A 126,818-nucleotide genomic window follows, 5' to 3' on the forward strand; every position below is an offset into this window, starting at 1 on the left:
ACAGTTTGGGTCATTATCTCCACTTGCTAGAGACAGTTTGGATTGATTTCTGACACTGGGCATGATAGTGTGCCTTTAATGTCCTGTATTTCTTATTGTGTACAGGGCAATGAGGTGGTCTAGTGATTAAAGTATGTGCTCGTCATGCTGATGGCCCTCGTTTGATTTCCAACATGGATACAATATGTCTGCTGCCTTGATTCTAATGGAATATTGTGAAAAGCAGCATAAAACTAACTCACTCACTCACTCACTCACTCACTCACTCACTCACTCACTCATTCAGTGAGTTAGTGCCGCTGGTCCTGTGATCCAGAAAGTGTTTTTAACGTTAGAATGTGTATAGCTGTATGCTTTATGATAAGCTTGTGAATGGTGTGATTCTACAAACATTTTGTGGATAAGGTTCTTGGTCTCATGTTTGATGACACACCTGCAAGTAATACTAACCTGCAAACATCAGCACCCAATCTGTTGTAGACATCCATGACACACCTGCAAGTAATAACAGCCTGCAAACATTGCACCCAATCTGTGGTAGACATCCATGACGCAGGTGCAAGTAATAGTAACCGGCAAACACTGGCACCCAATCTGTGGTAGACATCCATGACACACCTGCAAGTAATACTAACCTGCAAACATCAGCACCCAATATGTTGTAGACATCCATGACACACCTGCAAGTAATACTAACCTGGAAACATCAGCACCCAATCTGTTGTAGACATCCATGACACACCTGCAAGTAATACTAACCTGCAAACATCAGCACCCAATATGTTGTAGACATCCATGACACACCTGCAAGTAATACTAACCTGGAAACATCAGCACCCAATCTGTGGTAGACATCCATGACACACCTGCAAGTAATAGTAACCGGCAAACATTGCGCCCAATCTGTTGTAGACATCCATGACACACCTGCAAGTAATACTAACCTGCAAACATCAGCACCCAATATGTTGTAGACATCCATGACACACCTGCAAGTAATACTAACCTGGAAACATCAGCACCCAATCTGTTGTAGACATCCATGACACACCTGCAAGTAATACTAACCTGCAAACATCAGCACCCAATCTGTGGTAGACATCCATGACACACCTGCAAGTAATAGTAACCGGCAAACATTGCGCCCAATCTGTTGTAGACATCCATGACACACCTGCAAGTAATAACAGCCTGCAAACATCAGCACCCAATCTGTTGTAGACATCCATGACGCAGGTGCAAGTAATAGTAACCTGCAAACATCAGCACCCAATCTGTGGTAGACATCCATGACACACCTGCAAGTAATAGTAACCGGCAAACATTGCGCCCAATCTGTTGTAGACATCCATGACACACCTGCAAGTAATAACAGCCTGCAAACATCAGCACCCAATCTGTTGTAGACATCCATGACGCAGGTGCAAGTAATAGTAACCTGCAAACATCAGCACCCAATCTGTGGTAGACATCCATGATGCACCTGCAAGTAATAGTAACCTGCAAACACTGGCACCCAATCTGTTGTAGACATCCATGACACACCTGCAAGCAATAGTAACCTGCAAACACTGGCACCCAATCTGTTGTAGACATCCATGACACACCTGCAAGTAATACTAACCTGGAAACATCAGCACCCAATCTGTGGTAGACATCCATGACACACCTGCAAGTAATAGTAACCTGCAAACACTGGCACCCAATCTGTTGTAGACATCCATGACACACCTGCAAGTAATAACAGCCTGCAAACATCAGCACCCAATCTGTTGTAGACATCCATGACGCAGGTGCAAGTAATAGTAACCTGCAAACATTGGCACCCAATCTGTTGTAGACATCCATGATGCACCTGCAAGTAATACTAACCTGCAAACACTGGCACCCAATCTGTGGTAGACATCCATGATGCACCTGCAAGTAATAGTATCCAACAATGTAACCAGGCCCTTGTTTCATTAAAACCAAATCTGTTGTAGACATCATTAACACGGATGCCCGGAGAACTCAGTCAGAATTTGAGATTCGGCAGCTGCTATGGCGTTGTGCACACTGATGAGTGGAGTTACTCCATGACAAGCTACACGTACTACGCTGCTAGTATACAATCACTTGCAGCTGTCAACATCACTGAAGGTGAGATCTTCAGGATCAGGCTTCCCTTACCAAAGAATGCTCGCTTAGAAAAGGTCACATGTTTGACCCTTACATTCTCAGTGTCCAATGCTTCTACTTCTGAAGGTTATAAGAGACAACCAATATCCAGTGCTTCTACTACTAAATACTTCAATAGATTGAATATATCCAGTGCTTCTACTATCATGAACTTCAGTAGATGAAATATATCCAGTGCTTCTACTACTAAAGACTTCAATAGATTGAATTTATCCAGTGCTTCTACTACTAAAGACTTCAATAGATTGAATATATCCAGTGCTTCTACTACTAAAGACTTCAGTAGATGAAATATATCCAGTGCTTCTACTACTAAAGACTTCAGTAGATTGAATCTATCCAGTGCCTCTACTTCTAAAGGCTTCAAAAGATCAAATGTAGTGAGAACTTCTACTATTAAAGGTTTCAATAGATCACAAATATCCAGTGCGTCTACTATTAAAGGTTGCAATAGATCACAAAAAGTCGGCCCTGTGTTGACTGTGGCAGTACACAATGTTGATGAAGTATGTCCTGTGTTGACTGTGGCAGTATACAGTATTGATGACGTATGCCCTGTCTTCTCTGTGCCAGTACACAGTAATGAAGAAGTATGCCCTGTGTTCTCTGTGCCAGTACACAGTATTGATGAAGTATGCCCTGTGTTGACTGCAGTACACAGTATTGATGAAGTATGCCCTGTGTTGACTGCAGCAGTACACAGTAATGAAGACGTATGCCCTGTCTTGTCTGTGCCAGTACACAGCATTGATAAAGTATGCCCTTGAGTTGACTGCGACACTCAGTATTGATAAAGTATGCCCTGTGTTGACTGCAGCAGTACACAGTATTGATGAAGCATGCCCTGTCTTGTCTGTACCAGTACACAGTATTGATAAAGTATGCCCTGTGTTGACTGCGGCACACAGTATTGATGAAGTATGCAATGTGTTCACTGCAGCACACAGTATTGATAAAGTATGCCCTGTGTTGACTGCAGCAGTACACAGTATTGATGAAGTATGCCCTTTGTTGACTGCGGCACACAGGATTGATAAAGTATGCTGTGTGTGGTAGTACCCAGTATTGATGAAGTATGCCCTGTGTTGACTGTGGTAGTACACAATATTGATGATGTATGCCCTGTGTTGGTTGTGGCACTACAGAGTATTGATAAAGTATGTCTTGTGTTGACTGTGGCAGTACACAGTAATGATGAAGTATGCCCTGCACTGACTTTATGCACTGTTTTACCTGTGAATGTTCATTATTGTAATATTACTGTTTCAGTGAAGGTCAAGGGATCAGTTACTGCACCTGAAGGTGAGTTTGGGACAGTTCTACACCATCTGGCATACTTCTATGTCATCCCATATGTAGACGATAGAACATTCAAATATGTTGCCCACAGTTTCGATTAATGCGGACTTGTAGCTGATAATGGACTCAGACATACCGACATTTTGTTACATTCAACTTTGTTGTTGTAGACTGTACCTAAAGATCAGCTTTGTTATACCTGAAACTTAATTCATATTGACCCTTCTTTACAAACTTTTTCATTTCAGGCTGTTTATTCCAGTCAGCTTTGTTATTATCACTAATTTGTCACAATATTGCTTAAAGCTAAAACGATACTCGCTCACTCACCTCACTCACTGGACTGAAATGTCAGTCTACAGTCTGTGATGTCCAGCTTTGTGAGTGATTGCGTGTGGTTCTATGCCACTTTTTGGCAATATTCCATCAATATCACAACACGACACACCAGTAATGGGCTTCACATTTTGTGGTGTATTGTTAACTTAGTTTTTGATGTCTGTTGCAGTTGAGGAAGTCTGTGATGTTGCTGTCTTCAGAACTAGTATGACCTCCCTCGTCAAGGTCGGTGTTAGCCTCTTCAGCATGGCTGCTAACGCGCGAACTGCAGCCTGCACGTATGTACCTACAGTAGTGATGGTACTTGTATCTTTCATGTCCTAGTTGTTGGTACCAACTTACTGTGATCTGACCACTGAAGGTCAATGTTCCAGATCTCAGCCTCATCTGATTATGTCTTCGTCAGCCATGTCATGCAGTTACCTTCATCTCTTGTCCTGGGGTAGTCTAGTGGTTAAAGCGTATCTTGTCAGGCCAAAGACCCTGGTTCCATTCACCATATGGGTACAATGTGTGAAGCCCATTTCTGGTTCCCCCTCCCCCGGTGATCCAGAGTGAGCTGATAGTGTTCAATGCCCTGGAACATTTAGGAAATTGAGTTCGAGACCAACATAGAATGATCATTACAGCAGATTTAGGTTACAATGGATTTCATTTCATTTCCATGCCTTAAGATACAAATGGCCATTTAAAATATTACATGATATACAGTCTCACAGTACATACAAAGAATAAAAGCAAAAGTAACACAGCATAATATCATGTACCAAAGTTAATACTCAAGCATGCACTCACGTATATATGGCACACAGCCCATCAAGCACATGGCGACACCCTTCCACGGCCATATGGCATTTGTGTCTACAGCACACAAACAGCACAGCAATTCATTCAGTCACAAATCACCCTTGGGAACAGTAATGTGCAGAAAACTATACAATAAAGTAACATTATTCTATTTAAACAGTAACTATTACGATAATGCTAAAGCTTATTTGGCATTTACAAAATCATAAATGTTTATTTATTAACTACAAAAAGTTACAATACAATTACAGCTAAAGATGCAAAAAATATTCAACTATGAATTGGATTATAATACATGCTCTACTCCCACCAACAAGCACTTAGAACATGTCATGCCAACACAAAAAAATGGCTCACCTGTCTATCTCTGTGTCCCAGTGTGAAGTGAATTGCTCAGGTGCAAGATGCAGAACCAAGTGTTGGCCCATCAACCAATCAGAAATGAGTGTAGCTGACCACATGATAAACAATTTCCAGTGTCATGACCCGACATGACCTGACATGACAACCCCTTGAACTTTGATCCTTGACTGACAGCCTTCACTATATACAGTGATCTCAAATTGAATGCATCTCTCTTGAAATGCTACCTTTTCCATCAAGATAATTGATGAACTCCTTCACCACAAATGAATGGAATTATTTGTATGAATACTGCCACATACAACCTTTTTTATGACCCATTTTCTTTATATATTTTATATATAACGTATATTAAAATGACCTGAACCACAACATAATGACATTCCTACAAATACAACTGAGAAAGTTATAAATCTGTTATAGAGCTGATGATGTATCAAGGGTTCAAACCCAAATATTTCATCACTACTGCAATAGCAAACTGGGACCATTAAAATGATTGATATTGAGAATGTTGTAGGTAGACAAAAATATTGAGAAATTTGTGTTACCGATCATATCATGATGTGAAAGAAAAACATTTTATTTTTCTTTTCAGTCTGCAAAGTTTATATTCATGCTTTGCTTGTACATTATGTTCAGGGTGTAGGCCAAAACATTTTATTTTTCTTTTCAGTCTGCAAAGTTTATATTCATGCTTTGCTTGTACAATATGTTCAGGGTGTAGGCCAAAACATTTTATTTTTCTTTTCAGTCTGCAAAGTTTATATTCATGCTTTGCTTGTACATTATGTTCAGGGTGTAGGCCAAAACATTTTATTTTTCTTTTCAGTCTGCAAAGTTTATATTCATGCTTTGCTTGTACATTATGTTCAGGGTGTAGGCCAAAACATTTTATTTTTCTTTTCAGTCTGCAAAGTTTATATTCATGCTTTGCTTGTACATTATGTTCAGGGTGTAGGCCATGCGATACATATCCAATGTTTATCAATAATCTTATGATATTTAGTTAACGATTTGATTTTGATATGATAACAATTTTGATATTTAGTTAACGGGGTTGGGCCCAATCTAACACTGACACCTATAAGTCCATGCTGGTCAGTTCTTGCATGACATCCGGCTGAGGTAGTAGCCAAATGGTCACACCATTCTCTTGTCACACCAAAACCTGGGTTCAGTTTCCTACATGGGTACGATATGTGAAACACTTTTCTGGTGTCCCTGCCATGATGTTGGAATACTGCTAAAAGCATAACCATAAAACTAAACTCACTAACTCACTCTTGCACCACATTGTCTCATGTATACTTTCAAGGGAGTTCACCACAGCAATAGCAACTGCGGAGACCTCGATCGCCGGATGCTGGAACGAGAAGGATGAGTCCGTGTCTTCCTCATCTCTTCTCTCCTTCTTGAGGTACTCACTTCGACCCAATGTCCTGGCCTTCAAGTCTCTGAAAAGCCTCATGTGCGATGGTAAGTAGATATACCAGTACTGACATAATGTGGTAGGTGGGGTGAAATGGCATGGTTACAGCGTTCACCTGTTCCTCTGAACATACTGTTTCAATTCTCCACCTGTGTATAATGGATTAAGCCATTTCAGATGAATCCAGCTGTGATATAGGTCGAATATTGCTAAAAGCAGTGAAACACTCACTCACTCACTCACTCACTCACTCACTCATGCAGGACAAATATTTGTTTTAATGATGCCACACGTTCAGCCAGGACTGTCCAACTGTATCATTCAACACAATACCATAATACAAGGAACGTCCATATGTACCTTACAACACAAAAACACAAGACAAGAAGGAAATGGTTCTGTTTGTGGGCATGGCCTATATTCAGTTTATGGAAAAGCCACACAACCACTTCCAATACATTTATGCCTCATTGAAAAGCAAGACTTTTTCTTTCTGTAATTGTTTCTTACGCACAACTTTCTGTGACTTGAATATTTCTGCTTCTCTCTGTTTCAGATCTGAGCATAAGCACAGGTAAGATATTTGTCAAAAATCGCTGCTTGCAGCTGACAGCAGTACTGAACATCAGAAAAAAAAATATCACCAATGTTCATGATTTTAGAATGGTTAATTAACAATACTAAATTAAGTAATTAGTGCTTGTCAGGAACAGAGACAACGGTGTTGCACAAAGGAATTATTTGAAGAATGAACAATTCTATTGCAGACAATCATTGTCTACGTTCATGTTGTGTGAAAGAGGCCAGTCACATTTTAGTCAGGTAGACCAGGAGGAAGGGGAATAGTACAGTAAGATCTGGCATGGGTTGTATCAAACTGCAGTTTTCCTTCGGAATAGTGGATATTATTTTCAGTGAAATATTATGTGTGATACTTATCATGACACACTGCTAACGAAAACAGTTGCTGAAATATGTTTTCGTTCTGCAAAGACCACATCAAAATTTGAGTCGTAATTCGAAAACATGTCAACAATATTTCTTGCTCAATCCATGTTTGCTTGGATCAACAGATGCTGCCTGTGACTTTGCCACCATCAGCAGTGAGATACAGGTGCTCTTCACGTCCATTTCCAGTGGCCAGCTTACCACTATGTCCTGCACGTATGTATCTTTACTTCTGTACTATGTCTGTATCTCTGAACCATGTCTGTATCTCTGTACCATGTCTGTATCTCTGTTCCACATCTGTATCTGTACCATGTCTGTATTGCTGTACCATGTCGGTATGTCTGTGCCATGTCTGTGTTGCTGTACCATGTCTGTATCACTTTGCCATGTCTGTATCTCTGTATCTCTGTGCCATGTCTGTATTTCTGTGCGATGTCTGTATTTCTGTACCATGTCTGTATCATGTCTGTATCTGTGTACCATGTCTGTATCATGTCTGTATCTGTGTACCATGTCTGTATCATGTCTATATCTCTGTTTCATGTCTGTATCTCTGTTCCATGTCTGTATCTCTGTACCATGTCTGTATCTCTGTTCCATGTCTGTATCTCTGTATCATGTCTTTATCTCCATCTCTGTACCATGTCTGTATCTCTGGGCCATGGCTGTATATCTGTAACTTGCTGTACTGTCTGTATCTCTGTGCCATGTCTGTATCATTGTACCATATCTGTATCTTTGTATCATGTCTCTATCTCTGTATCATGTCTGTATCTCTGTATATGTATCTCTGTACCATGTCTTTATCTCTGTATGATATCTGTATCTATGTGCCATTTTTGTTTCTGTACTATGTCTTTATCTCTGTATCATGCCTGTATCTCTGTACCATGTCTGTGTCATGTCTGTATCTCTGTACCATGTCTATATCTCTATACCATGTCTGTATCTCTGTACCATGCCTGTTTGGATGAACCATGTTTGCCTGTATCTGTACTATATCATGCTTGTATCTCATTAAATCCTGATGATTTACTTCGATATGATGTCTTTCTGAGGATACCTCCATTATTAGTGGTTCAGCTTCTGCATTCTTGGCAGTAGGATTATGCCTCCAGACAACCATGTGAAATCTCAAAATGAATGTAACTGGGAAGTTCCTAATACAGCAACAATTAACTGCATTAATATGTTAGTGTGAGTTTCCCTTTCTTTGAATGACAGAATTTCCTTATAGAGGGATAAACAAATGTGTCTGAGTCATTTAGAAACCTGACATATAAATGGATGAGGAGCTCATACATCTTGGATGATGTGGTCAGTCTGTTGTAGATTCACCCAAGGCAGCCCTCAGACAAAGGTGTTGCAGAGAAAATGATTATAATGAGACTATTTATGTCTATTTCTCACTTTTTCCTGCTGCCAAGGGTTGACATCAAACCAGGATTAGTCTCTATGAATGACGCCCACTGGTACTTGCCAATGTGACCGAAACACTCATATGTTGTTCGCAATCAGATGTGACCACCTTATGAACAATGTGTGCAGCCACACATGGCATCATTTCATTGTTATGCACTGCACTGCATCTCCATTTCAGAAACAAATTGGGTTTGCTCCTTGCTTTGCACCACCTACTTCACGCAAGTGCGTTCTCTGTCCCATCCTACTTATTCTTGTTTGTCAGAACACCCTCCTTGTCTCTGTACCATGTTGTTGCATTGTTTATTTCAGGTCTGTTACAACTGCTTTCCTCCACATCAAAGCCAAGCTGACGACATGTTCTCCTGAAACAGTGGAGTTATTGGCATCAGTGATGGTTCAGTTAAGAACAACGGTGAGCTCTGTCTGTGCAAAATCAACATGCAACATTGAGTACTCCAAATCATGCATCAGTGAGGCCTCCTCAGTCATCAGCAGCATCACAGGGGATGGATACACCCATGCTGTCTGCAAGTATGTTCCTGTTCTACACAATTTGAATCCGTCAGTTCATCTGATGTGATTTTCCTGGAATATTGTTCAAAAGTTTTGTTAAACTACACTTACTCACTCTAGTAGTGAACAGATAAACCAGTGCATGTGCTGCCAATGTGATATGTTCCTGTAGCAAACCATTAAACCATGCCAATGAATGTGCTGCCAAATGGTATGTTCCACTGGTGAACTATTAGACCATGCCTATACATTTGTTGCTAAAATAGTATGTTCCTGTAGTGAACAGTTAAACCATGCCAATTCTTTTGATGCCAAAATAACCAATTCTTATGATGCCAAAATAGTATGTTCCTATAGTGAACAGTTAAACCATGCCAATTCTTATGATGCCAAAATAGTATGTTCCTGTAGTGAACAGTTAGACAAACATTGAGCCCGGGAAGCATGATCATGAGGAGGAGAGTGCAGGAATCAACGCAGCATAATTGCATCATTGTAAACTGCAGCCATCTTTAGTTCATTGGCATCCAGGCTATGAGGTAGCCTAGTGATCAAAGCGTTCATGTGTCATGCTGGAGATATTGTAAAGCATAGGAAAACAAAATTCCCTCACCATTCTTAGTTATTATGCTTCATGTTTGAACAAATAAAGAAATAAATTACTGTACCCTCCGATCTGTGATATATAAGGAGATATGGGAAGACAATATCAACCTGCTTCTAAACCCTCTCAATGGATAGCCTGGCAGACAGTAAGTAAAATACACACCGATGAAGAAGGATGTGCAGATTAGACTCAGAGTTCTATACAGAGGCATTCTACATTGAATATGTCTTTCCTTTCTGCTAAAGAGTTACATGGTCTTGATGAAGACAACTGGACATTTGTAATTAATGCCATTGGACTTTATGTGTATAATCACTCTCAACTATGAGCACTCCTAAAGTCAACAATTGATATGTTATTTGCAGGAAGCTGAAGCAGTCATTGTCCTGTGTCACCAACCACACCATTGACTGCAACAGAGACACCTACAGCAGGGTCTCGACCAGTGTCGAGGAAGTGAGGAAGATTTATTTCCAGAAATGCTTCAGCAAATCGCCTAAGTCATCTGATCCTGTGGACTGTCACAGCCTAGCTGTGGATGAGGTAGACAGAATATTTAGCCTCCAGACTCTCCTTTCCAGCAGACTTTTTACACAGGATGCACTCTGCAGGTAGGTCTTCCCTGGTTATGTGGGTCTCGGTGATGATTGTGTATCGTGTATGAGTGTGTATCATGTTATCCTCTTTGATAACACATATAAACATCTCTGATGATTCAACATGTGTCGTATTATCCTCAGTAAGACAACAGAACAACAAATACCTTCCACTGTCTTTGAAAGCATGCAAGTTTACTTTTGGTTAGGGTTAGGGTAAAGTTTTGGGGCTCGGATTAGGTTTTAGGGTTAGCGTTAGGGATAGGGTGATGTGACACTAACCAACAGAGCTGGTAGATATCTTGTATTGAGTAGGTCTGCCTTATCCACTGTGATGATTCAACATGTATCATATTATCCTCAATGATGATTCAACATGTAATATATTATCCTCTGTGAATATTCAACATGTAGTATATTTTCTGTGAATATTCAACATGTATTATATTTTCTGTGAATATTCAACATGTATTATATTTTCTGCGAATATTCAACATGTATTATATTTTCTGCGAACATTCAACATGCATTATATCATCTTCTGGTTATTCAACATGTGTCATATTATCGTCTTTGACAATTCAGAGTGTATCATATTATCCTCTGTGACAATTTAACATGTATCATGGGTGTCTGTTTGATGATTCAGCATTTTGACGGACAACATGAAGTTGTTCACTACACTCCCCACAGGCCTGACAGGAGACAGACTAGAGAAGTTCATCAACACTCGTAACTTTCTGATGACACAAGCAGCACCATGTATGTACATCTGTTCATTATTGTATGTGTTAAAATTATTGCATGGAATATATTGTTGAAATTTGCTCTGTACCATGCCTATATCTCTGTACCATGTCTGTACCATGCCTGTTTGGATGAACAATGTTTGCATGTATCTGTACTATATCATGCTTGTATCTCATTAAATCCTGATGATTTACTTCGATATGATGTCTTTCTGAGGATACCATGTGTGTACATCTGCTCCTTATTGTATGTGTTAAAATTATTGCATGGAATGTATTGTTGAAATTTGCTATTAAAATATCTATGAATGTGTTAAAGTAAGACCTTTCAAAAAAACATCCCAATATTAAACAAAATCATATTTTTAGGGAGCTTAGTCTAGAATACTGGATAAATCCCATCAAATAATATCTGCAGTACACCAGCTACTTATAGTGTCATGTATCAGACATGTATGAAAGACCCCTCCAAGTCATTGCATTTGAGGCAACGATAGTTGTCCTCGCCAGAAACTGATCTTTGTTGTATGTTGTTGATGTTCCAGGTTTGGCAGATGCAGCAGCAGCCGCAACACCAGTCTGCTCCTGCAACCTCACAGCTCTGCAGACATGTGCACAGGATGCTGAGCTGCTCCTGGATAATAGCACATCATCCTGCAGGTAGGTCGTTGTGACCCTCTCACATATCATCCTGCAGGTAGGTAGTTGTGACCTTCTCACATATCATCCTGCAGGTAGGTTTTTGTGACCTTCTCACATATTACCCTGCGGGTAGGTCGCTGTGAACTTCTTACGCATCATCCTGAGGGTAGGTCGCTGTGACACTTTCACGCATCATCCTGCAAGTAGGTCACCGTGACCTTTTCACACACCATCCTGCAGGTAGATCATCCTGTAGGTAGTTTGATATCTTGGGCAGGTTGAGGGGTTTTGAGACCTGAGGAGTGTTGGTATGAACTTTTGTCAGCAGACATGAGGGAAATATTCCATACGTCATCCAAAACCATTCTGCCTTCTTTATGTGATAGTAATCACACAGTATTATGAGTGGAAGAAGTGTGCTAGTCAGCTTCAGTGGGGTTTAGTGATGTCATCTTGTGTGCAATACCTGAATCTCACACCTCTATCTGATATTCCAATGGTTTGTAAACCATTACGATGTTATATATAGAGAACTGTTGTGATGTTATATATGGAGAACCGTTGTGATGTTATATATAGAGAACCGTTGTTATGTTATATATAGTGTGGAATAGCATTGGTATGACATATGTCATTGCTCTTAACGTCTTTTCATTGTCAAGTCTGTATTCACCTGTATGATATCCTGAATCAAATTTGTGCTGAAATGTGTCTTTGAACACTGTAATTCTGTTGTTGGATAATACAGGACTCAAAGATTTTAGATATGTTCAATATTTAAACCTTCCTGTAACTCTAACACTTATTTGCCATTGGATTGGATTTCGAAATGTGTGATAGATACTTGACATTGCATTTGTCTGTTAAATGTTGCAGTGAGATACAGACAGCTGTCACCTGTGTGCGCACGAATTCCGACTGTACTGGAGGTGATGTAGCTACTGTTGATGCTGTTTTGTCAAGTTTGACAGACAAGTTGAACATGAGCAGCTGCAACAACGTGGACCCTGGCAGCATCTGCCCCCGTCCGCCACCATGCCCTTCTGACTTCACCAGCGTCTGCACAGATCCAGTGTGCTCGTGAGTCATTGATGCTATGATTGTCTCCCCTTTGTATTGATAGCGCCCTCTAGTCCACAAATGATGCAGTCTTGACCCCAGTTGCACGAAGAAGTCTTAACTCAGCATGAGAAAGGGACATTGCAGGAAAATATGCATCATATTTACAACACTGTAAACTGCAACTGTCTTCTCTACATAGGTTAGAGGGTGATAGCCTTGTGGTTGAAGCGTTGGCTCATCAATCCGAACCCTTGGTTTATATTTCCTACTTGAGGAAAGTGTTTGAAGAACACTTGTGGTGTTCTCTTCTCTGATATTGCTGAAATATTGTTCAAACAGCATTAAACCCAACACACTCACTCACTCTAAGACTGAAGTGTTTAATTTTTCCTTATCCTGACTAATGCTTTTTATGCTTATCTCCTCCCTCTAAGCGAAGATAGTGGAACACTTGAAATCCCTCGAAGTTCATTCTATTTGAAGCAGACGTACAATACACCCAACCACAGGAAGCCTCCCTTTCTTGCCAGTATGGTCACATAACCAGCCATGCCTGTCACTCTCTCCTTCAATATGAGTACCAATACTGTGGATAAGTTTTCCATATTTTTTGATCCTTTAAACAAAATTGTCTTTCAGTTTTTGGATTGTATTTATCATTGTCAGAATATGTAATTATTGTTGAAATGAGGTGCAGGGATGATGTTAAACGAACCCTTTTGGACCACTCACAAATGCATTTGCGGAAGAAGAGGGATGACTCATCAGACAGTCGCCGGCCTACATCAGAGGGAAAAGGTGTCTTCTCGGACCCAGAGATTACATCTTGGATTACGACTGAGCTAGACCTCAGTTCACTATTAAAGGAGCTCAGCGACACCCTCACCTACAAGATGATCAACGATGACTTCGACATCTTGACCTTCCCTCCGTTTATGCCAATATCTATGGACATCTTATCTACAGCTTGCCATACTGCTTTGAAGTATCAACAAACACATCCTGTCCTTCAACACTCTGAGATTTATGTTATACCCAAGCTCCTTCAGCGCCTCCGCGGGAAGGATTCTGCATTCTTCATTAGACTATGGCTTCAGACACAAGTCATCATCACCGTTGAACACGGATCTTCACAGGAGCATGCATGCATACATGTGCGAATGCATTCAGGGAATGCGAACTATTCTATTAGCCCGACTCATGCAGAATCTGCATACAAACGTTCACTGTTTGAAGCCAGAAGATTCCAACTTTGAAGAGGATAAGACGATCTTATCTGCACTACTTACTTCAAAGAAGGATCAACAATTCATCGCCAAGCATCTGGAAGTAACATCAGGTGTGAGGATGCTTTTTTATTCAACAAAATTATTTGCGACGCTTCATTGAACCCTGTTACTACACAACAGCCAGAAGGACAGTCTACCTACATTGGTATTAAGCAGCTGAAGGGTTCACGCGCTTTTACTGAGTCGTCTATACCCATGCTCATTTGTGGACAAGCCGAACAGCAAAGTTCAGACATGCCCAAATGCTAGTGAGGGAATCACTGACTGCACAAAATTTCATGATGATCTTTTGGCTGCAACACCAGTGGCGTCACATCTGCAATCTGATTGGTCCTCGAAAGACAAAGCCTTGCACAGAAAGTGGCTATTAGTTGTGTGTCAGGAAGTCATCTACAGATGTAAACAATCCTTTTAACATTGGAAAGGTTTCATTTACAACCCAGATAGCAGTCTACAATGGCATTTGATTCACGAGGCAAACAGGTGTTCTAACAGCAGATTCAGTGTTGTTTATCTGGAGGCCTGCAGCAACATATACTATAAATAGACTTCACATGGAGGACAGCTGACTCATAACTTACTGTGTTGACAATCTGAAGACAAAGCAAATCCGGTACAAACATCTTCATTACAGATGAAGCATGTACCTGTTCATACTACCTCATTGACTGTCTTAGTGAATATTCAGCTGATTGAAACATTCCTGCAGCAACACAGAATGGTATTGCATTACCAGAAGATTTGATGAAGTCAGAGTTGAATCTGACGCAAGTTCTACATTCCTGGAAGGAAAATCTTCACAACACGCATGTGTCTATACGAGATTCATGATAACACAAGTCGTACTCTCTCATCTCTGTTGAAATGAAAGTTGTAATTAATGCGTACCACAATGGTCGACCCCATTAAGGAACAGACTGCTGATGGTCCACACCGACAACTCCACAGTAGCAAGGGTCAGCATGATCTCACAGTCTGCTACAGCTAACCTTTCAACACATTATGTCACGTCCTTTACAATCTTACTGTCCTTCTCCAACAGAGTGAATACATCAGGAGGTGTTTCGACTCATCAGTCAGACATTTGGATCACTGCAAATTGAACCTATTTGTCTCGAGGTTCAACATATACCAACATTTGTATTTCCAGCACCAGATCAGTTTGCAAAAGTTGCTCTCAGCATCTCATCATAAAGACCAACAACGCAGATTTAAGGCACCAGCTTGGGACTTCAACATCTCACCAGTGACACTTACAAGCCTCTAGATCAGACATCCTTTGAACTGTTGATATAGACAATGTTGTTTCTACTCGCCATAGCTACGGCAGCACGGATGTCAGAAACACATGCTCTGGACTTCAGTCATACACGGTTCAACACCGATCATTGTGAGATTTTGCACCAAGGACTGCGATAAGATTTTATTGCCAAAAATCAACTACCTCGCCAACTGGTATGACAATCCACATCCTGCAATTATTTACAGTCTTTGGGCAACATGATACACAGGATTTATCATTATGCCCAATTAGAGCATTGAAATTACATCGTCAGTGAACTAAGTCAAGGAGACAAAAGTTCAAGCGCCTATTCATCCCACTATATGCTGAGACACCTATTGAAGTATCATGGAACACTGTCTCAGTATGGATGAGAGCCATTATTCTGAGGGACTACAAAGCAACAGGACTCGAACCTCTGCAAGCTTCCAACCCCCACAAAGTGAGAACCTTGGCATCGACACTTGCTCTACAATAAAACTGCTTGCTAACATCTATAATGAAGGGTTGCTTTTGGAAATCAAATATAGTATTTGCCTAACAATACCTACATCGCCACAGAGGATGTAACTGGCATTCACCAATTTGGGGCACTTGTTGTTGCACAACAACTAATGGTTCCACAAAGGCACTGTGTTTCATTCACCCTTTTATCATGGGACTTGTTGAGACCAAAACTCTCTGCAGAGTATAATGATTGAGAGTCCATGCAGACGTCTTGAACAGCATGAATGATTATGACCCTGTACTCATAATGAAGATACTTGTACATGAAGAAGGGTTGCAACTGGTCTTGAAAGGAATCTTGACATCCAGTTGCAGATCTCCATATCATCACATTCCAGTCAATGAACGCTTCATGAGAAGACAAGTTTGACTGGATGTGATCCCTGAACTACCATCATTATACTTCCCGTGGGGAAGTAGCGGACATGCTTATATAGCGCCAACAGAATCCAGCATGGCCTGACCCACCGCCGTTTCGGTCGGATTCTGTAAACATAATAAGCATGAGTCAGGGTGAAGAAAAATATGTAATTTTCTTAACAAAATTGATATTTTATACTTTTCCTGACTTATGATGTCAAGCCTTTCCACCCGCCCTCTCAGGCACACTGAATTCACAGTAATTCTCATGTCGGGCATATGAGATTTCGGAGAGAGTGACAGGCATGGCTGGTAATCTGACTGTATTGGTTAGAAAGGGAGGCTTCCTTTGGGTGAGTGTATTGTAGGGAGAAGGGAACTACAAGGGATTTCAAGTGTTCCACTATTAGAGGGAGGAGATAAACATAGTAAGCATTAGTCCCCATAAGAATAAAATGTCAGTTTTATTCAGAAAATTACATGTTGGAGAAAGTGGCCACATAAACAGTGTGTTCACGAGTAAAATCCTGATTTTTGTGGAGCAGGTGTAATTGGATGACTACCTCTCTGATACATAGTGTCAGTTACCTCTGATCAAAATCTGTTTGTGGAAGAAGTGACAGAGACTGTGTGATGATGTAGAGGCGTTATAGTGTTTGCAACTGTGTTCAGTCCATGTTGAGGTAACAGCACTCTGGTTTGTAACAAACACTACAGTTGTCGTAAGTCCATATTGAGGTAACAGCACTCTGGTTTGTAACAAACACTACAGTTGTCGTACGTCCATGTTGAGGTAACAGCACTCTGGTGTGTAACAAACACTACAGTTGTCGTACGTCCATGTTGAGGTAACAGCACTCTGGTGTGTAACAAACACTACAGTTGTCGTACGTCCATGTTGAGGTAACAGCACTCTGGTGTGTAACAAACACTACAGTTGTCGTACGTCCATGTTGAGGTAACAGCACTCTGGAGTGTAACAAACACTACAGTTGTCGTACGTCCATGTTGAGGTAACAGCACTCTGGTGTGTAACAAACACTACAGTTGTCGTACGTCCATGTTGAGGTAACAGCACTCTGGTTTGTAACAAACACTACAGTTGTCGTACGTCCATGTTGAGGTAACAGCACTCTGGTGTGTAACAAACACTACAGTTGTCGTACGTCCATGTTGAGGTAACAGCACTCTGGTGTGTAACAAACACTACAGTTGTCGTACGTCCATGTTGAGGTAACAGCACTCTGGTGTGTAACAAACACTACAGTTGTCGTACGTCCATGTTGAGGTAACAGCACTCTGGTATGTAACAAACACTACAGTTGTCGTACGTCCATGTTGAGGTAACAGCACTCTGGTGTGTAACAAACACTACAGTTGTCGTACGTCCATGTTGAGGTAACAGCACTCTGGTGTGTAACAAACACTACAGTTGTCGTACGTCCATGTTGAGGTAACAGCACTCTGGTGTGTAACAAACACTACAGTTGTCGTACGTCCATGTTGAGGTAACAGCACTCTGGTGTGTAACAAACACTACAGTTGTCGTACGTCCATGTTGAGGTAACAGCACTCTGGTGTGTAACAAACACTACAGTTGTCGTACGTCCATGTTGAGGTAACAGCACTCTGGTGTGTAACAAACACTACAGTTGTCGTACGTCCATGTTGAGGTAACAGCACTCTGGTGTGTAACAAACACTACAGTTGTCGTACGTCCATGTTGAGGTAACAGCACTCTGGTTTGTAACAAACACTACAGTTGTCGTACGTCCATGTTGAGGTAACAGCACTCTGGTGTGTAAAAAACACTACAGTTGTCATAAGTCCATGTTGAGGTAACAGCACTCTGGTTTGTAACAAACACTACAGTTGTCATAAGTCCATGTTAAGGTAACAGCACTCTGGTGTGTAACAAACACTACAGTTGTCATACGTCCATGTTGAGGTAACAGCACTCTGGTGTGTAACAAACACTACAGTTGTCGTAAGTCCATGTTAAGGTAACAGCACTCTGGTGTGTAACAAACACTACAGTTGTCGTAAGTCCATGTTGAGGTAACAGCACTCTGGTGTGTAACAAACACTACAGTTGTCGTACGTCCATGTTGAGGTAACAGCACTCTGGTTTGTAACAAACACTACAGTTGTCGTACGTCCATGTTGAGGTAACAGCACTCTGGTGTGTAACAAACACTACAGTTGTCATAAGTCCATGTTGAGGTAACAGCACTCTGGTGTGTAACAAACACTACAGTTGTCGTACGTCCATATTGAGGTAACAGCACTCTGGTTTGTAACAAACACTACAGTTGTCATACGTCCATGTTGAGGTAACAGCACTCTGGTGTGTAACAAACACTACAGTTGTCGTAAGTCCATGTTAAGGTAACAGCACTCTGGTGTGTAACAAACACTACAGTTGTCGTAAGTCCATGTTAAGGTAACAGCACTCTGGTGTGTAACAAACACTACAGTTGTCGTACGTCCATGTTGAGGTAACAGCACTCTGGTGTGTAACAAACACTACAGTTGTCGTAAGTCCATGTTGAGGTAACAGCACTCTGGTGTGTAACAAACACTACAGTTGTCGTACGTCCATGTTGAGGTAACAGCACTCTGGTGTGTAACAAACACTACAGTTGTCGTACGTCCATGTTGAGGTAACAGCACTCTGGTGTGTAACAAACACTACAGTTGTCATAAGTCCATGTTGAGGTAACAGCACTCTGGTGTGTAACAAACACTACAGTTGTCGTAAGTCCATGTTAAGGTAACAGCACTCTGGTGTGTAACAAACACTACAGTTGTCATAAGTCCATGTTGAGGTAACAGCACTCTGGTGTGTAACAAACACTACAGTTGTCGTAAGTCCATGTTAAGGTAACAGCACTCTGGTTTGTAACAAACACTACAGTTGTCATACGTCCATGTTGAGGTAACAGCACTCTGGTGTGTAACAAACACTACAGTTGTCGTAAGTCCATGTTAAGGTAACAGCACTCTGGTGTGTAACAAACACTACAGTTGTCATAAGTCCATGTTGAGGTAACAGCACTCTGGTGTGTAACAAACACTACAGTTGTCGTACGTCCATGTTGAGGTAACAGCACTCTGGTGTGTAACAAACACTACAGTTGTCGTACGTCCATGTTGAGGTAACAGCACTCTGGTGTGTAACAAACACTACAGTTGTCGTACGTCCATGTTGAGGTAACAGCACTCTGGTGTGTAACAAACACTACAGTTGTCGTACGTCCATGTTGAGGTAACAGCACTCTGGTGTGTAACAAACACTACAGTTGTCGTACGTCCATGTTGAGGTAACAGGACTCTGGTGTGTAACAAACACTACAGTTGTCGTACGTCCATGTTGAGGTAACAGCACTCTGGTGTGTAACAAACACTACAGTTGTCATAAGTCCATGTTGAGGTAACAGCACTCTGGTGTGTAACAAACACTACAGTTGTCATACGTCCATGTTAAGGTATGGGAGTTATGATCTTGGTACTAAGATCACGTTATTCAACACCACTCTGGCTCATTGCAAAAACTGGCACTTAACAGTACGACTGTCGTAAGTTCATGTTAAGGTACGTTACAACCTTAGTACTAAGATCACTTTACACAGCAGCACTCTGGTTTATAACAAACACTGGCACTTACCACTCCAGTTGTGTAAGTCCGTGTTAAGGTATGTGAGTTACGATCTTAGTACTAAATCACGTTATTCAATACCACTCTGGCTTGTTACAAAAACTGCTATTTAACAGTACGATTGTTGTATGTTCATGTTAACTTATGTGAGTTTCGATCTTAGTACTCAGGTTTCTAATTCCATAAGTTGTGAGAGTAGCAATTATTGGAATGTAATGATCTCAAGTTTCGAATATGCAAGTGGAATAAATATTTTTAGATATATTCTTTAATTGATGATGGATAGGAAGCAGAGATATGGATCACACTTCTGATAATTCTTAAAGAATATGGTTTCTCATTATAGGGAAGAGTTCTTGCGTTGCGTTGATGCTCAGTCTGGTTGTGGACCCTACCAAAAGTTATTCCAACTCTTTCAAGCACGGTTCAAAATGGGGTGTTCCAATAACACAACAACCACTCTAGCCGCCTACAACTACCAACACGCAGATCTGGAGACCTGTCTTGCCGCAGCACAACAGATCAGGACAACAGACATGGATGACTTTTGCAGTGACATCACCAAGTTCAAGTACTGTCTGGAAAACAATGACTTTGACCCTGTATTCCATTTCTTTTTAGACTCGATGAAGGAGACAAGTCGGTCATTCATGGAAAATGTGTGCTCACAAAATGTTCGACTAAGTAAGTTGGAGGATAGTGTCCAACATAGAATTACTCTTCAAAATGTTCAAGTTTTCAAAACTGACATACATGTATCTTAACCAGAAGTTAAAGCATCTGCTCATCTTGCCGAAGGCCTGGGTTCAATTCTCCCTATGGGTAGAATGTGTGAAGCCCATTTCTGGTCTCCCACACCATGATATAACTGGAATATTGCTAAAAGAGGTGTCAATCTGCACTCACTCACTATATCTTTCTCATAGACAGCTATCGACACCAGTTTCATTCAAATCAGACAGTCTTAGTACATGCTACTGCTGTGCAGCTCTGAGGACATTCGTGACAGGTAATGTCAGAATGACCTTCCTCTGACCAATCAGAGACCTTCTAGCAAACAGGGAAAGTTAAAGTGTGAATGTTTTTTTCCAGTCTTGCAGTCTTGACAAGATAAACCTAAAGCATTCCAAACATCAGTCATATTACAACTGATTCTCCGCATGGTCTCTCACTTCTATTGCAAAACCATTCGAAACAGGAATCACCTTCCATGACCTGAACTGCTGTTGCACAATCTCAACCATCAATCTGGCATTCCAGCATTTTGTCCAGTTACCATATTTTGGGACAAAATGAACTTTGTCTGGGCTGTTTTCAAAGCATAGTCTTTGGTGGAAGAAATATGCTTTCAGCTTGGCTGATGTTAACTTCCCTACAGTAATTTCATAAGTGTAAAATGACCTTCAGATGAGACCTGTATACTTAGCTGCAGCAATATTGAGGACAGAGATCAGTTTCTACAACAACTAAGAATGATCAGGGCTACTTTGTTATACCAAGGAATTCCATCTGTCCATCTTAAAACATTCTCTATTAACCAATAACTTGAAAAGACCTTAGACTGTATTCAAATTTAGGAACCGCCTCATATTTTTTAACACAGAGCTGCAGTGCAAAGTTGGTTGTGATTTTCAAATTATGTAGTTGTGTTACTTTACATATTTTGAAGTTCAGGAATCCGCCCACTCCATGTAAATGTCCACATGCCATCTGTCATCCACCAACTCCATGTAATTGTCCACATCCCATCTGTCATCCACCCACTCCATGTAATTTTCCACATCCCTTCTGTCATCCACCCACTCCATGTGAATGTTCACATCCTGTCTCTCACCCATTCACTCAACGTGAATGTCCACATCCCATCTGTCATCCACCCACAATACGTGAATGTCCACATCCCGTCTGTCATCCACCCACTCCATGTAAATGTCCACATCCCATCTGTCATCCACCCACTCCACGTGAATGTCCACATCCTGTCTCTCACCCATTCACTCAACGTGAATGTCCACATCCCATCTGTCATCCACCCACAATACATGAATGTCCACATCCCATCTGTCATCCACCCACTCCATGTAAATGTCCACATCCCATCTGTCATCCACCCACAATACGTGAATGTCCACATCCCATCTGTTATCCACCCACTCCATGTAAATGTCCACATCCCATCTGTCATCCACCCACTCCATGTAAATGTCCACATCCCATCTGTCATCCACCCACAATACGTGAATGTCCACATCCCATCTGTCATCCACCCACTCCATGTAAATGTCCACATCCCATCTGTCATCCACCCACTCCACGTGAATGTCCACATCCCATCTGTCATCCACCCACTCCACGTGAATGTCCACATCCTGTCTGTCATCCACCCACTCCATGTAAATGTCCACATCCCATCTGTCATCCACCCACTCCATGTAAATGTCCACATCCCATCTGTCATCCACCCACTCCACGTGAATGTCCACATCCTGTCTGTCATCCACCCACTCCACGTGAATGTCCACATCCTGTCTGTCATCCACCCACTCCATGTAAATGTCCACATCCCATCTGTCATCCATCCACAATACATGAATGTCCACATCCCATCTGTCATCCACCCACTCCATGTAAATGTCCACACCCCATCTGTCATCCACCCACAATACGTGAATGTCCACATCTCATCTGTCATCCACCCACTCCATGTAAATGTCCACATCCCATCTGTCATCCACCCACTCCTCGTGAATGTCCACATCCTGTCTGTCATCCACCCACTCCATGTAAATGTCCACATCCCATCTGTCATCCACCCACTCCATGTAAATGTCCACATCCCATCTGTCATCCACCCACAATACGTGAATGTGCACATCCCATGTGTCATCCACCCACTCCATGTAAATGTCCATATCCCATCTGTCATCCACCCACAATACGTGAATGTCCACATTCCATCTGTCATCCACCCACTCCATGTAAATGTCCACATCCCATCTGTCATCCACCCACTCCATGTAAATGTCCACATCCCATCTGTCATCCACCCACAATACGTGAATGTCCACATCCTGTCTCTCACCCATTCACTCAATGTCAATGTCCACATCCCATCTGTCATCCACCCACTCCATGTAAATGTCCACATCCCATCTGTCATCCACCCACTCCATGTAAATGTCCACATCCCATCTGTCATCCACCCACTCCATGTAAATGTCCACATCCCATCTGTCATCCACCCACAATACGTGAATGTCCACATCCTGTCTCTCACCCATTCACTCAATGTCAATGTCCACATCCCATCTGTCATCCACCCACTCCATGTAAATGTCCACATCCCATCTGTCATCCACCCACTCCATGTAAATGTCCACATCCCATCTGTCATCCACCCACTCCATGTAAATGTCCACATCCCATCTGTCATCCACCCACAATACGTGAATGTGCACATCCCATCTGTCATCCGCCCACTCCATGTAAATGTCCACATCCCATCTGTCATCCACCCACTCCATGTAAATGTCCACATCCCATCTGTCATCCACCCACAATACGTGAATGTCCACATCCCATCTGTCATCCACCCACTCCATGTAAATGTCCACATCCCATGTGTCATCCACCCACTCCATGTAAATGTCCACATCCCATCTGTCATCCACCCACTCCATGTGAATGTCAACATCCTGTCTCCCATCCTGTCTGTCATCCAGCCACACAAAATGAACCCAGTGACCCCTCAACAACCCACTATCCTATTCGTCATCACTTCCCCTGTACACAAACTATTAACCACCCACTTAATCATTCACCCACACACTCAACCATTCTCCTACAAACTCAGCTATACATTCACCAACTTTCTATTCCACCCCTCAGCCAACATCCCCTTTGTTCAAGCACCTGTTCACTGACGACTGATTCCTTTGTCTCATCATCTTGTTTCAGATGGAACTGACTGTTTTAATGGAGCAGATTATATTGTTTGCTACCAACAAATGTTTGCCACAATCCTTGCTGAAGACTGGTTGCCCAATGGTGGTATCAGTACATGTTTGTAAGTATTGTCTACCAGAACTCAAGTTGTGATGGTGATTGGAGGCTGAATCCATCCACAGTTTCAAGGTTAGGTTGGGTGCCCAGAAACCATTTATAATGTAAATGATTGAGGTTGACTGATGATGATGAACCACAATCAGTTCATACATATTGACAGGCCATCAACATATAGTCCAGTTTTGCTTGCTGCTTAAGACCAGCACTGATTCATGCATGTATTTAGGGATTATTGTATGAATATGGGAGTTATGCTGAACATTACAGTTCCCAGTGATGACTGGGTATTCTTCACTATCTCACTTATTGTTTTTACAGTCTCTCTACCTTTGTGTATATACTCAGTGTTTAAAATTCCTGCCTGCCCTCCTGTCTGGATCTATTTTCATCTTGGACAGTCAAAGTTCAAAAGTAGTCTGGTAGAGAAAAATTACAATAGCCCTGCTGACTCAGGCAATGATTTAGATCTGTCTGATCTTGACTGTGAATCACCAGATTTCTAGTTTCTAAACCAGGCCACGTGGCTTAGCCATAGCATTACAATACATACAGTAAAATCCTCAGAAACCTGATTACTTTTTTATTATGATTATTGTTGAAAACCAGACAGGCAAGTCTGTATCTGGACTGGTCATTTTTTAAAGTTACCTGTCCTGCTCTCTGGCTTGGAATTTTGTGAGTTTTAAGCACTGATGTTCTTAATTAAGTCTGTGGCTTACTGTTCATCAATAAAATTATATACTGTACTGTTCACTTTGGTCATTATGCAAATGAAGAAAAGGCGAGAACTAGCACAGAAACATTGTGGGCAAAAAAGTAAAGAGGTTGTTATCCATAAGATTTTTCTTGTATTACTACACCAACTTCTGAATGCCTTTGAAAAATTTCAAATACTTTTATTTGCCATCATGAGACATATCAGAAATGTGGGTTTGAATCCAAAATAGATTTCAAGGTTTGTCAGCACCGTGCATCTGCTATTGTCTGCTGTTGTTTGCATCTGCTGTTTGTTGTTGTTTGCATCTGCTGTAGTATGCATCTGCTGTTTGCTGTTGTTTGTCTGCTTTTGCATTCCACTGTTGTGTGTGTACTTTTTTCTGCTGTTGTGTTGCAACTGCTGTTGTGTCTGCTGTTGTTTGCATCTGCTGTTACCTGTTTAGCAGCTGCTGTTGTTTGCATCTGCTGTTAGCTGTTTCGCAACTGCTGTTGTGTCTGCTGTTACCTGTTTAGCAGCTGCTGCTGTGTCTGCTATTGTGTCTGCTGTTGTGTCGACTCATGTCTGCTTTTGTGTCTGCAAGGTTTGAATCTGCTGTTGTTTGCATACTTTGTTTTGTCTGCTGTTGTTTCCATATGGTGTTGGGTTTCATCAAATCAGTAGTTGTCTGAAACCTACATACATGAGACTTTCCTCCCAATCAAACACAGACACTGTGGTAGAACTGAAACATTATTCAGAGCAGTGATAAGTCCAAGTCTCTCACATTCGAAAGAAGGAGTGGTGGGGTAGCCTTTTAGATAAGGGGTTCGCTTGTCACATCGAAGACCCAAGTTCAATTCCCCACATTGGTACAATGTGTGAAGCCCATATTGGTGTCCCTGGCAGTGATATTGCTGCAACATTGTTTAAGGCAGAGTAAAGTCATACCCAAGCAAACACTCACAAAGAAATATGGGAATAACTGTACAGGCTAATGGATTGGATGTAGAATGATATGGAAATACGGATGACTGAAATTATGATTGTTGGCACAATGGGTGAAGCACTATGTTAATTTAATGATGGCAGGTTTTATCTTCGTGGTTTTTTTTAATTATTGTTACTGTGTAAAGGTGACCTAACTCTCTTAGTCCCACCTGTCTTGCTAACATTTCAGTGGAATAGATCTGGTACTTATTTTTGTTGATCCAGGGAAAGCAGACGTAACCCTCTCAGATCTAGCTGTCTTAATGATGTTTCCTGTGGTGATGACCTGTTTGTTTTTGTTGATCCAGGGAAAGCGGAGGTATCCCTCACAGAATTAGCTGTCTTGATGATGTTTCCTGTGGTGATGACCTGTTTCTGGTTTTTGTTGATCTAGGGAAAGCGGACGTAACCCTCTCAGATCTAGCTGTCTTGATGATGTTTCCTGTGGTGATGACAAAGAGAGCAACAAGAGATTCAGGTCTGCCAAGTCATCCATTCAGCAGACTTACAGAAATTTGTGCAGTATAGCCACACCTGAAGAAGTCATCAAGGGCTGCAATGTTGCCATGGCAACACAGTGCATTAACAAACTGGCCACCAGGATTTTTAGTGGCGATGGTAGCCTTTGTGGGTATGTACAAGATATTCAAGGGTGGATGGAGCTCATACAGTCGGTTCGGCTCAAAAGTGGAATGATGAAACCGAAAGTTAATATACATAAAGTACTCAGTAATAGGTTTACCTGCTAAGATGAGGTAACTCCCAAACCCTATCAAACACTTATCACTACAATTCGTTTGTGGGAGAAGATCGCGTAAACATTTCTGGCCCACTGGCTACATAGCAACATTATATTAGTGTTGAAATATGGGGTTACAATCACCTTAATGCTACAACTATCATAAATCAGTGTTGATATATTGGGATTACAGTTTTCTCAATGCTATGATTATTGTAAATCTGTGTTGAAGGATAGGTTACAATTTTCTCAATGCTATCATTATCGTAAATCTGAGTTGAAGGATAGGTTACAATTTTCTCAATGCTATCATTATCGTAAATCTGAGTTGAAGGATAGGTTACAATTTTCTCAATGCTATCATTATCGTAAATCTGAGTTGAAGGATAGGTTACAATTTTCTCAATGCTGTGATTATCGTAAATCTGTGTTGAAGGATAGGTTACAATTTTCTCAATGCTGTGATTATCGTAAATCTGTGTTGAAGGATAGGTTGCAATTTTCTCAATGCTATCATTATCGTAAATCTGAGTTGAAGGATAAGTTACAATTTTCTCAATGCTATCATTATCGTAAATCTGTGTTGAAGGATAGGTTACAATTTTCTCAATGCTGTGATTATCGTAAATCTGAGTTGAAGGATAGGTTACAATTTTCTCAATGCTGTCATTATCGTAAATCTGAGTTGAAGGATAGGTTACAATTTTCTCAATGCTATCATTATCGTAAATCTGAGTTGAAGGATAGGTTACAATTTTCTCAATGCTGTGATTATCGTAAATCTGTGTTGAAGGATAGGTTACAATTTTCTCAATGCTGTGATTATCGTAAATCTGAGTTGAAGGATAGGTTACAATTTTCTCAATGCTATCATTATCGTAAATCTGAGTTGAAGGATAGGTTACAATTTTCTCAATGCTATCATTATCGTAAATCTGAGTTGAAGGATAGGTTACAATTTTCTCAATGCTGTGATTATCATAAATCTGTGTTGAAGGATAGGTTACAATTTTCTCAATGCTGTGATTATCGTAAATCTGAGTTGAAGGATAGGTTACAATTTTCTCAATGCTATCATTATCGTAAATCTGAGTTGAAGGATAGGTTACAATTTTCTCAATGCTATCATTATCGTAAATCTGAGTTGAAGGATAGGTTACAATTTTCTCAATGCTATCATTATCGTAAATCTGAGTTGAAGGATAGGTTACAATTTTCTCAATGCTGTGATTATCGTAAATCTGTGTTGAAGGATAGGTTACAATTTTCTCAATGCTATGATTATCGTAAATCTGTGTTGAAGGATAGGTTACAATTTTCTCAACTGCATGGCTATCAAAAAATTGTGTTGAAGTAGTGGCTTGCAGTCATCTTAGAGCTACAATGATCATAACTTGAATTTGAAATCATGCAATCATCTCAATGCTACAACCATCATACGAGCCACTCATTTTCAGAACTACTTATTCTATATTAATGTGTCAGGCAAGTATAGTAATGTACCCTGTCTGTCCACACAGTGCTGTGAGTTCAGCCAAGGACTGCGTCCATGTCCAAACCAGTCAGTGTCCTGAGGCTATCAAGAGAAGGCTCCACACAGTGGTGACAGTTCTACAGAAGCTGACTGCTAAGGACTGTTGCCTGAAGGCTCAGTCGAAGACCTGTGACCCCGCCGCTGCCGTCACATGCGTCTTGGATATCCATCACCTGGCCAAGATGCCAGCCCCAGACTGGGAAGGAATCTGCAAGTAAGTGCTGGTACCTGCCATCGACTGCTGGAAGGTATTAGTTCCCACACACATATAGCTTCCTTGAAACGGAAATATTGAGCACACAATTTTTTTCAAAGGATAAATGTCTTTGAAAAGAAGGGACATGAATGCAGGTTATTATCTGAGAAACAATAATGTTTGTATTTTGCTAAAAATATGCAGAATTGGTCGTTAAATTGTTTTTGTTCAGTACCAAATGATTCTCCGCCATGTCATACTATACGCTAGTTGTGTTTCATGGGCTGATGATGCACCTTTGTAACGAAACATGTTAATGTTTGCGTTCCAGTAAAGTGGTTATGAAGTTCGAGAAATAGATCTGTGAAGACTGGAATAGAATCGATCTTCAACAACCCATGCTTGTACTAAAAGGTCACTGACAGGGGGTCAGGATCGCTGACTTGGTTGACACATGTCACTGTATCCCATTGCATAGGTCAGTGTTCATGCTGTTGATCACTGGATGGTCCAGACTCGATTATTTATAGACCGCCGCCATATAGTGGGAACATTGCTGAGTGAGGTGTAAAACTAAACTCACTCACTAGTAGGAATATATGGTGTGTGTTTGGCTCTATTTACTAGGTGCTTACTCACTAACTTATGTGCTGTTGTCCTTGTTAGGAAAGTTAACCCATCCATGGAGTGCATGAGGAGCTTCACGGAAACCTGTGAGGAGTGCGAGAAGGACACTATTCATTACATTGTGGAGCGTCTCGACCGTGACATCGTGGACACCTGCAGGCGACCCCCAGAGGGCATGTGTAAAGTGACAAAGGCTCTCACCTGTGTCGAGAATCTCAAAACTTTTGCTGCTCTCAGAGACTCTTCAGAAAACTGGGAGGACTTTACCTGTCTGTAAGTTGATTATTGGAGGGTTTCATGTATGTGATTAGATTCTGGGAGACTTCAAATGTATGTGATTAGATTCTGGGACACTTCAAATGTGTCTGATTATATTATGGGAGACTTCAAATGTATGCAAGTAGATTATGGGAGACTTCAAATGTATGTGATTAGATTGTGGGAGACTTCAAATGTATGCGAGTTGATTTTTAGGGACTTCACTTGTGAGAAGATTAAGGAAGGACTTTACATGTGTGTGGATTAAGGGAGGACTTTACATATGAGTAGATTATGGGGACTTTACCTGTGAGTAGATTATGGGGACTTCACCTGTGAGTAGTTTAAGGGAGGACTTTACATGTGAGCGGATTAACAGAGGACTTTACGTATGAGTAGATTGTTGGGACTTAACCTGTGAGTAGATTATGGGGACTTAACCTGTGAGTAGATTATAGGAGGGCTTCTCTCATCTGGAATGAGAGTACATTATCCACATCTGTTGTAATTAAGAATCTTTGCATAGTCAGAAAGTACTGTGGTTTTCCTTCCAAAATTTACCCTCTGTGAGAGTTGAAAATGCTGGAGTAGTAAATATTTGCTTCAACTATTTTGCAGCTAATAGAAAATGCTTGAATCCATTGAATAAAAGGACATGCTTTCATGTGAAAAAAATGACAAAACCTTAATTTGCTAGGCCCTTAGTACGAAACATTGGCATTAACTAACATTCTTTCTCTTGTCCTATGCTGCTGATGTCTGGATTGTCTGGTCCAGAGTCGATTATTTACAGACTGCTGCCATACAGTCAAGATATTGCTGAGTGCAGCGAGAAACTAAATTCACTCAGTCACTCTCTCTTCCCTCATTGTTAGAATTGGTCTTCAGTAACCCATGTTTGTTGTAGAGATGAGGGTTTAGATAAGTCGCTGACTTCCATGTTGCGAGTCATTGCAGTCCATCACATGACATCAGTCCATGGAATTTTCATTATTAAACACTCACAAACTTCAAACTTTCCAAACTCTCTCTCCCTCTCTCTTTCTCTCGCTCTCTTATATATATATATCACTCACTCAATCACTCCGTCACTCACATTCCAGGAAGGTTCAGCAGGCTGAGACTTGCATCTCCGAGTATACGAAGGAGTGTGACAGAGATGTCAAGTTCACTCTTGAGTATCAGCTGAGCAAGGTGGTTCGATTCATGGAGGCTGAGGGATGCAGGAAAGTGGACACCACTCAGAACTGTGTCAACGTCCTCCTCAAACGCATTGAGGACATCATCGGCTATGACCCCAAGAATGCCAGCAACACAAGATGTGTAATCCCTGGCATGACAGTTCCTGGCAGCCTGAAACTGGAAGAGTGCCAAGTCAGCATCACATGTGACAATGGGTTTGTGGCACGGCCCCGAGCAGCTGATGTAGATGACAGCACTGTACTGGGGTTCACTGAGTGGACCTGTGTTCCACAGTGTAATGATGGCACCAAGCTCAGACTTGTAGGAGAGAAAATGGGATCTCGTGAATCTGGGAAAGATGACAGCAAGAAGTCTTGGCAGTGCATTGATGACAAGAATAGCAAGCAGAGTGGTATGAATAGCAAGGAAACAGGGAAGAATAGCAAGGAAACAGGGAAGAATAGCAAAGAAGCTGGAAAGAATAGCAAGGAAACAGGAAAGGAATCCGGTATTAACAGCAAGGAAACCGGAAAGAACAGCAAGGAAACCGGAAGGAATAGCAAAGAAGCCGGAAAGAACAGCAAGGAAACCGGAAAGAACAGCAAGGAAACTGGAAAGAATAGCAAAGAAGCCGGAAAGAACAGCAAGGAAACCGGAAAGAATAGCAAGGAATCCGGCAAGAACAGCAAGGAAACCGGAAAGAACAGCAAGGAAACAGGAAAGGAAACTGGAGTTAATAGCAAGGAAACTGGAAAGAATAGCAAGGAAACAGGAAGGAATAGCAAGGAAACAGGAAAGAATAGCCATAGTTCAAAGAAGGTACTTTACAAGACCCGTCTGGAGAAGCTCTGTGCAGAGGCACAGGTGGCCTGGAGCTGTGTGGAGCATGAGCTCAAGGACAAGACAGACAGCAGGTCAACCACCTTATTTGAGACAGTGTCAGGACTGTGGGAGATTGCCCTGAAAATGTGTGATGGTGAGTGGAGGAAAATATGTTCTATGTATCCATTACTGGCAAATTGTACTCTTTTGAAGCAGTGAGTGGTGTCATACATCAGATTTGGGATGATTGGCTTTGTTTGGGTTTGAATTGGAACCATGTGATATTGAACAAACTTTATGGATACAACTTCTTATGTTTTGTTAGTTGGATGTTTCAACATAGAATCCTGGACCATTATCACAGTGTCTATTGAAGAACGCGTGATTGTGTGATTCGTGCTAACAATGATCGAATCATCCCTCATAAAAACAACAGAGCATGAACTGTCACGCATAGTAATTTGCTGCCTGCCTACCTTTCGAAAAACATACGAAAAAAGTTTTATATTGACAAGGAATGACTTTTTAAATCGGAGTGGACCACAGAGTCAACTTCAAGTGACAACATGTAAACATAACAGAGTAACCTCCCTCAAAACTGTATCGATATTTAGTTTTTGAAAGTATCAGTTTAAGTAGGTTTATGTAAAGTTTTCATTTTGCAACTGTATCATGTGTCTTGATGTGACAAGAGTTATAAATGATTATTTTCCATGCACAAAGATGGAAATTTAGAACTCTTTAATCTCTGAGAATCAAAAATACTTATCATAATTATAAAATATGAAATATCAATGTTGAAAAATGTAGCTACATTTGCACAATAATACTGCGAAAAGAGTTATCATATATTGAATCATGACATGGGTATCAGGATACATATTGAATCATCAGATGGGTATCGTGATACGTATTGAATCATGACATGGGTATTGTGATAAGTATTGTATCATGACATGGGGGATCATGATACGTATTGAATCATGACATGGGGGATCGTGATAAGTATTGAATCGTGACATGGGTATTGTGATAAGTATTGAATCATGAAATGGGTATCATGATAAATATTGAATCACGAGATGGGTATCGTGATACGTATTGAATCATGAGATGGGTATCGTGATAAGTATTGAATCATGACATGGGTATCGTGATAAGTATTGAATCATGACATGGGTATCGTGATAAGTATTGAATCGTGACATGGGTATTGTGATAAGTATTGAATCATGACATGGGTATCAGGATACGTATTGAATCATGACATGGGGATCGTGACACGTATTGTATCATGACATGGGGGATCGTGATAAGTATTGAATCGTGACATGGGTATCGTGATAAGTATTGAATCGTGCCATGGGTATTGTGATAAGTATTGAATTATGACATGGGTATCGTGATACATATTGAATCATGACATGGGGGATCGTGATAAGTATTGAATCATGACATGGGTATCATGATACGTATTGAATCATGAGATGGGTATTGTGATATGTATTGAATCATGACATGGGTATCGTGATAAGTATTGAATCGTGACATGGGTATTGTGATAAGTATTGAATCATGACATGGGTATCGTGATAAGTATTGAATCATGAGAAGAGGTATCGTGACACGTATTGTATCATGACATGGGGGATCGTGATAAGTATTGAATCGTGACATGGGTATCGTGATAAGTATTGAATCATGAGATAGGCATCGTGATATGTATTGAATCATGACATGGGTATCGTGATAAGTATTGAATCATGAGATGGGTATCATGATACATATTGAATCGTGACATGGGTATCGTGATAAGTATTGAATCGTGCCATGGGTATCTGGATACGTATTGAATCATGACATGGGTATCGTGATAAGTATTGAATCGTGACATGGGTGTTGTCATAAGTATTGAATCATGACATGGGTGTCAGGATACGTATTGAATCATGACATGGGTATCGTGATAAGTATTGAATCATGACATGGGTATCTGGATACGTATTGAATCATGACATGGGTATCGTGATAAGTATTGAATCGTGACATGGGTATTGTGATAAGTATTGAATCATGACATGGGTGTCAGGATACATATTGAATCATGAGATGGGTATCGTGATAAGTATTGAATCATGACATGGGTGTCAGGATACGTATTGAATCATGACATGGGTATCGTGATAAGTATTGAATCATGACATGGGTATCTGGATACGTATTGAATCATGACATGGGTATCGTGATAAAGTATTAAATCATGACATGGGTATCTGGATACGTATTGAATCATGACATGGGTATCTGGATACGTATTGAATCATGACATAGGTATCGTGATAGGTTTGAATCATGACATGGGTATCGTGATAAGTATTGAATCATGACATGGGTATCGTGATACGTATTGAATCGTGACATGGGTATCTGGATACGTATTGAATCATGACATGGGTATCGTGATAAGTATTGAATCATGACATGGGTATCGTGATAAGTATTGAATCATGACATGGGTATCGTGATACGTATTGAATCATGACATGGGGGATCGTGATAGGTATTGAATCATGACATGGGTATCATGATACATATTGAATCATGAGATGGGTATCGTGATACGTATTGAATCATGAGATGGGTATCGTGATAAGTATTGAATCGTGACATGGGTATTGTGATAAGTATTGAATCATGACATGGGTATCGTGATAAGTATTGAATCATGAGATGGGTATCATGATAAGTATTGAATCATGAGATAGGTATCGTGATATGTATTGAATCATGACATGGGTATCGTGATACGTATTGAATCATGACATGGGTATCATGATGCATATTGAATCGTGACATGGGTATTGTGATAAGTGTTGAATCATGAGATGGGTATCATGATACGTATTGAATCATGAGATGGGTATCGTGATATGTATTGAATCATGACATGGGTATCGTGATATGTATTGAATCATGACATGCGTATCGTGATACGTATTGAATCATGACATGGGGAATCGTGATAAGTATTGAATCGTGACATGAGTATTGTGATAAGTATTGAATCATGAAATGGGTATCATGATAAATATTGAATCACGAGATGGGTATTGTGATACGTATTGAATCATGAGATGGGTGTCAGGATACGTATTGAATCATGAGATGGGTATCGTGATACGTATTGAATCATGACATGGGTATCGTGATACGTATTGAATCATGACATGCGTATCGTGATACGTATTGAATCATGACATGGGGGATCGTGATAAGTATTGAATCGTGACATGGGTATTGTGATAAGTATTGAATCATGAAATGGGTATCATGATAAATATTGAATCACGAGATGGGTATTGTGATACGTATTGAATCATGAGATGGGTGTCAGGATACGTATTGAATCATGAGATGGGTATCGTGATACGTATTGAATCATGAGATGGGTATCGTGATACGTATTGAATCATGAGATGGGTATCGTGATACGTATTGAATCATGACATGGGGGATCGTGATAAGTATTGAATCGTGACATGGGTATTGTGATAAGTATTGAATCATGAGATGGGTATCGTGATACGTATTGAATCATGAGATGGGTATCGTGATACGTATTGAATCATGACATGGGGGATCGTGATAAGTATTGAATCGTGACATGGGTATTGTGATAAGTATTGAATCTTGACATGGGTATCAGGATACATACTGAATCATGAGATGGGTATCGTGATACGTATTGAATCATGAGATGGGTATCGTGATACGTATTGAATCATGAGATGGGTGTCATGATAAGTATTGAATCATGAGAAGGGGGATCGTGATAAGTATTGAATCATGACATGGGTATTGTGATAAGTATTGAATCATGAGAAGGGGGATCGTGATAAGTATTGAATCGTGACATGGTTGTTGTGATAAGTATTGAATCATGGGTTGGATATTGTGATAAGTACTGAATCGTGACATAGGTATCGTGATAAGTATTGAATCATGAGTTGGATATTGTGATAAGTACTGAATCATAAGACGGGTATCTTGAGAGGTAAAAGATTGTGCCACTGGTATCATTATACATATTGAATCGTGACATGGTTATTGTGGTACATATCAATTCATGAAACTTCTGTATCATGACATCCCTATTATTAAATATATGGCAAGAGGTGAGTCTCTCACAGCTATCATTTGTTTGTACAAGATCAGGTCAGTTGTACATGTTTTCAGGTTCTTACAGGTTATTGCCAACCTCGTGTAACTGTTTCAGCCAAAGAGGAACCTTCTCGCTGCTACACCTGTGACAATGCTCTCACCAATGACGCATGTAACCTCAACACAGAGGAGTGTAACTCAACACAGTCTGTAAGTACACGAAAACATGCAGGTGCCCCTTCACACATTGTCTTAACAACCACACCTAGACACGCACAACGTAGTATGGTCACACACGTACAGTACACCTTGATGTGCACAACATAGTGCGGTCACACACGTACAGTACACCTTGATGTGCACAACATAGTACAGTCACACACATACAGTACACCTTGATGTGCACAACATAGTGCAGTAACACACGTACAGTACACCTTGATGTGCACAACATAGTGCGGTCACACACATACAGTACACCTTGATGTGCACAACATAGTGCGGTCACACATGTACAGTACACCTTGATGTGCACAACATAGTGCGGTCACACACGTACAGTACACCTTGACATGCACAACATGGTATGGTCACACACATACAGTACACCTTGATGCGCACAAGGTAGTACGGTCACACGTACAGCACACATTGACGCACACAGCGTAGTACGGTCACACACGTACAGTACACCTTGATGCACACAAAGTAGTATGGTCACACACGTACAGTACACCTTGATGCACACAATGTAGTACGGTCACACATACAGGTTGTACCTTGATACATGCTGTTTGTTAACACACTGCCAATACTTTACAAAGGCTTTACTTACAAAAACAAGTCCCTGACAATGTTTTGAATTATTCCATAGGTCTTGTCTCATCCTGATTCTATCCTTATCTTATGCATGTGTAAAATTTTACATTACTTCAGATAATCAGGTTATAAATATAAAATGAAAGTAATAACAAGCCTTCCCTATTGTTGGTTAGAAAGAAGTTTTTTTCATATTTGGCAATAACACAGTTCATTCCTGACCTATTAGAGAGATCTATAGCTAAGTGTTATCTTGTACAGGTATGCATGACAAGAGTTAAACACGACGAATCACGAGTGATCACGTCCTTGAGCAAGAGCTGTGTGGCAGAAGCCCATTGTATACCTGGATGCATCGATGACAATTGCACCTATTGCTGCACAGGGCCATTGTGCAATGCCGGGGCGGAGGGACCTATCAAACGTAAGTCAGGGACATGTGGGAGAGAAACATTTCTCAGTTGTCACTGATTCTTCCACGGTAACTGTTTTGAGGATTTCATTCCCAGTAGCTTTTGCATGTTGTATAGAGAAAACATTTAGATGATGTGAGGCAAGCTGCTTGGTATTAGGGGCATCAGTGAAGATGATGTGTCTAATTTACTGCATCCTCCTCCTCCTCCTCATCAACATCATCATCGTCATCTTCATCATCATCATCATCATCATCATCATCATGATTATCATCATCAGTTATTCAACAGTATGATGAATATTCTTGCTCTCTGGCCAACTATGAAACACTGGTGATCATGAAGATCACTGGCCAGTTCTAGGACTTCCAAAACTTACGTTCTAATTCTAGCACTGTTTCTTATATTCTGCAGCGGTCTGTTCCCTGAGCTATGCAGCCAAGTGTGCATTTAGACTGGCTACAAGTCTCTCTTCTAACAAGGAGATTCAGTGCAGGTATGTCTCCAATTGTTCCTTGATGTAGGTTTGTCCATGTAAGTCTTCTGATTAGATTTGAGTTGTCTCTTGATGTAAGGCCATCCATATATGTCTCCAGACTAGACTTAAGTTGTCTCTTGATGTAAGGCCATCCACATATGTCTACAGAATAGACTTAAGTTGTCTCTTGATGTAAGGCCATCCACATATGTCTCCAGACTAGACTTAAGTTGTCTCTTGATGTAAGGCCATCCACATATGTCTCCAGAATAGACTTAAGTTGTCTCTTGATGTAAGGCCATCCACATATGTCTCCAGACTAGACTTAAGTTGTCTCTTGATGTAAGGCCATCCACATATGTCTACAGAATAGACTTAAGTTGTCTCTTGATGTAAGGCCATCCACATATGTCTCCAGACTAGACTTAAGTTGTCTCTTGATGTAAGGCCATCCACATATGTCTACAGAATAGACTTAAGTTGTCTCTTGATGTAAGGCCATCCACATATGTCTCCAGACTAGACTTAAGTTGTCTCTTGATGTAAGGCCATCCACATATGTCTCCAGAATAGACTTAAGTTGTCTCTTGATGTAAGGCCATCCACATATGTCTCCAGACTAGACTTAAGTTGTCTCTTGATGTAAGGCCATCCACATATGTCTCCAGAATAGACTTAAGTTGTCTCTTGATGTAAGGTCATCCACATATGTCTACAGAATAGACTTAAGTTGTCTCTTGATGTAAGGCCATCCACATATGTCTCCAGACTAGACTTAAGTTGTCTCTTGATGTAAGGCCATCCACATATGTCTCCAGAATAGACTTAAGTTGTCTCTTGATGTAAGGCCATCCATATATGTCTCCAGAGTAGACTTCAGTTGTCTCTTGATGTAAGGCCATCCACATATGTCTCCAGAATAGACTTAAGTTGTCTCTTGATGTAAGGTCATCCATATATATATGTCCAGACTAGATTTGAGTTGTCTTCACATATCCCATGAGTTCTATTCTGCATACCATTCAAGTGAAGTCCATTGAGGATGTATCACTTGCTGTGTATTGCTCTCGACTGCATATTTCTAAGAATTTTCATGTCAAAACATTACACAGGCTAAAACGCTTTGTTTATAAGTCTATTACACATGAGGGATGGTAGGGTAGCCTAGTGGTTAAAGTGTTTGTTCATCATCGTGAAGACCCGGTTTCGATTCCGCACATATAATACACTCGTATAACATGTTAAGCCCGTTTCTGGTGTCCCGTTGCAATATTGATGGAATGTTGTAGAATGCAGAGTAAAACCATACTCACTCATTGACTCAATATTACCTGTGAAATATTAAAAATTAATTTAAGGAATGTCTGCCACTGGCATGGTCAGTCTTGAATGCATTTCTTACAAGAGTCTTATGTCACCTGCTTGCAACATTCATTAGTTTGAAATATCAAACGTCAAATATGTTTGGCATTCACTCTCGTTGCTTACTGATTTCGCTCAGTAAAATTTGTAGGTGCATATGATGTCCAGAAAATACTCTTGATTGCACTCTACACAATTGTGAATTGCTTTCCTTCCAAATGCATGTATTGTTATTATTATCATTATCCCAGCCAATGTGTCCATGTTTCCAGTGTGTTTGAGGCTGAGCTGAAATGCATGAGAGAAGTTCGTGAACAGTGTGTCTCTGACACTCAGAGCAGACTGTTCCAGCTGACTGAGACTCTCTACCAGTCTGTCTCCTTCAAGAAGTGCAAGGTGCTACTAGCGCCACCTACCTGCAGTGTACACAGTGTTGTCTCCCTTGGACTGATGCTGTTAGCCCCAGAGGCGAGGAAGGAGGATGTTTGTAGGTGAGTTATCTTCAGGAAGCGTATGAGCTTCAATTTTTATTTGTATGCTTTAATTATTATGTATTTTATTTATCATTATCTTTTCTATTACTATTTATCTAATTTTTCCCCAGTTATTTGCTTACAAAAATGTTCATGTTCCATTTAACCATCAGTTCTGTTAGAAGTATTCTTGATATTATTTTTACATTCAACACCAATGTTAACCTAAAGGAATCTTCAAATTAAGTCAGTTTAGTCGACTGCTTGCAAACAAAATGACCACATTTGGTCGTTTTCCATCTGACAAACTTTATTGTCAAGTGGACAGGGCATTGAAACAGAGAATATAAATAGATTGGTTTGTGTGTTCCCTAGCAACAACATCTAAAGGTAATACCACTTGTTAGTTTTTATTATGGACTCATCTTTAAGGGATAAGAATGAAGACTTTTCAGCTTGCAGTCAGTATTCTGCTTCATTAAATCCAGTACAGATGTGAATTTTCTGCAGAATCAGGGGAATTTTGTTTCATTTTGAAGTTTTGGATATCGATGTATATCTGCAATAACAAACCCCAAGGACCAATGGCTAAATGTTCAATGTTTTTGTGCTTTGCAGATCTTATGTCTGATATTAACAACATAGATGTTCAATAATCTTTATCATGACATTAAACCCGATTTGACCTCAACTTATATTTTGTCATGACTCAAGTATCGACATTAATGACAATTGTGATTTCAGGAACTACGATGCAACCATGTTAGCTGTGACACATGCTAAGAAAACTACTGCATGTTCTGGAGATATCATAGAACGAGTCGATGTTGCCATGACCTTGATCCGGACTCAGCTCCGTGGTTACGGTTGTCGGGGAATTGATGGATTCCGTCTCGACTGTGACAAAGAGAAAGAGTGCAGTATTGAGAAAGCCTCTGAGTGTTTCAAGGGTGTAGGCCGTCTGGTGGCCACCCAGAAATGGTCAGACAAGAAGGAAGTGTGCAGGTATGGTTTCTAATATTTGTTGTCATTGTGGTCCTGGGATACACTTAGTTCACTGCAGCTGATCTTTTTGGCCCCAGGAACCTTGTAGCTCAGTGGTCAGATTTGATGATTTGACTGATTATGTGTCATCTTGGCAACTTTGGTTGTTCATCGTAATGTAGATCACTAGTGTGTCCCAGACTTCAGCCCATCATTGGAGTTAGTCAGTGAATATTGTTTAATGCCCCATCAGCAATGTTGCAGGTATTTGTATCAATCCATCATCAGAACATTAGTCCATGCAAACAAAACTTATTCTCAGTTTGTACAGCAAGACATGTTAAATTTCGGATTACACTTTCTCAGTAAAACAGATTTTGGTACTTTTGTTGGATTTGAATTTTGCCTTGGATTCAAATCCACAATCTCAGAGTCAGGCACTTAAAGAAATGCTGTCGTACTCTGACTCTGGGAGTGTGGATTCAAATCCTGGATGTGACTCGACCCAACAAAAGTACCAGAATCTTTACTGTACTGAGAAAGTTAACCCAATCGTAACATGTTACTTTTGAGTACTTTCTCAATAACATTGTGTATTCACAGTTTGTACAACTCTTTGAACAGGTTGGTTGGCAGTTTCTTCAGTATAAGTCAGGACCTCTCCTTTACATATTGATCTGTGTGCTAAAATCATGGTAACTTAGTCTTACGCTCGTACGACAGGTGAAGAACTCAGAAGGCTTTTTGGATGTTGCAGTGAATGCTGTGAAACTGAGACCTGTGTCATTGATGATATTGCCCATCACAGATCAAGTGGGATATGTTTCTGATACTGTCACAGTAACATAAACTGACATATCACCCTCAGTTTGTACAGCAAGATGTTATATTTGGGATTACACTTTTTTAGTTAAATACAGATTTTTGTAGGGTTTGAATTTTGTCAGGGATTCAAACCCACACTATCAGTCTAAAAAATGCTGGCATACACTGACTCTGAGAGTGGGTTCAAATCCTGGATGTGACTCAACCGAACAAAAGTTTGGGAGTCTGTACTCTACTGACGCAGTTATAACATGTCTTACTATTGACCACTTTCTAAATAGCATTGTGTATTCACAATTTGTACAGTTCTTTGAACAGGTGGTGGGCAGTCAGGATCCTTCTTTATGTTATGATCTATGTACTGAGATCAATGTAAGTTGAATAGCTTAGCACAGCTGTATGCTCCTATGACAGATGAAGACCTCCCATGGCTCTGTGTGATGTTGTCGCCTACTATGAAACAGAGATGTGTGATGATATTGCCCATCATGGATCAAGTGTGACATGTTTCTGATACTGTCACAGTAATATAAATTGACGTATCACCCGCTTACTTTGCAGGAAGTATCTGGAGATCCGCTCATGTCTGGAGAGTAGTCGTAATGGATGTACAGACAGGAAGACCATGACTGTTGCAAACAATCTGTGGGAGCAGTTTGAGTCCGCTACCAAGGTTGTTGCTGACCGATGTGAAGCGGAGATCAAGGCTGCGTCATGTGACTCTGATGACCATGAGATCAAGTGCAGACCAATGGATGCCATCACCAAGTGCTTCAATGGCTTCAGTTTGCGCAGTGTGTTCTCAGAATGCCAGTGAGTCAGACCTTTCATATTGGTTGTTTTCAATCCGGGAATATGCCCATGGTTGAAAAGTGTAAGGTCCTTGTGTAAAGTCTATGCGTATTATAATCTGTGTGCGTGCGTGCGTGCGTGCGTGCGTGCGTGCGTGCGTGCGTGCGTGCGTGCGTGCGTGCGTGCGTGCGTGCGTGCGTGCGTGCGTGCGTGCGTGCGTGCGTGCGTGCGTGCGTGCGTGCGTGCGTGCGTGCGTGCGTGCCAGTTTTGCATGATAATTACATTCCAAATGTGTTGTGAAACTGTACATATTCAACAAGAAGTGATACAACCGTTGTATACTGTGTAACCCAGCAGTTAAACCATTCAGTCATCACACCAAAGGCCTGGGTTGAATATGCATACAATGTGTGTATCCTTTTTCTGGCATCAGATGGAATAGTCCAAGTAAAGAGTACGAGCGTGATTTTTCAGGAACCTGAAGCTAGCCCACAGCTGTATAATGAGGGAGACTGCCAACTGTCTGCCTATCCAGAGGAAGCTGTCTATGACGTTGTTGTATCTCCAACCTGACATGCCCGCCATCATGGCACGCTGCGGAAACATGCCTGATCCGGAGGTCAAGGTCACTCCATACACACAGGTACACACAAGCTTCACTCATGAAAATATGATCTTAGTTCAGCTAAACAAAAAGCTTAGGATATACTGTTACAGGACACTTCAGAACAACCTTTCACAAATTTGGACCTACCTCTGAAATGACCAACAAGCGTATAATGTTTGTAACTATGGGCCCTGACACAAGCTGATCATGTTTGTAACTGCCCTGACACAAGCTGATCATGTATGTAATGGCACAGACAGAAGCTGATAACGTTTGTAATGGCACAGACACAAGCTGATCATGTTTGTAATGGCACAGACAAAAGCTGATAATGTTTGTATCTGCAGACAAAAGCTGATAATGTTTGTATCGGCACAAACAGAAGGTGATAAAGTTTGTAGTGGCACAAACAGAAGGTGATAATGTTTGTAGTGGCACAGACAGATGCTGATAATGTTTGTGGTGGCACAAACTGAAGGTGATAATGTTTGTAGTGGCACAGACAGATGCTGATAATGTTTGTAACAGCCCTGACAGAAGCTGATAAAGTTTGTAACTGACATCACTGACCCAAGCTGATAATATTCATAACTACAGCTCTGAGCATAAAATATTTCATCACTTCATCAAATCTAAAGATGTTAATAGCTGATCCTGAAAGCTGGTTGAATTTAATGGGTTTTTGATTTGTTCAAGGTCTTGTCCTGTATGGGTGATTTTGCTGTGAGTCTCAAGAAGGCACTGATGTCTCCAAGTGAATCTCTCACCACTGTTTGTACAGCCAGTATCGAGGTGGTGCAAAGGTGTATGGCCCACTTGGATTTGCACAAACAGGCCAAGTTGTCTCCCCTTGAAAAGCTCTATCTCAGAAATACATACATGACCTTGCAGTATTTAGAAGATGCAGTTTGTGAGGATGCAGAACCCAAGCCAGTTCTGAACGGTTGGTAACATATACAGCTGTCGTGTCATATCACAAATAGGTCTGTGTTTTGACTGGTACATTTGTTGGCAATATATTAGTAATAGTCCACTCATATGGTGCTCTTGTCCAGGCTCATTGCCTGCTCACAGGACTACTTGCACCACTACGCTCGGTCATAGGACACTATCGTACTTTCCAAAACTTTTCAACTCCCTGGGGAACATAACTCCATGCTGCCTGTAAGGCGCAATGAACTAAACACTTGCATTGCCAGCACATCCTCATAGGTACCCATTTTGCAGCTGGGCGAACTGAGACAATGTGGATATGTATCTTGTCCCAGGATACTATGCAAATATGCCCACCTCGATACCTGAACCTAGGTGCCATGGATTGAACCTGGGCCTTTGGTGTAATAGGCAGATGCCTTACCATTGCACTATTGTGCTCCATAGGGTTACAAGTATCTGCAACTTGCTGTAATTTTAACCCCAAATACTGATAGTCTGTAATGATTTTGCAATATTTACTCTATGTAGTGCAGAATATCAGAACAAAAGTGCTATTTTGGGTACAACTGATTATGTTTGGTTGACAGTGAAGACTTCTGCTGAGACCTTGATGTTTGGTTTGGACATGACTACAGCCACTGGATTAATGGCAGTAATGTAATAGAGGCAGTACTCTCAGAATTATTAACTGTTAAAAAAAACATGTACATTTGTATTTATCTTTTCAGTTTCTGATACATGTCTGAGTGGTTATGAGAAAGCTTCCACATGCCTGTCAGTTCAGACAATTGGCCTAATGATCCGTCCATTCCTGCCTACTACTGATGTGGCCTCTTTCTGTGGGTGAGTTCAGTGTGGATGACGTGAACAACAAATGAATTGAGTATCTAATGAGTTAAGCATCTCATGACTTTAGTATCGTATATATTTAGCATATTATGACTTGAGCATTGTATGAAATGAGCATCTTATGAGTTGTGCATTTTTTGACTGGAGCCTCTTATGGGCTGAGCATCTCATGACTTGAACATCTTTTGAGTGGAGCATCTTTGTAGTCCAGCATCTTTTGAGTTGAACATCTCATGACTTGAGCGTCTTATGAGTTGAGCATCTTTTGAGTTTTGCATCTTTTTCTTTGTGCATTTTATGACTTGAACATCATATGACTTGAGCATCTTATGAGTTCAGCATGGCATAATGCTAATGCTGGTCCCATTGTTTACTGAATTGACAAATTACATCTTCAAGTGTGTTTAGGTACTGTATACCGGAAAATTTTCGAGGTTAGTAATGCAACCCCAGTGACTTCCTGACATGCACTCTGTAATGCCTTCTTACCACTAATCTAAATGTTCAGTGACCCTCGAAAAAGCAACAATAAATGCAGTGTCGAGACTATTGAATTATTAATCCAGAAAATCATGCATTACCAAAAAATAAATAATTCAATCAGTGTCTTACGTGTCAAACCAACTGCCAATACACTTGATGTCACTCTCTTACCAAATGGAACTGCATCGGCGATAGGTGTTAAGAAAACAATATCATCTGAGAAATGTTGGCGTCATATTTGAACTCTGCCGACATGGGTTGTTTATCACAACAAAGGATCAAACATTTCTTTTCATTACTGATACTGCCGCCATGGACCGGAATTTCCGCTTCAAGTAAGAAGTTCATGCAGACCCATGCTGTAATGCTCCAACCTTCTTTGTTCCAGGAACTTTTATGAGATTGAGACTTGCGTAGAGACTAGCCTGGATTCATGTACACCAGAGGAGAGGGGTGCTGTTGGACAGTACCTCGAGGTCATACATGAAAAGTCTGTCAGCATATGCACGTCACAGATTCGAACCCGACAGACATGTTCCCCCCGTATTGCTAATGCTTGTCTGGTGAGTCTGTCAGCCTACATGGAGAGTGGAAACATCACACTGGCTGACCAGTGCAGGTAAGCTTGTAGCATTTGCATATCTCCAGATGTTTTACAGGGCACTATTCAGCCAAAAATCTGCAACAAGTAACTACGTGTCCAGGGGACTATGTTTCCTGAGTCATACATGTATCGCTATAAACTATTATCTTACCTCACACATGAATGTCACTTTCTCATTGGCTGAGAGCTATTCCATTATTTTCAATGTACCCCACTTACAGGTGATGTATTATTTTCAATATACACCGCTAGGAATCCTGAACTCTTCTGGTGCTTCATGGTAGTACTTCTTTGTCTCAAATAACATTGAATCAAGTACAGAAATTTCCGATATTTTGCGATTGTAATTCATTGGAAGGGAGATAACTCTAAATCTATTTACCTTGTGTCATCTGCGAAATGGCGATTTGCCTCACATTCAGCAGAAGTACTTCAAACAGTTCAAAATTAGAAATTCAGGTGTTCGGTAAGATAAATACATTGTTCACAGGTCCATCGGGGGCCATGGGCTTTTGTACCTTGGAGGTTTGTTTTAGTAATATATATCAATACAGATCAAGCATTTCCAAAGTAGTGGAATAAATTGTCACATTTTCCTGTAATCTCTCTTCATCATCTGTTTCCTCCTTGGTGTCATCATTTGTGTTATAATCTTTTTCAATCTTGTAAATTCAATATCCCCAACTTTTTTTCAATGGTATATATATATCCTCACATGCAAAAGTAATGCAAGCCAGGTATAAAGAATATATGTATGTAATTTTCAACATTAAATACAAGAAATACAAAAAGGTCAGATAGACAATAATTAAGAGATGGCATTTCACTGGCTTCCAAGACTGATTACATCATTAAGTTTTCGAAAGGTAATGGATCTCTCTGGTATTGATGGGCAATGTGACAATCATGTCGAGGGATGGTGAACCAAGGATGACAACTGTCGGATTAAAAAGACTTGACTGTACAAGAAATACAAAAGAGTCGGATAGACAATAATTAAGTGAAGACATTTCATTGGCTATCAAACTGATGACATCATTAACTTTTCGAAAGGGAAAGGGGTCGACAAGAATGGATCTTGCTGGTATTGATTGGCAATCATGTTGAGGGATGATGAACCAGGGATGACCACTACAAGGAAGGTCATCTGTTGTCTGTGTTGTGTTGTATCGATGCTAGACACAGTAAATCATGGTTATGTTTACATCGAAATGCCGGGCAACATCTTGTACAGGTACTGCAGCTTCTGAACACCCGATAGCCTGGTTCCTTTCAGTATGAGTGAGGCATGGCATTGTTGAACAAGGAGTGATAGACACAACTACTGTGCAGTCTACCCCTAACGGTGGTAATGCATGTACATGACACCCGCATGTTCATTGGTATGATGCATTTGGGTGATTCCTTTTATTGATATGTTTATATTCAGGCCTTCCAAGAGGCAACAAACCATACTGATAACAACTTCAGGCTTCACTACATGCCAAAAATTCATATCAGTTTAAGGTTCCAAGTTTGTTTCCTTCTTCCATAAAAAAATTGCATTTCTTATGCATGTGAGTATATTTATGCATACATTGGATTGCCGGGTCGTCTGTGTATTTCAAGACCGCCTCATTGAATGTGGTGCTTGGTGTTACCTTCGAACCTGGTACTGACGCTCAATGAGGTCACGGTTGGAGGCATTGTGGATCCATACTATTGCCTAAAAGGCAGTATGGGTTATCCGGGGTAATAATAAACCCATTTTATTTACAGTGTCCAGTGAGCAACATGTCAGATGGATACTAGGCATTACATAAATGAATTTTACAGATTAAAATGAAAATACAGTAAAGAGGGTTTCGGTGATTCTAGCACTTATTGTTGTTATCATTATTTTTATCATTGATGTAAGTGACATCTAGCCCTATGATGCTCATAGTCTGCTCTTGTCAATGAATGCCATAGATTACAGTTAGATGTTCATGGTACAATAAGTACTGATGAATGTTACTCAGCATATGTATTTAATCTTCACATACATTGCCAAACCCTGCAGAAATTCTGCACATGGATTTCTCGAAACTAGTTGCTAGCCTCCAGCAGACTCATGCCTGGATACATGATACTTGTTGTTGCCCTTCCTGCTACTCAGCGTTAACAGATATTACAACCACTCTGATTTTGGCAGTTACTTTTTTCTCAAATACAAACACTGTTGTCAAATCTGTCTTTAAAAATCTCTTCTTTTTTTTTTACAATGTTCAATTTCATAAGTTACAGGTGATTTATCTACCGTTTGACACTGGTAAAAGGATTCGGAATCTTAGCATGTAATCTTTGGGGTCTCAGTTGTGTATATACTGCATGTTATTTCACGAAGGTTTTCTGAATTCTTGTGTTCACACCTATGTAAGTGGTGAACCAAAATGGCTGCTCGCACCCCGACTCGAACCTGAATTTAAGCCAGGCACTGACTTCACTTTCATTAGATTCTGGGTTGGCATCTTGGCATTGACATAGAGACACAACAGGGTCTGTTCAACTAGGAGTCAGTATTCAGTGTCAGTATTTGGTATCCATGCTCAGTTGTGGCACTGAATCTCAGTGGGCCAGCTCAATAAAACTGGCATATGTCTTGACTAATGCTTGCTGTTTTCATCTCAGTGAAATTCTCTGCTTTGCAGAATGGTGGATACAATGCTTGCCTGCGTGAAGAACCACATCTTCGGATGTCAGGAAAACACAACACTTAACATTAGACACTCCCTCACAATTGTCATCAACAAGTATGGCAGTGCATGCCCCGCGGAAGTGAGGTCACTGATCTGCCAGAAGACCTCACCATCCACGGTAACCAAGACTGTCCCATCAACCACGATATCCACCTGTGGTCTGACAGACACTACTGCCATGGCAACATGCCTTGCCCCGTTGCCATCCCTGACAATACAGCCCAAACAGTTCTATGAGATACAGACCTGTAGGTGAGTACAGTGTCATTCTGCACTGAAGGGGTTACCATGGCAACATGCCTTGCCCTGTTACCGTCCCTGACAATACAGCCCAAACAGTTCTATGAGATACAGGCCTGTAGGTGAGTACAGTGTCATTCTGCACTGAAGGGGTTTCCATGGAAACATTGGTAGGACAGTGTTTGCCCGAGGCCAAACAATTTAGGAGTCATCATAACACTTTTGTGTGATGAGAGGGAGTCATGGACATATTTTTGGGAATCAGCTTCAGTTTGGAACTTTCATCAAGGCATCAACTGTGATTTTTTAAAGAGAATAAGAACCTAGATATGGCAAAGCAGGTATTTGATCATCACTGAGCAGTTACCTGGCAAGTAGTCTGAAGCAACAGCAAATTACAAGTATAGATTGTCTGACTAAGGGCCCAGCTGCATTGAGTCAACAATGATGCAAGCTTCTAAATTCACTACATATTACAGATCATTTGTGCACAGTTTTCTGTGTGTGGGCAAACACTGTTGGGATTCAAAACTTACAATATCATTGGAGTCCTAGAGATACTTCGTTGTGCAAATATAGAATCATTACCATATTCCAAGTTATCCTGCTGAAACAAAAGCGTTCATACAGGTCACTCTACAAATATATAATGTATCACCTTCATAGTTTCTGTAAGATACAATGTGTGAAGCCCATTTTCTGGTGTCCCCCGCCGTGATATTGCTGGAATATTGCTAAAAGCGGTGTAAAACTTAACTCACTCACTCAGTTTAAGGACTCGTAAATATATTTTGAAGGTCACCTGGGCAATCCTTTTTGGTCAGTGTAAATCCATGGCAATAGTCAGTGCATTGTCTGGTCCTGACTATAAATACAGGTGTACAGAATGTTACTTGTGCGTTACCCAATCTTTGGGACCAGGTTTACATAATTTTACTTGTATGTTACCCAGGGTGGTGAAGCAGGTGTGCAGAATGTTACATGTATATTACCCTTATTGCTTTACCATATGTACAGACTGTTACTTGTATGTTACCCAGGATGGTGGAGCAGGTGTACAGTCTGTTACTTGTATGTTACCCTGGGTGGTGAAGCAGGTATACAGACTGTTACTTGTATGTTACCCAGGGAGGTGGAGCAGGTGCACAGACTGTTACTTGTATGTTACCCTGGGTGGTGGAGCAGGTGTATAGAATGTTACTTGTATGTTACTAAGAGTGTTTTATCATGTGTACAGACTGTTACTTGTATGTTACCTAGGGTGCTGGACCACGTGTACAAATCTGTGAGGAAGTTGTCAGCGAACTGCTCAGAAGCGGAGTTGGCAACGGCATGGTCCACAATCCAGAGCGCAGCTAGTAGCATCAACGGCATTGATTTGCCTTGTGCAGATGACCAATCAGTGGACAGCATCAGACCAACCTGTCCACTAAGGGCTCCTACTTGCTCCGTCATGGGTGCCATTGCATGTCTCCGTGATGCCAGAGAGAGCTTCACCGGTTCCGATATGACGAAGTATGTTTTTGCATGTTGTTATATCATATATGTTATACACTTTTCAGTGTATATCTTATATCATATACCCATATCTTATACATTCTTATATATCTGGATAAGTATCAGGTCGTAGGAATCTTTCGCTGATTGTAGGAAGCAGCTTATATATGTTATATGTACCCATCATGTATCATGAGTACCAATCATGTGGACCCATCAGGTATCATGTGTACCCATCATGTATCACTGTTCATGGTATCTACTGGTCCATCACTGTGCTCTCCAGTAACCCTTGCTTGTCATAAGAGGCGGCTAACAGGATCAGATAGTCAGGCTGACTGACTTTATTGACACATGTCATCATATCCCAATTGCATAGATCAATGCTCATGCTATTGATCACTGGATTCTCAGGTGCAGACTCAATTATTTACAGACCACTGTCATATAGCTGGAATTTAGCTGAGTGCAATCACTTTTTCACCCCAGCAGTGGAGGAACTTAAGTGAATTGTTTAAACTCATAGGCTTTTCTTTCATCATGTTTTTTTTTCAACTTTATAGGTTGAATTGGCATTTTTGATGATTTGTTTTGGTAAGTGCATAAAGAAAGGTATCAGAATCTGCAAAGTTGTGTTGTACGTTGCATGTGATCTTTACACAACAAACCAACCAACTGGCCTTATTGTCCTACGCACGTCACACATCACGAACATAATGGTTTCCTGCACAATAATTACTACTGTTTAAAGCCAAGCCACCAGAACTCTTAGTCAGAATTGCTTCCCTTAGTTCAGGTAGGATCCACTGATATGTAATCAACATGTTTTCATTTTTTTTGCAGCTTGTACATTTGAGGCTCACTATGACATTCACTAACTCGCTTACTTGAGACATGTTTTTCAAGCAATGCGAACTCTCTGTTTCAAGTATTGCACGGGACAGTGCTTCCTGCGTGTGGGGTAATGTCACTGGCTGCAACTCGCTTCAAATGACCATCTTCAGCTTCTCTGTCACAAACATCTTTGACACAAGTTTGTCACTCACCCTTCCCAACGACACCACAGTGATGCCTTTCTACACCCTCCTCATCAACTTCAATGCCAGGGTCACTCTGGCACTCTCCAAGCCCAAGTACAGTCACCTGGATCTCTGTTTTGCTGCCAAGGCAACTCTGGCTGAGTTTGAGCAGGCGTTTGTGTCTGCTGGAGCTGACGAACTCGGGTTTGAGAAAGTCCTGATTCAGCGAGGAAGAACCATGTTGACACAGTTCACAAGCAGTGCTTGCAATGACTTCGGTGAGTAAATGTGTTAGGTGACTTTTGCATGGAGAAACTGAAATAGTCAGCTGTAATGAGAACACATTTTGCTTGACATTTTGAGGATGTTTTGAGTTGTTCATTCTTCTGAGTTGAAGTTATTTGCTCAGAGTTGTTCAGTGATCTCACTTGTTCATTGCTCTAACTTCTTCAGTGATCTGACTTGTTCATTGCTCTAACTTCTTCAGTGATCTGACTTGTTCATTGCTCTAACTTGTTCATTGATCTGACTTGTTCATTGCTCTGGCTTGTTCATTGATCTGACTTGTTCATTGCTCTGGTTTGTTCATTTTTGTAAGTTGTTCATTGTTCTGAGTTGTTCATTGTTCTAAGTTGCTCATTGTTCGGTGTTGCTCATTGTTCACAGATGTTCATTGTCCTGAGTTGTGCAGTGCATGAACATGTTTGCAGCCGTGATATCAGGCCCTCGCTGAATGTTTCAGACATCTTTTGTACTATATGAACAGTGTCCAGCATTCCTTCACAGCACAATATCTAAAACAATTATGTAAAAATGTTTCATTTTTCTTCCTTTTCAGATGTCCTAGATCAGGTCCTAGCCTATGAGGAAAGTGAGTTAACTCCTTCCAAACTCCTTAATACTCTTCATAAAGTAGGGAGAGCCATGTACTAGTCAATGAAACTGTTTGTCTGGGCTGTGTGTACTGGGGCCCTGGAGCTGATGATGAGCCATACCAGCCTGACAGTGCCAGGAATTCCCAGAATCCTCTCTGCTGCATTTTCAATATAAATCTGTAATAAGAACAACAATTTTGGTGACGTACAGTTTTAGACAGATGTAAGTTGTGATGAAAGTAATGAAACATACGTTTTGCTTTGGAAAGACGAATCTGGACGTTTGTTGTCTCAGTGTGATCTGTGGTTTCATAAAGTTTCAGTAATACATCATCATGAGTTTGTTAATTCTAGTTATAAGTGAAGTTGACTGTAGTCTGTTGTTGATGTGTTTCCATAGCAACATACGAGTGCAAGAAGTTCGCCTACCACTACAGCTCAGTGCTGATACAGAGCATCTTCAGTGGCTTCCTGTCCATGGAGGATACTACTGCCCTCTGCAGGTAAAAACTTGCATACAAGGGGATATAACCCACTGAGTATTCCCAGCATGCCATGATTGGTCTAGAGCCAAAGGTGATCTGATGATCAAGTTTGATTTCTTCATTTACCAAAGAGCATGCTTTTGTATGGAGTGACCAGTTTGTCGTGTCCAGCCTTCACTGGTCACACTGATAACCTGAAAATATATTCATTCACATATTGAATACAAGCAAAACTCACTCTCTGGAAACAGTACTAAACTAAAGTCACTCTCTGATTTGTTCCAGAGCTTCCTCCCAGATGGAAACGGTTAATCAAGCAACTGTCATGGCGTCCTGCTCAGCAGGTTTCCGACAACAGATGGTGTTTGCGAGTCGTCTCCTCACGTCCACTGTCTCTGGGGTTTGCAAGATGCCCAGGGTCTGCAACCTTGTACGCGCACGTTACTGCATCTCAAGGCTGAGCATCACTGTTGCCCATTATGGACTGAACACCACCCAGGAGGATGTCTGCATGTATGTTTGAACAAACTATCTCACAATACCACAGAAAAAATTACTGTCTATGTTATGATGTCCATCTTACAACAGAACACCTCCTGAAGACTGTGTATTTCATCATGAAAAAATGAAGATCTCTGTCCGTCTTATGACACAATACCCTCATGAAATTCTATCAGTCTTACAAAACAATATTTTCATGAAAAACTGTGTGGATTTTACAAAACAATACCCTCATGAAAACCTGTCTGCATCTTATAGCACAATACTCTCAGGAAAATCTGTGTCCGTCTTGTAACATATACTCTCATGAAATAATGTCTATCTTATAACACAAAGCCCTTTCAAAAATCTGTGTACATCTTATTGTCAATACAATATTGATGCACGTGAGTTTCATGAAAGTGGTCAGTGACTGAGACCAGCATCAGTAAAGGGTTTAATTCCAAATTTATTTCCCCCAGAATCGAGAAGGGCAAGGCAGAATAATTTCAAAAGGGGCACCCTTAATCCAAAAGTGCATGCAGTCACAGATTTCCAAGTATTATGTGTAGGATATAACATCACCCTTGGGCATTATTGAAAAGTAACAACACTTGGGCATTAATGAAACGTAACCACCCTTGGACATTAATGAAAAGTAACCACCCTTGGGCATTATTGAAAAGTAACAACACTTGGGCATTAATGAAAAGTAACCACCCTTGGACATTATTGAAAAGTAACAACACTTGGGCATTAATGAAAAGTAAACACCCTTGGACATTATTGAAAAGTAACAACACTTGGACATTATTGAAAAGTAACAACACTTGGGCATTAATGAAACGTAACAACACTTGGACATTATTGAAAAGTAACAACACTTGGGCATTAATGAAAAGTAACCACCCTTGGATATTATTGAAAAGTAACAACACTTGGGCATTAATGAAACGTAACCACCCTTGGACATTATTGAAAAGTAACAACACTTGGGCATTAATGAAACGTAACAACACTTGGACATTATTGAAAAGTAACAACACTTGGGCATTAATGAAAAGTAACCACCCTTGGATATTATTGAAAAGTAACAACACTTGGGCATTAATGAAACGTAACCACCCTTGGACATTATTGAAAAGTATTCCCCGAAGGAAGGAGGTCTCACTTTTTAATGCCCCTGGGCCATGTCATATCAAGCTTATAAACCAACCGAAGATATTTAGATATTAGATGTTATAGACTTTAGATATTTTTTCAATATTTGGTATTCACTGATGAAATCAGTTGGGATGAGACTGGCAGCTGGCGCCTTGCCTTTCACGTGCAGTGTATGCACTTTGCACACACTAACTGTGCCCTGCACATGCGCTGCCCGCACTACCCGCTTTGCGAGGAACATGTGGTTCATACTGAGAAACAGTAACATTCTTCACAGCAATCCTTTGTAGCCTAGTGGATAAAACCGCCAGGCAAGTAACCGAAGGGATGTAGTTTAGAAAATGGGTGTCAGCACTTCTTGTTGGAAATTGTCTATAATGTCCTATTTTACGATCATATTCAGTGATGGCAAGACAAAGTCGTGTTAAAGCAAGTAATAATTGAAAGTTCTAGGTCAGGGGGACATTGTTAAGATAATGCCCTGGGCAGAGGGACATTATTTAGATAACTGCCAAAGGAAGCAAGATTGTATCAGTTTTGGTGGATGTTACAAGAAAAAGTGTCCCCAAAGAACAATAGAGTGATGTCACTATCAGTATATAAGTTAAGTTAGTCATTCCCAAAGAGCACCGATGAAATAAAAACAAAAAACACCAAGTATTAAGTATAGGAGAAAAAACGCCTCCGAAGTTTTGGTAGAGAATGTAAACCTGAGGGGTAGGGAAATCCCGAGGGGCGTAGCCCCGAGGGATTTCCCGACCCCCGAAGGTTTACATTCTCTACCAAAACTTCGGAGAAGTTTTTTCTCTTGCTTATAAACCGTCATTTTAAATATTGCGTTATAAGGAATTAGGACCTCACTATACCGCGAACATTCGGAATGACAGCAATGTCGCAACTCTAATGCACAAGTTAGAAAACGCACGGGATTTTCACGCAGTGCACGTGTTTTTTGTGAGTGAGTCAGTTATATACCACGTGGTTACTTGAATCCGCTCATTGCTAACCATGGCAAACCAGAGCGAAGACGAAATGTTTTTAACACAGTCGCAGTTTAAGAAAGATGATGACAATGCTGCTGCTGCTGCTGCTGATGATGATGATGATGATGATTTTCTGTTCCGTTTCGCGGCACCTTTGACTGAGGAAGATATTGAAAGGAAATTATCTCGATGTGTTCCAAGAACGACAAGGTACAAAAATGATTGGGCGAAAGGAGTATTCAGGCGATGGCAAGAAGAGCGTCGGACGAGGTCAATGGATGCAAACATCGCGCTGTCGTCGTCCGTCTTGACTGAAGACTTGCTGGATATGACTGCTAAAGATATAAATACAGCCCTAAAGTATTTCCTATTCGAGGCGAGGAAAGTGGACGGGACTTGCTACCCAGCTGTTACTGTGTATGGGCTATTCACGGCAATAGCGTCACACTTGAAAGCTAACAAATCTCCTTACAATCTGATGGAAGGCGAAGAGTTCCAGGACAGCAGACAGGCACTGGACGCATGCATGCGTGAGAGGTCCACAGCTGGTCTTGGAGCAGACGTGAGAAAACCTACAGAGGTGATAACTCGAGACGAGGAGAACACTCTGTGGGAGAAGGGGGCTCTTGGAGAAGGCACGCCGCAAAAACTCCTGGACACAGTCCTCTACTTAACTGGTGAGTTGCATTTTGCATTTGATTTCCCTGTCGAAAAGTCGGATATTAGCAATTTTGGCATTTACAATCAAACCTTCACATCGAAAATAAATGTGATTAACTGGAACAAAATGCCCGACTTCACTTTGAGGCAAACCAAACCAAACAAAGTTTGGATGGATATTTTGAATCCCGTGTTAAGACCAAAATAGATAAACATTATATAATTGTGTACGGAATTTTATTTTCCAGGACTTAACTTCGCCTTGAGAGGTGGAAAGGAACATCGGAGTTTAAGACTACACCAACAACCTCAGATTACAGGCCCACATACAGACCAGAACGGCCGCAGGTACCTGCAGTATGTGGAAGACGTCTCTAAGACAAATGCCGGGGGAGTGAAAGACAGGAAACTGCAGAAGAAAAAGGTGCGAGCGTATGAAAATACCAAGAACCCGGAACGATGTTATGTGCGCCTTTTCATGAAGTACAAGTCACTTTGGTATGTATTAGATGTTTTCTGATACATTTCTGATACATGTTATACATTCTTTAGATATACCACTCATTTAATCACATCATGCGGGTGACTTGACCCATACTGCATGTAAATTGTCTTATAATTTTACTCCCTGATGATGATTGCACGCATTGGTTTAGCCTTAAAAACTTTAGGGGCATATAAATGACAAATGCAAACATTTCATACTTAATTGATTCTATGTCAACACAATTTAACTTTCCAGCCTACCATCTTCAACTCGAGCAAATGCGTTTTACTTCACCCCGATGAAGAAACCTAAGGATGGAAAATGGTACCTAGAGTCGCCCATGGGCCACAACACAATCCAGACAACGGTGAAGAGAATATGTGCTGAAGCCGGAATTGAAGGAAGGAAAACGAACCACTCGCTCAGATGCACTGCTGCTACCCGTCTCTACGAGGCAAACATAAGCGAGCAACAGATTTGTGAACAAACTGGTATGTAACTCAATGAATATCTGCAAAACACGAATGAAACTTGAAGTGACTGGGCCAAATTGCAATTTGGCGATTTTAAATGCTAGAACTTGTGATGTCAACATGTGTTATGGTTAACATGCCAAGATCCGGGTTCGAATCCCAATGATGGCCCCAAGCAAAGCGATTACAATATCATATAAATTGCTTTTCAAACGGTTATGTACAATTTGAAATGAGTTATCAAGATGAATTCTTTTATTGTAGGTCACAAAAGCGAGGCAGTGAGGGTTTACAAGAGAACCAGTGATCAACAACAAGCAATGGCGTCAGATGTTCTCTCATGTTCAGCTCCAAAGAAAACTCAGACGTCTGCGACAGTGTCGGTTCCTACTTCAGAGGGAGATTCCGGTACAACACAAACTGTCGCTCACGGAAGTGTTACAATGACGTTCAATTTCAATTAAAACACTGTTGTCAGAGTTTTTGTTTTTCCTTTCCTGTGAATGCAGATTTCGGTGGCTGATCGCTCCAAACCGGTACTTTCGGGACGAGGGTTTACTCCTAGTAAAACCTGGGAATAGGTTTTACTTAAATCTAGTTAAACCTATTCCCAGGTTTTACATTGGGAGTAAAACCTCTTACCGGGTATTGGTGCAAGTAGAAAGGATAATGACCATTAAAGGCAGTGATCAGAATTAGGTTTATAATATCAATTATTGTATGAAGACAAGGGCAGGGCACTGAGTAGAGAGGGCAGTGGACCCTACTAAATGCCATGGGGAAACACCAACATTGCACTTCCAAGTAGTGATCTATAGAGGATAGGTCAAGCATTATTACACCGATGTAACAATGCTGTAAATATATTACACTGCAGTATCTTCAACGGGCAAGTAATAGAATGGTAACACCGTTTACTTTACTTAAACCTATGTGACCACAGCAGTTCATTGTTTCATAACTATATGAAAATGATAAAACTATGACTGAACCAATAATTGATGGTTTATCCTTCCGAATACAGAGCCCTGCGGTACACAGACAAGTGCGTCGAGGACAACACTTTCCGCTGTGTTGACGTTATGGGAGACGCATTCAAAGCTCGCTATGCTATGGAGCGGAGTGTCGCCCTGGACATCTGTGGGGGAGTGGATGAAAGTGCATTCATACCACGATGCAAGGTGGTTATTTTGTTGAAATAAGACCATAACTTTTGCTCTAAATTGAGCTAATTTCAGTTCATGATTTCGGGACTCAGTGGGGGTTGGTTTGGTAAGGGCTGGGCAATGAGTGATTTCTAGATTCAAGGTTGTGAATTCAATGGTTGACCAATAGCTGACCAATCCAATGGTCTGAAATGTGAGTCATCAAATTTGCTAAAACTTCTTCTGAAGTAAAAGATAAGATTCAAATCATTCTAAAAGCAATTGTTTTCTTCATTTATGTGATATTTTCCCTATCCTGTAGGGAGATATACAGATTTTTAGCAATTTACAATGTGTGAAAAATGTACCAAAAGATGCTGCTCATTTGTATTATGTAAAAATATTTCAGTGTTTGTATAAATGTAATATTATTTAGCAGTGGTGTGGAGATATAAAACAACGGATTCCACCTCATGGTTTTGGGAAGTGGCCTGATCAGCTCTCACGGTCGAATCTAACACTTATATTGTGTATGGAATTCTATTTATGTGGAAAGATTCATGTATGCTACAGTTTTCATGTGTCACAAGTGTAGGTGTGTCAACTTGACCCATCTGCTGACAGGTGAAGAGCAACGAGTATGCTGGTCAGTGTTCCCCAAGAAAAGCTGAGAGGTGTCTGAGGTCATTTGTGCGAAATGTTGTCACCTGGCCAATACTCAGACGAGGAAAACAATGCGTGTAAGTGTATCTTCACACTGTTTGTGTATCTACTCTCTATAGTGTAACAGTGTTTGTGTATCAAAATACTATATAGTGTAACAATGTTTGTGCATCAAAACACTGTATGGTGTAACAGTGTTTGTGTATTTAAATCATATAGTGTAACATTGCATATCTACACATTATGTAGTGAAAAACTGTGAATCTACTCACTCTGTAGTGTAGCACTGTATCTACACACTATATAGTATAACACTGTATATCTACACACTATCGTAATGTAACGCTGTGTATCTAAACACTTTGTAGTGTAACACTGTGTATCAATATTCTGTGTAGTGTTACATATAGTGATACATATTGTGTCTCTACACACTGTATCCCTGTATGTGGCAAGTTTGCCAAGAAAAGGCCCAACACTGTATCTAGAGAAGATGTAACTCTAATTCAGTAAAATTACCTGATACCCTTTACAGAGAGTTCACCAAGGCCCAACACTGCCTCCAAAAAAATGCCCAGAGCTGTGTGGAGCGAGGAAACCAGCTGTCCTTCAATGGCTACATCAACATAATGAAAGCTTTCTTTGGTGAGAATACCTGCAATGTTGCTGAGTACGAACAAGAGTGTGTTGAAGGTTGTGAACTACAGGAAGCAGAACTGGTCGTCTCCGAACTGAATCTGAAGCTGAAGTCACTCCATGCATCGGCAGCTTGCGCGTAAGTGAACAGGTGGTTGTTTATATAGATAGCATGGATAGCAGCCAAACCTCACAGTACCGTGTCAAGTTATATAATAATTGAAAATGGGAATCGTCTGAACCTCTGTAGTTTGTTTTCAGCAGCAATAACAAATGGCGTACTGACTTAAAATAATGTGTATCAATGTGGGAGAGCAGTGTCTGAGGCAGTTGGGTATGATTGCCGTTCACAGATCATGGGTGTTATTAATTGGCTTTATTCGTTGTTTTGGTTAAAAAAAACAAGAACCAGTGAGTTCAGTTTATCACCTTTTTGTATTATGGCTTTGATGAACCATGCACCAGCCCTACGATGAAAGTGTCCTAAAGGTGATGCAACTCTGCTCAGAAATTTACACTGTCCTAGATGACTTGCAACCAAAAGTAGTGGTACATGTTTAGGTAGTTTGAGAAATCTGTCTTACAATATTAAAATGTGTTGCTTATGTTTTGCTCTTCCTGATGGGAACCTCAGAGCTCGATTTAGTGCTTTTCTACTTGCACCGGTGCATCCCAGTATTACCAAGTGCAGCCTAGTCATTAGTCTAACTTGCACCAGGTGCAGGTCTATTTTTGAGTGGGTAAACGTCTGAATAAAACATCTAAATAATTCATTATCCATTGTAATAATAGCAGTGCATTTGGAATTTGTCTGGTGGAACTAGGTTTTAATCTTAGGCTGCACTTGGTGCACGTAGGTTAACATCTGTTAAATCGAGCCCTGGAATCTTCTTCTGTTGTAACCCGTGAAGGTCCCGGGGTAGAATAGGCCTTCAGCAACCCATGCTTACCATAAAAGGCGACTCAGCTTGTCGTAAGAGGCGACTGATGGGATTGGGTGGTCAGGCTCGCTGACTTGGTTGACACATGTCATCGGTTCCCAATTGCGCAGATCGATGCTCATGTTGTTGATCACTCTTCTGTTGTATGTTTGACCCCTGTTACCAGATTATTTTATAGCTCAAGTTCCAGCATAGCTGACACAGTGTCATGAATCTATATGGTCCTTGTTGCCAGTGCCATCTCTGATGCCAGGCTGTCGCTGATGTCCAAATCATCACAGTGCTCAAAGTTAGTGAAACTCCGTCTGAAGCAGACACTGGACACTGTCCTCCGTAGCCACAACCTCCACAACATCGACTGTATCAATGTCTACAAATGTATATCCAACTTTGAGAGTTTAGCATCAAAGATTTTTGGTTTACCATCTGAACAAGGCAGCAAAGAAACTGGAAAGAATAGCAAGGAAACAGGAAAGAATAGCAAAGAAGCTGGAAAGAATAGCAAGGAAACTGGAAGAAATAGCAAGGAAACTGGAAAGAATAGCAAGGAAACTGGAAGAAATAGCAAAGAAACCGGAATGAATAGCAAGGAAACTGGAAAGAATAGCAAAGAAACTGGAAGAAATAGCAAAGAAACTGGAATGAATAGCCAGGAAACTGGAAGAAATAGCAAGGAAACCGGAATAAATAGCAAGGAAACTGGAAAGAATAGCAAAGAAGCTGGAAAGAATAGCAAGGAAACAGGAAAGGAAACCGGAGTGAATAGCAAGGAAACTGGAAAGAATAGCAAAGAAGCTGGAAAGAATAGCAAGGAAACAGGAAAGGAAACCGGAATGAATAGCAAGGAAACAGGAAAGAATAGCAAAGAAGCTGGAAAGAATAGCAAGGAAACAGGAAAGGAAACTGGAGTGAATAGCAAGGAAACTGGAAAGAATAGCAAAGAAGCTGGAAAGAATAGCAAGGAAACAGGAAAGGAAACCGGAATGAATAGCAAGGAAACAGGAAAGAATAGCAAAGAAGCTGGAAAGAATAGCAAGGAAACAGGAAAGGAAACTGGAATGAATAGCAAGGAAACTGGAAAGAATAGCAAAGAAGCTGGAAAGAACAGCAAGGAAACAGGAAAGGAAACCGGAATGAATAGCAAGGAAACAGGAAAGAATAGCAAGGAAACAGGAAAGGAAACTGGAATGAATAGCAAGGAAACTGGAAAGAATAGCAAGGAAACAGGGAAGGAAACTGGAAAGAGTAGCAAGGAAACCGGAAAAGGGAGTCCTGAACGTGGCACACCTAGTCAGGACCTTGACCTTTCCACTCTGTGCCTGCAGGCTCGTGAAGCATGGGAATGTGTGGCGACAGGTTTCCATCTGGTACCCAGTGAACATCGCAGACTTATAAAGACAACATTACAGGCAGTGTGGGAGATTGTCCAACACCGTTGTGCCAATACAGGTAGGGAGACAAATGCATAAAATGTTATGCCAGTAGGTATAGGAATATATTCACTGCCATGCCAGTAGGTATAGGAATATTAGGTGCCTTACTCTGAGAGTGTGGGTAAAATACCAACCCCTCAAAGCACTAGAACGTGTACTTTACAATGAAAGTGTAATCCCAAATGTGTTGCATTTGACCACTTTCTAAATGGCATTCTGTAATCATAATTTTGGTGATTGGAGCTTTACCAATTTACACATGTCAGGGGTGCACATGTTATGTCATCTGGCCTACATTCTTGTTTCTGTTACCAGTCCGACAGAGTTGCTACAGCTGCGATGGGGCTTTGACAAGTGATGAATGTAACACCAAAACTATGCTGTGTGGTGACCAGGAGCAGGTGGGTTCATGCCTAGGATTTGTCTGTGTGTATCAGGGTCTGGGATTGGCTGATCTGGATGTAAACTATATATAGTTCATGATTGGCTGTTCTAGAATGAAACTGGTTCATGATTGGCTGTTCTAGATGTAAACTGGTCTTGACTGGCTGTTCTTGATGTAAACTAATCTGTGATTGGCTGGTCTATATGTAAACTATTTCGTGATTGGATGGTTTGGATATAAACTATTTCACAATTGGTTTGCTCTCAATGTAAACTAATTCTTCATTGGCTGGTGAAGATGTTATTGGCAGCCTGGGGTTTAAACTCATCTGTATTTGGCTTATGAAGAAAACTTTTGTTTGCTCTGTCTTGATGTCATCAAACCTGAATGTCATAAATGTATGAATGTAAACTGATCTGTGATTGGTGGAGATGTTGTTATGCAGATGTATTCGAGTACCGTATGTAATATCTATCTTCTGTTGTACAGATGTGTCAGAGTGTCGTGAAGATGGGTGATGACAACAGGATCCGCTTCTACAAGACTTGTGTGCGCCCATCTTTGTGTAAAATGATGTGTAGTGGCAGCGGGGACAACTGTCGCAGCTACTGCTGTGTCGGAGACCTCTGCAACAGACAATACAACTTTGAGACACCAATCGGTTTGTTCTTAAAACTGCTCTCTTCCTTGCTGTTCTGTTAGGGCTGGGACAGGTCCACATTTTCTACCTGAGTATCCACCTCCCAATTACCATTCCCTTTCTGGATGTTAATCTCTGACATCAAATTTGCAAGAAAAGGCAATATGTTTGTCAGCTTGGAGGCTAAAATTTCAAGTTTTTCAATATAGTAACAATATATCATATTCAAAAGAAGTAACTGTAAATTTATGTCAAAATCTTCAAAGACATTACAACCTTTTAGTCATGAAAAAAATAATTTATGATATTGTTTAATCTACTAATCACATGAGCATCTGGATCTAACTCATTACCCACCTGTCTCGGAGTTACATGTCCCAGCCCTAATTTGTATTATCAACACACAACTCGGTGAACGTTGTAATCAGAGTAACTCCTCACTATAAATGTCGAAATATCTTGTTTCACCCACTGTTTGATGATTGTGGTTCAAAAAGAAAAGGAATATTTTGTTTCATGTTTGTTACAATGATTGAGGTTAAAAGGGAAAATATACTCGCAAAAAAGTCAAAAAAGAAACTTCACAAATTGTAATTTTTTAAAATAATGAATAATTTTTCTCTGATGATACATCTGTGTATCCGAAATGTGATCCCAATCTTTCGACTCTAGAAAAACGTTAGCAAAACCCACTCAAACCCATCCATTCGTCATGCAAATGACATTAGTGCCAAATCAGGTTTTGCATGTGCAGTCGATCACATCATCTTCGCACCAAAGTTTTCTTCATTTGCATGTGTTTGCATTGGCCTCAAGAATTTAAAAAACACTTTTAAACCACAGTTCTAACGGTACATTAAATGCCACAATTGTCTAATGTGCAACGTGAACGCGCCGTTGGCATGTTGCAAGCGGGAAGATCACTTATTGACATCGCACTTCTGGTCATCCGTGGAAACCTCACAGCTGCTGCTTACCGTGACCAGCTGCTCACCCCAGAACTCGTTCCTTTCATGGCGACTCATGGCCCAGGTCTACAGGTACAGCATGATAACACTGTGCCGTATACCGCAATGTCAACAAGAAATTTCCTACTAAACACTGGAATCAACGTCATGGACTGGCCATCTATGTCCCCTGACCTTAATCCAATAGAGCACATTTGGGATGCACTTGGTAGAAGGCTTCGTTGTCTTAGGAACCAACCTCAGAATTTGCAGGAACTTGGCGCTGCCTTGCAAGAGCAATGGCGCAGAATCCCCAACCACGTGTTCACAAGCATCAGGCAGTTGATGAGGTGATGGTGTTTGGCAGTGGGGAATGCGTGGGGCGGCCATACACAATGTTGAACTGAATTTTTATTCTTGTGACTTGACATTCTGTAAATCCATATTTTGGAACGGCGGTGTAGCCTAATGGAACTGATTATTCGTGTATCGAGTACATCACACAGATCTCAGCAATGAAATAATAACAATTTAACCATCTTATCATCTCTTGTTCTTTTATAGTGCCCTGAAGAAAGAATGTGAAGAGTCTTTGTTTTTCTCAGTATATGCTGTTTTATGTATTATATGACACTGGGCTTATAAGGAAGATATTAACTGGGTTTTTTTTCAAGACAGTGTTTCTCTCAAATTGGAAAACAGTTTCCTTTCCAACCTCAATCACCCAAACAAATCTGACCCAAAATATTCAGCATGTATGTATGTCTTTGTGCAGAAGATATATATTTAAACTTAAATACTGAGGTTTGCTGCTTTTGACAAGAGACTGTTGACATTCTTAATGTTCTTGATCATTCACTCGTCATGTCAAAGACACAGGTTCAGTTCCGTACATGGGTACAATGTGTGAAACCCATTGCTGGGTTCCCCTGCTGTGGTATTGCTGGAATATACCTGTCCTTGAAATAGTTTGCAACTTGTTTTGATGAAACAAAACTGAATTAAGGTTTTGTCTTTCCACACAGCTGCCCCTTAGCAAGCAATATTAGATGATCAGATAGTGCCCTTACAGATGAGGAAACACTGCTGACATTTTTTATTAAATGTACTATCTTCCTGTGAACTGCTTACAGAACCAGTGACATGTCGTGTGGAAAAATCTTTGTCATGTGCCCTAAGCCTTGTCAGGAACATTGTCAACTACGGCGAAGTGAAGTGCAGGTAAAAATGCATAAAAAGTAAAATAGAAGTAATGTACTTTGTATTTTGTTTACTAATTTCCATGCTTAAAACTTCAGTTGCTGTTAAAGAACATTTGGAAGAGAATAGATTTTGACAGCACGTGCCAACTGTATATATTTATGCTGAATATGTTTCAGTTTAACCTGTTTATTAACATTCTTTTTAAATTATGTTTTCTCAATGTACTTGTCTGTTGGTTGGTTTGTTCGTTTGTTTACTTTTTTGTTTATCTGCTTGTTTATTTGCTTGTATGTTTGTTTGTTTGTTTGTTTGCTTGTACGTTCAGTAATGTATTGCTGTTCACTGTATGTGACATGTGACAATTTCAGTACAAGCCGACGGGACCTTGAATGTGTGGGAGAGTATACACGTGAGTGTCGCTCACCAACTTTTGTGAGCCTCAGTTCAGCAGCGTTCTCTGTCATGTCCATGATCTCTCAGTCCACTTGCAAGGTTGAGGTCACATCTTCGTCATGTGGGTCAAAGGCCATCACATCCACGTACACCATCTTACAGTCTGGTTTTGCGACACTCGACAATAAGATCTGCAGGTTAGTGGAGACAAAATTTGCTTTAAAGGTTATTTAAAAAGGTAAACATGTACAATCGAAGCCCTTTAAACCGACATTCATTGAGACTGGGAAAATGACGGTATTGAGGGAATGCCATTTTATAGAACTTTTAACTTTTCAACCTGAGAATGATCAAATCTTTTATCAGCTGGATTTTTCTGTGCAAGAGTTAAGACTAGTCTAGCCATCACAACATGGTGAGCAACTGACAAATTATGACACAACAACTAATTTATAATACAAGTGTCACGTGTCACTTACCAGTTTCCCTAATCCTTATCCATTATCACTCAACATCAATAAGCTTAATGCCGATGGTAATCCATTGTGTTGTTAATACACGTTCGACCAATCAGCCAATCAACAGGAGAGCCAAGATAACGGATTCTGAATTTACAAACCGTTGGTTGAGCTGTGTTTGTTGTTCCGAAATATAGACTAGAGTGACGCCTGAATAGAGGGCATGTAAATGATTATAAATTTGCTAGCCTCTGCAACAACCAAATTCTGTTGTAGACAAGGAGGGCATGCCGGCTTGGAGGGCTGCCACTTTGATAGCTTCCACTGTATCTATATCCAATAATCGTCACAAATTCAGACTTTAAATGTCTCAAAGTTTGCAGCTTTATTTATGAGAGCTGTCAGTTTTATTCATGAGAGTCCAAACCACCACTACAACACACATGACCATATGATGGCGGGTAACATTTTGCAACCAGCTTTATTTATCCATTTTCAGTCCTTTCACATGACTGTGTTTTCCTCTTATTCTTGTAAAACTTGATCTGCCATAAAGGAATGTGAAAATTATTCTCCCATGGTCTATTCACCTGTCCAACAGTCTGTATTCTCCCATGGTCTGTTCACCTGTCCAACAGTCTGTATTCTCCCATGGTCTATTCACCTGTCCAACAGTCTGTATTCTCCCATGGTCTATTCACCTGTTCAACACTCTGTATTTTCTTATGGTTTATCCACCAGTCCAGCCGTCAACATCCTTCTATTATGTTTTCACAGAGGTGTGAATGAAACCATCCAGAGTCTTCAGAGAATCGAGGACAAGGGAGTATGCACACTGTCTGAACTCATCCCAGTACGACAGTCGCTCAATCTCATCAAACAACAAACAGCTAGCTTCTGTGGAACTGCAGGAACATCAGTTGCATCGTGTAACACAGGTCAGCAAGCCTCAGACTCCCAATCAGGAACTGGGAAATGTAGCCGCCAGTACCTGACTGCTGCTGACTGTCTTTTCCAGGCAATCAGAAAGTTTACAGACAAAGGCACTGCATTCTGCAGGTATGTTGTTGCTCAGAAATGGGCTTCACTCACTGTACACATGTGGGTATTCAAACCCAGTTCTTTGCTTTAACCGCTAGACTACCCAACTGCCCCAAGGAAAATGAAAGAATCTGATATTCTTAAGTAGTATCTGACCATGCAGATAATGCAGAGTCTAATATATTCACCTAATTTGTATTTCTGTTCCATATTCGCTTAGAGCAATGAATCCAAGTAATTGGAACCAAATTGTTAAAACTGTTATTTGTGTCAAAATTTGACTCATTCTTGTCTTTCCTGTCAGCACTTTCCAGTCAATGGCCTCATGTCTGAACCAGGACTGCCGTATCCCTACAAGCCTCAGTATCTTGAACACGACCCTGTTTAACCTTGTGAAGACCATCTGTACATCACCCTCTCAGTCCTTGGACTCTGCCTGTCCAGCAAGCGTATGTGAATTGACAGCAGCCCAAGCATGTTATAAAACATCTGTTCTCACAGACGTCCCATTGGGAGGAACTGTTTGTGACAACCTCCGAGTAAGCAGCAGATGTATCTTGTCCAAGACCTCGGGATGCTTATCTATTCAGGAGGTCATCGTTCTTCAGGGCTACAAGACAGTGACAGCTGAGCTGGGAGCTGAGTGCCAACTTGAAGAGCTAACCATGAAGCAAGACATCTTCACTGACTTATCCATTTGTCTGATGACATACGTTAATGTGAGTCCACTTGATGTTTCTTGTTTTGAAGTAGTGATCCATGCACTGGTTGTTTTCATATGTCAGATTATGTTGACTGACTTAAGCTGTTGAGTGGTTGTACAGACATCAGCTGCTGAGTGTATGTACAGACAGACTTCAGCTATTGTGAGGTTGCACAGACAGACTTCAGCTGTTGCGTGGTTGTACAGACTTCAGCTGTTGAGTGATTGTACAGACTTCGACTGTCGAGTGATTGTACAGACTTACTTCAGCTATTACGAGGTTGTACAGACAAATTTCAGCTGTTGCATGGTTGTACAGACAGACTTCAGCTGTTGCGAGGTTGTACAGACAGACTTCAGCTGTTGCAAGGTTGTACAGACAGACTTCAGCTGTTGCGAGGTTGTACAGACAGACCTCAGCTGTTGCGAGGTTGTACAGACAGACTTCAGCTGTTGCATGGTTGTACAGACAGACTTCAGCTGTTGCAAGGTTGTACAGACAGACCTCAGCTGTTGCAAGGTTGTACAGACAAACTTCAGCTGTTGCATGGTTGTACAGACAGACTTCAGCTGTTGCGAGGTTGTACAGACAAACTTCAGCTGTTGCATGGTTGTACAGACAGACTTCAGCTGTTGCAAGGTTGTACAGACAGACCTCAGCTGTTGCAAGGTTGTACAGACAGACTTCAGCTGTTGCAAGGTTGTACAGACAGACTTCAGCTGTTGCGAGGTTGTACAGACAGACTTCAGCTGTTGCGAGGTTGTACAGACAGACTTCAGCTGTTGCATGGTTGTACAGACAGACCTCAGCTGTTGCGAGGTTGTACAGACAGACCTCAGCTGTTGCGAGGTTGTACAGACAGACTTCAGCTGTTGCATGGTTGTACAGACAGACTTCAGGTGTTGCGAGGTTGTACAGACAGACTTCAGGTGTTGCATGGTTGTACAGACAGACTTCAGCTGTTGCGAGGTTGTACAGACAGACTTCGGCAGTAGAGTGATTTTACAGACTTACTTCAGCTGTTGCGAGGTTGTACAGACAGACTTCAGCTGTTGCAAGGTTGTACAGACAGACTTCAGCTGTTGCATGGTTGTACAGACAGACCTCAGCTGTTGCAAGGTTGTACAGACAGACCTCAGCTGTTGCGAGGTTGTACAGACAGACTTCAGCTGTTGCATGGTTGTACAGACAGACTTCAGCTGTTGCGAGGTTGTACAGACAGACTTCAGGTGTTGCATGGTTGTACAGACAGACTTCAGCTGTTGCGAGGTTGTACAGACAGACTTCGGCAGTAGAGTGATTTTACAGACTTACTTCAGCTGTTGCGAGGTTGTACAGACAGACTTCAGCTGTTGCAAGGTTGTACAGACAGACTTCAGCTGTTGCATGGTTGTACAGACAGACCTCAGCTGTTGCAAGGTTGTACAGACAGACCTCAGCTGTTGCGAGGTTGTACAGACAGACTTCAGCTGTTGCATGGTTGTACAGACAGACTTCAGCTGTTGCGAGGTTGTACAGACAGACTTCAGGTGTTGCATGGTTGTACAGACAGACTTCAGCTGTTGCGAGGTTGTACAGACAGACTTCGGCAGTAGAGTGATTTTACAGACTTACTTCAGCTGTTGCGAGGTTGTACAGACAGACTTCAGCTGTTGCAAGGTTGTACAGACAGACTTCAGCTGTTGCATGGTTGTACAGACAGACCTCAGCTGTTGCAAGGTTGTACAGACAGACCTCAGCTGTTGCGAGGTTGTACAGACAGACTTCAGCTGTTGCATGGTTGTACAGACAGACTTCAGCTGTTGCGAGGTTGTACAGACAGACTTCAGGTGTTGCATGGTTGTACAGACAGACTTCAGGTGTTGCGAGGTTGTACAGACAGACTTCGGCAGTAGAGTGATTTTACAGACAGACTTCGGCAGTAGAGTGGTTGTACAGACTTACTTCAGCTGTTGAGTGGTTGTACAGACTTCAACTGTAGTGAGTGTTGTTACAGATGTTATTTTGATCCTTGATTGTGGTTTTAGGCATTGACAGCAGCCCTTTCCAGCTCGGACATGATTGGAGACATGTGCGCCGCCCATGCCGCCTCCAAGACATGCATCAGCAGTGCCTCCCTCCCCATCCTGTCTTCCAACTTCACCAAGTCAGCTGTGAAGACCTTCAACAAAGGACTTGGGGAGTACCTGGAGGACAAATGCAGATCTGATGACAGTCAAACAGGTACTGACACTATCTGTAATCTGGGAAAGAATCCTGTCACCAACATGGAATGTTTGAAACATGACAGGTTTTTGTTTTCACCAAATTCCTCTTTCTGCAATATAATGTATTCCTGTAATTATGCAGTCTTGCAGTCTGTGTCAGACAATCCAGTGATTGATTTTATCAGCAATAATCTATCCGTAAGGGGACATTGGTACTCTCTGACACATAGTGAGTTCAGTTTTACACCGCACTTGGCAATACTCTAGCTATATGGCATCAGTGTGTAAATAATCAAGTCTAGACTGGACAGTACAGTGATCAATAGCATGAGTGTCAATCCACAATTGGGATTAGATGACATGTGTCAACTATGGCAAGCATGGGTTGCTGAAGACCTATTCTACCCCGGATATTCACGGACACTGTGACACATAAGTCCCTTCTAACGACACAAGATTGCTCGTGACCTACTCGGTTTGCACCAGAACAGGTTTAATGGTCATCTGTTGTGAACTGGTAATTGTAAGTCACTGATTATTGTTTAAAACCTTCTACAATTTCTCACAATCATCAAAGGCTTTGCAACTAATAATCTGACTAAGTGTTAGATACGTTCAAGTAACAATTCAAGTTACTACAGATTGTTTTATATATGTTCTCTGTGTCAATAGTTGCCCGAAAACGCAGACAGACATCAAGCCAGAATGCTTGTGAAGAGGCTGGGAGGTGTTTGAAATTGTATCTCCTGGAGTCCTTTGTCTTACCAACCACTCCACTGTCTGAGAGACCATCAAGATGTCGGTGAGAACTCAGCATCAAAGGAAACAGAAATGAACTTTTGAAATTGGTTGAATCAATACATGTATAATTTTTAACTAATCCTGCACTACTTACTTCCTGCACTCTTTGTTTATGGCTCAAAAGCAGATGATGTTGAAAGATACAGAACTGGAATCACTTCCTTTTGATCGTTTGCTCCTGATACAACAGGATTTCACCCTACGTCTGTTATGCCAACAAGGCTGGCTTATCAACCTGGACAAGATGGAACTTGTCCCGTCTTACAATCTGACATTCATCAGATTCAGCATCAGATCCCATGAACCTTTATCTCCTCGAGAGTTGCAGGCTCTTCTGGGATTGTTAACTTTGGTGCAAGACCTAACCAGCAGAGGACGACATCAACTTTGTCCCCTTCAACCATACATTTGTCAAGCAGATGTTTATCAGCATTTCCATATTCTGCGTGAGTTATATCACTACCTCCTTTGGTGGACTCCCCCATCGAATGTCTTAGGAGGAGTCATGCAAGGTTGAGGCACTCACTTACATGATCAGACAGTCCTTGGTCAAGTCATCAAGAAAGTTGGCACAAAAACAGTTGGAGCTGGAGGCATTGATCCTTGTGATCGGTCACTGAATGCATCAGCTATGCAGAACCTGTCTTCTGATAGCCACAGACAACACAAGGGTGGTGTGGTTCATATGGAAACAAGGGTCGACTGGATCACAGTCCTGACCAGACAATTGATCGAAACAACATGCCTTTGAATGATTTTGGTCGTCCAAGAACTTGTTTCCCCTCCTAAGAAGTCTAGAGGTAAGTGATCCTCTTCCACTAAACCACAAGAAGCATGCTCGTGCATTCTCACAGCCATCAACTGCATCCTGCTCCAGACTGGTTCAATCTGCATGCATGGAAAATTTACAGGAAGCACTGAGTGCTAAGAAATTTTCAGCCAGATCAGCCAAAGCCATTGTGATGGCGCTTAGTACTTCTACTGTACATTTGTATGATTACAAGTGGCAGTCACTTGAACTATTTTGTGTTAACAGGAAGCAGGATCCGCAGATCCTGTCTCCACAGGTCATAGTAGATTTATTACTTTATCTTTGGACAACCAAGCATCTAAATGGACGCACAATCACCACCTATTTAGCAGCAATTAACTCGGTGTTAACTCGGTTCTCACTCACATACAAATTTCCAAAATCCAAGAATTACACATGCTTCGTTAGTTCAGGCTCAAAGACCAGATGTTGAAGTTTCGGCCACTCGTATGGAATGTCAACACTGTTGTAAAACATGAGAATTAGACAATTATTTGTGCAACATGGCTATCACAGACATGAATGATGTACACAGCATTGGTTCGTTTGCTCAGGAACTCGCCATTCCCCAAAGAAAGTGACGCTCCAAGTTTGTGTTTTTTCTTTCACAGTCCTCCATGCGGGTAATGAGTTGTTTTCTTCAGAAACAGACCCGTGAAGGTCCCGGGGTAGAATAGGCCTTCAGCAGCCCATGCTTGCCATAAAAAGCGACTATGCTTGTCGTAAGAGGCGACTAACAGGATCGGGTGGTCAGACTCACTGACTTGGTTGACACGTCATCGGTTCGATGCTGATGTTGTTGATCACTGGATTGTGTGATCCAGACTTGATTATAGATCGCCACCATATAGCTGGAATATTGCCGAGTGCGGTGTAAACTAAACTCACTCTCTCACTCACTCACTTCTTCAGAAACAACAAGGTATGTCAGTTAAGAAGTAATACTTGTGAACTGAAGCTTACCTGAAGCTTCTCACCCTTTAATACTGTGTAATTTTTCCTCGTTTATGACTTGGTCTTATTTGCAAATTACCTCTGTCTGATCATCACTTGCTGTCTGCTCTCTGTTCCTGCAATATTTATGATAAGGGTCACCCTGCATTATCAGCTACCTCCACTTATTATTTATCACCTGTGGGATTTATGACAATAAATAAATCCAGTGACACAAGTGTTTGTAGTCTTTTAACATCATCTGGCAAGCCGTGCTTTTTGAGCCGTAAGAAATGAGTGCAGAAAGTATGTAGTGCAGGATAAGTATACAAATGTAAACAATATTTAGACTTTACCAATTTTGTCAGTCTGGTCCACTTTATCAATGCAATAACCATTTTCAAGAACATTTGTGAGAACATAACCTAGATATTTTAAGGTCCCGACCCTGTGTATCTTGAGATCAAGGCTCTCTGTATCTTGAACCCCCGACCCTGTTTATCTTAAGGCCCTGACCCTGTGTATCTTCAGGCCCCGACCCTGTGTATCTTTATATCCTGACCCTGTGTGTCTTGAGGCCCTGTTCCTGTGTGCCTTGAGTCCCCAACCCCGTGTGTCTTGAGGCCCCGACCCTGTGTATTTTGAGGCCCTGACCCTGTGTGTCTTGAGGCCCTGTTCCTGTGTGCCTTGAGGCCCTGTTCCTGTGTGCCTTGAGGCCCCAACCCCGTGTGTCTTGAGGCCCCGACCCCGTGTATTTTGAGGTCCCGACCCTGTGTATTTTGAGGCCCTGTCCCTGTGTGCCTTGAGGCCCTGACCCTGTGTGTCTTGAGGCCCCGACCCCGTGTATTTTGAGGTCCCGACCCTGTGTATTTTGAGGTCCCGACCCTGTGTATTTTGAGGCCCTGACCCTGTGTGTCTTTAGGCCCTGTCCGTGTGTATCTTGAGGCATGTGCATTCTCAGGTGCATATCTTGCATGTTTCCAGTTACATGGATGCCCAGCATCGATGTGTGATTAAATCATCAGGCAGTTGTCCAACTAATGCGGCAATCATGGGCATGTTGTCAAGTGCCAAGGTGACATTTGATGAATACTGTTCCCCCCGACAATACAAGGAGGGTGGTTGTGACTTAGAAATGGTGACCGAGTCGCTGTCTGGCATCAATCAGCTGGCCACATCTGCAGTAGTTTCCACAGAAGACATGTGCAGGTATGAGTGTTTCTTTTCATGTATTACCAATCTCGTATCACTTCTGTTTCACATTATGTGACATGAAATATTGCAGGAAGGTTATTTGTGACTTTGTTGATGTTGCCTGTAAAGATCTGGGGTACAGTTGTCATCAATGGCAACTAACAGGATGGACAGGCTCGCTGACTTGGTTGACTCATGTAGAGTCCATTTGGCTCAAATTGGACAGAAGAATTGCAATCTAACTTAAAAACTAATAAACATAAAATACTCAATGAAACGTTGATCTTGGTCAAAATATCAGACCAACTCTGTGAGGTTATTGCAGAATGTATGTTCAGAAAATATAAAAGTTGTTTAACAAACCATGTTTAAACTGTTCACTATTTGTTACAAGGTAGTTGTGCAGAGAATGTGACAGCCAGGTGTTCAAGAAGCACATGCAAAAGTGCCATCAAAATTATTGATTCATTAACCTGTACCATGCCCTTTTCATCCTTCCTTGCACACCTTTATTCAGTGGCTTCTGGTGAGAGGGTGAATGTGGACCTGTTTGACATTTTTACTTTTGATTAAAACAGTGAATGTTTACTTTAAGCAGAGATGATCTTTATCATTGATTAGTTAAAGTTAATTCAAATAATTTAGGCTAATCTGCCTTTTAAGCAACCCCAAAATTATAGAGAAACGACACCGAAAAAAATTAGCATATTTTTCATTGTATCCACAACACATCTGTTACTTTGCTAAGTGTTTGGTTGTTTTGTTCATAGCAGTTACGTACATCATTTCATTCATGACTCCACAAGATCAATGGTTCGTTCTATAGGATTTATTAGAACATTCAAGTCTCTACATTGTTACTTTATCGGACCCACATATTGACAGCAATAACCCTTAAAAGTAATAATTTGGGATTCCCAGGACCTCCCTGTGGGTCGGTTGATGTCAAGCCCTGCTGATGTTATATTGCAGTCATGCTTTTCAGTCATTTGGTCAGTAGACCCCTCACAGCCTACCTGTCTCCTTGAGCTAGCGACCTTCACCTTGTAACAACTATGGGCAGCACAGTTGTAGAGGTGTTTGCTCATCATGCTAAAGACCTGGGTTTTAACCCACATGGGTAAAATGTGTTAAGCCCATTTGTGATATCCCATCTTTTGATAGAATTATATGAAGAGTTGCATAAAACAATACTCTTTTCTTTCAGCAACACAAAGAATGCTCTAGGGTGGGTGAAGAAGTTTTCTAGTGACTGCTCGGGTACTACCATTCTCTCTAGCCACACTACATACTTCGGTGGCCTTGTAGGCAACACCTGTCCCCACCTCACTGTTGAGCTGTTCTGCGGCACCTCTGCTCCGACAAACCGGTCATGTGACTTCAAGCAGGCACAGGCTTGTGTCAGCAGCATCGATCTGTCCATTGAGGCAGAAGCAGATACGGATAATTTCTGCAGGTATGAACTTAATCATATGGCTGCCTGTCTTGTTTTGTATCTTTGCCATCTCTGGTCTCAAATAACTGGATACAGTGAGAGCCCTCTAAACCAGCACCAACCCACCAAGCTCTGAATATAACTAGTACTTGGTCTCAGCAGGAAGTTGTTTATTTTTTATCATTTACACGCCCCCTATTCCGGCGTCAATCTATTCTGGATTTCAGCATACAGTTGCCTTTTTTACAGTAATTGAACCTCTCTAAACTAGCATCCGTTATTTCAGCTCTCCCGTTGAATTTGGCTGATTGACAACACAGTGGATTACCATCGGCATTAAGCTCATTGATGTTGCCTGATAATAGATATGGAAATTTCTTAAAATCAGTCTCAAATATAGGGTCCTGTAAAACTGATATCAGGCCACACTGATCTGGATATAAATATAATATTCCCTGTTTCACTGAAACACAGTATTTAGAACTTCCTTGACTTGACATATATTCTGTTGTATGTCAATCAGTTGAACAAACCTTATCATCTTTTATTTTCTTTCTAGTCCACCAAAGAAAATTCTGCTAATGTTAAAAATCGTCTCTTCAAACTGATTCTTGTTTGTTCCAGTGGCCTCTTGCAGAATGTTACCTGCACACGCAACAATCTTGATGGATGTTTGTCGTCTGAAATCGCTAAAGTTTCCATTGAAGCTACAGCCAACCGTGACGTCATTTTAGCCAAGTCATGTAGCATCGATGCAGAACTGCTGGACTTTGATGGCGTATGTACTGCTCGGCCAGTATGTTCACTATCTGGTGCCTACCGATGTCTGGAAGATCTGCTCACCCAGAACTACAACCTGAATGACTGCACGTAAGTGGGCGAAGGTTCTTTAACAATCTAAGGTCGACCTGAAAAAGTACCACTGTCCTGGGCCTAGATTTTCGAAGCTGACTTAGTTCTAAGGTAATGTTAATGTATGACACTTATGAATGAGAGAGCTCAGAAAATCTGGACCTAGTTGCAGAAAATATTTGTAGTACTAGGAATGTCTGTGTTGAAATATACCATTCAAAAGAAGTAGGAGATGTTCCATTTTGTGAGCATACCACTAACTAATGCCAGTGCACATGAGAACAAGTAATTTATCATACAAAACTGTGCTCCACAGGAGATATTGCTTGTGTGATATCAGACGATATCTCCTCAGAGATATCATTTTAGGATATATCTCATAGGAGATATCATTTTGACAGTAGATTTTGCACAATGCCCTGACAATGCTATGACTTCATGAACTCAATGATGTCACAATGCCGTGACATCGGTGCACTGGAAGTCTGATGACAGTGCTGTGTTCAGAGATGTAGGTTTTTCACTAAAAACCAATGAATGATTTTGGATGATAAATAGAATCTCACACGTGTGTCTTCTGATATCAATTATATCAACACTTGTTGATAAAGGAAAAAATATCCTTGGCAAGCCTCAGATGTTTGTTACTTTATCAAATTGTGTTGATATATTTGATATCAGTAGACTCTTGGGTGAGACTCTCTATTTATCATCCAAAACTGTGTTCCACAGGAGATGTCACTTGTGTGAAATGAGATGATATCTACTAGGAAATATCATTTGACAATGCTATGACGTCATGAACTCAATGATGTCACAATGCCGTGACATTGGTGCACTGGAAGTCTGATGACAGTGCTGTGTTCAGAGATGTACATTTTTCATTGAAAACTAATGAGAAATGATTTTGGATGATGAATAGAATCACACCTTCTTCTCTACTGATATCAATTATATCAACACTCGTTGATATCCTGAGCAAGCCTTGGATATTCGTTTCTTTAGCAAGTCATGTTGATATCAGTAGACACTTTGGTGAGATTCTGTATATACACTACCCATCGAAAGTTTAGAGTCGCTTAAAGCACTGACTGTGTGTGATGTATGAATATGTGGATACATCAGACATGAATTTCTCCATTAATCTGGGGAAACTAATTACAAACCTTGTGCAGACTAACTGCACAAGGATTACGCATCAAATTGTTGAAAAGCATGTGCCGATATTGTGCATGTGAACAGCTGTGTTTTGGCATCAAGTTTTGTTAATAATTCACCAGAGTTTGTGGAGTTTTATCTGTTATTGACAGTTCATGAGGTTCCTAAAGAATGACAGGAAGTTCACAGGTCTGATAACTAAAACATATTGCTGGCCCTGTTAACATGTAACCAGCCCTGTACCAAAAAAATAGAAAATTTTGGTTTTAAAATAAACTTGTTAATAAATTACTTGTAGTAGATAAACATGTGCATAAGCAAATTAAATAAAATCATAACTTGGTGGTCACTGTTGATTCGTTTGGTGTCACTGCCATCTCAATCAGCCAAGCAGACAAGGACGACACTATTCATTGGCTTGAAAGCATTCTGTAGAGCAATCACATTTAGATAAATGGGCCGGCTGATCTGTGGAGGTTATGGTTTCATTGATCATGAACTATGCAGACATCATCTAACTACCACATTTGTAAACTGTTTTCGAAATATGTCCCGTAGTCAATGACATGGTCAAATATATACTCTTGGAAAATGTATTGGCTGGCTATGAAATAAAGTTGTAAGCCTGCCATGAAACTAGCAAGGAGCGGGCTTCTGGGCAGATGCTATTTCATTCACTGTTATTGAACACATGACAATAGTCTTTCCATCATTACAAATTTGTTTTACAATACATCGGTTCATGTGTAAACAGTACCTTTAAACAGTAAGTATCAGTTTGCAGAGTCTTGTTTAGAACAACTGACTGAAGTAAGTGGCTACATTTATTCCTGACATCCTTGGAATATTGCTAAAAGTAGCATAAAACTGACTCACTATACAAAAAATTTGTGACTTTTGGCTTTGATCTTTAAAGGACCACTAAACTCAATTTTTTGGTACTCTTTGGTATCACTGCATATGAAAGACTTTTGGTTAGTCATGAACTAAAAGTTGCTAAAAAGCCGTCAGCTTCTCTCTCGCCCACAAACGAAAACGCAGACAGGTTACGTAACTCTGTCGCCAGAGCCCTACAGTGATGTCATAGAAGGAACGGTTTCCAGTTAAATGTATAAATGTATAGAAAATGTGTAGGAAGCTCGTCATTTTGCTGATTTCTGGAAGTCACCAAAGACAAGCCAAATTGTTGTGTTGCCGTCAATTGTTCCTTGGGGTCGGGTGATGGTATCACTATGCACAGATTTCCACCAGACTCCGTAGTTTGTGCTTAAATTGGTTGTTAGTGTGTGCGAAGTGAGCTTTGTGGAAGCCTGTGGTGTATACTAAATCGGATGGTTCGCCCCCTACCACGCTTCCAGGATAGAAAATGGAGTTTAAGTTTCATCGAGTTTATAAAATTAAGACTGCTTACTACACATTGCTGACCAAAAGGATTTTGCATGGATATAACGCTTTCTTCCTCGGAAACAAGGTTGAGGTCGAAGTGACAATATTATCGTACGTAATATTATATTGACCCCTTATATTGACTGATTCCAAGAGTGAAATTGTCATGCTATAAGCAATGTCATGTAAAATCCTAATGTGCATCAATAAAATACATATTTTACTACCAGTAGAAAGTAGTTTTGAAAACAAACTTAGATAGCATTCATCCTCAGACAGGGCGCCGCCATTTTTGAAAATCGTGAAGTCACGGGCTAAAGTCCGTCAGAATTATTGAGATTATGGTTTGTTCTCATCAAGTTAGAAAATCAAAACTACTTTTTACTGGTAGTTAAATATGCATTTGAATCATGGCCAAAAGGATTTTGCATGACACAACTTTTAACATAAGGACTTCTTCCAAGGAAGCAAGGTAGGGGTCGACGTGACATTTATATTGCAAGCAATGTTATATTGACCTCCACCTCACTTCCAAGAGTGAAATTGTTATGTTATAAGCAGTGTCATGCAAACTCCTATTGTCCATCAATAAAATACATATTTTACTACCAGTAGAAAGTAATTGCCCTTTTGTAAGTTGGTGAAAACAAACTTAAATAGCATTCATCCCAAGACAGGGCGCCACCATTTTTGAAAATCGTGAAGTCAAATCCATTTAAATTAATGAGATTATGTATGGTTTGTTCTCATCACCTTAGAAAATCAAAACTACATAAATATGTATTTGAATCATTACCAAAAGGAGTTTGCATGACACAACCTGTAACATAACCAAAGTGAGGTCGGGGTCAAAGTGAAAATACTGCGCGATAAATTTCTTCACTTGCTAAATTTACTTGGTTTGTAACATTCACTCACCAGTATGTAGACACTTGTCAATACACATCTTTATACTTGGTCTCATAATCCTAATTACTTTATAATCATAGTTGTATGCATTTTGAAACTTAATAAAAAGAAGCGATCTGCGAATGTATAACAGGAATGTAATATGTAGACATTTCATAGTTTTCCTATATGAATCATAATTCGCACGCACGCCCCAGTGTATGTCGTCTGCATCATTACACTTAACAACGAAAACAATGATTCTGTTGAAAGCTACGACAACTTATTAAAAACAAAAATGGAAATATTAAAATTAAAGTTATAGGAGCAATGTCAGGCTATTACCTTCTTCGAGGAATGTATCCATCAATATCCACAAAAACAAGTGATATATAATTCATCTGCAGATTTCCCAAGTGATATGTCTTTTAACAGTCTAATATACGAAAACGTGATGTATCGTTTCAGGTTTTTCACATGGCTGTATAGTTTCATTGCTTACCCAAGATAGCACACCTGGCAACTAATTGCATAATGTGCGTCATTCTTTTTAAAAAGTTATTTAGTTAGCCAATAATGAGCAATCAATGTATTGGCAGTTAATCCTTTGAAAGAAGGGTGTTGTTTTACATAGACACAGACACAACAGAGTGTATTCAATATAGATTAGTAAATGTACATACATAAACACTACCTTTTGACAAATCCCCCATTTAAATCCCCATAAAACTAATTAATCAATCAGCGTGTTATCAGTTAATCCTTTGATCGATCCAGACAAAAGAAATGCCAAATGGGGGCCTTTGTCGGGTAATCTAAGTGGCATTACCACTAATTATACCTGTTATAAATTCATTAACTGAGCATCAAGTGAATGATGACAAATAACGTGTAGGTTTATACCACCTAACACGGATTACAACCTAGCGACACCAAGTGATTTTGACATAATCATCTATGAAAACAAGGGTTGTAACTCGAAAACTAGACAAAGCAGGAGACAAAACTAAATGATAGTAGATTGTGAGAACATATAGCTTTCATTTTTCTCAACAGCTTTCATGATTTCAGTTTTGTACAAACCTGTAAACGAAATAGTTTAACCCCTGAAATGTAGATGAATACTGCAGACCCTCATTTCTATACCCACTATTACGTCATGGCGCCGTGCCGCACTGATTGGTTGAAATTTCGTTTGTGGCTGAGAATTTTGCACTGTTGACAAAAAGGTCGATTTAAGGTAATTAAAGAGCATTTTTAATGACAGGGTTTCATTTATAACGATGTCAGCAAGTGATTTTGTGTTTGTACCCTATTAGAGTATATGTGACCTTTAAATCAGAGATTAGAAATGTAAGGCTGGCAACTCCTGTTTACAGCATCCGGTCGGCAAAGAAGAACTGCATGGCAACGCATCTCCAGGGATGCAACCAAATCCAGATCTCCCTAGCAGCGACCATATATGGCATCCTTCTACCACCATCAACCACCTGCCCAGCTGTCGTCCTTGCAACCAGCCCCTTCAGCTCATCAAGTAGTACATCTCAGCAGGTGAGCAGACGGAATTGACATCAATTCCCAATGTCAAATAATTGACTTTCTTGCATATGTGTGAAGCCTGTTTCTAGTGTACCCCCCCATGATAGTACTGGATTATTGCTAGAAGTAGCATAAAACTAAACTCACTCACTCACTCACTCACTCACTCACTCACTCACTCACTCACTCACTCACTTACTTGTACATGTGCAGTCATTCTTAGATTGTAATTTAATTAATCAGGTAATGTATTACAAGGCTTAGATGATAAATGATAAACACAACAAACAGCTTTAAACCAGACTGCTATGGAAAATAAGGATCACATCAGGCCTCTGACAACAACACCAATATGTGTGCCTTTTAGATATCAATATTTGTTTTCTGTTTAGTTCCTGATTTGTACTTGTCACATGCAACAGAAGCTTTATCAATATATTTTTATAAAGACAGTATTTTTGTCCTGGCATTTCATACGCAGCCTGAATCTCAGAATGTCCCCGTGTGGAGTGTACATTATTTCTGTTTGGACTTCAGGAAAAAGTTACATGTTTGACTGGTCTGCTTACCTCCCTTGCTGCCTTCACTGAAGCGTCAACACAAGCACCCGGACATGAGCTGTGTCGAGTCTTCAGTGACTATTCAAATGGTTGTGGAAGAAATGTGACAATCGATGTTGTGGAAGAGTTTGTGAAGACCAACTGTACTGATGGTAAGCCGTTGTTTTGTATCTGCCTCTGTCACAGTGTGTGTTGTATGCCACTGTGCCCAGTGAATGCAGATTTGGTGGTTACAGTACGTTACAATACACAACAGTTCAATGGTTGTCTGAGACAATTTTGGGGTGTTTTTTTTGTTTTGTTTTGTTTTTGTTTTGTTTTTTGTATTCAAAATTTTACTGCTGAATCCCTGTGTCAGGTGGGGACAAGGATCCAGGGAAATCCTTGCCCTTCCCTCTTTTGAGGACATATATGATATGAAAAGGATTCAAATTTCAGGACAAGATACAACTGTCACACACTCATACATACACATACTTTCTACAGTATAAACATACAATACCAAAGATTCACATGGTCAGTGACAAAATGCAAGTGGTGTCAGTACATACATGCATACCAAGTAAAGCTATGACTTCTCAAAGGGTGGATGATACATAGGCCACTTAACATAGAATTTATACATGCTGAAATACATCGGACGCTCAATAGTGAAGCAATTAGTATGTGTAAGAACAGTTTTCACCTGATCTTACAGTCCTCCTGTTTACATATGTAAATGAAAAATATGGCCAATAGCAGAATGAGGTCATTCATGTCTCATGTGGATTGGATAGGTACAGTACGTTACCTGGAACTATGTGTGTCATCAAGCCAAGTTTAATGTGGGTTGGGTGAGTACAGTATGTTACCTTGGAGGTTGTGTGTCATCAAGCCATGTTTAATGTGGGTTGAGTGGGTACAGTATGTTACTTTGGAGGTTGTGTGTCATCAAGCCATGTTTAATGTGGGTTGAGTGGGTACAGTATGTTACTTTGGAGGTTGTGTGTCATCACATCATGTTTAATGTAGGTTGGGTGGGTACATTATGTTACCTGGGAGGTTGTGTGTCATCAAGCCATGTTTAATTTTGATTGAGTGTGTACAGTATGTTACCTTGGAGGTTGTGTGTCATCAGACCATGTTTAATGTAGGTTGGGTGGGTACAATTTGTTACCAGGGAGGTTGTGTGTCATCAAGCCATGGTTAAAGTGGGTTTTGATGGGTACATTATGTTACCTTGGAGGTTGTGTGTCACCAAGCCATGTTGAATGTGGATTGCTGGAATACTGCTTAAAGCTAGACCTAATCAATCAATCAATTAATCAATCAGTAAGTCAATCAATCACTGAAAGCTTCTTTCTGATTGGATATGGCAACTTCTAATTAGTCATTTCATTGGTGTGTTGACCTGAGCTGTAATGGGATGTCCCCCGAACTGTTTGTTGTGAGCACTCAGGAGTATATACAGCCATAGCTCACAGTCAGAGGTTGTATATGATTTGTTTTCACAACACCAAATGATATTCGGTATGAATTGGCTGCTGGAGTTTTTCAGAAATTATTCATAAAATTATCTTTTCTTGTGCTGAAATGTATTGACAGATGTTAATAAATGTATTGGAGTAAAGAATTTGTTGATATTACGTTGCTATGACAACTATCGAATATGGTTGCAGTGGTGGAATGTGCAGCTGGAGAGAGCTACTGCAGAGATGGCAGCTGCTATCCCACTAGCGGCAGATGTAACGGCACTGCCGAATGCAGTGACGGGTCAGACGAGATGGACTGTGGTGAGTCTTGCTCCATCCTTGTCATACATTGTCTCTACAGCTAGGACATCATGTCAGATGTTCTATCACAATATGCCCTGTGCTGTCCTCACCTGTCCCTGCGAGGAGTAACAGTGTCAGAATATACCCCAAACTCTCCTCACCTGTCCCTGTAAGGGGTTTCAGTGTCACACTATGTCCTGACCTCTCCTAGCATGTCCTTGCAAGGAGTTTCAGTGTCACACTCTGTCCCAAGCTCTCCTCACCTGTCCCTGCGAGGAGTTTCAGTGTAACAATATGTCCCAAGCTCTCCTCACCTGTCCCTGCAAGGAGTTTCAGTGTAACAATATGTCCCAAACTCTCCTCACCTGTCCCTGCGAGGAGTTTCAGTGTAACAATATGTCCCAAGCTCTCCTCACCTGTCCCTGCAAGGAGTTTCAGTGTAACAATATGTCCCAAACTCTCCTCACCTGTCCCTGCAAGGAGTTTCAGTGTAACAGTATGTCCCAACCTCTCCTCACCTGTCCCTGCGAGGAGTTTCAGTGTAACAATATGTCCCAACCTCTTCTCACCTGTCCCTGCAAGGAGTTTCAGTGTAACAATATGTCCCAAGCTCTCCTCACCTGTCCCTGCGAGGAGTTTCAGTGTAACAATATGTCCCAAGCTCTCCTCACCTGTCCCTGCGAGGAGTTTCAGTGTCAATACATTTCCATTTCTGATATCTCATTAGAACTGATGAACTGTGTAACATGTTTTGTTTAATATCTGGTCATTGTGTTTCTACAAGCATTGTTTGCTGTATATATTCTTGGCTGGCCCTGATGTCTGTACTGACATCGATCCACTGAATCATGTTGCACAGTGGTTGACTATTGTTGATGCCATGTAAACTTCACTCTCTTCTGATCATGATAAATCTATTTTTAGAAAGTAGATGTGTTGGGATGTCTCTTGAGTTTCTGTGCCAACAGAAAGGACTATTTTATTCATATCAGACATCAATACACCACACTGGTAATCTATCCCCAGGTGTGACAACAGATACAGCTTGTCAAACCAGAGAGGGATCATTCTGTGTAATGAGGCAACTCAGTTCAGCTGTCATGAGCAAATTCCTGTCTGTCGGGGACAAAAAGGCCATGTGCAGGTAAGTTCCTGAATACTCCTGCCATGCCAAACATGGATGACCCAACCAGAGAATGAAGTTCTTGAAAGACATTTAGAAGTTGGACAAATATGAAGACATAATATAAAACATGTCATCTATTCACGCATCAGTGGATATTTGACGGAAAAATCAGTTGTGTAAATTTATTGTCAATTCAGGTTAGATATATTCAGAGTGAGATCAATGACACAGGAATTTAGCTTATTATCTTATTTTTGTGTTTGCCTGTCAACATGTTTATGTTATATTTTTGGTTGGCCTTCATGATGAAATTGATCTGCTCTGATTAAAATGATATCCAAGACTCTGATAAACACTCCCATTCATGATACACATACAACAGCTATATATTTGGGATGACAACATTCTGTCTTCATATTTCTTGACTACAAGCTCAGATGTTCCTCAACATTTAATTGACCAGTCGAAAGACGGATATGGAAGACACATGTATTTGTTAGCATCCTTTCTGCCAAAGAGATTTTGGGTCTTTGTTTTGAGTTGTTGACAATATTACTGTTGAATTTATCCCCGGCTGAATTGTACTTAACAGGACTGAGATGTTGTGACTGATGAAGGTCTGGATAAAGAATATGGAATCAGCATGCCGTTATCACTTGTGCAGCCTGCTCATTTCTGATAACAAAAGTCCATCCCATTTTAGCTATAAATAATTCAGAATTCTGGATGATTCTTCAGCAACCCATGCTTGTCATAACAGGTGTTATTCATATATTTAAAATATGTTTTGGTGTTTCAGCCAAAGTGTAAAGACCTCCCAGTGCATCCAGGCCAGAACTAACACATGCCCTGGCACTGTGAAGGCCGTGTTCCAGCAGGCATTGACCGTATCAGAGTCCTTCATAAAGTCCCAAGGGACATGTGCCCCACCACAGATGTGTATTGAAGAACACACATTCGCCTGCATCAACCAGCTCGCTGTAGTTGTAGCTCAGACTGACATCACCACAGGAACCAAAGATGTCCTTTGCAAGTAGGTGTCCCGATATTGTGCATGTGATAAAAGTATAAGATTGTTGGAAAACATGCTGAGTTTCCATGGCAACAGCTTTGACTTAAGCAAGGGATAGCGGTAGAGTCTTTTACAGGAACTGATATTTAAATGCATACAGTATTTCCTCAAAACCTTGGATACAGGCCTTGTGAAGAATTGTTGCTGATCGATAGCATGGGATTATTTTCTTTCATGTATTTTTCTAAGTTTCATTACAACAGAGGCTGGAAAATATTATAAAGCTTCTTGGTATGATATTTTGAAAAGTGTGAAAGAATTTGTTTTGAGTGACAGTTGTTGAGAAGAAAGAGCATGTTCTAGAGGGAGTCAAGGGAGTGATATTTCATACTGTGACAAGTACATACATCCTTATACTTGTCTGTAAAATGACTTGACAGCCAGAGTAATGTCTGATTATGTGCCTGCATCATATGGCTTATGTCAACAAAAGTTTGTGAAAGCTTAGAACACGGACTCATTGCATTAATGTTAAAAGACATCAGGTCTGTTTATCCAGCACTGTTCTTTCAACGTATTCACTTTGTAGAACAATGTTAAACAGTATTATGAGTGTAAAATGTACAGTGTTAGAATGATTAGTTGTCCCTTTTGATGGCACCACACTGGGTCCTGATGCACTAGGCGTTCTTAACGATTCAGACTGTCGTAACTGTATACTTCATCATAGACTTATGAATGTCACAGTGCTACAAATGTTTTTGGGTTAGAGGTGGAAATTATAAGCCCATTATGTGGGTGATAAAAATGAATATTTTCTAATTGCAGTCAGTTCCTTCAGACCAAATCATGCGTGGATCAGTTTAGTGCCACCTGTACAGATGCTGCAATGGAACGGATCAGGGCTAAATACAACTCAGTCGTCGCCCTCATCGATGGACAGTGTGATAACTACACAGAGCCAGAGGAGGAACCAGAGATGCTGTGCCCTGACATCGCCCCAGAAGACAGAAAGTGTGATCTCTTCCCTGCTTTCAAGTGCCTCCTTGGTTCATACACCAGCCTCATCAACTACAACCCCCGAAACAACCTTGAGAACAGCAAGTCATGCTTGTGAGATCCTCAGTTTGATGTTTTCCAGTGTTTGAGATCACACATTGTCGAGATCTCCTTCAGACAGGAAGCAAATCTTGTATCTTGTGAAAACCCTTCCCAACCTCAGTTCTAATCTCCTTGATAAACTTCAAAAGATCCAAAACATTTCCACCTGCATCATCAGCAAGACCACTAAACATTTCCATCCATACTGAAAGAACTGCATTGGCTACCAAATAGGGACAGAATTGACTTTAAGATCTTCTGTCTGACATACAAGTGCATCCATGGTTTGGCTGTCTCCTACTTGTCTGAGCTCCAGCATCTGTATGTCTCTGCAAGCACCTAGCACTCAAACACACTAAAGGCCACTATTCTTGTTATATCATGGCCAATATTCTTGTTATAGGATGGTAAGTATTCTTGTTGTGTCATGGCCTGCGAGCCCTATGTCGTAGGAGAGCCAAAAGCGAAGCAGGTCTCTGATATCTGATAGTGCCACTTTTGTGAAACCCAAGCATTGTTATGGTTCTGACAATGTAAACAATAGTCAGGGTTGAAAAAGGTTTTGAGCAACATTTATACGTTTCCATCTTGCCCAATTGTCACAATCCTGCATGACAAAATGTGCTCCACCATGTCCATATATTTAAACTTGAATTTGTGAACTATAAAACATACCACATGTTTTTCACACTTCCATCATGCCTTCAAAACAAAATGGTGGAATGTGTCTTCCTTTCAGTGCTCTCCAGTCTACAATCCGCTGTGTGGCAGCCAACATCTCTGGCTGTAGAGAGGAAAACGCTGCCGAAGTCATCAAGTCTCTGAACAACCTTCGTGATAGTGTCAAGGATCGCTGTATGCTGTATGACACCAGTCTGTGTGGTAATCCCCAGCCGTGCCCAGTAGGTGGCGCTGGTTGTGTGAAAACATTCCAGAAGGAGTTATCCTCCCACCCAGAGAAGGATGTCTGCGAGTGAGTGTAATGGCATACTCTTTAAACACATAACAGTACTATTATAACAATTCATTTGTTTTGGAGTTACAGAACAACTTTGTATGATCATCAGCATTGATAAAATCGACAGAGCAACATGTTCCTGAATTGAAATGTTCGATGTTGGACTGCCATCGTGGACCATCAGCACAGTAGGGTGATTCCTCAATAGTAAAATCAATCATGACACACTCAGGAAAATGCCACCCATTCTGATTTACCCTGAGGTTGCTCCAGATTTGAAACGGTTCCCACTAATCTTTGCTTGTCATAATACGCAACCTAAAGTAATGGGTGATTACTTTGGACAACTTGATTTCATGACAGCATACCCTGAGCGCATGGATGATTGTGTGTCCAGATTTGATGATTTACCCTTCATTGTACAGCCGGCATATTCATGAGCATACCCTTTAAGGTGTTTTGTCATTTCAGGCTTATCACGACTGCACGAAGCTGCATCTCTGACAACACTGTCGACTGCTCCCCGCAGTCTTGGGCCATCGCCGACTACAGTCTGAAGAAGGCCATCAAGGACATGAGGACACAGGTCCGTTGTGACGGCAACAGCGCTGACTCCTGCATCCTGACCTTCCAGACACAGGCGTACAGGATCCTCACCTACCATGAGACGACGGCAACAACCATGTCCCTAGAGGACCAGTGCAATGCTGCTGAGGTCACGAGGATGTGTATAAATGATAAACTGGGTACCACACCTGTGGGCGTAGGCATGGACACTATAGTCAGTCGGCTTTGGAGATACCTTAACGCCAGTGTTGTGGAAGTTTGTCAAGGTGGGTTGTTGTCTTAGTTGTTAGGGAAGTAGTATGAGAGACACCTTAATGACACTGTTGTGGAAGTTTGTGAAGTCTGTTCTTGTCTTAGTTGTTAGGGAAGTATGAGAGACACCTCATGAAAATGTGTGTATATTTTCAGCATCATACTTCTGTCCCACCAGACAAGATTTGCGTCATGTCTGGTACAGATGGCCCCTAATGGTTGCCCTGACAACAACCATATATCCTCTTACCCTTCAACTGAAGCAGCAATGAACAGCTCTTGCCAATGAAGTTTTGTCAATGAAGTTAAACGTTCTAAGTTACAGTTATCAAGCAGTTATATTCCCCCTCTATACTGCTGTTGTCTATCCATAAGTTGCACAAAAATACAAGTTAAATCAGCCAATCTTGTCAACTGTCAGCTGGTTTTAAGGATTACCAAAAGCTTGATCTCAAAGTCTGTGAGGGGTTGTTATCGGACACAGTTACTTAAATGAGGATGTATTGTTTGGTTTGGTTTGGCAGTATTCCAGCTTATATGACAGTGATATGTAAATAATTGAGTCTGGTCTAGACAATCCAGTGATGTGGGTAATGTCAGGGAGAAAGTTAACGAAGTAAATACAACATGTGTTATCGGTTGACTATCGTTTATACTGTTTCTACAGGCACTGCCCCCACGTGTCCCCTGGGAGTCCAAGCGAATGTCCTTCTCAGTCTGCTGGTGAAGTTGGCCACTAATCCCACCTACACAAAACAAGCTTTCTGCAGGTATGTACACAGTCCAGTCCTCAAGTAGTGATATGTACAATGGTGTAGTGTATGTGTTGCCTCTGTACAAAACACAAGCTTTCTGCTGGTATGTACAGAGTCCAGTCCTCAAGTAGTGCTATGTACAATGGTGTAGTGTACATGTTGCCTCTGTACAAAACACATAGCAACAAATAAGCCCAACACCGAAACTGTTATTATAGCAGTGAGTGAGTGAGTTAGTGAGTGAATTGGGTTTTATGCCACTTTTAGCAATATTCCAGCAAAATCATGGCAGGGGACACCAGAAATGGACTTCACACATTGTACCCATTTGGGACCTGGAAACCAGGTCTTTGAGTTAACACTTTAATGACTGTGCTACCCAGGAAGCCAATGGGCGATCTTTTTGAATTTATCTTCCCTTCACTAATCCACTAGGTGTGCTCATCCGGATGGTCCAAACTTATTTTGTTTCTTAATTTTTAATAAAAGGGAATAATATTAAAATGTGCATTTACTGAATTATTTTTTCTTTATTACATAACTGAAAAATAAACATATTCATACTAAGAATAAATTTCAATCTCTAGTACAATAAATGGCACTGTTAAATATCGTAAGCAACAAATGGTTTACATTTTACTGCAGTGTCTACTTACAGTTTGCCTTCACAATAATCAGATTATTATTTCATAGTGAAGCTGATAGTCTGTTTATTAGAGCTAGCTCTTCATGTTTTGTTGCAGTCAAATTCTAACACAAATACAAAAAAAAAAATTCAGAATCCTTTCCCAGTTTACATTATAGCTGCACTGTACCATGTTCTAATTCTGTCTGAGTATTTGTATGATGGTGCATGTGTACTTTAATATTAAAGTACACATGCATGACTTTACTCAGTCAATATACATGTTATCTGCCAAATTTGTAAAAAAATAAACAAATGCATAAACACGTCTTCATGGAAAAATTGTGGGGTTAAGTTCGAAAAATGTCATCAAAATTATATATTGATTTTAAACACATTTTCTGGGTTAATTCCTAACAAACCCATATAACCATTTCGTTTAAGAACTGTTGAATGAAAATCAGAATCCAAAGTTAAAGATAGATAGTATACGGTCTGTCATGGGAAATATTTGTCAATACAATGTTATCAAGGCAAGAAAGTCTTAAGTACTGTATCATACATATCTTCTTGGGGGGTCAGAATTATGTGTTGAGACAAATGTCTGTAAATGACTATTTATATTAAGATGTTTAAGTTCTGTTAAATTTTTGCAAGAAATGAATCAATAGATTCACATATATGAAATGACTCACAACACTGACTGATGGACTTATTTTACAAGGGGTAAATATTTTATTGCAAACTATGATGACTGGTGTTTCTGATGCAACCAACTAATTGCTTGGATAATAGGTGTATGACACTTTTATAAGTATACATAAAAATATACAGTAGTGTCAACATTTAAAACCACAATGAATTCAGATGAGTGAGGAATTACTGCACAAAGCGTAATTAATATATTTCTAACTGTTGCACTCTATACAGAATTTCTTAATTTGTCAGGGATGTGTAATAATCACAAATTTGCGATAAAGGCCTTCCATGGCATACTCGTTGATTGGAGGTTTATCTCCGATTTTTTTACTTGGAGATCTGTGGTAGTATAGGAACTATTTGTGAGGTTTTAGTGCCACAATAGTTCAATAATTACCAGTGGAAATAACATGGGAGTTTATAATATTTAACAACAATTTTCATATATGCTACGACACCCAGCTTGTCCCAAGACTTGCACTGCCTTGTGTTCTGTCATAGGAAATGCCGTGACATTATACCGTTTGTTTATTGCATTTTTCCTCTTTAACTATATTGTGTCAATTTGTACTCCGCTCGGAAATTAAAAAAACGAAGCAAAACATGAATAGCTCTTCGCCATAAATAATAGTTTTTTTTCAGTGAAGATGAACACGGTAACACGTAAGCTGGGTTCTTTCTTTACATGTAGCAAGTTGTCGCAGCGCATATTGAGTCGGACACCAGACCGGAAGCAAGAAGTTGGACCATCGCTTATAGCATTTTGAAAGGAGAATTATCGCCCCTCGCAACAAAAAGATTGCCCATTGTTATATGTCTCCTGTTATTGCATGTTTACCCAGTCTGTTTCTCAGCAGTGTATGGGTACCCTGTAGTAAACATAATGACCTTCTTGCTCTTCACTTTGGTTGTATACTACTCAGGGAGCTGAGAATGAAATTTGAGTGCATTCTGATTCTTTGACTGGGCCATAACTTTAGAGCATGTTTTCAGCACATGATACATTTGTGCATTATTTATCATTTGTAGGCGTAATTGCAACAGGGATCACTGTAAAACTCAGCTGACAAATTGTGTCCACAAGTATGTTTATTGTTCTCAATACAGACTCATGTTTGGACGATATTTTAGTAAAGCTGCCCTCATTATGTTATTAGCATAGCTGAATGGCTTATAGAAATCAAGGGTGGTTGCCATGGTTTCTGACACCATGATAAGTACAGGTTAGAATCAGTCTCCAAACCTAAGCTAGTCACATGATTTGACTGATGGATAAGAGTCAGTGCTGAATAGTTGTTAATCACTGGATTGTCTGATCCAGGTTTGTTTATTTAGGGACTGTAGCCATATATCTGGAATATAACTGAGAGCGGTGTTAAGCAACCAGTTTACAAGCAAAAGGCTCAGTGACCAAGTAGAACTGTGACAGTGTACCTCAATGGTATGCAACGTTCATCATTATTATTATTAACTTGATTTCAATGATTTACACACTCGCTTGCATCATATCACGCCACTCCCTTCAATATTTTAGCTATAAGGTGAAGGTCTGTAAGGTGGACAAACCAGACAATCCAGTGATCAAAATCATGAGCATTGATCTATGCTGCTGGGATAAGATAACCACCTGATCCAGTAAGTCACCTTTTACAACGGGCATGGGTTGCTGAAGACCAGTTCTAACCAAGATCTTTACAGATCCGTTAAACAATGAACGCATGATGTTACTATGACTAAAATCATGATTTTCTGCAGATGTGAATGTCATGAAATGTTTCTGACTTCAGTGAAGTTCCGCTGATGCTGAGCCGTGTGTCTCCGGCTAGTCTGGGGAGCTGCGGTACCAGCAACTCCTTGTCTGCAGTGATGCAGTACCTCCAGGAGAGCTACACAGCCAAGTGCCAGACCACCATTACATGTGGACAGGCCGAAACTGATGGAAACACCTGCCTCAACCAGGTTACCGCTACGTCTTCCTGCGGGTGAGTTCAGCATTTTGTCAGCCATTTGGTGACCTTGGGTGTTTACTGCACCTTTCATCACACTGTAGTGTAGTGAATCAAGTGTTCAGCCTGCGGAGATGAATGTCCGTGGTTCAATCCCCATTAGTACCATGACCAGTGGGGGGATTTCTTGAATTGTGGGATAGTGTGTAATATCCTCTTTGTAATAAAGAAATCATAATCATTGACAATCTCTAAAAGCTGCCTGAAGACGTATGTCTTCCAAAAGTTCAATGCCGATTGAATTACCAGTGAAAACATAGTATCTCTACTGCAGTGTAGTTTAATTTTGTGTAGTACTGTGACTTTGCTGTATCGTGACACAGACTGTATGTACCTGCTGTATCATGACACAACCTGTACATACCTGCTGTATCATGACACTTACTGTATGTACCTGCTGTATCATGACACAACCTGTACATACCTGCTGTATCATGACACTTACTGTATGTAGCTGCTGTATCATGACACAACTTGTATGTACCTGCTGTATCATGACACAACCTGTACATATCCTGAGACTGTACATTCCTGCTGTATCATGACACTGACTGTATGTACTTGCTGTATCATGACACTGACTGTATGTACTTGCTGTATCATGACACTGACTGTTTGTACCTGCTGTATCATGATACTTACTGTATGTACCTGCTGTATCATGACACAACCTGTATGTACCTGCTGTATCATGACACTGTACATACCTGCTGTATCGTGACACTGACTGTACATTCCTGCTGTATCATGACACAACCTGTATTTACCTGCTGTATCATGACACTTACTGTATGTACCTGCTGTATCATGACACTTACTGTATGTACCTGCTGTATCATGACACAACCTGTATGTACCTGCTGTATCATGATACTTACTGTATGTACCTGCTGTATCATGACACAACCTGTATGTACCTGCTGTATCATGACACAACCTGTATTTACCTGCTGTATCATGACACTTACTGTATGTACCTGCTGTATCATGACACTTACTGTATTTACCTGCTGTATCATGACACAACCTGTATGTACCTGCTGTATCATGACACAACCTGTATGTACCTGCTGTATCATGACACTTACTGTATGTACCTGCTGTATCATGACACTTACTGTATTTACCTGCTGTATCATGACACAACCTGTATGTACCTGCTGTATCATGACACAACCTGTATGTACCTGCTGTATCATGACACAACCTGTATGTACCTGCTGTATCATGACACTTACTGTATGTACCTGCTGTATCATGACACTTACTGTATTTACCTGCTGTATCATGACACAACCTGTATGTACCTGCTGTATCATGACACAACCTGTATGTACCTGCTGTATCATGACACAACCTGTATGTACCTGCTGTATCATGATACTTACTGTATGTACCTGCTGTATCATGATACTTACTGTATGTACCTGCTGTATCATGACACAACCTGTATGTAGCTGCTGTATCATGACACTTACTGTATGTACCTGCTGTATCATGACACAACCTGTATGTACCTGCTGTATTATGACACAACCTGTATGTACCTGCTGTATCATGATACTTACTGTATGTACCTGCTGTATCATGATACTTACTGTATGTACCTGCTGTATCATGACACAACCTGTATGTACCTGCTGTATCATGACACTTACTGTATGTACCTGCTGTATCATGACACTTACTGTATGTAGCTGCTGTATCATGACACAACCTGTATGTAGCTGCTGTATCATGACACAACCTGTATGTACCTGCTGTATCATGACACTTACTGTATGTACCTGCTGTATCATGACACTTACTGTATGTACCTGCTGTATCATGACACAACCTGTATGTACCTGCTGTATCATGACACTGTACACACCTGCTGTATCGTGACACTGACTGTATGTACCTGCTGTATCATGGCAAAACCTGTATGTACCTGCTGTATCATGACACAACCTGTATGTACCTGCTGTATCATGACACTTACTGTATGTACCTGCTGTATCATGACACAACCTGTATGTACCTGCTGTATCATGACACAACCTGCACATGCCTGCTGTATCATGACACTGTACATACCTGCTGTATCGTGACACTGACTGTATGTACTTGCTGTATCATGACAAAACCTGTATGTACCTGCTGTATCATGACAAAGCCTGTGTGTAACTGCTATGTCGTGATACAAACTGTACATACCTGCTGTATTAATATTTTTACACAAACTCTGTGTAACTACTGTATCATGACACAAACCGTGCGTATCTTCTAGATTGTAACACAAACTGTACGTATCTGCAGTATCATGACACAAACTGAATCTATCGTCTTTATCACCATACAAACTTTATGTAACTGTGTTATTGTGACTAGGGCTGTAATGATGCATCAGCCTCTTGATGGATTGCGGTTGTTGAATCTCATAGCAATTTATCAGTGGTACAAATGGAAACCTATCAATGCATCAATAGTGTGTGAGAGAGAGAGAGAGAGTCTTCAGTGATTGACTTCCTTTGATAAACATGCAGTGCAAAATAGAGGTTGATTAGTTGCAGACTTGCAACACCATTGAGTTCTGTTTTAAAAGTTTAGTTGATCAGGAGTTCAAGTTCTTTGTCAGTTATTACAAGAGACTGAAACAAGTTTAACTTGTTTTTATTTCATATAAACTATACATTGTATACATTCATTTGGGTCAGGACTCTAAGTGAGACTAAATGAGCAATACTATTGTAATAGCTGTTCACAGTAGTATGTTGCAATAGACTTGTTTCCTCCTCAGTAGTCATCCCTAGCCGTGACACCTTCAGTACATCTGCACGTTTATTTTCAGAGATTTGAAGGAAGTGCAGGCTTGTCTGGGCAAGGCTATTGGACAATGCAGCAATATCTCCAGTACTTTGATGACAGCATTTAGATCCAAGCTTAGCATCTTGACAACTTCATGTACGCGCTTACCCGTCATCAGTGTAAGTATTTCATGACAAAAACAGTGTCAGTATTACTGGCGTAATTGTTTTCTTCATTCAAGCTTATTTTGTCATGATCAGAATCACTCATGGTCACAAATCTTTCTGCTTCCCATGTCAAACACATTAGTCATTATTGTCTTTGAATTGGTTGTTGGTTTTTTAAAATATTTTACATCTTTTTCAAAACTTAAATGCAGAATAACAGGGCTCAATTGTTACTTGCACTGGTGCAACCCAATATTACCAGGTGCAACCTCATTATTAGTCTAACTTGCACCATGTGCAAGTCTGTTTTTTAGTGGATCAACTTCAGAAAAAAACATCAAATAATTCCAATGCATATTTCATTCTTGCAAAAAAAAAGCAGTGCATCTGGAATTTGTCTGGTGCAACTAGGATTTAATCTTAGGTTGCACCTCGTGCAAGAAGGTTAACATCTCTTAAATCAATTCCTGAATAATTGGCTCCATAAAAAAATTAGATGTTTCTTGCACACAGTTTTTGCAAAAGTGACAAGGGTGGTAGTTTTTTTTAAAAAAAACATATAGAAAAAAAAAGTGATGATGAAGGAAGACATTTTTATTTTGTTCTCCCAGAAATACCGCTTGCGAAGTTTAGCATGTGTTAATGAGTTGTAAATTCAGTCACACTCGTTCTCACAGACACTAATTCTTATAGTGGACAAATAGATGATTGGGACGCAGCCATGTCAAAATTATCTTTTTAAATGGCAATAGAAAATTGTTATGCACACAAATATAAGTAATGTGCCAATGCCCGAGAAACATTTAACTTTTTTTTATTTAGCCTTATGGATGAGGAGTTGTCAAGACTGTTGGTTACTTTGACATGTTTTCCAGCATTCCTTGAGCACCGACGACACAATCTATCTGGCAGAAGGAGGACCATCCGTCAAACTGACTCTAAGGGCACTTGACTTTACAGAAGCCTTATCATCAACTAATGGTGAAATCAGACTCAAGATCAGTTTTGACTCAGCAACTCCCAGCATTCCAAGGTGAGAATGTTCAGCAGTTGCACATCAGAAAAAGTTAGGGGAAAAAATGTCCTGATCACATGTTCATTAAACAGGCATATGCATTCGATTCAGACCCTTTACTGCAGTTTTGTAAGTGGAGCTCACACATTACTTGTACGGGCCAACTCAGCTCATTCAGCATCACTTGTGCACAAACCTCTACAACTCGATGAGTTAGTAGTATAGACAATGGGGGTACTGGACCACCTGCCTATATTAGCTGTTTCGCCCATGTTTGGCTCCTACAGCCCCAATTAAAAACAGGATGAATTTGAGGGTACATCATACTCCAGTGTGGATAATACAGGCATATGGGCAGGGTTTTCTCAAGGGTGGTTATCAGCCGTTGCACAGCATGCAAACAGCTGAATACTGTAGGAAATTATTTGAATTACCTCCTGTGTTACAGTATAAGAGGTACAATGCTATGAGAAAAGTTACAAGAAAATGAGGCCCAGGTGCTGGTCACTTAATAGGATGAGTACTTTCTAACCATCTGATGTACCCAGAACTGTTGAGTGTTGTGACCTGGAAGTCCACTCAACCAAAGCACTCCAGCTGTCACTTACTGACTGGGGAGCAGGCAGTGTACTTGTCATGGCAATTATTTAAGCAAGGTGTCATCACCAGCTTGTCAAACATTGTCATAACAGTACTGACAATTCAACATCCACCATCTAACCATTACGAGCTTGGTTAGAATTTCATCTTCAGCATCTCATGCTTGCTGTAAGATGTGATTAAGGGAGCAGGTGGTCAGACTCAGTGTCTTGGTTGACTGATGCCATTGTATCCCATTTGATTAGATTGATGCTTATGCTGATGCTGTTGATCACTGGATCATCTGGTCCAGACTTGATTAATTACAGTTGTCACCATGTAGCTGGAATTTTGCTGAGAGTGGCATTCAACAACAAACATCTGCCATCTTTTCCCTTCCCATGCCTCCTCAGGAAATATTCTGACCTGGGCGAACTTGCGACTCTTGGTGCTATGATCATCATAACACCCATACCATAGTATAGACCTAAGATAGCCCTAGTGCTAAAATCACTTTGTGCATGTGGGCCCTGTTCCCTGGTGCCAGGGTCCTGCGTCCTGATTGACTGAGGACTTGGTTATTGCTATCACTAAGGAATGATATAGCTATGATTAATGGAAAAGGCTATGGATATGGCTGGCTTCTTTAAAATACAATGAAATCATGATGTTGAGTCATTGATCTTGTCCATTCACGTACCCATTCACTGCCGAGTAATCAGAGGAATATACAGATAAAAGTCATACCTCAGGAAATATTCTGACCTGGGCGAACTTGCGACTCTTGGTGCTATGATCATCATAACACCCATACCATAGTATAGACCTAAGATAGCCCTAGTGCTAAAATCACTTTGTGCATGTGGGCCCTGTTCCCTGGTGCCAGGGTCCTTTGTCCTGATTGACTGAGGACTTGGTTATTGCTATCACTGAGGAATGATATGGCTGTCTTCTTTAAAATACAATGAAATCATGATGTTGAGTCATTGCTCTTGTCCATTCAGGTACCCATTCACTACCGAGTAATCAGAGGCATATACAGATAAAAGTCACTTTCCACAAGAGCTACCACAGATATTAGAGCCCTAACATTTGAAGCCAGCCTGCCAAATGACACCCTAACACCCTTCAAGATTCAGCATTTACTGTAAATTTACTTCATTTGAAATTGGGATAAGGCATTATTTCATGATTAATGGAAAACGTCAAGACAGTCAGTACAGTGACTTGTTGTTGTCAAACTTTTGTACAACTTTGTTTCAGGTGCCCGAATAACAATGCAATCCAACAAGTTGCTTCTGACACATGCCAGATCGTCTTTGATGCCTCCAACAATGCTGAAGAACAGAGTTTTGAGTTATCAGCAGTGCTTGACAACGTTGTAGATGGGTACCAGCAAGTCGAGGCAACAGTCACCATGGAGAGATTGGAAGGAAGCCCACTTGTGGAGACAATGTCTGAGGCCTTGGGCCCATTCACTGTAAGGAGTATTATTACCCACGTGGTTCTTCGTAAAGGTGTGTCATAACACCTTCGAGTGATTTGATTGGCTAATGCATGAACTTTGACATTACTGGTACTACTTTCATCACTCATTCTATTCATGGTTTTCATTCAAAAGTTTTCACACGTGAGAGCGTGTAAAATGAAACCACTTCTATGGAATTAGATAAAATATGATTGTTTGTTATACAACTTTTATCCTAAGTTGAATTGAGTTTTGAAATTTTAATGTTCAATTGGTTAGGTATAATTATAAGGATTCCCAATCATAATTTCACTGATTTGATTTACATTTTGTGTAAAGTGAAACTAATGTATATTTTCACTGAAAACCGACTATATACATCTATTTCAAAACGTGTGTAAGTTACATCTACATTGTTCATTAAGCATTAAGTGAGTGAGTGAGTGAGTTTGGTTTTACGCTGCTTTTAGCAATATTCCAGCGATATCAAGACGGGGGACACCAGAAAATGGGCCTCACACATTGTACCCATGTGGGGAATCGAACCCGGGTCTTCGGCGTGACGAGCAAATGCTTTAACCACTAGGCTACCCCACCGCCCATTAAACATTAAGGCCGTCATAGTGAGTGATGTAAAATGAGTCCATGACCAACATGCCATGTGGAACAGAAATGCATAATGGTAGTTCATGTGATGAAGGCCTATATTCCAGCATTCTGAAAAAAGTGTGTTGGTGCTGGGCTTACATAGCAGGTTCCATTGTCATGTTTTTGCACAATCTAAGAAGCACTCGTACATTTCAATAAAAATTTACTACCAAAGTATCAAATGATATTTCAGCTCATAAGCTGAAGATCCAGTCATAATTGGGTGCATTTCTTATCTTAAGGACTTTATGTAAAGTCTTTGCTAAACTTAATGCATTTTTATCACTACCCGACATGATTCAATTGTCTATAGAAGGGCTATTTTTTATGCTGGGATGAAAACATTCTATCCTTACAGCTTCCTACCATTGACAAATCATTAAGATATGAAATTCATGTGTTGTTACAGATACAAGTGCAGGACCGTGATGGGAAGTCTGCAATCTGCTCATCCATCAATGACCCCCATTTGACCTCCTTTGATGGAAGGTCAGTGAATGAGGATGGGGAGCTTCACATATTTACACATTCCAGCATCTACTTGACCCGTAAAGGTCCAGGGTAGAATAGGCCTTCAGCAACCTATGCTTGCCATAAAAGGTGACTAATGGGATCCAGTGGTCAGGATGGCTGACACGTCATCGGTTACCAACTGTGCAAATCGATGTTCATGCTGTTGATCACTGGACTGTCTGGTCCAGACTCAATTTAAATTACAGACCACCACCATATAGCTGGAATATTGCTGCGTGTGGCATAAAACTAAACTCACTCACTCACTCACTCACTCCCTCCCTCCAGTGGCTGCTCAGACATATAGGTCCCCTGAACTGTTCATGAAAATCTTACATACTCCAGGTTATCGTAAATACGTACAATTTTTTTTGAAATATTGTAAATGAAACATGCACTACCACTTGTCAATGCATATGAGAAAAAGTAATATATATCCATACAGATGAAAAATTTTCACAATATCCCTCGATCTTCATCATCATATATCTTCATCATCTGTTTCCTCCTAGGCTTCATTATTTGCATTTTATCAATTTTGTAGATCCAATGTATCCTACTTTTTTTCGGAATGGAAAGTAAAATATATGCCAAAATATTGTAAAAAATGTTTGATGTTGTGCCTTTACAATACATAACTATGTTCTGTTTCACAAACTTGTTCTGTTTTTCAGAAATTATAATTACATGGGCACTGGCACCTTCATTATGTATGAAAATAGACCTGGCTTTGAAAGCCGCAGCAGTCCCGGTAACAGTCCGATCAAACTACAGGTAACTCCACTTTGCTTAGGCATATGTGACCTCAAAGGATTTTCAGTATTTTATGAAACCCCATGGTGACTCCTGGTTCCAACTGGTTAGGTTAATAGGCATTGTCCATAGACTTTAAGATGTGATTGGTAACAATCATCCTCGACATCTCCTGGGTATATGTTCTGATAAATCTCAACTCTACCCTGGATGCATCTACAGCTCATTTTATTACCTCCCTTGGCTGGCTCAGCTTTATCACAGTAACCAAGCTGAGCCACCGTTACTACCGAGCTTGCCAGTGTCAACAAAGATGGCAGTTGCAAACTTCTAAATAATATGCAAGAACTCCTACCTCTTTCAGAGTACCTCTGCATCATTTATGTTGCCAAGTTTAATCAGTTGGATAATTTAAAATGTGAAAGTGAGTTGTGACTGGTAGGCTGAAGTTCCCAGCGTAGACACCTGATTGGAAAAGAAAATCAACCACGCAAGGTAATAAATTCCCAATCCTAACCTGGATCTGCATGGATACATTGGTTTGTGTTTGAGACTCGATCTTTTTTCAGTGAAATGTGAAGCAACAAACCTAACTCATTGTGGATAATGTTACAAACTGGCTAAGCCAACACTTGTCTCATCCGGTGTCCCTAGGTTCAGGTCAAGTTCCAGACTTGTGGCGACAGTGGTAGCTGTAACTGTGCCGTTTACATCCTCGTCGACAATGACGTCATCGTGTTTGACATCTGTGGAAACACCGACCGATTCACACCACTCAAAGTGGACATCAAGATGCGCGGTGACATGAACGACGCTGTGAAGATCATGATGTCTGCAGACCACAAGACCTACCAGGTGCGTTTGACATTGGTGAACAGGATCTAGGTTATATAGGAAGCTCAACTCTTTGGTTTAGAGTAGGAGAAAGAACTGAAACAGTGCAAGTCTTCAAAGTTAAAGATGGACACAGGCATGGTGCTGACAAACCACTGCTCAGGACAGAACTGGGACTCACCCAGTGGACTAAAACCATGAGTTTATGTTCAGAAAGAGAAGCAGAGAGATGGTTGCATGAATGCAGACATAGGATTTTATCACTCATTTTTGACAACAAATGTAAATTTAGTTTGATTGGCTTAAATTTCTTGGAAACGGAACATATGATTTGGTTCTGAATTTTGGTAATTCATCTGCAGGCATAGTACACTTATGGAGCATCAATGGATGCCCTCCAATTTCATTCTTTTTTTTTACTCTTTTTGGCTCCACCCCTTTAGACTCACCCCATCAAAACATCAGACTTAACAAGTGGTATGATGAGTAGTTATTACCAGTTTCTTTGACTATTGGTGTTTATTTCAGGTTGTCATAGCAACAGGCCAAGTTGTTAAAGTTCGAGCAAGTAATGGCCACCTGAACACATGGATCCTGGCCTCGGCCCATGATAGAGGCAACACAAGAGGTAGGCTGCTTGTGTTATACATAAATCCTGGCCTCAGCCCATGATAGAGGCAACACAAGAGGTAGGCTTTGTCATAGTAAACCCTGACATCACTGATCAGCTTCCTAAGATATCACTTGCTCACTAATGGACGTGGGGCAGCTGGGAAGCCTCATAGTTAAAGCATTTGCTGGTGTCGCCATATGTGTACATTATGTAAAAAACAATTCGAGGCGTCTTCTGGTGTGATATTGCTTGAACAGATACATGTAAGCACGCACAGTATGGTCAGAATTCTTGAAGTACAATTGTGGTTTGTGGATAACTATTTGATCGGCAAGTCAGCAAACAGATGGTCAGTCCCCAGGATGGCTGTCTCACTGGTCCTTTGATTGACTCTGTACATCTGTTGTAGGTCTGTGTGGAATGTTCGACGGAGACCGGTACAATGACCTTACTCAGCCCGATGGCTCCATATACGAGATTACAGATGCAGACATGGTATACGGCACTCTGACACCAGATAACTACACCCTCCAGTGGAGGTGAGTCTCAAACCTTTACACTTAGTGTACGTCACTCTGAGGCCAGATTACTACATCTGCCAGTGAATGCAAATCACAGACCTTTACATGTAGTGTACTACAGTGTAGTGTATATGTTCTCACTTCATTTCTATGCCTTACTGTTTTCAGTGCTGGGTCATGCACAGTTGTCTTCCTTTGCTATGCAAGGATCTGCTGTGTTCTTGTTGATAGAGGATGGTTTGCTACAGGATATCATAATATTAAAAAATAGTACTTGTACGTACCATGCCTAAAATTTTCCATTAAGGGCTAAAGGAGGGCTGTCTAGCTAGATGAGTGTTCTCATCATATTCATGTTAAACTAGGACATGGTACATCAGTGGTCGATGATGGTAACAATGGAATGAGTTGGGTCAAGCACAAGCAAACACACACGTGTTTACGTTGGTGTACAAGCAGAATAATCCTCAGAACGTAACTAAACCTCCTTTCACCTCAAATGGGTCTTTCCACTGCATTCATACTTCAGTTGTTATCATGACACACAGTTGTTTAACAATGTGTAACTAGGATACATCTTTTGAAATTAGTCTGTATCGGTCCTTCCTAATGAATATCAGTTCTTATCGTGGTTTGTTATGTATTGCATTACACAGCTTCTGGTTAGGTCCATTTCTATGAAATATAGTCATGACGCAGAAAATTGACAAGAGCCAAACTTTACATTGTTTGATAACATAGAAAAATATTACTATAATCTTTGTTATTTTGTATGAACACACTGTCATTTTTTTACAAGAAATGACAGCTCGAAAACTGAAGATACCAAATTTTTGGACTGCAGTATGGTATGGCAAATCGAAGGCAAAATGCTGCAGTTCTACTAAAACTGTCATATACTGTTTTCACCCCTAATAGTCCACAGTTACCCTTCTATCAAAGCAGATTAAAGAGGTTGTAATAACATCCTGGTCACCTTGTGCCCTGTATCTCCAACTAAACAGCTGATGACTAAACATTGGTTGTATCATAGGGTTTATTGTTTGTTGGTTACTGCCTAGCTAGTCGAAGAGTCCAACCTCTCTTTCACATTAGTAACCTGTTACGATAAGCATGGTTGACCTTACTGTTTTGTCTGTACAGAGTCGTTGCTGGATCTGAGGACGACATCAGCAATGGTGTCCAGGGAGATGTCAACGACACCGCTTTACCAAACACATGTCAATGTGGTTCCTCTGTAACCTGTGACCAGTTCGCACGCTCAGAGACTTGTGGCCTGATTAGAAGTTAGTATATATATATATATATATATATATATGTACCTTGTAGAGCTGTGATGATATATCGTAGTATCGACAATCATGATACTTTGTCGGAAGATAAATATAACAATGCTTTTTTTTCGTATCATGATACATATCGTTGACCTTAAAATTGTTAATTTTCATCAGAAATTGACTGTTATGTCGAAATTTTATGCTGACACTTGATATCAAAATATACGTTTTTAAAGAAAATAGCTGAAGATAGCATATTGTGATGTGAATCGTATCATTTCAAGATATTGCAATACATATCGTATTGTGAATTTTCTGTACGTATCGTATTGTGAATTTTCACAACTCTAGTACCTTGGCATGTGGCTTTGAGAGTATGCAAGTATGGTAGTAGAGTCAAAATTTGGTTTAAACTTTACTGTAGCTATCACTGATTGTTAGCTTGGTGCAAGATGTACACCACTTAAGTGAAACTCTGCATAGCAAATTTGTGTACATCAAGTATATGTTATTAGAAGAAACTTGTTTTGTCACCAGGTGAAGGACTGATTTATGATAGGTGACTAAACTATGGAATGGTTCCAAGTCAGTGTAGCCAGTGTGTTCTACATAGCTTGTGTGTAGGCATCGTTATGTATTGGTTCCCCTTCTCCAAAGCTTGCTGTCACTCAGTGTAGCTAAAGTGTTTTGTATATGTGCAGCTGGCGCCATAGACATCACCAGTCAGTTGGTGGCCAAGAGTCTCCAAGCTGAGCCGATCAATGGCAAGCGAAGGAGGAAGAGGCAGGCTGAGACAAAACCAGAGACCTTTGTTAATTCAACTGTAAGTACTACTGTATGTATACCTGGTATATCACAGCATACATGTCCTATTGACCTCACATGCACTGGGATAGCCCAGTGGTTGAAACATTTGCCTGTCTTCATGAACCCATGCTGGTTTCCTCACGCTGTATAATGTGTGAAGCCACTGTCCCATACGATGATATTGCCGGAATATTGCTAAGAGCAGAGTAATGTCATACTCACTGTGTACATTGTCATACTCAGGAACCATGCCACTTGAAACAATTATTAATTATTAATGATTATGAATCAATTTCTAAAATTGTAAGTTTAGTTTTCAACAAATATCCATTTGGCTTGTGTTAGTGTTGTGACCAAATTACTTTTCAAGTAAGCATTGCCAGTCAGGTGACTACTAGCCATTATGTATGTCACAGAGAAAGATAAATTGCCAGAGTCAAAAATCAAAAGTAATCTGCTGTAACAGTTTATGTACCTTCAAACACTCTTTTGAGTGACAATTTGTAGTAAGAGTTCTGTGTACATGTATATGTATAAACGTGATCTCTTTGGGTGAAACAATGTCAAGACAAAGTTAAATTTTCATTCAGTCACTCAGTTTGTAAGATGTTCCTTGAGCGCCTTTGTTTCATGCCCATTATATTTTGTATTGCAGTCACAAGGATGGCCCACATCCACTGGATGGACGGAGCAAAACGCCACCAACTTCTGTCGGGAGAAGATCAGAGACGCTCTGCTGAACCAGAAGTGTAGTCAAGCAGCGGAAGTGACCAACAACACTGCAGACATTGAGCAGAACATCCAGAACTGTGTGGACGACATCAGGGTGAGCACTCCTCATGGAGATGGAACTCTGTGAAAGTGAAATCCATATAGCATGACAGTGGAATATATTTGTCTTCATATACAGATAGACAGACAGACAGTATTAAGGCCACTGGCCCATTATACAAATACATTGACATTTAAGTTCTGCACATTGTACAGAATGCTTCGTAAAACCATGGGATATTATATTACTTATTACTGGTGACCTTTCTCAACTTACTAAGCTTGATATTAAGTTAACAAATGTAGTATCAGAATTACATGTAGATATGCCCAGTATATTGTGCCAGATGAAGAATATTTTTCCGTCATTCTCAATATAGTACTTCCCTTGTTTTAAACAATACTGGCACAGCTTTATACAGTGTAGATGAGTATCTTCCCTTATTAACAGCGATTCTGATGTTACTACATCTAAATCTGGCTAAAACAACCTTAAACTGTAATGGTAAGGGTGACACAAGATATGTTTCTTCTTGCTAAAGAGATTTAAACTGTTTATATGAAAAAGGAGTATGACAAATTATCAACCTGCATATACCATTCCTGCTTAAGGTTATCAGCTAATCTCTGACTGAAGATACACATAAACATGTCAACATCACCCACTTCATGCGATACCCATACCAAAACCAAATCCATATTTGAAAAGAATATTCTTGATATGACTGGCCCAAGTGATTCTGCCTCTCTCATCTAATGATAAAAGCACCCAGTAACACTGATAATGTAGATGAGACTGATCCAAATAGAATAGTTTACACCAGTATTTGACAGCCCTTGTCATATAATATAACTGCAGAGGCATCCTGCCACACTCACCCAAGTATTCGTTTTGATGTTTAATACCTTTTTATACATCTCAACCTGAACACTTTCAGTAGTTTTACAAAATGAAGTACCCCATATTTCTGCTCCATAACACAAGATTAGTTTCACATTGGTATCAAATACTTTAATCAAATCATTACATGATAAAGATCCAAACTTATATTTTTCTGAAATACATTAATAGCCATCATTGCCTTAGTCCTGTGTGCCGCTAAACAACTTTGAGCGTGGGACCAAGTTAACCTGGATGTATAGGAGAAAACACTTCTCGGTTTTGGTAGACAATGTAAAACCGGAGGGGGGAGGGATTTCCCAATGCTGATACATTGTCTACCAAAACTGAGGGGAAGTATTTTCTCTAACATACATTCGATGGGTAATTACAATGCAGATGATCATTTAATGAAGCGCGTGTAAAATCAATTTGATGACAGTAACCATAAGTAGATAATTTATCCCCACCACCTTCGTTGGCCCGGTGGCCATGTGGTAGAGTGTCTGCCTATGAATCTGATATTTGCAGTTACAATACAATTTTTTTCCAAAGGGGAATTATAAGTTTATTCTTGAATGATATTTTTCAGTTGATTTCAAACACTCATGTATCATTTGAATGTTCCTAATTTTATATGGAGATCAAAAGTAAAACCTGGGAAGAGGTCTCTCTGGCGAAAAGTAAAACCTGTCCCTCAAAAGCGTTTTTTCTGACCTAATGTATTGATCACCTCTAACACATGAAGGCAAACTTGTGTACATAGAAGTAAGTATGTTAAGAAATTTACTCCTCATTAACAATATATGACACACTGTATCAAACACCTTGGAAAAGTCTATAAATAGACAGTAATATCTCTTTCTTCTATTGCAAGCATATTTCTGTACTGCTAAGGTTTGCAAGGTAAACATATTGTCAATAGTTGAATATTGTGATTTTAGCAAAACGTGTAATACAATTAATTTCACAATAATCTTTCAATCTTGCATTAAGAATAGATGTAAAGTGTTTACATACAGAGTCGACTGAAGAAATACCTCTGTAATAGTTAACATCATGCTTATTCCTGGACTTAAACATAGGACATGTAATACTTTACCCCTTTGGAGTGGAAAAGACCCAGTGTTCATTATCCTATAAAAAATATGAGTAAAACCTGTTGATACACTGCTACTTGTATGTTTTAGAAATTCTGCAGCTGTACTGTCAGGTTCGGGTGATTTGATATTTCCCAGTTTCTGAGTATGAGTGTCAGCTTTGTCTGTAGTTATAGGTGCATTAAGAATGTCGGTATCACACTCCTGGTCAGCACAGTGGTAATCTTCAACAGGTACAGGGAGCGCATTGGATACATTCAACAGAGAATCACTCATAATAATCTTCAACAGGTACAGGGAGCGCACTGGATACATTCAACAGAGAATCACTCATAATAATCTTCAACAGGTACAGGGAGCGTACTGGATACATTCAACAGAGAATCGCTCATACTAATCATCATTTCACGCATACTTTATCCCGGGACTGTCATTGGGGGTTTCAGATTCATGCAGCTGATCTTCCACTGCTGATTTGTTGTCTCTTTTCCCCTGTCATCTCTATCATTGTCTAGGTTAAGGACCCGTGAGGGTCCGGGGTAGAATAGACCTTAATGACATCAACCCATGCTTGCCATAAAAGGCGAGGTGTGTTTGTTGTAAGAAGTGTCTAACAGGATCGGGTGGTCAGGCTTGCTGGCTTGGTAGATACATATTGGTTCCCAACTACGCAGATCGATGCTCATGCTGTTGATCGCTGGATTGTCTGGTCTAGACTTGATTATTTACAGAAAACCACCATATAGCTGGAATATTGCTGAGTGTGGAGTAAAACTAAACTCACTCACTCACTCTAGGTTAAGTGTGCAAGGCAAAGGAAGTGGTTTGATTCATCATTTGAACAAACTCTGAAGTTTAAAATGTTATGGAACAACGCTGATGAGCATATCATATAGTCCACCGTACCGACTCCATTTGATGTGAACAGCATGATAGTAGGACATATTTGTCTTGATATGAGTCTACTATTGTCTTATAAAGAAGTAGGGGAACCCAAACTTTCAATTTGGACAGAAGTATTATTGTTGACAGACATCTTATGAACGCACCACCATTCTTCTTTATCACCAAAACACATAACACAGCAGCCCCATACTAAAGTCACCCAAACACTCTCACAGTTCCTCGTGTTTGTTTCTAGCATTTTCTTTTGTTTGAAAATGAAAATCACACACATGCAAATTTCACAAATCATCTTTCCGGGATGATACAAACAGCCATAGTTGAAAGGAAGTGCAAGAGCTGATGCACTCTCAAAACATTCATTATTATTATATCAACATTGACTGACTCTGATACATCTCCCAGTTTTTTCAATCATAAATTGAAAATGAAGTTCCTATACTTTTTTTAAAATGTATACTTACATAGTTTCACAATGGTGAAATGTTCCCCCCAAGAATAAGTCCATCACATAAATGCTTACCATCTATGGTTAGTTCCCGGCTCTCAGACTATGATAAAATTATTGCACATACTGTTTCAGATGACAGGGACGACAGACTTTGCTTCCGAGACCAATGAGGACCTGAAGGAGACTTGCATCAGCGGCATAGAGAAGGACCCCATTTTCCAGACGGACACACAAGCCCGTGAGATTGCCGCTGAGATAATGAACCTGGCCTGTACGCCTGTCGACTGTAACGGCAACGGCAGATGTGAAGGAGGTGATTTTCCTGTTGTTACGTGTTGTCTTTCAGTATCTGTTACCTTTCTTCAATCATTATGACTTGTACTTTAACTTACTTTATAATTGCTGCCTGCCATATAGAAACTGGATCACAATGTCTGTTTGTTAGTTTTATGAAGCCGCCCCTTGGCAGTATTCCAGTTATATGGCGATAGAACCAGACATTCAAGTGATATACTGCATGAGCATTGATTTTCCCAAAGGGGATACAATGATATTTGGCAACCAAGTTAGCAAGCCTGACCACCCAATCCAACTAGTAGCCTTTGACAAGCATGGGTTGCTGAAGACCAATTCTATCAACAATGTGTCCAAGAGTGAGTGAGTGAGTTTAGATTTACACTGTTTCTAGCAATATTTGGACTAGCAATATTTGCTCATTGAGAATTAAAGTCAGGCCTTCAAAAAACAAAGGAACTCTTCTAACACTGGCCTACCCCTTCTTTCTCTTGACTGCAATTCCTCTGACTGTAATTGTTATTTAATACCACTCTTCTGGCTAAGAAAATGCTCAGTAAGTTGTCAAGTCTGGGCCAGACAATCCAGTGATTGGCATCATTAGCTGCTGCAGTTGGAAATAACAGTCCTTTAAGTCTGACTGTACCTGTCTCCATATCTACCAGGAATCTGTCTCTGCAACTCTGGTTACCTTGGTACCGACTGTTCCATCAACAAGCAACACCTGCAGCCACCAATCCTTTATGGACTTGAACACTTTGGACTCTGCGAGTTCTCGGACACCCAGACCTGCACTGACATCTTTGTCTCTGGACGCAACTTTGTGGAATCTGAGCTCCTGAAATGTCACATTGAGATCGTGGAGGTAAAACATCATGGAATCTAAGATTACAACAATGGATTTATGTGATATCAGTTGGCTCTGAAGTCTACAAGAAGCTAAGGCCATATTCATTTCCAGTGTCTCACAAAGATTTGCTTAAAGAAACATCAGTTATCAGAGCCAAGTTTATTAACTGGTCATAGTTCAACAGTAAATAATAAAGTATATTGTGTCTGTATGCGCATAAATTTGGCTATTATACAGGACAAGTATAAGATTGCCTGACTGTTACACAGATCACCTTTGATATGTATAGAAGAATGAATGGCAGAAAGCAAGGCATGATAACAGTCTGGATTTTAACTTGACTTGCAGAATGGGATGTCCATCTGACCTCCATAAATACATTTTACTGTCCTTGCTTGTAAACTACTTATATAGTGTAGCATAGTGTACTTTGAGAAAATTACCTCAGAGCCTAGAATGAATCAACAATCATGTGGACATTATTGATGGTGAAATAGCAGACACAACATACTATTAATGCACTGTAGGTATGCTCTCTGTATTCTTGTGTTTTCTGCTTCAGTTCTGTGCATCACATTAAACCGTAGCGTCTTATAAGGATGTTTTCATGAAGTTGTATGCTCAGTCTTCTCTGAAAATATTTGTGATTCCCAACTTGTTTTGTTCTGCATATTTACCTGTATATTTAATGGGAAGTGTGTGTGTTGCAACAGACTGACTGAGTTTAGTTTTAGCTAAAGTTATAATTTCTTCCCTTTTTCACATCTCCAGATCAACGAGAACGGATTTACTCGTGTGCCTGGAAACATGGTCATCATGACGTCTGCCAGGCTGGTTACCGAGACAACAGTCCACTGCACCATCTCAGCCATTAGGGGAACTAACTTAGCAGCACTTGTTGCCATTAGCAACGATGGTGTGGCCCAGAGTCAGAAGGAGGTGTTCATCGCCTACGACCCCACATGTCAACAATGTGATCACATCGCCAGGAAGTGTTACCATCAGGTGAGGTCACATCGCCAGGAAGTGTTACCATCAGGTGAGGTCACATCGCCAGGAAGTGTTACCATCAGGTGAGGTCACATCGCCAGGAAGTGTTACCATCAGGTGAGGTCACATCGCCAGGAAGTGTTACCATCAGGTGAGGTCACATCGCCAGGAAGTGTTACCATCAGGTGAGGTCACATCGCCAGGAAGTGTTACCATCAGGTGAGGTCACATCGCCAGGAAGTGTTACCATCAGGTGAGGTCACATTGCTTGGGAGTGTTAACATCAGGTGAGGTCACATTGCTTGGGAGTGTTAACATCAGGTCACATTCTAACAGGTGTTGCCATCAGGTGAGGTCACTTTGCTGGAGATAGAATGGGACCTCACCTGATGCTACTAACAGGTGTTACCGTAGTGGTGAGGTCGTGTGACCTGGAAGTGTGAAGTCCAACAAGAGAAATTGTATGAAATTAGTGAAATTATGTAAAATGTAAATAGTTTAGATATTTAAATACTTACCTTACCTCATGGTTTTGTGCATATGATTACATACTAGTTATTATCTGGACTAATGTTCACCAGCAGCCTCGAAAGTGTAACCTGTTGTTTTCCATTCCACACAGGACAACACCTGTAACATTGGTGGACAGTGCTACACTGCTGATGCTGTCTCTGCCAACAACACCTGTGTTTCCTGTCAACCCATGGTCAGCAAAACTCAGTGGACAACAATTGATGGTGAGTCAACATCTATTCCATCATCATGCTGAAGATGAGAGTGCCATTGTAAAAAGCGATCTTAGTGTTATGGTGATCGTAACTCTCCTGCCTCAACACAGACTTATGACTAACATAGTGCTAAGCTTGTTTTGTGCCACTGCATCCAGTGGTCCCTGTGACAGTGCAGTCTTTACTTGCATTAACCTTTACTCCCATTCTTCAACACAGCACTACCACTACCTTAGTGAGTCAGCAATATTCCAGTGAGTGAGTGAGTTATTATTTAACATCACATCCGCAATATTGCAGCCATATGACGAGAACAAGCAATATTCCAGCTATATGGCGGCAATCTGTAAATAATCTAGTCTGGACCAAACAATCCAGTGATCAATGCAACAGCATGGGTATTGATCTGTGCAACAGAGAACTGAAGATGTGTCAACCAAGTCATCAAGTCTGACCACTTGATCCCGAATGTTCCCTCTTATGATATGCATGGGTTGCTGAAGATCAGTTCTACCCCAGATCTTGACAGGTGCTTTGTGAAAAGAGGCCCTGGATTTGATTCCACATGGACACAATGTTTGAAGCTCATTTCTAACGCCCCTGGTCGTGATATTGATAGAATATTGCCAAAGAGGCATAAAACTAAGCTCACCTAGCCTACTTGAGATGTCCACTCATGTGACTTCACCATTGCCTCTGTGTAGCAGGAGTAAAGACGAAGCTTTGACCATAGCTCCTTCAGATGAGAACATTCTCCAACTCAAACTCAAGCTTCACTGATTGAACTGAAACTCAAATTAAAAGCTCAAGCACACACTGCATGTGGAGTTATGTTACAGGGTAGCCCAGATGTCAAGGTGTTCACTTGTCATGCCAGAGACCAGGATTCAGCTCACCTCATGGGTACAATACGTAAAACATATTTGTGTTCCTGGAATATTGCTAACAACAGAGGGAAACCATACTCTTTATGTATTGTTAGTGTTATTATTATTATTGTTGTTGTCCATCCATGACGGTTAGGTCTGTTTGGTTCCTAGTGTCAGGCTTTGTGCTCTGTGTTTCAGGTGAAGTGTGCAAGAAGGAGACACCCATCAAGGACGGATCATCCATTCTTGACCTCAAAGCCACCATTGGCATCGGTGTTGCCTGCGCCGTCGTCCTCTTCATCTTGTTTGCTGTCATTGTAAAACTGGCCTGCATGAGACGGTAAAATTTCTTTGATAATTTTTTTCTACAATCTGCCCATTTAGATATGATGTTTGGATATTTTGCCATCTTTGAACAACATGCAGGAAAAAAGGGATTTTCTACTTTGGAAGTTTTCAGGAAACAGCAGAGAGGACTATTTCTGTTTATACAACTACAAACACTTCTACTTCTGTTCCACTTCAGGGCAGAAAGGTAGCCTAGTGATTCACTCTTCATGCCAAAGGTTCCATTCCCTACTGTGCACATCTCTGACATACTGCTGAAGGGGCTTAAAACTAAAATGACTCACACTGTTCCGCTTGTTTCCAGATCTTGTGCAGAGCAGAAGCGCATGGATCGTGAGCGCTACCCACAACAGCCGGAGATGTATGTCAACCCTGCATATCAGGGCAGCGGAGTTCATCTGTCCTCCTTCAACGGGGAGCCCCAGGACAGCTTCCGCGGTCGGAAGATCCACCCCCGCATCAACACCACAGGACACGACAGCTTCCCTGACATGAATTAATGCTGCCTCCTCCAGTAATAGTACTAAATATTTGCAATTACTAGTTAGGTATTATCTGTAGTTTTTCAACACTTGTGAAATTGACATATATGCTATTTTGACATGCTTGTGTATAGTGTGTCCCAGGAAAGCTTGCTTTGAGTAGAACAAAATCAGAAATTGGAACTTATGTTGGTGGTTTCCAGTTCACAGTGCAATGTCAATATTCCTATGTTCAAATTACTTGTAAATAGTCAATTGTCATCATAGATGACACAAAATTCTTAATTTTTTCAGTGTGTAAATATTCTTTTGAGTTTTCATGCTCTCTTATCCAAATACGTTCATTAAAAATATGCAGTTAATGATTTAAACATTCACAAGTTTTAGGATTTTATTATCCTGTGCCAATGTTTTACAATTATATATTTCTGCTTTTTACTCTCAGATAGTATTACTATTTTTGATACACTTTACAAATTGTTGAGAAATATAACATGGAAAAATCAGTTATAGATAATAAAGCATTCAAATATACATTTGTCTTACCATTTATTGATACAACTGACCTGAGATGGACCCACGATGTATTCTATAAATACTCTGTGTAGAGATTCTCTTTTATTCAGATACACCCAGAGGTTGCCAGTAAGTCATGGGTTTGGGTGGAATTAGCTTGGTGACCACATTCAAGAATTTGAGTGATTTGACAACAGCATCATAATGGCTCTTGTGACTGTCCTCAAGCAGAAGTGAGGGTTCAGTTGCAAAGAAAAACTGAAAGCAGAATCAATCAGGGTTTCAATCATTGATCTGGCTTTGAAAACAAATAGTTCAAGATATGGGAATGGTGCTTTGCATTTTTGAACATTCAACAAAACTTTATAAGATCTCCATAACTTTGAGACTGTGGCCATCAGTGGACATGCCCAAGACCACAGTAAGTCTGTGTCTGTTCCTATCGTGTCCAGTAGTGAGCCTATCAACGTTCTTCAATCCCATGTCATGTCAGCTTGTCATAAGAGGCGACTAACGGGATCAGGTGGTCAGACTCGCTGACTTTTGGTTGACACATGTCATCAGTTCCCACTTTCACAGATCGATGCTCATGCTGTTGATCACTGGATTGTCTGGTCCAGACTTGATTATTTACAAACCACTGCCATGTTTTGCAGAGTGTGGCGTAAAACTCCACTCACTCACTCCAATCCCATGAATGTGTCCAGCCAAAACAGTCTAACATTGAGTTTCATGTATATTAAAACTTTTACTTTTTTAATTGCTCAATGCCCGAAGATGGTCATAGCTAATCATTCTTTGGATCTTTGTGCTTTTCCTGTTGTCCATGGAGTGTCATCTTCCTGGACGAGATGTGAGATGACGTATCTTTGCAGAACTTTATGAACATGCATGTTTCATTTCATTTCTGTGAATCTCTGCTGGTCACCCATTTCATTTCTGTGAATCTCCGCTGGTCCCCCATTTCATTTCTGTGAATCTCTGCTGATCTCTGCTGTTCCCCCATTTCATTTCTGTGAATCTCTGCTGGTCCCCCATTTCATTTCTGTGAATCTCTGCTGGTCCCCCATTTCATTTCTGTGAATCTCTGCTGACCTCCCATTTCATTTCTGTGAATCTCTGCTGATCCCCCATTTCATTTCTGTGAATCTCTGCTGGTCCCCCATTTCATTTCTGTGAATCTCTTCTAATCCCCCATTTCATTTCTGTGAATCTCTGCTGGTCCCTCACTTCATTTCTGTGAATCTCTGCTGATCCCCCATTTCATTTCTGTGAATCTCTGCTGGTCCCTCATTTCATTTCTGTGAATCTCTGCTGATCCCCCATTTCATTTCTGTGAATCTCTGCTGGTTCCCCATTTCATTTCTGTGAATCTCTTCTAATCCCCCATTTCATTTCTGTGAATCTCTGCTGGTCCCCCATTTCATTTCTGTGAATCTCTGCTGGTCCCCCATTTCATTTCTGTGAATCTCTGCTAATCCCCCATTTCATTTCTATGAATCTCTGCTGGTCCCCCATTTCATTTCTGTGAATCTCTGCTGGTCCCTCATTTCATTTCTGTGAATCTCTGCTGATCCCCCATTTCACCCTTAAGACTTTGCTCCTCCACTCTCAGCATCAGGCGAAGTCCAAGCTCACTGCGTTGCGTACCAGATCAATAGCTTCTTCAAGATCAGGTTCCTGTGCTTAAAAGCTTTTCGACCAGGATTGCCATCAGTTTGCCATGACTATTCACCATCTGCTTCTCTTCACTCAGACTCTCTGGCAGCTTTAGTAATGCTATCGTGGAAATTAGTTTTTGGCTTTCTCACAGTGTCCTTTTTCTGCATGATCCAAAAACGATTACCAGATGCCATAGTCCTAAAATGCACATCAACAACAGGTAATATAGTGTTACCTTAGTATGTCCGGGTGTTGCACCCTGCTCCTTAGTCAATGTCTTTCCACTCTTGGTCTGGGGATGATGCAGCTAAGATACATGCTCAAAGATAAGTCCAGTATGGCGTTCAAGTCCACTTAGTTTAGAATTATTTCTCACACACAAAGTTGCTCAGATATTTCCTAGTTTCCCTGAAAGAACTTGTTTGTTTCTAGTACAACGCTTATAGCTATGAATTCATCTAAGCAATCCTCTCAGCATACACAGCGCCTTTCACGTCAACGTTGGGGCCCAGAATCGTGCACCACTCACCGGACAACTAACAAAATAGAATGTCTGACAATTTTGGCTCCTCCACCTAAAATAATGTCCTACGTCATACAAAAATGACTCACATCTCAGCTGTACCACTAATCATTTGCTCTCTTCCAAGACTTATCGGTACCATCACATTCTTCCATTATGATGTTATTGTATTAGGGAGCTTAACCGAATAAAACTCCAGATTGTGGCAGTCCCCAGAATTGACCCTTCTCAGCACTTCTCGACTGGACTTCAATTTTTCATTGAGTATTTACCAAATGTTTTCAATTGTAAATATCCAGGTTCTGACCGCTGAGATTTTCTTAATGTCTTTATGATTGCCAGTAAAGATCAGGGCGGCTGGAATGCGAAGTCTCCCTTAGATCTTGAGTGTTTATTTGTCGATAATTCCACGTGTATTAGTAGAATTATGGGGTTTTTTTCCACAGATGCAGGTTAGTGGCGTATTTTTCACATCTAAGTCTCCCAGCAGCCCTTAAACATAGCAAGGGTTATGCCAGAGATATCCTTCGATGTGCTACCAAAGACAGAAAGATAGAATGGTTTAAAAAGTATCAAAATCCCCGGCAGCCACAATCCCCTTGGGTCAAAAGATGATGGTTGCACCAGTTCCTTTCCCTCACCATGAGAGTGCACCACTCAAAAAAGGCCCTTTTCAATGACCCAACTGATGTGATCCTAATTCCTTAGACCGAAGCACCACCTCTCACACTGAAAGTTTGCAAGGAATCCGTTGAGGCAACGGCGGGATAACGAACTCATAATGTACAGCTGCGCAACTATGCCACCACACAAGTGATCCCGCTACCGAGGACTTGATAGCTAAATTTTGATTAAAAGGGTCTATCCTGAGACTGCATTTTCACCTCGAATAAAGGGCTCATAAAATACAAACATGATGTTCCTAGACAGTTTCAACTATGCTAATCACGATGAATGGGTCAATACACACTGAAAACAATTGTAGAACTCACTATACAATTATTTAGTATCCAGTGTGTGAGTGAGTTAATACTTAACGTCACATCGGCAATATTTCAGCCATATCGTCAAGAGAACATTTAACACTGAAATGAAATATGTATACATGATAAAAACCTGTCGTCAAAGGACAGTAAAACCACTATAATATCACATTTACAATTAAAACCAGTGTGGAGAGTTAAAACAAATGTCACTATTTGGACAATACAATATAATATACGGGCTGTAGGTCGCCAACAACTGAAGGTAGATCACCATACTAGGGACCATGGGGACTTACAGTAACTTTGCTACCTGAATGGACCCCAGATGGATTTACACCATCCCCTCAGCCACTGGCGATTATACTGAAAGTTAGCCACTATTAAAAACAACAAATATACTACGATTAAAAGTTTGGTTGTACTAAATTTACATCGAATGTTTTGGACCCCCCACGAGGGACTACCAATAATAAACTGTTTCTCTATTTACAATTCTGATAGCAAATCTAATTCTTTTAAAAATGCAATAATTAAATTCCGGATTGTGTCATAAGCTTTCTCAAGATCAAAGAAAATTGATACAGCATGTTGTTTATTTACTAAAGCATTTTTAACGAAGGATTCTAAACGTACCAAATGGTCAGTTGTACAACGATTTTTCCTGAAACCACACTGAATATTGGTTATTATGTTAATGGTTTCAAGATACCAGGTTAATTTATTATTCACCATACGTTCCATGGTTTTACAGACACAGCTAGTGAGATATATCGGTCTGTAATTCGACGGATCTGTATGATCCCGGCCAGGCTTTGGTATTGGGATTACAATGGCATTACGCCATGATGGAGGAAATTCCCCAGACGTCCATATTTTATCAAATATATCTAAAAGTGTCATCAAGCATGGTTCAGGTAAGTGTTTCAGAAGCTGGTAATGGATATTATCATCACCGGTAGCAGTGTCATGAGCTTGCTCAAGAGCAGTTTGTAGCTCATGTAATGAAAACACTTCATTGTAATCTTCACCGTTATTTGATTCAAAATTAAGTTTTGTCTTTTCCTATTGTTTCTGATATCTCTGAAAATCAGTAAGATAATTTGTCGATGATGAATTTTGGACAAGAGTTTCGCCGATTTTATTTGCAATTTTAGACTTTTCAGTAATTAAATTATCACCATCTTTGAGACGGTGTACGGCAGATTTGGAACGTTTGCCTTCAATTCTTTGAACCATGTTCCAGACCTTGGACATTGGCATCCGTGAAGTAAGTTTGGAGACATAATTTCTCCAAGATCGTCGTTTGTTTTGTTTAAACGTACGACGCGTCTTTGCATTCAGTATTTTGAATTTATTTAAGTTATGGACAGTGGAATGACGGCGAAAATAATGTTCTGCCTTTTTTCCTTGCTTTTCTTTCGTACACGTGGGGTCGTAGAGGACTTTGGTATACACTCATCAGCTATTTTATTTAAAATGTCAGCAAACGTTTGAATGGGATCAGTTATATCACTGAAACCCAGGTCGCAATTTTGATTCACACATAGTTAGCCTTCGAAAATGAGAATCAGATGGAGTAATTTCTGAGAGGATGGTTGGGAAGTGGTCACTTCCACAAAAGTCACAGACCAATCAATTCATAGAGGAGGTTAGAATCTGCAAGAGATGAATCTAGAAAAGAATATGTGCCAGTTGCAAGGTTCAGATAGGTGCTTGAATCATCATTAAATATGCACAGATCATTATTTGAATTGAAATCTTAAAGTATTTTGCCTTTAGTATTAGTGATAGTACTAGTGGGTTGTGACAGTTTAGGTCACCCATAATAACACATTGCTTCGGGAGTTGGTCATAGAGTGAAGATCAGTCTGTTGTAGTTTCAAAGAAGGCGGAATATACAGAGAGCATAGTGTAAATGCTACTCCCTAAGTTTTAGTTTTAAGTGTAACAGGGCTGTGAATAACATCCAGTCGTATAAGGATAGTGGAACCTGCAGTGGCCCTATCACCTGGAGGGGAAAAATAATGATACGCTTCAAACTGACGTAAACTACAGTTATCTGTCTGTTTCAGATATGTCTCTTGCAGACAGAACGCTGATGGTGCTAAATCCTGGATTAACAACTGTATTTCATTAAAATTTGTTCGTAGTCCTGTACAGTTCCACTGCACGATATGCTGAGATGGACCTGTCTTTTAGGTGGATTAATAGGGGATCTTCCCCGTACCTTTTTCGAGGGCGACAAGCTATGTGCCCTAGAATGGACGTTTTCAGACACGTCCATGTCCTCAAGTGATCCGTATCTGTTACATAATCTGATCTTATCATCTAACCCATTTGGAGCCTTGTCACTTTGCTTTTTGAAAGAATCTGGTTTCGGTTTGGTTTTGCTTTTGACAACTGGTTGAACGTTTCTGTTAGACTGAGCCATTTGAGATGCCTGAGAAGATGTATCACAAATAGAAGATGGTTATGATTGGGTTTGGGACATGTCAGGAAGTGATTCCACAGTTTGTATAGATATTACAGGCGGTAACATCGTAGGAGATTCGGTTTTAAACTATGTCAAGTTCGTTTGACAGCTTGCAGATGACGTGGTTACTGTGGGGGTTTTATCAGACGGTGTTTTAGCAATAGAAGCATACGTTTCCTTAATCTCTGAACCTAAGAATCTTTTTTGCATCAGAGAAACTAATGTTTTGAGTAAATGTGATCTTGTTGATCTCCATATGCTGTTTCCAAACTGGACAATCTTTGGAAGAAGATGAGTGAGCACCCGAGCAGTTGGCACATTTCTTAAAAGTACTCTCGCAATCATCTGTTGTATGTATCTTCTCACCACACTGAGCACATACAACGGACAATGTACAAGTACTTACACCATGACCAAATTTCTGGCATTTGAAACACCTCAAAGGATTTGGTATGTAGGTGTCAATGGTCATGTTACAATATCTTGCCTTTATTGATCTGGGAGCATTAGGAGAGGAAAATGAAAACAGCTAAGTGTTCGTCTGAACGGTTTTGTGGTTTTTGCGTGTTGTAAAACGCTTGACGTAAATGACTCCTTGGTCTTTCATTTCCGAAACAATATCAAGTTCGGACATGTCAGCGAACAATCGATCTCTGTCTCTAACAACTCCTTTGCTGGTGTTAAGTGATCTGTGAGGAGAGACGGATACCGGAATGCCGACGAACGTTTCAGTTGACATCAAATTAGTTGCTTGTTGCCTTTTGCTGCACTCAATGAGCAATGACCCTGAACGCAAATGTCTAATGTTTTTCACATCACCAGCTATGCCTTGTATGCCTTTTTGCACTGCAAAAGGATTCAACTTCAATCGTGTGTTATCTTTAGTTTCCATTACTAAAAAAACGTGGCCAGTTGTCAATTGATTTTGGCTGTCTGTGGTCATCATGATCAGGATCAGTGTCGAGAGGACGTTTTGTTTTCTTTAGGGGAGTTTCGTAATCCATGGTTAGTGTTTTAAGATTCATCATCCGAGCTCCCCACCCACCACGGAGTATCATGAAGACAATGCTAAACACAAGTGGGTCTCCAGCTTGCAGCACCAAGGATACTCGGATGATATACTCCAGCAGAAAAAACAAAAGATTAATTCTTCCACCTGACTGGCCCATGAGCCACCGCCTTCTGGGCATGAGACTCTAGGCAAAGTTCATGTTAACAAAATTCAAGTTAAATATTAGTCTATAATCCAAGGGCGCCAAAACCAAAATACAGACAATTTCAAATCACATTTTGTGCAATTACATAAAATCCATGCACAGGGCTTGGCATGACCAGCCGATTGGTTGAACCGGGCCCATTCAACCACTCATCAGGGCCAAAGTAGTGTGTTGAGCAATAGGAACACTGGTCCTGCTCCCATTGCCCTCAACCACCAGGATCCCCTCCTCCACCGACACAGGGCCACAACCCACGGCAAACGGGTTGGTGGACCAAATATCCCTCTGGGTCCACAACGGGGGTGTTGGCGAGCTCTTAGCGTTACCCAGCACCCACCACGAGGAGGTGGCTCGCCACGGGTGCCGTGCCACGGGTGTCGTGCCACGGGTGCCGTATCCAGTGTGTCTGTCTATGAGTTATAGCTCTTCCTTAGAGTTTACTGTCCATTAGCGCCGACGATCCGTGATCGTCGATCGTGTTAAGCTTGGCTTCAGCCTGCATTCGAATTTGGTCATGTTTGAAGGCTTTTTGCTGCAGCTGACGTGAAATGAATTTAAGTGCAATTCCCTCTAGTCCAGACACCCTAGTGGATATTTCCATTCCCAGGACAACAAACCAGTTAATAAGCCAGTCAACTCCTAGCATCTTGTCGTTTATACACGTTGTTTTGCAAACGCAAGATATATTAGGCGTTTCCCGTACCGGGTTCATCAAATCCCCTCATGTCCCCGAGTTTGGAGAACATGATGGTGGCGGTTTGATTCTGGTTTGACACGTCACCCATGGTTATTCCCCTGAGAAGATTATATGTAACTGATTAAAAAATAGGTTTCAACTGGTTTTCGGATAATTCCTCGGACGTACACCTCAATTCCCATGAGATGGATGTTGTTAGGTAAGAGAAATTTAGCAAGTTAGATTGTGTCTTCCACCGTCAGGGTGACACCCTGCAGACTGGTGTAGGCATTTACGTTCATCCGCACATTAATGGAGAAAGCATGATTTTGTTGTTTGACCCCTTTCAAGATTTTGCAATGTGCAATGTTGGTTCACCAAGGTAGACTTGGATGACCAGCGTGGAATTCAGCACAGATATTCCAGGACGTCGACCACGCTGTTGTATTCAGACACCACCTACAATCCCACGTTTTGTGTTCCGAGTTTACTCGAGAACATGTGGGCTATTATACTTGACAGTATGTTTCGTCTTTTGCGTCGAGACGTAGGCCAAGAGAAGCATTCCGTTGTTGCCGATTTGGGGCAGGTAGAAGTTTCTGTTCACCGTGAACGTGTAGGGAGACCCGAGCGTGAGGTTGAGAATCTATCTGATCTGAGAGAGCACGAACACTAATCGGTTGTCGTCGGTGAAGCGTATACGACTTGTCTCAATCAACGTCCGTCCTCTCGATGTCATCCTGGTCAAACACTTTACCACCAAAGGCTGGAACCATCACCCATTTGTTATTGACACTGCAAACGAGATTGTACTGCATGATTTTAAAGAGACCGCAGGTCTCTACACCGTCTAAATCTCCTAGGCTACCACCAGATCCGATGCTCACTTTAACACATTTGTAAAGGTTGTTTTTGAGTTGAAAGGTGTACAGTTTGCCCTCAATGCCTTCCTCGTCAAAACCATGTGTGTTCCCGAGGTCGGTTGGCACATTTTCTTTGTCGCATGACCGTTCCTGGACCCAAAGCTTGAGTCATGGTTTGATCTGCAGTGTGATGTTGAAGTGTTCTATATTCACCAGTTTCTGTTCAATATCTAACATGGAGAGTTGGAGTTCTGTGATGGTACTCCTTGTACTGAAACAACGGGAACAATTTTTATTTTTTTCATAGGCACAGCTCTGGAAGGACATTTGTGCTCAGCTGATCGAGATGAGCGCACATTTCACAATGCGGAATGAGGTTGGCTAGTTTCATGCCCGTGACGATGTTTTTAGTGGTATGTCATTCGGCTACCTGAGCATTCTGGCCCGAGACTGGATGAATCTCAAGTTGGCTCTCCAATTGTTCAAGAGCATGACCATCCCGTTGGAGACATTTGAAGATTTTGTCATTGAGTGAGCAAACAATGTAGTAATAGTGGGCCAGGAGGTGTGGCTGTTGGTCGTTTCTGACTTTATTGTTGTTGTTGTCGTTGATGTTGGTCCATCCCGGGTTGTAGGTTAGATTGCAGAGGGCTACTTCGAGTTTCCCCGCAGTGTTATTGATTGCGTGCTGCAGTGGAACGGGCTCCCCGCTTGTGATTTCCAAGTTGGTGACGTACCTGTTACACACATACGAGACACTGCCATATGTATTCAGTGTGTCCCCCAACCAAGTACATGCCAGGAGTGTTTTATCTTAAAAACAATACAAGCGTCACCACTACCGATCTCACGCATGTGAAGATCGTGGTGGATGCCAAGACTGGTTCCCACTTTCAAGTGTGATTTATCGATGTCTTTGAAAAGTATAGGCTGACGGTCATGAACGCCAAAGCAGTACATGCTTAATTTCAGAACCCGCTGCAATTCTGGCAGGATCATTATGTTCCATTTCGGGTAGGGCATGACATTGAAGAACGACACTCATCGCGATGAATTGCATTGGTCCATGTTCAATTTTCACGTGTACTACCACCAGAGCAGATGCATCCTGAAAGACATCCGCGCTCTGCTTCCACAGGACAAGGCGTGGGTTTCATGGTACAATCCATACGATCGGCATGCGTACGAATTTGCAGGAATTGCGGCGAATTCGACATTGATCTTAAGACGGATTAGCGTATACTGGGTACAAACCACAGGTTGGGTATTCCATACGGTGGAGGGCGCTCGGGGAAGAATTACCGAATACCATACTTCACCATCAGTTTGCTCGTGCGTTAATGAAATGACCTCGGCGGGAGTTAGAACCATTCCGGAAATACCAAGTGGAGCACGCACTGTTAAAGAAATCAGCGATGATTTACTGAGACGAGGTTTACTATGTCAGGACTTCGCTTTGTCAAGCAGTGAATGGCAAGATAATCATGAAATTTAAAGGGGTACTGATGCGGAGCGAATAATGTTTCGCGCCAACAGTCTAATTACGAAACCAAGCTGCAAATTGGTCAGCACACGCTCCCTCGACCGTGACGGACACGGGGACTGGGCTCCTGACCACATTAGCAGAATTTCTTCAGTGAGTGAGTGAGTTTAGTTTTACGTCGCACTTAGCAATATTCCAGCTATATGGCGACGGTCTGTAAATAATCGAGTCTGGACCAGACAATCCAGTGATCAACAACATGAGCATCGATCTGCGCAATGGGGAACCGATGACATGTGTCAACCAAGTCAGCGAGCCTGACCACCCGATCCCGTTAGTCGCCTCTTACTCATTCACTTGATGGTCGGTTAATGAATTTAAAGGTCATATATACTCTAATAGGGTACAAATGCAAAATCGCTTGCTGACATCGTTATAAATGAAACCCCGTCATTAAAACTGCTCATTTCGATCTTTAATTACCTTAAATCGACCTTTTTGTCAACAGTGCAAAATTCTCAGCCGCAAACGAAATTTCAACCAATCAGAGCGGCGCGTCTCCGTGACGTAATAGTGGGTATAGAAATGAGGGTCTGTGCAGTACTCATCTACATTTCAGGGGTTAAACTATCTCGTTTACAGGTTTGTACAAACCTGAAATCGCGAAAGCTGTTGCGAAAAATGAAAGCTATATGTTCTCACAATCTACTAACATTTAGTTTTGTCTCCTGCTTTGCCCAGTTTTCGAGTTAAACCCTTGTTTTCATAGACGATTCTGTCAAACTCAGTTGGTGTCGCCAGGTTGTAATCCGTGTTAGGTGGTATAAACCTACACGTTATTTGTCATCATTCACTTGATGCTCAGTTAATGAATTTATAACAGGTATAATTAGTGGTAACGCTCGACAAAGGCCCCCATTTGGAATTTCTTTTGTCTGGATCGATCAAAGGATTAACCGATAGCACGCTGATTGATTAATTAGTTTCATGAGGATTTAAATGGGGGATTTGTCAAAAGGTAGTGTTTATGTTTGTATATTTACGAATCTATACTGTCGTGTATGTGTCTATGTAAAACAACACCCTTCTTTCAAAGGATTAACCGCCAATACATTGATTGATTGCTCATTATTGGCTAACTAAAGAAGTAAAAGAAATGCCAAATGTGCTATCTTGGGTGACCAATGCAACTATACATCACTGTATTAGACTGTTAAAAGACACATCACTTGGGAAATCTGCAGATGAATTATATATCACTTGTTTTTGTGGATATTGATGGATACATTCCTCGAAGAAGGTAATAGCCTGACATTGCTCCTATAACTTTGATTTTAATATTTGCATTTTTGTCGTAGCTTTCAACAGAATCATTGTTTTCGTAAGTGTAATGATACAGACGACATACACTGGGGCGTGCGTGCGAATTGATTCATATAGGAAAACTATGAAATGTCTACATATTACATTCCTGTTATACATTCGCAGATCGCTTCTTTTTATTAAGTTTCAAAATGCATATAAGTATGATTATAAAGTAATTAGGATCATGAGACCAAGTATAAAGACGTATATTGACAAGTGTCTACATACTGGTGAGTGAACGTTACAAACCAAGTAAATGAAGTAAACCAAGTAAATGAAGTAAACCAAGTAAATGAAGTAAACCAAGTAAATGAAGTAAACCAAGTAAATGAAGTAAACCAAGTAGCAAGTGAAGAAATTTATCTCGCAGTGTTTTCACTTCGACCCCGACCTCGCTTAGGTTATGTTACAGGTTGTGTCATGCAAACTCCTTTTGGTAATGAATCAAATACATATTTATGTAGTTTTGATTTTCTAACTTGATGAGAACAAACCATACATAATCTCATTAATTCAAATGGATTTGACTTCACGATTTTCAAAAATGGCGCAGCCCTGTCTTGGGATGAATGGTATTTAAGTTTGTTTTCATCGACTTACAAAAGCAAAATTACTTTCTATTGGTAGTAAAATATGTATTTTATTGATGGACAATAGGATTTTGCATGACATTGCTTATAGCATAACAATTTCACTCTTGGAAGTTAGGTGGAGGTCAATATAACATTGCTTGCAATATAAATGTCACTTCGACCCCCACCTTGCTTCCTTGGAAGAAGTCCTTATGTTAACTGTTGTGTCATGCAAAATCCTTTTGGCCATGATTCAAATGCATATTTTGATTTTTCTAACTTGATGAGAACAAATCATAATCTCAATGATTCTAACGGACTTTAGCCCATGACTTCACGATTTTCAAAAATGGCGGCACCCTTTCAGAGGATGAATGCTATTTAAGTTTGTTTTCACCGACTTACAAAACATGTATTTTATTGATGCACAGTAGGATTTTACATGACATTGCTTATAACATAACAATTTCAGTCTTGGAATCGGTCAATATAAGGGGTCAATATAATATTACTTACGATAATCGCCAAGGCTGTATTTTAAGCCCCATTCTCGTCATCTTCTTTATAAATGAACTTTGTTCAGAAATTTGCAAATCTTGTAAACATGGTGTTTTTCTATCACAGGACATTGATGATATTATGATGTTATTATTTGCTGATGATGTAAACATGTTTTCCTACACTGTAGTTGGCTTACAGCAGCAACTCAATGTGTTACATCAATTTTGTATAACCTGGGGTTTGAGTGTTAATATTGAGAAAACGGATATTATTGTATTTAGAAATGGAGGTGTATTAAAGAAAGATGAAGTCTGGTATTATGGTAATACAAAGCTTAAATGTGTTTCATATTACAAATACTTGGGGTTGATATTCTCTTCCAGACTGAACTGGACAACAGCCTGTAAAAGTTTGGCGACTCAAGCAGCTAAGGCTACACAATCTGTTTACCAGCTTTTTAAAAAGAATCCCTTTATTTCATTTAAAATTGCCTGTACCATATTTGATTGTAAAATTTTACCTATCCTTTTATACGGATCCGAAATTTGGGGAACTAAATATTTTCATTGTTTAGAAAAGGTACACGCTTCATTTTTTAAACATTTCCTAAAGCTTGGAAAATTTGCCTCTAATAAGGCTATCTTGGGTGAAACTGGGCGCTGTAATATATTTGTGTCAAGTAGAATAAGAGTAATAAAATATTGGCTTAAATTATTGAGAATGGAATCATTTAGATACCCAAGGCAAAGTTATATTTTCTTAAAAATGCAGGATGATAATGGCAAGCCAAATTGGACATCAGAGGTTAGACAATTACTTTTTTCAACTGGCTTCTCTTATGTGTGGATATCGCAGGATGTTGGAAATGAACAGAGTTTTCTATGTATGTTTAAGCAACGCCTTAAAGATATTTTTCGACAAGAATGGTTGATGTCACTTAATGACTCGAATTTTTTAGAATTTTATTCCTCCCATAAAACTTTGTTAGAGCCTGAATTTTATATCACACACTTGCAAGATAAAGGTCTGATGAGGGCGTTTTGTAAATTACGAATAGGTTTCCATGATCTGAGAGTTAATCATGTACGTAAATCCAAAAGAGACTTGTCAGATCTAAGTGTATCCATTTGTAGACACTGTAATCTAGGGTATATTGAAAATGAATTTCATATATTGTTTGTGTGCACAATGTACTCCGACTTAAGAGCCAAATATCTGCCATTTATTTCATTGCCTGTTACAGATAAGCACACACTGTCCAATCTTATCAATGCTAGAAATATTGATGTTATTAAAGCAACCGCATTGTACTTAAAACATGTATTCAAAGCAAGAACTGTAAATCACAACACGTGACCTGCATAAAATGTACCTGCATCTGTACTGTAGGCCTCATGGCCCTAAATACTGAATAAACAGAATTGAATTGAATACTTACGATAATGTTGTCACTTCGACCACACCTCGTTTCCGAGGAAGAAAACGTTATATCCATGCAAAATCCTTTTGGTCAGCAATGTGTAGTAAGCAGTCTTGATTTTATAAACTCGATGAAACGTAAACTCCATTTTCTATCCTGAAAGCGTGGTAGGGGGCGAACCATCCGATTTAGTATATACCATAGGCTTCCACGCGCTCGCTTCGCACACACTAACAACCAATTTAAGCACAAACTACGGAGTCTGGTGGAAATCTGTGCATAGTGACACCATCACCCGACCCCAAGGAACAATTGACGGCAACACAACAACACAACAATTCGGCATGTCTTTGGTGACGTCGAGAAATCAGCAAAATGACGAGCTTCCTACACATTTTCTATACATTTAACTGGAAATCGTTCCTTCTATGACGTCACTGTAGGGCTCTGGCGACAGAGTTACGTAACCTGTCTGCGGTTTCGTTTGCGGGCGAGTGAGAAGCAGATGGCTTTTTAGCAACTTTTAAGCACTTGGTACTAATTAACCACAAGGTTTTGGGGGTTTTTTTTAAAAAATGGTGTTTCGTTTATGACTAACCAAAATTCTTTCATATGCAGTGATAAAAAGAGTACCAAAAAAAATTTGAGTTTAGTGGTCCTTTAAAACAGG

General features: G+C 40.6%; 2 protein-coding genes across 2 annotated transcripts; both read left to right on the top strand.

Moving 5' to 3' along the window:
* The first annotated feature begins 11,175 nt into the window (after positions 1-11,175).
* LOC137280757 (uncharacterized) lies at positions 11,176-111,909 on the top strand. Its single transcript, XM_067811973.1, has 69 exons — positions 11,176-11,272; positions 11,805-11,919; positions 12,778-12,981; positions 20,406-20,743; positions 21,734-23,844; positions 25,355-25,422; positions 26,203-26,439; positions 28,068-28,295; positions 28,944-29,177; positions 30,266-31,320; positions 35,443-35,537; positions 36,408-36,570; positions 36,974-37,055; positions 38,672-38,890; positions 39,617-39,877; positions 41,243-41,494; positions 41,948-42,116; positions 42,777-43,023; positions 43,745-43,859; positions 44,737-44,967; positions 47,622-47,921; positions 49,170-49,424; positions 50,336-50,703; positions 51,264-51,296; positions 51,701-51,803; positions 52,071-52,298; positions 57,057-57,213; positions 57,802-57,917; positions 58,376-58,615; positions 59,653-60,578; positions 60,645-60,866; positions 61,166-61,251; positions 61,725-61,896; positions 63,956-64,043; positions 64,394-64,615; positions 65,654-65,935; positions 66,222-66,636; positions 68,649-68,844; positions 69,501-69,630; positions 72,358-72,582; positions 73,775-74,023; positions 74,627-74,872; positions 79,666-79,837; positions 80,363-80,537; positions 82,044-82,157; positions 83,166-83,283; positions 84,065-84,298; positions 85,106-85,390; positions 86,118-86,351; positions 86,808-87,169; positions 87,823-87,925; positions 91,022-91,216; positions 94,074-94,209; positions 95,073-95,230; positions 97,055-97,271; positions 98,317-98,396; positions 99,095-99,194; positions 99,828-100,028; positions 100,536-100,635; positions 101,030-101,159; positions 102,285-102,427; positions 103,120-103,241; positions 103,881-104,051; positions 107,463-107,643; positions 108,290-108,489; positions 109,246-109,479; positions 110,087-110,201; positions 111,260-111,401; positions 111,714-111,909. The coding sequence occupies exons 1-69, from the start codon at positions 11,176-11,178 to the stop codon at positions 111,907-111,909; spliced, it is 16,398 nt and encodes a 5,465-aa protein (XP_067668074.1).
* LOC137281788 (zinc finger MYM-type protein 4-like) lies at positions 54,819-56,511 on the top strand. Its single transcript, XM_067813402.1, has 4 exons — positions 54,819-55,089; positions 55,321-55,570; positions 55,815-56,050; positions 56,297-56,511. Exons 1-4 carry the CDS (start codon positions 54,891-54,893, stop codon positions 56,494-56,496), a joined length of 885 nt encoding a protein of 294 aa, XP_067669503.1. The 5' UTR covers positions 54,819-54,890; the 3' UTR covers positions 56,497-56,511.
* Positions 111,910-126,818: the final 14,909 nt, after the last annotated feature.

This window comes from Haliotis asinina, chromosome 4 (genome assembly GCF_037392515.1).
Source record: "Haliotis asinina isolate JCU_RB_2024 chromosome 4, JCU_Hal_asi_v2, whole genome shotgun sequence".
In the NCBI taxonomy this organism is placed as follows: Eukaryota; Metazoa; Mollusca; class Gastropoda; order Lepetellida; family Haliotidae; genus Haliotis; species Haliotis asinina.

What these genes read in the sequence shown, in the direction of transcription:
- LOC137280757 (XM_067811973.1), top strand. Translation starts at nt 11,176, where the DNA reads ATGAAGTTGTTCACTACACTCCCCACAGGCCTGACAGGAGACAGACTA. An exon ending in AGACGAGGAAAACAATGCGT is followed by an intron (nt 57,918 to 58,375) that starts GTAAGTGTATCT and finishes TACCCTTTACAG; the next exon opens with AGAGTTCACCAAGGCCCAAC. An exon ending in GTCACATTGAGATCGTGGAG is followed by an intron (nt 108,490 to 109,245) that starts GTAAAACATCAT and finishes TCACATCTCCAG; the next exon opens with ATCAACGAGAACGGATTTAC.
- LOC137281788 (XM_067813402.1), top strand. Translation starts at nt 54,891, where the DNA reads ATGGAAGGCGAAGAGTTCCAGGACAGCAGACAGGCACTGGACGCATGC. An exon ending in ATGAAGTACAAGTCACTTTG is followed by an intron (nt 55,571 to 55,814) that starts GTATGTATTAGA and finishes TTAACTTTCCAG; the next exon opens with CCTACCATCTTCAACTCGAG. An exon ending in ACAGATTTGTGAACAAACTG is followed by an intron (nt 56,051 to 56,296) that starts GTATGTAACTCA and finishes CTTTTATTGTAG; the next exon opens with GTCACAAAAGCGAGGCAGTG.